Raw genomic sequence first — 113,809 nt, 5'->3', positions numbered from 1 at the left:
ACGCCGCCATGAATGAATCGCAGTAAAAACTTAATTGGCATAATTAACATATGGTGCACGTTTATACACAAAGATACTATGTCCAACCAATGCAATTAATCCATCGACGGTGATTAACCCTCAACCAAGTTTATTTCCGTAGCAGCCAAGTATGCATGCTCTCGTATTTCTTTCTTTCTTTCTTTCCATTCATGCAGGGATTATATTGAACAACTACTACGGCTACATGCCTGGCTGCATGCAGGGATGGCAGCTTTGACCAGATCGAGAACCCTCTAGCCTCTTCCGGCCGCGAGAGAAGATAGCTTGGCGGCCAAGTCCCAACGGCCAAACAGTGTATAATTCGTTTTGCCTTTTCTAATACGACACTTTTGATATGGATCTAGATGTATGTCCAGATGCATAGAAACTATGTATGTAGAAAGATAAAACGAATAGTAATTTGGGACGGGTGGAGTACTTCAAAATTCAAATCTAGCTAGGGTACCTATAGCTAGGAAGGGTAGGATGGGAGAAATTTTCGTTGCAGCTAGCGATCAGTTCACAACATGGTGCAGTGGCGGCCAAGAAAAACTGACCGGAACGGCAGTCAACTTTACCCCGTACAAGTTTGTGGGTTCCCAAGAAAAGGAGGAACTGCCATTCCAGGGACGAACGAGGCGGATGTTGTCAGATAGGGTTGAAATCTGTAAACTTTGGGTCGGGATTTCATGCAGATCGTGTTCCAAGATATAATAGTTGACAATATGTATATGTATCGGCATGAACTTTGATCCCCCAAATTATCTCTGATTCAAACATAGTACATAGGGAGAATAAAAGTTCAAAATAACAAATCACATCTCTGGAAAATTTTGAAGAGTTCGATCAAAACAAAAAAGAAACACTTCAATTTAAACAGACAAATGCTGCGCCCCTCTATACACACACTACTTCTTTCGCAAGATGACAGCAGCTCCCGGCCAGTGCTAGGGATCTTCAACGATCAGTTAATTGTGTGTCATCAGTATCATCAACGACCATCACCTTCTTCCACTCTTTCTTCTCTTTCGTTTCAAAGAAAGAGTATTGAGCTTCGTGTTGGAACCGGAACTAGTTCGAACAGATCAGCCATGGGTTTGGCTGAATTCGAGCTTATTCGACCTCCAAATGGTGAAGCAGCACGTCGACGTGCTGGACACTTGGACGCTAGGGCAAAACTTTGGCCCCCTTTGGTACAGCTTAAGGGGGCTTCGGCTTCGGCACTGTAGCACATTGTAGCGCACCGTGGTACGTTCTGCAGCTGAAGTTGGGTAAGCCACTTTTTTCGACTTCACCGACTTCACCTCTGTCCAGTTCATTTTTTCCCTCAATCTGCGTACCGGCTTCACGCTACAATTCCTAATAGTACTAAACAGTACCAAAACATTGTACCACGTGAAGCTGAAGCCGGGGGAGGCCCGGCCCTTTGTCGCGGTAGTGTACCCGATCGACCCTGTGTATTTCTTTCTAGACGAAGGCTTTTATTACATCTGAACTCCGAAGCAGATTGTGCCCGTAGTCAGGCAGCTTATTCACAACTTCTGTGAAAATGAGAATAAGCATCACAATGTAAAGGTATAGTTTCAGTGCTTCAGTCACCCGCACGATGCAAAGAGAGACCCATTTTTGCGTCATGAGAATAAGCATCACAATGTAAAGTTACAACCGTACAGTTTCAGTGCTTCAGTCACACGCACGATGCAAAGAGACACTCATTTTTGCGTCAAGAGAATAAGCATCACAATGTAAAGATACAGTTTCAGTGCTTCAGTCACACGCACGATGCAAAGAGAGACTCATTTTTGCGTCATGACTCATGGCACGACTGGAATCACCGTCAGAGAACCGAGACTTTTGGTTGACAGGAAAAAAGAAACTGGTGTGCGCTATAAACCTATTACAGCCTGATGATGAAGTCTCGTGTTCAAAATCCATCATACCAGAGCCCTCATGATTTTCAGTTGATGGCAGTCTATATATGAGCAACTTACATTGCATCGTAGCAGAAACTACGTCGACAATAAGCATAAACACATCCATTCGACAGATAAGGAGATTCTTCATACACATCTGAAGATAACTGGTACTTCACAAAAGTATTTGAATCCATCTGCTTCAGAACAAGCACTACTGGAAAAATCGCCTCTAGTACTGGTTGTGCAACCGTTACTGGCCATCCGGTAATAGAGGGGGGTCCTTTAGTAGTGGTTCAAACAACCGGTACTAAAGGGTACCCTGGTTGGAGATACCAACCGATACTAATGAGGGCACCCCCGTGCGGTGTGGGAAGCCCTTTAGTACAGGTTGGTATCCCCGGTACTAATTTTTTTTCCTTTCTTTCTTATTTTTTGTTTCTTTATTCTATATTTAAATTTTATATTTATTTCCTTTACGTATACTAGTTCTAATACGCTAATATATGTAAAGTTCTATTTATCTTTAATATAACATTTGAGATAATATTTTTTTATATATATATACATATTGTGCATGCACATATATGAATAATATTACACATATTTATATATAGACATATTGTGTATACACACATCGTATTTACTATTCTGAACCTGAGTCCGGTTTGTGCACTAGCTGAGATCCGTCATTATGAAACTCCCCCGCAGGATTTGCGACCTCCTTCAGAAGAAATCCACATAATTGTTTTTGTATTGCCCTGAAAACTTCGGTATCGATGAGTTTTTCCTTCTTGGTCATTATCTCTGTTATTGGCAAATGAATTAGAAATACTTAATCTAAATTTTTTGAACAATTGAAACTTTTTTGAAGTACAAGCAAATGATTTGAAATACTTAATCTAATTTCTCTAAGTATATACACATGGAATAGTTTTCAAAGTATAATCATTTGAATTGAAATACTTAATCTAATTTTTCTAAGTATATACACATGGATGGGTTTTTTGAAGTATAAGCATATGAATTGAAATACTTAATCTAATTTTTTAAAGTATATACACAAGGATTGGTTTTTTGAAATATAAGCATATGAATTGAAATACTTAATCTAATTTTTCTAAGTATATACACGTGGATCGGTTTTTTAAGTATAAGCAAATAAATTGAAATACTTAATCTAATTTTTCTAAGTATATACACATCCATGTTTTTGAAGTATAATCATATGAATTGAAATACTTAATCTATTTTTTCTAAGTATATATACGTGGATGGGTTTTTTGAAGTATAAACATATGAATTGAAATACTTAATCTAATTTTTCTAAGTATATACACATTGATCGGTTTTTGAAGTATATGCAAATCAATTGAAATACTTAATCTAATTTTTCTAAGTATATACACTTGGATTGGTTTTTGAAGTATAAGAAAATCAATGGAAATACTTAATCTAATTTTTCTAAGTATATACACATGGATTGGTTTTTGAAGTATAAGCATACAAATTGAAATACTTAATCTATTTTTTTCTAAGTATATACATATGGATTGGTTTTTGAAGCATAAGCAAATGAATTGAAATACTTAATCTAAATTTTAATCTAATTTTTCTGAGTACATGGATTTTTGAAGTATAAGTAAATGAATTGAAATACTTAATTTAATTTTTCTAAGTATATACACATGGATTAGTTTTTGAAGTATGAGCATATGAATTGAGATACTTAATCTAATTTTTCTAAGTATATACACATGAACTGGTTTTTGAAGTAAAAGAAAATAAATTGAAATAATTAATCTAACTTGAATGAGTGAAATCTCCAAGAAATAGTCACAAATCCGGCAGCACCTCCCTTGTGGCGCTATGGATAAGGTGAAGTTCCAGGTGTGGTTAATTATCTAGAGAATATAGAAAAATTCTTGAATTAGCGAGAAATGAACATTATTTCTTACAATTTGATAACGTAAATTGGTTTTTGAAGTATAAGCAAATGAATTGAAATACTTAATCTAATTTTTCTAAGTACATACACATGGATTGGTTTTTGAAGTATAAGCAAATGAATTGAAATACTTAATCTAATTTTTCTAAGTATATGCACTTGGATCGGTTTTTGATGTATAAGCATATGAATTGAAATACTTAATCTAACTTTTCTAAGTATATACACATGAACTGGTTTTTGACGTATAAGAAAATGAATTGAAATACTTAATCTAATTTACTTACCTCATATTTGAAAAGTACTAAACTATGAAATTATTCTCTAACCTCATATCAATTTCTTTGACTAGTACAAATCATGGCATCCAAAAATTTGTAGATTATTCTACAAATCACAAATATGAGCTCTAAATAACACATTCATATAAATGAAAATTTTTACCATTATACCTTATTCTAAATATCACAAAATACTCTAGCTCTAAAGCATAAAACTTAGTATACGAACCATTTATCAAGGGAGGATGAAGTTTCTAACCTTTAGAACACTTGAATGAGTGAAATCCCCTAAATAACACATTCATATAAATAAAAAATTTCCCCATTATACCTTATTCTAAAAATCAAAAAATACTCTAGTTCTAAAGTATAAAACTTAGTATACTAACCATAGATCAAGGGAGGATGAAGTTTCTAACCTTTAGAACACTTGAATGAGTGAAATCCCCAAGAAATGGTCACAAATTTGGCAAAACCTCCCCCTATTTCGCCATGGACACGGTGAAGCTCGAGCTAGAGGATGGGGCTCGGGCTGGAGGAAGAAGTAGTGGTATTTGTAGGAGGAAAATTAGTATCGGTTGGAGATAACAAATGGTACTAAAGGGGTGCCCTCTAGTACCGGTTGAGGGTGCCCTCTAGTACCGGTTGTTGTCCCCAACCGATACTAGAGGGGGGGGTGCCACACTAGTACCGGGTTGGTGCAGCAACCGATACTAGAGGGTACCCCCTTTAGTACCGGTTGTTGTCACCAACCGGTACTAGAGGGTGTGTGGAGCATTAGTACCGATTGGTGGCACCAACCGGTACTAATGTGCACCCTTTAGTACCGGTTGTTGCCCCCAACCGTTACTAAAGGGGTTCTCGGGGCGCGCTCCAGGCAGTATACGTAGGAACCGATACTAATGCTAGAATTAGTACCGTTCCAAATGTGACCGGTACAAACCCTAGGGACGAGAGGTCATATTTATAGTAGTGAAACTTAACTTACAGAGGTGACTGACATTGGACTACTACATGGTTCATGGAGACCTACATAGTATGTTACATAGATTGTAGATACATTCATGTGGTAAGTTTGGTTTTCACTTCCGCACTACATGCCTACATTCAGATTGAAGGCATAGCATGCCGTTGCAATTGCTGTGGCAAAACATTGCCAGGGATTAGTTGAAGGCAAAAGAGAGCACCATTGCAATGATGTACCTGGAAACAAACCAAGTAATACATAAGTGAGAATCATTTTTCTCAAAAGGTACTATTGTTAACACCGGTTTTTGACCAGAGTCAATGGTTGAGGATAAGGTTCCAAGAGCTGATGAAAGAAGAGGCAAGCAGGGCAAGTTAGGCGCATCCGTCAGGGTCAATGACGGAAGGATCAGAGTCCCGGAGCCGATAGAAGCCAAAAGAGCACGATGTGGACACGGTGTCTCCACCAAATAAGAGAAAGCGTGAAGAAAGTTATCTTAGGTAGTTTTTAGGTAATAATTATAATAGCTTGTGTCGTAATCAACTAGGACTTTATCTTGCTCTAGGGTATAAATATAAACCCGTGAGCCCTGTAATAGATATCTCTCGATCAATCAATACAATTTTTTGACATCACGCCACCAAACCCTTACGAGTAGGAGTAATGTACCTTTTCGACAAGTTCCTTCTAGCTTGCAGGGCTGCATCAGCTTCGATCTCTTACGAGCTTATAAGTACCATCACCCGATTATTACGACCTCTATCAGAACTTTCTAACTTAAATCTTATATTCTGATATTGTAGAGGGAGGAGGTGGGTGGCTACTAGGGGTTTTCGGGACCAAGATTTGTCAGTGGCCGTCGGAGGTGAGCAGCTCCGCTGCCGGCGATTTGCCGTCGCCATTTTCGGCCTCGACTTTTTTTCTTGGAAAGGGAACCTTTGGACCCCTTCGACCGAGTTGGTGAAAAGACACCTGCTTTATGGGCCTCGAACATGCTGGGCTGAGCATGGAGCTTTTGTCTCTCTTGCGCCCCTCTCCCCACGAACTCAAAATTACCTTCAAAAAAGAAAAATTATATCTACTTTCCTGGAAAAAAGAAGTTTCCAATGTTTGAAATTCGTGCGGAAGTTGAAAGCCATCAAATCTACCCTTCTGCTTCTGTCTTCCTATTAACCCTAGTGATAGATCATGCATACACGCTGGTGGCTTCTCCATCAAGCTCGCCATGCGTCGCCAAGGAACCAAGGAGTTAGGGTTTCTAGGGTTGGGGATTAGCGTTTTGGGGCTAGGGGTTGTGTGCCTCCGGCATTGAGAGAAGCTTGAGAGGCCTGTTTGCTCAATGATGGTGATGGGAGAGATGGTGGCAAGGGCAAGATGTCGGGAGCTACCGACAGGACAGCGGGAGATAACCAGATGGGTGGGCTTTGAATCAGGAGAAAAAAAATCAATTGGCATCAAGAGATCTTATTCGAAACTATGCTACCTACTTCTCTTTGCTTTGTCCTTCTCTCTACATTCCTCTCCCAGCATATTATCTTCCGCACATTTGTTTTTGGGTTTGTGTGTGTGTGTGTTGGGGGGAGGGCCTTACTTTGTATGTATATTCACACTAGGGCGGTCACCACCCCTAATTTGATAAACAATCTAGTGGATGTGCAGGATTCTATGTTTTGAATCAGCACAACCACATTGCTCAACCAATTGACAAATGTTGCGCCCTTTCATCTACTGTGTACAAAACATCCAAGTGAAGACTTCTTTCGCAAAATGCCAGCACCCTCGGTCCGTGATGGGGATCTTCATCAGCTGCTCATCAATCGTGTCGGTATCATCATCATCATCATCATCACCTCCGTCTTCTTCTGCCGTGTTCCATTTCAAATGAATAGTTTTGGGTTTGATTTGGGTGACACCACCCAGAGTCATGCGCCTGATTGAATTTTTGGAGCTCTCAAACAAGGTGGTCACCAGTTGCATCTCCTCATGCGCCCCTGTGAAGCCAGTTATTTCCACCTCTTCTAGGGCTTCTAGCCCAATCTACCCATGAATCTTGCGCTTATCTGTAAGTGATTCACAAAAACACTCATGCTTCCGAGGGACCTAAAGTTTATAGAGCAAAGCAAACAGTCAGCAACAATGTGCATGTAGGCCTCGAATTTACAAGATTCAGGGAGTATTTTTACTATGGAACAATAGTACATGTACAGTACTTACCCGCGTGGTATCATGAAATGTTGAGACGCAAAGATCTCAAGCGAGGGAACCTCATCAGCAAGGACGACACACTTGGCACAAGGTCACGCGCCGGTAAACACCATGCACTCAGCTCCATGCTCCTAACATTGGCAAACGGCGGCGCGCCTTCCGCCGTCAGATCGACGAACTCGTCGTCGGCGATGGCAGCGTCGGGCTTCTCCTCGTAGTGGTGAAGCCACGCGTCGACGTGCTCGACGCCAGGGCACCTTCTCCAAGAGCCACGAGCCGACGTCAACGTCGCGGTGGCAGTACTTGCCGTGCATCTCTAGCCAAAGTTTATCGAGGCGGCGAACGCTGGCCAGGTCATGTATGTCCAACTCCGGCGGCGGCACGTTCCTGAAGCAGTGCATGCTGATCTCCTCCAGCCTCGGCGCCGCGATCCTCGCCACCTTGCCCGCGGCGGCGTCCTCGATGCCGCGCATTGGGTTGTGGAAGCAGAGGGTGAGCCTGACGGCGCGCAGGCTGGGGGCCGTCACGTCCAGCGTCCGCAGGCCGAGTGCGAGCGTCACCTCAAGCTCTCCGAGCGCCTCGGAACGGAGCACCAGCTGGCGCAGCCGTCTGGGCTCCGAGATGACAAGCCTGCGGAGACGAGGGCATCAGGACGTGACCAAGTCGCCGAGGGTACCCGCGCCGGCGAACACCGGCGAGGAGAGCGAGAGCTCCGTCAGCGCCTCGTACCGTGCCGCCGTGGCTGGGCAGCTCGACGGCGTGGCGCCGATCGGTCGGCGCCCCGAGCTGGAGCTCGAGGAAGCCGGCGACGCGCCGCCCGGCGTAGCGGAGCCACTCGTTGACCTGCTCCAGCGATGTGCAGCCTGAGCCCGAGCCAGTTCGAGAGACACAGATCTTGAGGGACTTGATGCCGGAGTCGTCGCGCTGGGCGAGGGCCCAGTCCACGAACCCGGCGAAGTGGCCGGCCGGGCACGGCGTACTTCTCCAGGCGGTCTGTGAAGGCGAGGTTCTTGGCATGGACCCACACGCGCCGCCATCGGCGCGAGAGCACGGCCGTGCTTGTGACGGCGTGCGCGTCGGCCAGGAAGCCGAGGATGACGTGCAGCAGGTCGTCGGGGAGGGCGCTGATCCGATCGAGATCCCCGGTTCTTGAGCAATCCCTGGTCTTCCTGATTGTAGCTAACATTAGCTACGTACGAGAGGTTATGTTTTTGCTTGTAATTAAGCCGTAAGATGGGAGAAATTAAATTATTTCCCTTGAAGAATACATGCATGTAGCACATCGAATCGAAGTCTAGCGTGTTGCCGTATGATTCCGCAAAAAAAGGAAATGCACGACGGCCCCAGCCACCCACCGTTGGTCAAGGATATTGGGCTCACGTAAAGGGTTCTAAAAAAACATGACCTCGTTTTCTGGGTTATTTTGTCATGTCCAAATTTTTGTTCCTGCTTAAATGTACTTTTGTTTAGCCGCTCAAACCATGCACAACCATAAAAGCGACAAAACATGAACTCCCAAAATCATCAGGAGGATCTGAGCATATATTTTTAAGATTTGTTGCCAAATTACATCCTCATTAATAAAACTGAAAAATCATTTACTTAAGAGACATTTGTTTCGGATTCTTAAATCCCACATTCCTAGACTTCCTTGATCTTTCGGTCTACACAAGAGACTTCACTTTGTTAATTTATAGGATCTTAGTATTTATTTTTAAGATTTTTTTGCCAAGTTAGATCCTCATCAACGAGCTTGAAAAACCATTTACTGAAAAGACATTTGTTTTGGATTCTTAAATCCTAGATTCCCTAACCTCTTTAATCTTTCAGTCTACACAAATTATTCCGCTTTGTTAATCTATATTTTCTTGTATGTCCATCTCCTTACCAAAAAGAATCTGGATCCAAAGTAGCCCAACTTCTTAAGGACTCACTACAAGATTTGATGAAAGTTAGTCAGCAAGTGGCTGACGGGGACACACACAAACGCAAAGACAGATGGCAGTTGCATAAACATCTACTCCATCCGTCCCAAATTACTATTCATTTTGGTTTTTCTAGACACATGCATATCTAGGTGCAATAAAAAACTATGTATCTAGAAAAGTCAAAATGAATAGTAATTTGGAATGAAGGGAGTACCTGACATGATGAAGAACAAGCAAAGGCACATAGCACAGGAATCTGCTCTGCCTGCTCGACAATATTCGTTCAGTTACACTGGGTGATTACAACCGAGATGACGAATAGTTCCCAGACACAACTGGTAAGGTAGATATCAGTTGCATGAACATCTACCTCACACGCGGCCAAGAACAAGCAAAGGCACATAACACAGAAATTCTGCCATGTCTGCTTCACAAGGTTCATTCACTTACACTGGGTGCTTAAAACTTCTCTGCAGCTCCAAATTCGTGTCAGTGCATCAACACATACTCGGAAAGACCCAAACAGATTGACAAAACTCCATTGGTGCTTTACCAACTGGGTAGTTAATAATGCGTTCAGTAACAGATTCATCAACCAAAGAATGCACTCGCAAAAGCCCTGGGATTGTGTAGTATATGCAGTCGCCTCGAATACCCCGATGATCAGGACCCAGGCACCCTGCAAAACGATAATTTGCAAGGAACAGGGTGCATCCACCAAGGCTAGAAATTCTCTCCCACTCCCTCTCCCCAGATTGCCACCGGAAAACATGGAACGTCCGTCGGCGGTGGTGTTTCGGTCTGGTAACAAGTATCAGCTCACCGCAACACTCAGCAAGACAGAACACTGAACTCCGACGAACAATCTCCGCATCCAATTCACCTCCAAGAAACTCCAATTCCACTGAATCGCTCTTGTCTGATAGCTTGACAGCAGCAAGATGGTAACCAGCGGTGACCAGCGCGTAGAGAGTGCCATTCACAAAGATCATATCATGGAAGCAACAGGGATTGCGGATTGACGCCACGCGCCACTTGGGGATCTCCAGGAAGCAGTACTGGAGGTTCAGGTGGCTCCAGGCGACGAGTAGGTCACCGGAGAGGAGAAGAACGGAGAAGGGGCTCGGGGGGCTGGGGAGGCGGGTCCGCTCGCCGGTGAGCACGTGGACAATGCGGAGCTGGCAGCGGTCCCGCAGGTCCACGGCGATGCGGCAGCCGAGGGAGTGGATGTCGGCCGCCTCGCCGGTGAGGTGCGTGCGTGTGAGGCGGAAGCGGAGGAAGCCGCGGCGGATGTGGAGGAGGGCGTGGGACGCGGTGGCCGCGTCGGGGACGAGGAGGAGCGGCGCCTGGGAGGCGAGGTTGGGCGCGGCCAGCGGGAGCGCCACGCGGCAGACGGAGCGGAGGGCGAAGAAGTCCTGGAGGCTCGTCAGGCGGCTCGCGATCTCGCGGAGCAGGTCCGGCGGGAAGTTCAGCGACGACGACATGGCGGTTCCGGGGTTCCGGGAAGGGCACGCGGTAGCCGGAGGCGAACGGCCACGCCGGCGATTCGCCATCGCCATCTGTGCTCTGCTCTCGACCTAGTCGGCGAGTTGGGTTCGACTCCGATCGAGCCCGCGACAACGTGAGACTCTCCGCGCATTAGCCTGTTTGGTGGGCTCCGCAGGCTATGGAAAGGGGCCGGGCTGGGAAGTCACGACGGGCTGTAGATGGGCTTGAGTGACGCCGGTTGTGTTGTGTGGGTGGAGCGGCCTGAGAGCGCATTATGGGCCACCATTAGGCTGGACGGGCTTGCTGCATGCGCCGCGTTCTTGGCATCTTAAAAAATGTTTATTCTCTTGCGTTTGTATATCGGAATGCTAAAGAATACTCTCTCAAATTGTTCCATTTTAACTTTTTTTTACGTGCATATATTTTTCTATGTATCAAATATAGGGCCTGTTTGGGAGCACTCCACTCCAGAAAAACCAGCTCCACTCCACCAGCTCCACATTTTTCTAGCTCCACTCCACCAACTCCAAAAAAACATGGAGCTGCTGCACATGTTTGGCTGATGGCAGTGCTCCAGCTCCAAAAACATGAGCACTTGTTGTGAATGGTCTATTTTACCCTTTGTGAACGGACCCACATGTCATACTCTTCTATTTTCTCCTCTCTTCTTCCTCTCTCTCCTCTCCTCTCCTCTTCTCAGTTTTAAACAATGCTACATATATTACAAGAAATTATCATGCGAAATGTAGAACAATCTTGATCATCAATCAGAAATGACGACGAGAACCAATCACAACTCAAACACCATCTCATCTACACGAGCAAGCAATTCATCTTTCTTCCTGTTTGCACATCGCAAGAGCAGCAGCACGGAGTCATCTACACGGCGGCCGGGCGGGCGGCGCGGGCGCGCGGCGGGCGGCCGCCGCGGCCGGGGACGGGCGCGCGACGGCGGCCGGGGCGGCGCGGGCGTGGCCGGGGCGGGCGGCGGCGGCGGGGCGGGCGGGGCCGGGGCGGGCGGCGCTGCGGGGCGGGCGGCAGCGGCGGCCGGCCGGGCGGCGCGCCGGGCGGGCGGCAACGGCCGGGCGGGCGGCACGGCAACGGCGCGGTGGAATGAGTGTGACGGGAGCATCTTTTGTTTCCCGAACCGGTACCATGTGTAAAGAGTGGCAATGGTGGGTAAATACCCACCAACTCCACGAGGAGGTCTGTAGATGGAGTTTTTGGAGCACCTCTTGAGGTACTCCACAAAAAACGTGGATCTACCCCCTGCTTCACCTTTTTCTTGGAGCCGGAGTTGCTGGAGCTAGACGCGTTTGGCTGCGAGTTTTTTGGAGTTGGTGGAGTGGAGCAATTTTTTGTGGAGTGGAGTGCTCCCAAACACCCCCGTAGAATCCGTTTGGATGCTTTCCCCCGTTTGCCGTGCCAAAACAACGGCCGGCTAAACTTTGGTCGTCGATTTGGCCGCCCAGGAATTGGCCGAGACAAGGCGCACAAATGGATTGAGCATGGGCACAGGGCATCATCGCGTTCCAGCTTCTCCTTACTTACGTGATTGGTCACTTCAAAGTGTTCACAAGGATTCCTGCAGCAACTAGCAAATGAAACACATTGCAGCGTCGCGGTTGTCTGGTAGAACACCTGATCTTCAATTTGTCAATGGAGATGGCTTTGTTTAGTGTACCCTGATCCATATACGGTATGATCAAACAGACCAAATGTCCATTACTGGAGATATAGCAGGTGTCCAGTAGAACACATGAGCTCGCAGTCTTGCACAGTCTCACAGTCTCAGATTGCAAGGTAAGACCATCGCAGTTCCGAAAACACGCATCAGCGATGAGGAATATGCGAGGCACATGAATAACACAGGAATTCTATTTTGACTTCACGCCAGCATTACACGCATCACAACAGTCCTTCAGATGCACTTCTAGTTAACTGCTTAACAAAAAGCATTCGAATCCATCATCTGCGCCAGAAGGATTTTCACATACACACAGGTCGTTAAAGTACTTCCACAATGAAGTTCAAGGTCATCTTTTGCCTTTGGCTACATGCTTGTAATAACACCAAGAGATGCAGACGATCACTATTAAGATCATGAACCTGTAATAACACCAAATGAAGTCACTACAGCAAGACTGCATGCTTGCGTCCGGACTGAAGCTCCTAACATGTCACCGCCACAGCTGTGCTGGGACACCACCAGTGACTAGTTGAAACGCAAAAGAGAGAACCATTATGATCATGAACCTGTCATAACACCAAACAAGACAAGTCAGAGTCATTTTTTTACTAAAAAAAATACAATTCCGTGAGGGCATGAGTAATTATCGATTTCCATGGAAATTGCTGTGCACCTGGTTAGAATTTATTGTGCAAAAGTTCATAAAACATATGCACTACTGTCAACATACTAAAAATACAAGATAACATATTCAAAGGCTAACATATGAATTGTGTGCCCGTGCGTTGCTATGGATCGTAAGTTAATGACTGTAAATTCCAAAATCAAATCATCCAAGGGTCCTAATGTGCCAATGGCGTTGTGTGGAAATTTACCATTCTCTATTTATACAGATATTTGTGTTGCATACAAATATTCCATAGTATATTTCAATGCCGCCTCTAAAAGAAAGTGAACAAAACCATCAGTCATTTCCTTCAGTAAAGGAGAATCACAAACCGACACATAGGTTACATTTCTAGAGGAATGCTTTTCTTCATGTTTCTGACTAACTGATAAACAAAAATGCTAGGTGCATAAATTAAAAAGCAACTAAAAATCACTTGACATTCACTTCAGGAAATGTCGTTGAAGAAAAATAGAGGCCATAACTACTGTGTTTTAGTCAGAAATTGATGAAGGTTCGCATGAAGGAGGATCTAGATAGGTTATCTTGTATATAATCAGACACCAGCTGGAGCTGTATTTTTTTTCCATCTGCCAGAAACATGTTTATATGACACATCCCATGTGGGAGAATCAAGATCGTTCAAGCCTATCAAATTGGGTATAAAGAGGATGCATTAGCAGCTGCACTGTGGATTCCCATACTGGGTAATCATGTCATATTTATGTGCATGTAAGTACTACTAGTAGCTGAAACGCATATGCAGCTTCACAGAGGAAGAAGTGAAACATGATTAAGAGTTTAGACAGAACTTGATAGCCTACAAATTATCGATGTCAATACTTCGAAAACTTAGGAGGCTACCTATTCATATGCAAGCTGAAACAACATGCTCAAACAGACAAAAGACTAATCAATAATGCCAATTAAATAAAGGGGAAAGTGTACCTAAAGTCATACGAGTGCATCAACACATGCTCGGAAGGACCCAAGTCAGAGTACACATATCCAATGGAAGGACCCAAGTCAGAGTACACATATCCAATGGTACTGCTCCTCCTGGGTATTCGGCGACAAATCTGTTGAAAGACCCATCATCCAAAGAATACTCGTACCAATCCCCGGCGGTATCTTCTGTTATGTATATGGAGTCCCCTCGAATGCCCTTATGATCAGGACCGAGGCATCCTACAAAACGATCATCTGCGAGAAACAGCGTGCACCCACCAAGGCTAGTAATCCTCTCCCACTTCGCCTCCCCAAACTTCCACTTGAAGACATGGTAGACCCGTGGATCGAATTCCATGGTGCTAATCAGTATCAGCTCACCACAGCACTCAGCAAGGTGCAACTGGCGCCGCGGCGGTGGGGGGGGGGGGGGGGGGGGGGGGGGGGGGGCGGGCGTGTGGAGATGATTCCTCATGCTTTCGCACAATGGATGCATCCAAATTGCCTCCGAGAAGCACCAATTCCACCGGATTCTTGTATTCTGACAGCTCGACAATAGCAAGAATGTAACCTGGGGTAACCAGTGCGTAGAGGACGCCATTCACACAGACCAAACTATGAAGCTTGTAGGGCTCGATGATTGACGCCACACGCTAGTCAGCGGCTTCGAGGCGACAGTAATGGATGGCGCGGTCGAAGTACTCCCAGGTGAGGACGAGGTCGCCGTAGAGGAGGACGCGGGAGATGCGCTCCGGGGGACTGGAGAGGCAGGTTCGCTCGCCTGTGAGGAGGTTAACGATGCTGAGGTTGAAGCGGGTGGGCTGGCCCACAAGTCCCCTGATTGGAACCCCCCTGATTTCATAGATGGCGACACGGAAGCCGAGTGAGTGGAAGTCAATAAAGGCGTACTCGTCGCCGGCGAGAGGGGGTGCGGTGGAAGCGGAAGCGGTGGATCCGGCGGAGGGTTGGGTGGAAGGGGGCATGGGATTCGGTGTCCTCGAACGGGACGAGGAGGAGCGGCGCTTGGGAGGCGAGGTTGTATGGGGTCAGCGGGAAGTACGGTAGGTGCGGCAGGCGGCGCGGAGGGCGAAGAAGTCATGGAGGCTAGTGAGGCGCCTCGCGACCTCTGGGATCAGATCCGGCGGGAAGGACGGCGAGGATGCGGTGGCCGGAGGGGAGCGGCTCCGCCTATGGTTAGCCGGAGGGGAGCCGCGCGGCCTACGGTTGGCCGGCGGGGAGAGGCTCCGCCGGCGACTGGTAGCCGCCATTTTTTGCTCACGACCTAAACCCTAACCGGCCGCCGGTGTGGTGAGTTCGCCTCCGACTCCGACCAGCGACCACTCCTATTGGGCTTCAAAGATTGTGGTCCGAGATGAGATGTCAATATGGGCTAACGTTGGGCCGATTGAGACTCCCGTTCGAAATGCATAACCAGAAGCCTGTTGTGAGTGAGAGACACGAGCCTTTTCAACACAAATGAAGGTTGAAACAGGAGGAGGTCGACTTGTTTTACTTCTATTTATAAGTATATTTTCTTTGCTTGGAGTGATCCTATCTTGGTAGAAAATAAAATTCCATGGCTCATAGGTGCTCCTATGCTTCCTCTGCTCATACTGACAGGAGAAAATCTAGGAGTGATCTACCACAGCTATCCTGTCAAATTCTGGTTACTTTGCTTCAGTGCGATATCAACTCACTAACACCTTATCATAGCCCGCCACTTTTCTTCCTTTGGTCAGCACTATCGACGATTTTGCCTTTGCCTTTCTTCCCCTTTTCGTCCTTTTCAAAAAAAGAAAAAGAAAAAGGCCATCTGCTTCCTTTTCCTTTCGGATAAATGCTCCATTCTGATCAGAAAGAATTTTGGAGTATCGCACTGCCAATAGAATCTCAAACTTTCCCCTCTTTATAAAAAAAAACCTTTTTCCCTCTGGATGAGATCTGTCACTACCTTGCTTATCATTCAACTCTTGTAATTGCTACATCAGGGGAGAGCAGCAAAGTGACAGCTCAATGCCTCAATCATAATCTGCAGGGTTCTAACCTGCATCACTGTGCGGCCTTTAAAAAAAAGAAAAAAAACTCAACCAATGTGTACCTCTGCAAATCAAATGGTACAATATCTATTTGTGATACTTTTTATGCGCCTTGCTGAAATAAAGACAGAGAGAAAAAGGGCCTGATGACAACAGAGTATCAGATCTCATATTCTTCTCATTCCAAAGTGCAGCCGGATCATTCGCAGCCGGATCAACATGCTGCATCTCGATCATGCCCCAAAGAAAAAACAGTTGATGCACAAAGAAGGATATAATGCAAGGAGCAATGTTTCTGAAAGGCAATGAACCAATGCAATGCATTTACGGAACTGCAATTGCCAACTTGTAATTCATGATTCCTTCTCTAGCACCTATCCACAAACAAAAAGCCTACACAATATTCTCTTCCCATTGCTGATCACTACTGCTCTAATCCTCTTTCGTGGATCACTCCTATCGATCAAGAACTGCAACCTTGCCGAATCATAGCAAGCTGAACAGAGGTTGCTCCAGTGCAACAAGTGCGATCACCGCAGCGATTGCCAGGGCAGACTGGAGTATAATGGACGCCAACCATGACTCTACTTTCAGAGCACCAGCGTCGCTTTTTCTCAAGGAAGCAAGCCACACCGAATCTTCGAGCTGCTCATGGCTTGGCCTCCGCGACGAGTGTTTGGATTTATCGCTGCAAAAGTTTCAAGGAAAACAAAAAGATTGCTCATATAAGATTGGGTTTGCATAGTACATTACTCCTATGTTCCTAATCAAAAAGCTAATACCATGAACTTTGTTAGGCCAATTTAAGCAACAGATGTTAGACTCTCTGTCAGTGTGATGTGTTTATCGCAGTTGCAAGTTCCCACAAGGCAATTGCAACTTCCTAGTCAGACCCAACTCACAACGTGGCAAGGTTCTGTGTGGGGGCAGAAGAAAGGCAAAGATGGCAAGAGAGGAAGAGTACAAATCAAAGCTTCTTTGCTTTGCTCCAAGCCTAACTCTTTCCCCCATTCGACATTCTGAATCACGATCTCACATTTGCTCCAAGCCTAATGTTCAAATCTGCAGCTGAAACTGAACGAGCTAGAAAATTTGGGCAAGAAAGACAAGAGGTAAAAAGGCACCTGGACGGGGTGGATTTGGGGCAGAAGGTGATGGTGTAGTCGGTGTGGTTGCAGGTGAAGGTGGAGGTGGCGTCGTCGTAGGCGTAGCTGTAGGACTTGGGGCACGCCGACTTGAAGAGCTGCGAGTACTGGGAGGGGTGGCAGGTGTTGGGGTTGCCGTAGGCGCCGTTGCAGCAGTACTCGGGGCTCCCGAACGCCTCGCAGGCGCTGCGGCACGCGCGGCCGTCGTCGGCGCGGAGCTCGTCGGGGCACCGCTCGTTGAGATCGACGAGGCAGCCCGTGTCGGGGCACTCCGGCGCGGCGGCCTGGACGAGCATGGGCAGGTTGTATCCGTCGACAAGGCTGACGTCGTAGAAGTCCTTGCCGCTGGCGCCGTCGAGTGTGAACTCGGCGAGCGTGGCGGGCGGTGACGCCCCCGCGCCGCGGCACTCGACCTCGCCGGAGCCGCAGTCGCCCGTGGCGCAGGAGCCCTTGCCGGAGGCGTCGAAGTTGCAGCCGGAGCGGCCCCAGAAGCGGCCCGACCACCCCTGCGGCGCGTACAGGGAGCGCGACTGCCCCGGCTCCAGCGCGAAGCCCGTCGTCTCCAGCGGCGGCGTCCCCGAGCCCGACAGCAGGCCCGGCCACACCGTGTCGGGGCACCGGTTGGTGAAGGTGAACGTGATGCCGCGCACCGACCCTGCGCCAGGGCGCACCTCGATTCAAATCCAAATCCCGAAAGCTCGCGCCTTCGCCCCCCAAATCCGAAGCAATCCAGGCCGAATAATCGCTACTAGAACATTACGGGCGCGCCGCCGGCAAATCAGTCAGCACGTACCTTGGAGGAAGGAGAGGATGAGGACGGCGATCGAGGCCGGCGAGCCGTGCAGGCGCGACCGAGAAGCCGCCATTGGAGCCGCGGTCTTTGGAGGGAGAGGGACGCCCGAGACTCGACTGGAGAGGGAGGCGTGCTGTGGCTGTTGGGGAGCTCGATGGTCAGGCTGGACGATTGGTGGTAGCCAGCTAGAGGTAAGTCAGGAGGAGTCGGGGCGGGGGCGGCCGGGTAATAAGGCGGCGGCGGCGGCGGCGGCGGTTGAGGAGTGGAGGGGGAGGGGAAGGGGGAAGTGGGCGCGACCGGCACGGCCCATAACCCCACCTCACCTCGCTTCTGGAGCGGGGGAACGGCTACAGGGAGGCGTGCCGTGCGTGGGCGCGGCCGTGTAGGTGTAGGGAAGCCCTTTCCCACTGGCGCCGTGCCGGTTTTGTAACCGCCGGGGCGGTCGGCCGGACGGCGAGATCAAGACCGGCCGGCAACCAGACCAGTCAAACTCACCAGTGGATTCTTCGCACGTAAGCAAACCAGGCCATGGCTGCGGCGTCGTCCAAGATGAGGAGAGCTTTTTAGCCGTGCCTCGTCAGTCAGGTGCGGACACCAGGCTGCCGTGCTAACGAAAGCCACACCACCACACGGCTGACGGCTCATTCATCTGGCGATTCCCTTTTTTTGTGAAGGGAAAAGAGAAGCCGCGTGGAAAAGGAAACAAAAGCATCGGCCCGGCCCGGCCCGCAGCACGTCGTTCCCCACCATCGCCGCATTCGCCGGCAGGCCCTGACGCTGCTTTTGCGCTTTCCTTGATCCTTGTTGGGTCAAGTGAGCAGTGACCGGCGGCGGCCCTGGTGTCTGCACTGCACTACGAGACCTGAATAGGATCTACTCCAAACCAGGCCTTGTTTAGTTGCTAAAATTTGGAGTGCCAAAATTACTATGCCAGCACTGTAGCACACTGTAGTGTTTCGTTTGTATTTGTGAATTATTATCCAAACAAACATTGACTAATTAGGCTCAAAAGATTCGTCTCGCAAAGTACAACAAAACTGTGCAATTAGTTTTTAATTTCGTCTACATTTAGTACTTCATGCATGTACCGTAAGTTTGATGTGATGGGGAATCTTCTTTTTGCATAGTGTTAAAGTCGGGAGTTGGGGGTGAACTAAACAAGGGCCAGACCCCCTATCTTGGCGAGATCGCGAGGGCATGAACCACGACAGATGCACCTACGATACGAATTCGTCGGAGCAATTTGGGGTGCGATTGGTTCCCTGCATCAGGCCGGATGTGAGCTCTCCGCGTGCGACCTCTGTACGATTGGTTGCCTGCGCTGCTTACTGGGCCTGGCTCGCGGGATGCAAAAGGACGTCTAGAGCCTGGCTCCTGCGATGCGACCAAATCCTTCGTATCTCTAGAGCCAGGCTCCCGGGATGCAGCGCGCAGGTAAAAAACGCAGCGGAGCAGACAACCAATCAACTTCCCACACGAGCTAGGCTGCATGCACACATCAACCAATCAAAAGGAAATTGCATATGGCGAGACTGGCCGACAGGAGCCTGCAGGGTGGTGCGAGCCAGGCTCGGCAGAGAAGGAAACCAATCGCCACCGTCTACAGCTGGAAACGGACTGAACCCGACGGCGTGCATGACGATAACAGGCCGATTTGCACGTCTCAATCGTCAATCGGATCCCAATAGGACATACACTAGCAATCAGCAATGTCATTGGGGCCATCAGCAATGTCGGCCGTCCCTCCCTGACGCTGTTTCGCCTTGTTCCTCCTCGTTGGGTGAAGAGCGATGGGTCGTCGTCGCTGATCAGGTGTTCAGGCTGCGCCGTCGTGGTTGCACATCACTTTGCAGCTCAGCTTGATGGTGACCTATCAAGATCGAGATACTACCTCTCACTCTCTGAAGCAATCAAGAATCTTTCAGATTTTTCTCCCCCCTGCAAAACAAGAATCAGTCGCCTTGGACGATGTCAGACAGAGCTTCTTCTCTTTTTTTTTTCCTGTAAAAAGCATGCTACGACGGATCGAATGCCCAGTAGCATCTTAATCTTGCCGGGCATACCTACCTCACCTCGGATATTCGCCCTCCGATATTCGGGTCATATCAGATATTTGATACATGATCTAATTTTCATATCAGATGTTTGATACCAATAAAACTAATTGTATAAGTCGTGGCTAATTCGCGAGACGAATCTATTAAACCTAATTAATCCATGATCATCACATATTTACTGTAACACCACATGATCAAATCATGAACTAATTAGGCTTAATATTCGTCTCGCGAATTAATCTTCGTTTATGCAATTGATTTTATAATTAACCTATATTTAATACTTTTAATTAGTATCTAAATATTTGATATAACATAACTCAATTTTAGTACGCGGAACCGGGAGTAAAATTTACTCGGGATCTGACCACTCGTAGAAATGGATGGCGACGTCAGCGTACTTCAATTCTACACGACAGATGCACCTGTCAATTCGCCGGAGCAAATTGTCTACCGCTAAGAATGGACACAACCGACGGTGTGCATGACGATAAGATGTTGATTGCATCAGGTCTGAATCGGATCCAAATAGGACGTACACTAGCAGCAAAAAAAAAAAAAACGATCCCGTCGAAGCATGAGAGCGACATTTTGAGGAAGGGTTGGCAACAGACTAAGAATCGCTACTGCAACCAAGAAGGAAACCTGATACCTTCTGCCTTTCTGAACTGAGAAATGGGTAGTTTCTTCCAGAAGTAGCCAAAAAAAAACATCCAAATAGAAGGCATGAAGCCTAATTTCTCCAGTGTTTTATTCAGAAAGAACCTACCTGCAAACTGAACTTCGTGGAAACAGGAGCTAAATTATTCTGAATTTCATAATTCACATGTGGATGCATAATACCAAACAGGGAAGCTGCTGCCTTTAATTGTTCAAATTAACAAATGAAGCTCCAATTTCATTTCTGCTCACAGAGTTCGCTGGGGGGAAAACATCACGATTAATGGTAGAAATTCCTGAGCTAGCACAGTATATGAATGGGTTTCTTACAGTCAGAAAAGAAACCACATTATTCGAGTCAAATAAATTCTTCTCAGTAAATGAAGACCCTAATATACACTGATTATCAGGGTCATGTCAGAGTACGATATTTCTATCTCCTCCCAGAAAGGGGATGTATTTCTGTTCATCACCAAAAGAGATACAACCAACTGAATCAAGCCATGTAATAAGAAAGTCACTACTGCAACCAAGAAGGAAACCTGATACCTTCTGCCTTTCTGAACTGAGAAATGAGTAGTTTCTTCCAGAAGTAGTAAAAGGATTAACATCCAAATAAAAGGCCTCAGAAGCCTAATTTCTCCAATGCAATGTTTTCTTCAGAACATAGTGGGTTATTACCTGCAAGGTGAACTTCGTGGACAGGAGCTAAATTGTTCTGAATTCCATAACTCACATGTGGATGGATAATATACATACAAACTGGGACACTGCTGCCATTGATTGTTCAAATTAACAAATGAAGATCCAATGTGATTTGTGCTCACAGAGTTCGTTGGAAAAAAAACAGCACGATTAATGGTAGAAATTCCTGAATTAGCACAGCATATGGATGTATTTCTTACAATCAGAAAAGAAACCACATGATTCGAGTCAAATAAATTCTTCTCAGTAAGTGAAGACCTAATATACATCCATAATCAGGGTCAAGTGAGAGTACATAGTACAATATGCTGATCTCCTCCCAGAAAGGGGGCTGCACTTCTGTTCATTACTGAAACAGATACAGTAAGAGTAAGCATCAAATTAATCCTACAAAACCTTCTGATGTCCTCTAACAAAAAATTACTGATTCACTCCAGTATCAAGGGCTACTGATCTCCCCTAGAAAGAGCTAGCTCTGCACTGTTCACCACCCAATGAGGTACAGGTTGAGAATGAGCATAAAGAACCTACAAAACAAAACCTTCTGGTATTCCTCAAACAAAAAATGTACCGATCGCCTCTGGTATCAGGAACCTAGGTCCCAGACAAACATGAAAACGCACGGATTACTTCACAAGAATTATTTCACCTATATAAGTTTGTTTCAGAAGAAAAGGTTAATCAAACTATGAATGGAGTTACCTGATCTATATACAGTAGTCAGCTGATGTGAATGTCTTCTCAACATTGCGTTGCTGCAACAAAACTGCTTGATCAGTAGTAGCCTTTTGCTACTCTGGACTGGTAGAGCTCCATCCTGATCTTGGCCTCGGGCAGCAAGCTCTCGATCAAAGGATCTTGCGACATGTAGCCTTGCTTGCAGGCCCAGTCGAGCACCGTCAGGATCTCGACCTGCGCGAGCTCCTCGCTGTCGGGGACGTTGTGCGCGAGGAAGCAGACGAGGATGAGCGCCGCCGTCTGGACCGCCTGCTCGCCGAAGTAGACGTGCTGGACCAGGTGCTTGGCGCCACCGTGGGCGACGATCGCCTTGCAGTGGTCCACGTGCAGGTAGTTCTCCGTGGACGCGAACTTGGTCAGCGCCGCCGCCGCCTCCAGGCTCACCTCCGCCTCCCGCTCGTCGAGGAGCCTGACGAGCGGCCCGATGACCCTCGTCTCCGTCGCCCGGAACGTCCTCGACAGGCACCCCAGGCAGGTGATGCAGGGCACGAGGAGCTCGTCGTAGTCGGCCTTCTCCACGACGCGGAGGAGCTGGTCCACGACGGCGCGGGCCGAGGGGGACGTCGGCTTGAACGCCGACCGCCGGAGCTCCGGGTTCTGCTCGGCGACGCGGCAGATCTCCATGAGCGCCATCGCCGAGTTGTACCGCACGTCGCCCGTGGCCTTCTCGAGCAGGATCGAGAAGCAGAGCAGCGCCCTCGACTCCGTGATGTTCTTGCAGATGGCCGGGTTGCCCGTGGCGAGCGTGCCCAGCGCCCTGGCGGCGTGGGATTTCAGGTAGGCCTTGATCTCCGGGTCCTCGGACTCCCTCCCCCGCGTGCTCGCCGCCGACATGGACGCGTTGTGCACCCTCGTCCCAGCGAGGCTGGTGGGCCTGGCGCTGCTGGGACCGGGAGCCGCCGCGCTCGAGCTGGAGGTGCCTGCTGTCCCGCTGCAGCCCACGACGGGTTTCGCCGCCGTGGCGTCCGGCGGGTCCTGCGAAGAGGTGTCGTTGGTCTTCTTGTCCATGACGACGGAGTGGATGGACATCTTGGATGCGACGGCGTACTTGGAGTGCTCCTGCACCGTCTCGAAGGCGATGTGGGAGACGAGGAGGCGGATGACGTTGTGCTGGAGGAAGGCGTCCTGGCATTTGGGATGGTTAGCGGCGAGCTCGGAGACGGCCCACGCCACCATGCCCTGGACCTTCATGGGCGCTTCCTTGAGGATCTTGACGAAGGAGGTGCAGACCCCCGCGAGGATCATGAGGTCGACGCACTCGGGGTCGCGGGCGAGGAGCCCGATGGCGAGCGCGGCGCTCTCCTGCGCGTCGGCGCGTCCCTCCTTGATGAGGCGCAGCAGCGGCGGGACGCCGTCCTCCTCGATGATGAGCTTGCCGTAGCGGTCGTTGTCGCGCGCGAGGGAGACGACGCTGGCGGCGGCGTCGGCGCGGGCCTCGAGCCCGCCGTACTGCAGCACGGCGATCTGCTCCCAAATGAGGAAGAGGATGGGCTCGTTCTGCGCGATGGGGGGCAGGCCGATGTGGTCGTCTTCGTCGTCCTGGTCGTCGCCGTCGTCGTCGGCGGCGGCGTAGCTGGAGACGCGGAGGATCCAGGTGAGGTCCCCGAGGGAGTTGTCGAGCAGGGACGCGGCCTTCTTGAAGGAGCCCGCGGGGATGATGGTGAGGACGCGGCGGAGGAGGCCGCCGCCGCAGCAGCGCTCCAGGAGCGCGGCGGCCTTGTCGAGCGCCCTGACCGTGTCCTCGAGGATGCGGCGCGCGGGGCGCTCGTAGAGCTCGGCGCGCGCCGCCTGGCGGAGCAGCGTGGTAACGCGCTCGATCCGGGACTTGAGGTTCTGGCACTCGCTCCGGCACGCCTGCGCCTCGTCCGCCCACTTGATCAGCTGCTCCGCCAGCTGGATCGGCCGCGCCAGGCTCGCCCTCAGGTCGTCCATCCCCCCAGGGGGGGCCAAGAGGCAACTCCGGTGGACCGGACGACGGGATCGGCCAATGCCGAGGAACTCGCGGCCGGCCGCCGGCCGGCTGCCGTCCGGCGGCGGAGGAAGGGCCGGGAAACCGGTTGGCGCGGTGATGCCGGAGTTGAGGAGCTAAATTTGGAAGGGGGGAGGAAGGGTGGAGGCGAGGCGGGTGGCCTGCCCTAGATGGCGAGATCGTGCCATTGCGATCGTGGGATGGAGGGAAAGAGGCGGACGGGGGAAGGGGATGAGGCGCAAGCACTTCTCCTTTGCTCGGTTCGTGTCCTCGGTGCTCGATCAGGGGCCGCTGGATCAAGGTTCGACAGTCCCGATGGAGCGCCATGAGACCCTTGGCTTCTTCGTCTGGAACCTCACTCACCCGTGTCGAAATAGTGGCAGTGCAACCAAACGTCGTCGTAACAACATGCAAGCGTGCGGCTAGTTAGGACTCCTCCAATGGTACGAGTACCTAACTCTAATCACTACAGGAGGCAACCCCTCCAACGATCAACTCTTAGCACATAGCTCATAATATGAATGACCCCACATGTCATCCTCACGTATTCTTAAAGTGCGTGTATGAGATTATCTCATGATTAAGAGAGAGCTCTTCTTTTGCTTCTATTAAAATATGAGAAAATATTATATGAGCTAGCTCATATGTGATCATTGGAGGAGGTCTTAGTTCATTTTTCGCGAAGGGGAAAGTGCCCAACATTCTTTCTATCTTTCGGCCGTCCGCTGGGCCGGCTTGGCGGCTTGAAGCCCAACTTCTTCTAAAACCACTTGCTATGAAGTCCTAACATGCAATGTGCCCGTCACTATTCTATCAGTGGTAGGCAATATGCCTGTCGACAACGTCAATTTCGAGGATTTGGCGACTCAGTCTTTTGAAGGTGCTCATAGGGGTAGGGTTGTGTGCGTGTGTTCGTAGGGGTGAGTGTGCGTGCGTGTACATGAGCGTCTACATCTGTACTGTGTTATTCGAAAAAAAAAATCTAGGAAACACTCGAGTGTTTCAACCCAACTGAACACTTGAAATTCCAGGCCATCGGATCATGAACGAACGACTTGATTTGCTTCTTCTTCCTCGGTCTTCTTCAACCTCTGAACACAGCGCCTTCATCTTCTACGCTGGAGCTTCCTCGCTCCAACCTGTTAGAGATAAAGAGTTTGGTTGTAATTGGAATAGGATATCTGGAAGATTATCTTTGGCCGGTTAGATATTCTTGTAACAGATATGCATTTGTAAATAGTTTGGCCAAAGATATCTCCTAGAGAAGTCCTATATATTGTAATTTCCTGTGTGCTATTGGCACAACATCATAACATGCAACCGTTGCATCCTTAAGGTTGGGGCAATGTTCCACGCAGCGCAAGCGCCTCTGTTATCTTTCATAGTAATCAGAGCATAGAATTAGATCCATGGCTTCAAGCTCAAGTGTCTCCAATCCCCTACTTGGCTTTCAGATCACAGAGAAGTTGAGTAAGAGCAGCTATGCGCTCTGGAAGGCGCAGGTGCTCACCGCCATACGTGGTGTCCAGATGGAAGGCTTCATCACCGGCAAGACCGGCAAGACCGGCACTCCCCCACCTAAGATCGATGACAAGTTGTCCGACGGCAAGATCGTCAATGCCAAATCCGGCATATGAAGAGTGGTATGCCTGGGATCAGCAAGTCCTTGGGCTCATCTTCTCAAGCATGGGGAAGGATGCCCTCATGCAGATTGCTGCTGCAAAGACGGCGGCACATACATGGCAAGAGATCAAGAACATGTTCACCGCCCAGACTAGGGCTCGGTCGGTGAATGTGCGCCTAGCATTGACAACTAAAAAGAAAGGTACATTGTCAATTACTGAATATTATGCCAAGATGAAAGGGTTTGCAGATGAGATGGTGGCATCTGGAAAGCCGCTAGATGATGAAGAACTTGTCGCGTACATCGTCAATGGATTGGATTCTGAATTCAATCCCGTGGTGTCGGCGCTCGTCATGAGGGTCAAACCGATCTCGGTTACTGAGCTCTACTCCCAGCTGCTCAGCTTCAAGAATTGGCTTGAACTCCAAGATGGCTCGGGATCCTCCATCAATAATATCATCAAGGGCGGCTGTGGCTCTCCTGGAGGGCGCGGTGGCAGGAGCTGTGGCCGTGGCTCTGGGCATGGTGGCCGTGGTGGTTTTGGCCATGGACACGGCAACCAGAACCAGCCGCAGCTCAATCAAGGAAGTCAGCGCTGCCCATCTAGGAGCTCCAATGACAGCCGCCCTCTCTGCTAAGTCTGCTTCAAGAAGGGGCACCTCGCCTCTTATTGCTAGCATTGCTACGATGACACTTACATTCCCAACGAGCGCCTCATTGCTGCTGCCTTCAACAACTCCTACAGTGTGGATACTAATTGGTATACCGACACTGGGGCTACGGATCATGTCACAAGCGAGCTAGAGAAGCTCTCCTTTCGTGACAAATACAAGGGAGGCGAACACATTCATACAGCAAGCGGTGCAGGTACGGAGACCAAACATGTTGGTCATACTATCGTTCCAACCCGTTCAAGAGATTTACACCTTAAAAACGTCTTACATGTTCCTCAACTAGAAAAAATCTTGTCTCCGTTCATCGCCTTGCTAAAGATAATTCCACTTTTCTTGAATTTCACCCTAATTATTTTCTTATCAAGGATCAGTCCATGAAGAAAACAATCCTTAGAGGGAGATGTCACAAGGGTCTCTACCCTCTTCCTTCAGTGCGTCATCCAGTCAAGCAGGTGTTTGGAGTCGTCAAGCCATCCCTTGCACGGTGGCATAGTCGTCTGGGTCATCCCGCTTATCCCATTGTTAGCAAGATTCTTAGCAACAACAATCAACCTTGTTCAGTTGAGAATAATAAAGAGTCAGTCTGTAATGCTTGTCAAAAGGCAAAAAGTCATCAATTGCCTTATCCTAGATCAACGAGTGTCTCTAGTTTTCCCTTAGAACTTATTTATTTAGATGTCTGGGGTCCTGCACCCACTTCTGCTGGAGGAAAGAAATATTATGTTAGTTTCATTGATGATTATAGCAAATTCACATGGATTTATTTGCTTAAATTTAAATCCGAGGTTTTCCAAAAGTTTCATGAGTTTCAAAATCCAGTTGAAAGGATGTTCGACAGAAAAATCATCGCTATGCAGACTAACTGGGGAGACGAGTATCAAAAACTCCACACCTTCTTCGATAAAGTCGGCATCTCCCGTCACATTTCCTGTCCCTATGCACACCAACAGAATGGTGCAGCAGAACGTAAGCATCTTCATATTGTAGAAGTTGGTTTATCCCTCCTTGCTCATGCATCTATGCCTTTGAAATTTTGGGACGAAGCCTTCCTATCAGCTACATATCTCATAAATCGCGTTCCTAGCAAAGTTATTCACCATGAAACACCTTTAGAGCGTCTCTTTGATCAAAAACCAGATTACTCTTTCTTTAGAACCTTTAGGTGTGCATGCTGGCCCAATCTTAGACCATACAATAAGCACAAACTCGAATTCAGATCCAAGCAGTGTGCCTTCCTTGGGTACAGTCAACATCACAAAGGGTTCAAGTGTCTTGACATAGCTTCAGGTCGAGTTTATATTTCCAGAGACGTCGTCTTTGATGAGACGGAATTTCCCTTCTTTAAGCTACATGAAAAGAGGAGCTCGTCTACGCTCTGAAATCTCCCTCCTTCCCTCCCATCTTCTCAATCCTTCTGTTGGGGTGGAACATATAGGTGGCCACTTGTCTGATTCTCCTAATATTACTAATGGTTCAGGTGAAATTTGTGAAGAACATGCTGCAGGAAATAGCACCGACGGAGCTTGTCCAGGCACGGTACACGAAGCTGATTTGGTGCAGCTTCCAACCGACCAGGTTTCAGGATTACCAGGCATATCCGTGTGCGATTCTGCGCGTGAATCCGCTCCCGCCACATCAGGGCACGTACAACAGTTTAGACAGTGGCTGTCTATTTAATTTGCCATGTCAGACACAGACAGCTAAAAAGATAGCTTGTATAGTGAGCCGTCTATTTAGCTGTCTGCAAGCTATTTAATTCATTCATAAAAATAGTGATCAAGTGTACATTTCATCTTTGTAGCTATTTTGTGGTGTAACTTTTTGTTTCATTTAAGTCCCCTCTAGATTAAGAGACAGCAACTTTGTATCGCATAGTGACATGCTCGGGCACGCATACGTCCACTGCAAGTTAACTTTCGTGAGCATAGCTATCACAAAGTGTAGAAAATTGCAACCCGTCCATACTCTGTAAATTGCAACAGACACCATCCCAGTCACAGTTGCCGTACAACTCATTGGGCCTCCCAGGACAGCATGGCTTACTCCTATGTTTGATATGTTGCAGGCTTCAACTGTACTAAAAAATGCAAAAGGATGGTAACAAAGAAAGAATGCTAGTAAACATGATACTAGTTCATATGTCCTGCTATTCCTGATTATTCATTTCATTCAACTGTTAGGTAGCACTCTTTAAGTTCCGGGCAGCATATATGTACCTTTGCCACAAATAAACAAACAAACGTTGCAAGGAGAGCTAAAAGTAACTGGAGATCACATCAGGATGGTATGGCTTCAAATGAAAGGTGTAATTTCAGAAGTAATTTACCATGTCGCTGGATCAGAAGATTGAGGAAAGCTCCACCGTTGAGGCATGGAGCTTTTTCCGGCGCCAGTGAAGAAGCTGCCAGAGCTATTGAAGAAGCAGCTCCCATCGGCGAAGGAGGTCGGTGAAGCTCCAGGTACACCCGCGCCGTTCTGCTCCGGCTGAGGTGCGGCGAGGCCCATACTCCCTAGCTCTGGAGCCGCCGCAGGTCCCCCAACGGGCTTCCGCATCTGCACCGCTGCAGCTCCAACGGTGGGCTTCCCAATCGACGACTCAGCCGTTCCTTTGCGCATTGACGAGGACACGGGTCCCTTCTCCGCTGCCGAGATGACTCCGCCTTGAGGAGCTCTCGCGCCGCAGCCGCCGCCTGCTTCTCTTCCTGCCGTATTGCCGCCTGCTTCTCTACGGACGGCTTAGGCTAATCTAATCCCTCGAGTCTTGCCTGAAAATCAAAAGGATTAACAACAGTTCTGCATTCACGTGGATCTGAAGTCAATTTGGCAAAATCTATTTCACATTGAAATCGAAATACAGGCGCATGGTGTGGGGCTTTACCTTGGAGGCGCGGTTGGCGGGGCGCGCGGACGGTGGCGCACGCGGTGGGGCAGCCAGATGGTGAGCTGGGACCTGGGAGGGCGCCGCTGGGGAACCAGGGCGTGGAGGCGAAGGGGTGGCTGGGATTCGGGACGCGGAGCGGAGATTTAACTGGAGGAATGCACGAATCCGCTTGGCGGGATGACTTGCGCGCGGCAGCGGGAAGGAAAAAGTGTGCGCGCGCGCATCCGATCCGCCGTCGCCGTCGACGATCGGAAGCTGGTCCTCCAGCGCACTTCGGAGCCGTCTCCTCGCGTTGGAGCACGCGCTGGCGCCGTAGACGAATGAAGCGACGGCAAGCCCCTCTTTCTTCATTTAATGTTGTCCACGTAGACCTCCTCAGCTGATGTGGCAATAAAAAGACGAGGGCCGTCTGTGGGTTGTACGTGCCCTCACCCCGATCGCGCCTGCCTCATCCCCGCCTACGCTCACTCCCGCCTTCTCTCCTACGCGCCAGTCCGCACCCACCACGTCGTCTTCGCCCGCGCTTGAGCCCGACAACGCTCACCCACGCTTGCATCCGTCCGCGTTCGACAGTGCCACGCGCTCTCCTCTGGTTGGGCGCGCGGGGGGCCATGATGGCGCCAATGATGGCGCAAATGATGGCGCTGGTGGCTCTGGATCTTCTGCACCGACGGAAGCTACTAGCTCTCCTACTGAGTCCTCTGATCATTCAGTTCTGTCTGCACCTATGCGTCCTACTACCCGTCTACAACATCATATCCGTAAGAAGAAGGTATATACTGATGGCACTATTAAATATGGATTCTTTACATCATCTGGTGAGCCGCATAATGTTAGTGAAGATATGGCAAGTGCACCTTGGAAAGCTGCTATGGATGATGAATATATGGCACTAATGAAAAATAAAACATGGCATCTAGTCCTGCCTAAGAAGGGTGTTAAGATTATTGATTGCAAGTGGATATATAAAATCAAAAGAAAAGTTGACGGAAGTTTGGATAGATATAAAGCCAGGCTAGTTGCTAAGGGTTTCAAGCAAAGATATGGCATTGACTATGAAGATACTTTTAGTCCTGTTGTTAAACCAGCCACTATCAGGATTGGTTTGTCTATTGTTGTATCTAGAGGATGGACCCTTCGTCAACTTGATGTACAAAATGCTTTTCTTCATGGTGTTTTGGAGGAAGAGGCTTACATAAGACAACCTCCTGGCTATGAGGACAAACTCTGCCTGGTTATATATGCAAGTTAGATAAAGCACTGTATGGTTTAAAGCAAGCATTTAGAGCATGATACTCCAGGTTAAGTACAAAGCCACATGAGCTAGGGTTCGAGTCATCAAAAGCAGACACATCCTTATTCTTCTATAATAAAGGGTGAGTTTTTGTCTTCATACTTGTTTATGTAGATGATATCATTGTTGCTAGTTCAAGACAGGAGGCTGTGTCGGTTTTATTAAAGGATCTCAATAAGGATTTTGCACTAAAAGATCTTGGAAAACTGCATTACTTCCTCGGCATTGAAGTGAATCAGATTCATAGTGGAATTTTATTGAGACAAGAGAAGTATACAAATGATTTTTTACAACGGGTTGGTATGAAAGATGGTAAACCAGTTGCCACTCTGTTATCTACCTTAGAGAAGTTGTCTCTTCATGAAGGTAATTTGCTTGGACCTAATGATGCCACAAATTATAGGAGTCTTGTAGTAGCTTTACAATATCTGACTTTGACTAGACCTAATATATCATATTCGGTTAATAAAGTTTATCAGTTCTTACATGCACCTGCTACCATTCATTGGATGACGGTCAAGAGAATTCTTAGATATCTCAAGCACACAGTCAAGCTTGGTTTAAAGATTTGCAAGTCTTCTTCTTTGTTGGTGAGTGCTTTTTTAAATGCTGATTGGGCAGGGTGCCTAGATTACAGGCGGTCTACTGGAGGATTTGCAGTATTCTTGGGGACGAATCTAATCTCTTGGAGTGCTCGAAAATAGGCAATTGTGTCCAGGTCTAGCACTGAAGCGGAATATAAAGCAGTAGCCAATGCGACTGTAGAAACGATGTGGATACAGACTTTATTATATGAGTTGGGTATAGATGTGCCGAGAACAGCCAAGCTTTGGTGTGACAATATTGGAGCCAAGTATCTTTCTGTGAATCCGGTCTTTCATGCTAGAACTAAACATATAGAAGTTGGTTATCACTTTGTAAGAGAAAGGGTGGCTAAGAAGCTACTTGATATTGAATATATATCTAGGAAGGATCAGGTGGCTGATGGATTCACAAAGCCATTGACAGTGCGGCAGTAGGAGTTGTTCAAGAACAATCTAAATTTAGAACGGTCAGATTGAGGAGGAGTGTTAGAGATAAAGAGTTTGGTTATAATTGGAATAGGATATCTGGAAGATTATCTTTGGCCGGTTAGATATTCTAGTTGTAACAGATATGTATTTGTAAAATAGTTTGGTCAAAGATATCTCCTAGAGAAGTCCTATATATTGTAATTTCCTGTGTGTTATTTGGCACAACATAATAACACGCAACCATTGCATCCTTAAGGTTGGGGCAACATTCCACGCAGCACAAGCGCCTCTATTATCTTTCACAACCACCGCCCTGCGTACCCCACCCTGCCGTGGCGGTGTAGGCTCTCATCGCCGGCCGCCAGCGTGGCCCTCTGGTGAGATCCTACACCGCCTGCGGCAGCCTCCTCACAGCTCCTCCCCTCACCGCATCCTACCACCGCCATGGCTGTCGTCATCGCCCCCGCCCCAACACTGTCTACCGGATATCCCCCACCGCCCCGCCGGTGGCGTCACCACCGCCTTGCCTCGCCACCCCATGCCCACAACCACTCCCTGACCAGCCTGCCGCTGCTGGCCCTCCCTTCTAAGGCCGCCGGCAAAATGAAACCTCCAGCCCAATCCGGCAACCCCTAACCTCAAATCTAATCAAGCTCGCCGGAGCTTCGTCGGACATTCGCTGGTCCGGATGATAGAGCCAGGCAGCCCGCTCGGTGCGTGAAGGAAAAAATCTCCAAAACACTCGAGTGTTGCATACATTTACCCGGAAAAAAAAGTCCCAACATGCATGGAAGCTCATCAACGACTAAAAATCGTTGGTTCTTGCACATTGACTGAACAAATACACAATTTGAGTCGAGTTTTTGTTTTTTGGGATACTGTCGTCTGAATTTGAAGATGTGTGAAACGACAAGTCAGGGCAGCTGTAGTCCTAAATCGATTTATGGACTAGCAAAACCGAACCGTGAACATAGTGGACATCGACGTTTGGTAAAATCGACCTCCAAAACTCTGTTGGACTCTTGTGAGAAAAAAAAACTCCTCCGGAGTGCCCGCACAATGCCTTCCCCGCCTTCCATTGGTTCGCTTGACTGCTTAGGAAATTGGGAATCAGCCAACCAATACCGAGTTAGTTTCGCCACCCTGTGACGGTTCAGCACTTTCGTGGGCCGTGACGTCCTCCGCCTCCCGGAAGGGCGGCGAGGAGGACATGGAGTTCCAGGACGGCGGCGTGGACGAGCGGTTCCTGTGGCGGTTCTACGAGAACTACGCGTCGCGGGAGATGGCCATGTACGTGGAGAAGATGGTGAAGAGCCCTGCCGACGTGGTGGAGACGCTGGAAGGGATGGCCGGGATGTTCGCGCTGGTGGTGGTGGGGCGGGGCGGGCGGCAGCCGGTGGAGCTCATCGCCGGGCTGGAGCGGTGGGCGGAGGCCGGCACCGAGATCGGGCCCGTGGCTGAGATCCTGGCGTCCAACGAGTCGCTGGAGATGGGCTCCGTGCTCGTCATGCAGCAGCACACGGTGGCGCTCAAGCCGCCGTGCCAATGACCACGCTACTACGAGTGTAAGATCACACAGGACAGCGCAGAAACAGCTTGTGTATAGTTTCAGAGTAGCAGATCCAGCAGAACTATGTGACCTTTGTATCGTCAACTTTTGTAAGAACTGAATCAGTATTTTTCTTTATAGCAAATTGTTACTCAAATCCGAATGCCTGACCTGAGAAAGGGATCGTGCAGACATCCAAAGCCGGAAATTAGCAGCATGATACATCTGAAACCCCTCAACATTGAACCAGATCTAGTTTTCAGCTGGGAAAAAAAAACCAGTTTGAGTAAGGCTTCCACAAACAAAGCCCCTAGCTAATTCCTTCCATTCCAGCAAGATGGTTAGGGTGCGCCATTCCGGTTTTGAGGTTTTCTTTGGCGGTGTGAATGTTCTCTGATTACTCATCCACTTTTCCTTTGGAAAACTCGTTCCTTTCTCTTCTCCTCTCTCTCTTTTGGAAAGCTTCGAGGGGAAGTACTCTTTGGCATCAAGTTCTTTACTTTTTCTGACTGCCTTATTATAGTATGAAATTCTTCCCCTGCTCCTCATAAGATGCGCCTTCTTCTTCTTCTTCTTTTTTGTGTTAGAATAATTGGGCTGTTGGCCCATTATTTAATTGATCAAATAAATCCCAAGACCTATTAGTAGTGGCAGTTACGAATAGAATAAAACCAACTTGGAAGTTGAGAGGGTCTCTAACCAACTTATAAGGTGGAACCATGCTACACTTGTTGAGAAGTTGAGGGAGGGATAGTAGGATGCCACGTGCGCGCGCTCACTCGCTCGTCTTGCCGAGCCGCAACGCGACACGATGTGTGGGCTGGGCTTGGTCAGTAATTGATGAATGAATAGTTGATAACAAATGGCCGGTAACTGATGACTGCTAATGGTTGGCAGTTACCAGGAACTGACCGTTTGATGAGGGTATCACCTCGTCGAAGCTTATGCTCCGGGCCGGTCTGGCACAGGGACGCCACGAAAATCTAGGTTGCTCTGAGATCTGCAGGCCACTCAAAACGTCCTCAACCGCGTCGGCATTGCTGCCACTTTTGGGTGTTTTCTATTATTTCCATCACATGCTTTATGTTCGTTGCTACAAATACAAATGATTATGCTATTGTTTATGTCATGTTTTATTCTCTAATTCGGATTAAAATAAACCATAAAATATCTCTGATTCCAACATTCTGTTCTACCTGTTCTTTCAGTCTGACACTTCGCATCTTGCATGAGCACGATCTTTTACTTTCCTTCTCTAAAAAAAAAGACTGTATGTTCCTTCCTTGTCGTATCATTGCCTCAGCGAAGGAAATGTTGGTTCTTTGGGAAAGCAAACCCTGGATTCGACAGGGAATACATTCTTTACTTGCTCATGGGCATCCAGCTGCCTTTGGCAAAGAAAAAGAACTCAAAGCTATGTCCTGGACTCTTGGGGGGCATATGTACTCTCCATGACCGTGGTTGGTTGGTAGTTTTCAATTTGCTGCATCGGTTCATCCGCCCACGCTTGTTCAGTTTTTAATCTCTCAAGACAAGATTATCTCATCACATATATCAACAGCCTCGTCAAATGCAAGTACGGAATGCTGATTCATCGGAACCCAGGTACTGTTTCCATGCATAAAACTTTTTTTTTTCAATTTATCATGAGGCCAGGACATAGTATTCTGGCTAGATCGTCGTTTTGTTGGTGTTTTTATTCAACTGGAAACAATAGTGATCTTGTGCACTTAATCGTGGAGCAATTATGTGTTTTCTTTTGGTTGGGGGTCGTCCAAGTTTCTGTGTGTATCTGGAAGCCGAGTTCATTGACAAGGTGACCTCGGACAAATAACAAACCTGTTGGCTCCTAACTAAGCCGGATGTAGTAGATCACCAAGAAAACAAGCTAGAAAGGAGGTTTATATTTTTTTAAGGATACTCCCTTTATTCATAAATAAGTAACGTTTTAGATATTGGGATTGGGAAGGTCTCTGAAACATAATTTTGTCTACGAATTTTTGTTGCAAATTTTTTGTGAAATTATATTGTGGAGCACATACAATCTATCGTTTTCAAATCTCCGAACTCTACGCAATATTTTTAAATGGTTGACTTGACAATCGCTAGTTTTTTTAGTAGAGGGAGTAATTATGATTGTACTTGTGCCCACTCATAGAAAAGTATAAAAATATATTTTTATACCATTCATATTCAAATAGTAAAATAGTGGCATTCGCAAATGAACATTGTGGGCACTTACCAAGTAATAAGAGTTAACTTGTAACAACATGTGTCGTGCATACAACTATGAGCCCATTAGAAGGTTTGGACAGTCTCAAATACAGGATTGGACACCGAGCGCATATGACATGGAGACCATGACGTAGGGTGGCGTAGTCTACATGGAAAGATAGGAACTGGTCAATGATTATGAAAGTATTCATTGTAATAGAGTAGGGTCTTCTTAGTTGTATCCGACTAGTATTCTTATAACCAACCGACCTGTAACCTTGCCCCTGGATATATAAGGCGAGACAGGAACCCCCTCCAAAGCAATTAAATCCAACCAACACACAAGACATAGGGTATTACGCTATTTAGCGGTCCGAACATGTCTAAATTGTGTGTCTACGTTTACCTTCGAGTTCCTGATCTCGACGAGCCCCACCAACCAAAACACTATCTTAGGCACCCCCTCGGTAGGTTGCCGAGTTTAAACAACGACAGTTGGCGCACCAGGTAGGGGGTTCTCGTCGAGAATCCGCTAGCAAACTCGATGGCAGAAGTCATCATCAAGCCCGTTTTCGCTTTTAAGGAAGGCGTGACATTCATCTTTGGCTCCTGGGTTTGCGTCGCAGACGACGTCGGAAGCTTTCGCCGCCACATTGCGCGGGCTCCGGAGAAGAAACCCTCAATAATGAAGCTCTAGCGCAAGGCGTTGGAAGTTCTCGTCAAAAATTTTGGCAAATTTTCAATCTCTGACCTAATCAGAGGCTGGGGGGATGTAGGTCATCATGTCAAGATCAGGAAGCTACTCTCCAGAGTGGGAAGTCTTCGTTGTCCTCGCTGGAGGTGAAGAAGACGAAGATCAATAGGATAGAAACCCACGACATGAGCACTACCCAGAAGACGTGTCCGAGGATGAGCTGACTGCTGATGTAGTCGGGGAAGAAACTGACGCCCAAAGAACAAGACGTAGAGCAAGGAACGCTGCAAGGGTGGAGCGTCATCATCGCCTAAGAGAACCCCTGCCAGTCTGCAATCTGGATGATGCCTTCAAGGTAGTCCAAGGGTGCCAACATCACACTTCCCTAGCCATTATGGCATCCATCGATCTCATCACACGAGCAATGCCTCAGAACAAGTACACTCGCGTGATTGCTAAACTAGCCGAGCGACCGTATGACCAACTTGATCATCAAGATACCATATAGTCAGTGGACCGCCCAGAGCAGAGCCATCATGGCAGTAGCCGGAGGCCAAGTCAAATTGGCAACGACCCCCAAGGAGGCTAAGCCAGATCACCAACGATCCACCACAGAGGCCAAGTCAGCTCGCTAGCGACCCTCTGCTTGGAGCGCCCGGAGGCGCTAGACCAAATCAAGCTAGAGGCGAGGGAAGTTGGGCACCATTCGAGAGGCCGCGGCCACTGAGGCGGTCGCCCAGAACCTGAACGCCACGTAAGTGACCTCCACGACAAGATCAACTCCAACCGCGACGCCTGCACGATCATCAACAGCCGGCGTCGTGAGCGCGACGAAGAAGTCGATCACTCAGGAGACGATATTGATGGGTTCCCCCCCTTCTCCAAACACGTGAGGAGGACCATCCTACCCGACAAATTCAAGCTCCCAGGGATTACCAAATATGATGGCAAGCAAGACCCGGTGCAATGTCTCCGGTGTTACTCGCTGGCAGTACAAACTACCGACAGCAACAATGACACCAAAAATAGTCTACTTCCCCATCTGCATGGAGGTAGCGCTCCTGACATGGCTCAAGATGCTTGCAAGAAACTCCATTGACTCGTGGGAAGATCTCAAGAAGGTGTTCACCAGCAACTACGTCGGAGCAATGCAGCGCCCCGGCAACAGAATCGACTTGTCCCAGATCAAGCAGCAACAAGGCGAGACTCTGCGAAGCTACTTACATTAAAAAAACGACAATCGTGGATGTGACAGAGAACGACATCATCGGCTGCTTCCAGAATAGCCTTTCCAACCGCTGGATGTTTCAAGACTTCGGAAGGAGGCACCCAAGCAGCATCAAATCCTTGAAGGTCATGGCTTAGGCCTGAGCAGACAAAGAAGATAAGGAGATCGAGAAGTTCGAGTCTAACCGCAACAAGGGCCAGAACAACAACAACAATAGAAATTACAATGGCCAATGCAACGACAAGAACTGCAATGATCGCTCCAACAACGACAACAGGAGTAACTACTTGGGAGGCAAGAACCGCAAGCGTAAGCCAGATAATACAGTCGCAGCGATGCAGCGCTTGTCTAAGAATGGCGGAAATAAGAACTTGGATAGGCCCTCGTTCAATGAACTCCTAAAAAAACAGTACCCGTGGCATCCATACCACAAGCATTCCGCATTGGATTTCTTCAGCCTGCGCAAGGTTTTGAAGGACCCGCCGGAGCCATCGGGCGCCAAAGACAAGGGCAAGGCTAAAAAAGACAATCGAGAAATTCTCCATCATCTCCATAGTCACTGACTTCCCCTAGGAGAAATTCTCCACAATCGAGACACCACAGGCAAGATCTCAAAGTGGGCAGTTGAACTGCGATCAAGTCTTAAACCCTAGTCGATTTCATGGCAGAGTGGCGGGAGAATCACTACTAACACCAGTGGAGCGTCCGGAGCACTAGGTTATTTCTTAATCATTGTTAAACAATGTCAATATTGCAATATAAATTCTAAAAGGACAACAAATAGACCTGTAAGTTGAAAAGGAAAAAGGCAAAAAAAGTTAAGGGCCCATGAAATTTTTTGCACAAAATAAATAGTGCAAAAGGGCAAGACCGTTGAATTGAACCCTAACCACTGTATCAACGAGTTAAACCCTAATCAGCAGATTTTTGTGGCCAAGGGGGTGAGATTTGCATCGGCGCACTTTATCTATGGGAGTTTGGGGGTGTTGGGCAAATGGCGTCGATGAGCAGCGTATAAATAGGGATAAGTGGAAAACATCGTAGAACTACTAGAATAGAGAACTAACGTGTGAATTTGCTAGGTTGCTATTAAGTTGGCTGAACCTGGGTCTATAGGGATATTTGTTGAGTTAGAGACGACACTGAGCTAAAATTGTTGAACGTATATATTGACATGGATCATATTTTGATTTCCTACCTAGTACCTAGGCTGGGCTCTAGGCCGTAGCACTATTCCTAGAGCCGGCCATGAAAGTATTATTAATTTATCTTTTTGTTATTTTGCTGTCCTTGCAATTGCAAATAACATTCATGTTTTGCTAGTCACTCCAGCTTTCTCGTTTTCTTCCAGGTGGGATTAAGCATCAACACCTAACCAAATAGAATTGTCCAGAAATGGAGGTGTCAAGAGTTTTCCAATGTATCGATGACCTACTACATACCTCATGGTAATACTCAATACTTCTATGCATAAATACAATACGCTATGATGATCCAGTTCTTCAAAACTTGTTGGTTGTCCAAATCTGTTAAAATCACTAATCCTACCAATCTACCATCACTGGTATGCACATGACGTTGGAATTTTCACACATGATAGGTGCTATGTAATTTAGTGAACATGAAAAAGAAATTCCAAAATTCTCACGTGACGAGTGCTGTTTCATTTATTCACATGTGGAAACTTCAAGAGCAGTTCGATGTGATCTCCTAAAAGTATAGAAGCATCTAATTTGAGAGAAGGGAGGGGGGGGGGGATTCAATATAAGCAATATTGTTATTTCAGTTGTTCACTAGACAACACATTATAAGCTGGTTCATATTACAATTTATAAAGTCATGGCTCTACTGATCACCCCAACGGGGGCTCTAATTTTTCCAGCACCCCAACGGACGATCGTAGTGGGTTCTATGGTCCAGGGTGGTTCGACATTGAGTTTGAAGAAAAAATGACGGAGTGGATCAAGGAGCACCCGGTGGTATGGAATGGAGGAATCGGACCGGCAGCTTCATTCGTGCCGACCCTGACCAGGCTTCTATTCAAGCACACCAAGGATTTATATGGGTTCTACGACCACGTGATAACTGCAAGGCTGTCACCTATGGCTGCGATAGAAGGCAGGATCGCCTGCTATCGGCGGGTGGCATTGGATGTCCTCATGGCAACGGCAAGAAGTCTCAACCTTGACGACTACGACCTTAAGGAGGTCAATCAACTTGCTGCGGAAGAGAGCTACTACGGCTACGGCATGGTCTCTGATATACTGGTGCTAAAGGCTTTCATGATGGGTAACAATTGGGATGGCTATTTTTATTGTGTACAGCGGTCGTTATTTGGAGGACACCTTCTCTATAGCAACATTCGGTCCCGGATACCTGGAATGATCAAGCAAATGTTGCGGGGGAAGAGGCGTCTTCTACTTGTTGAAAACCTGCAGGTCCCTGTTCCAATGGAAGTGTTGTTTCTCAGTGTACAATTTATGCCAACAGCAGTTCTGCGGCCAAATGGGTGGGTCATCTCAACTAATTCCAAGGATGTCTGCAACCAAAGCAGAGAACATGAGCTTTCATCGGATCTGGGATATTACCATACCCTTGATTTCGATGATCTCCGAGGGCAAGATTGGATCACATTGATTAAAGAGGCCTTACATGATGCAGCCGGATCAATCCATAGCAGGCTGATCCATGAGCAACAGGAAGACAAGTTTTGGCTCCACGTAGCTCAGAAGTGCCTGTATTACGGCATCCTCTACTGTCCAATGCAAGGAGCTGCTGCTAGACATGACATTACCTCCGATGAGCTGGTTCGCTGTTGGGTGGCCGAGGACCTGCTTACTCCGCAGAGGACCACCGACAGAAACTACAGGTCTGCGTTAGAAGCAGGAAAAGTTGTAATTCAAGCCTTGCAAGAATATTCGTTGCTGCCAAACACTTGTTCAAGGGAGGAAGCTAGCTCCGGATGGAGTGATGCGGTCACTGGAGTTTCAGTGCTAGCAATGGGTGTTCCCCGACTCAAGGAGGAGGAACTTTTCTATCATGAGAAGATTGACCGACTGAGATGGGTCTCATTTATGAATGATGATGGTAGGCATTTAAGTTGGGATTGGAGGAAGCATTGGCACCCTCATTGGAGGGAGCAAACTGGGATCATAGCTAACTGGGGTCGGAGCTTTCCAGGGAAAAGGCTTAGCACCCTTATCCTAAGAGGCTGCTCAAACATATCAGGCTTTCCTTTTGATAGAGTGTTAGACCACCACCTGCATGTTCTTGATTTGTCCTATACACCCATAAATTCACTTCCACCATCTCTCTCACGGCTATTCAATCTTTGCTTGCTCTCACTCAGAGGCTGCTCCAAGCTCGAGACCTTGTCTTCACCACAACATACTTGTGAGGAAGAAACTCGACCTCTTTCCTGTCTGGGAAGCCTCAAAACCCTTGATATGAACGGGGTTCCCTTGCTCGAGCTAACCCAACAAGATTGCAACAACAAGAGCAATCTGCACTTCCTTGATCTGTCAGGTTCGAGAATCACCATTCTGCCTTCCGAATTCTTCTCTGAAATGTCAAGCCTTGAGGAGCTAATGCTTGGTAATCTCAAAGAACTGCCTCCCTCCCTGACCCAACTGTCCAATCTGTTGATCCTTCATCTGGAGGGGACTCAGATTATTTCTTTTCCAGAGGATACATTTGAAGCAATGCGAAGGCTTCGTACACTCAAGCTCATCGACAACATGGCCCTCATGTCACTCCCAACGTCACTATCTAAAGCCAATGGCCTCAGAGAGCTACATATTAATAATTGCAAAAGATTAAGGCTTCAATTTATCTGGGAACTAGTACCAGGTCTTGAAGATCTTTACATACAAACATGGGAGGCCTTGGAAGATATCAAAATCCATGGGCACCCTAATCTGAGAACCTTCTCAGTCTCCGGACCGTGGATTAGGTGTCTGTCCTTGCGTGGGTGCAGCAAGCTCAAGATTGTCAACATCAGTGACGATCTTACGGCCTTGCAGGATGTTGATCTTTCTGGAACAGCTATTGACGAGGTCCCTCAGAGCCTTCCAAATCTACCCCAACTCAGGAGGCTACTCCTTCTGAATGTCCCTTGTGTTAAGAGATTCCCTTGGCATCGGTTGGTCCGTTTTCCGAAGGTTTTCTGTTTGGATAACTGTTCAGATGATGGTGATCACCTTTCGCAGATGTTTTGCCAGAAGGAAACTGATAATATTGCTCAAATAAACATAAATGATTCCAGGATCTTTCATAGCTTCAATGAGGATGCTGCCAACAAGTTAGTCAAGGAAGGACAGTTTTTTCAGTCTTTCAATATCCAGATAAAACCTTGCAGCGTGAGAGGTAAGGAGCCACGGGACAAACCACGTACCGTGATTCAAAGACAATTACCTTATCTTGATGTCAGTTGTTCTGAGGCTGCCATCATTGTGCCCATGATGAAACTTGAGCCAACAAGACGCCATGTTGAGATATCTGCAATGAATCAGTACCCAAATGGCTTAAGGATTCTCCCTGTCACAAACTCATTATTCATTACAGATGATGCTTCTATCAGATGCGTCAGTGACCTCAATCGTAATCTCATGTCACTAGAAGTATGCCAGCTCCAACACTGCTACAAAATGACTGTTGTATTTAGAATGGAGTCTGATCGCACGGGGCCAATGGTATATGATATGGCTAAAGAAAGGTCATTCGCATTCGCAGTGCATTCAATATTTCCAGCCCTGAAGATATTGCAGGCCTCCAATCTTAATAACCTAGTATGCTTTTTGGAGACCAGGTTATCCACAGGGTATGGTAGTTGGTGGACTTTGGAGCTGCTAAAACGCATTCACCTTGAGCACTGCCCTCGTATGGAGAAAATTTTCCCATCCAATTTGTCATTACCTGCACTGGAAACTCTGGTCATTCTCTTCTGCCCCAGCCTCAAGACAGTTTTCTACAAAACAGATGAACATGAGCTGGTAGCACCTTGTCCACTTCCGAATATCGAAAGCATCTACCTTCAGGAGCTACCACAACTGCAGCACATCCATGAGGATGCCATGTTCCGTTTCGCAACACCAAAGTGGGAGACTCTCTTTGTCCGTGGCTGCCGATCACTTCGTCGCCTCCCATTCCTGAAGGAACATCCGAAGTTGAAGGTGAAGGTCAGCGGAGAGCGTGATTGGTGGGACAGCTTGCAGCTGAGCCTGCCAAAGCAAGGCAAATACTACCTGCAGGTTCCTCCACCGGAGTTCGCATCCCGCAAGAAAAATGTCATCATCAAAAGCTACCTTCGGTGAGTTTCATCAGTGCCATGCACACCCAAGGTCGTCTGATCCACACTCTCTATTTGTTTATGCTAGTTTTACGACATGGCTTGGTTGCAGCATGAGTGTGTTGTGTGTTTCTTGTAATAATAATATTGCTTTCCAAAGGGACATCAGACATGTAATCTTTGTGGGGGTTTGTTGTTTGTTTGGATTTTGTTTTGTCCATTCAACTGCAATCGTTGTGCTTTTATGCATGCATGAAGCATGACAATGCAAGTTGGGTTGTCGTCATGTAACAAGGCTTGTATGTTTGCATTGTGTGAGGTGAGGGTGAACTGAAAGCTGTTTGTGATTTGCAACGGTTAATGTACTTTGCCAGTGTATCGTTGTACTTGTCTTGTGAGCTCACTCTCGTTACTGCAGGGGATTCCGGGGATTCCTTCGTACTACCTTCCTTGTCCTTGGGATGGTTCGATTCCCACATTGCCCGTGGCTCAGTGTCCCCCCATTGTGTCAGCAAGGTTGGAGATCCTGTAGTTGATTTGCGGATTCTGATTAGCAAGCTACGCCAAATTAGCTATCCTCCGACGGCTGTTTGATCCTGGTGCACGACTTTCCGATCATCTAGTGGAAAAAAATTGCATGGGAACGGCCCCCATAACCATCGCTGTGCGGCCCCATCTCGATTTGCGCCGCGTGTGCTGTCCAGCGATCCTGGAACGGAAGCGCGCGTGGGAACGGCCTGGCTCCGCCTCGACTCTCAGCTCGGCTGCCAGCTGCACGCTCGCTCGTTCCGCAAGCGGCTCGCTCCGCAGATGGAAGCTCGGATCTTGCTCGGCTCGCTCCGCCATGCCTTATCCATTCGTCCGCCGGCGGAAACCATCCTCGGAAAAAAAAATCACCACTGCATCCGCGCCCACATCCTCGCCCCTTGCTCCCTCGTACTCGACGTTGACGGGCAGGTGTCCGACGTTCTCGCGCGCAGCATCTGCAGCGCCGCCACGTAGTCGACCGCCTCCTCCAGCAGGTCCGGCGCGGGGAGCTTCTGGCAGCCCGGGACGAGGCGGCCCAGCACGCGGAGCCGCTCCTGCACCTTGCCCCTGCCCTCCTCCTCCTGGGAAAAAGAGGCCGCTTTGCTGCTCTTGTTCGGTCGGCGGTGGCGCCGCCGGATCTTGCCGCCCGCCTTGACCAGCACGTGGCGCCGGCTGCAGGCGGCGCCGGCAAGCAGGATGGCGCAGCTCCACCGCGTCTGCCCGCGCGTCGTGAGCGCCAGCGCCGAGTCGGTCGCGGCCTTGACGGCGCGCGGCTGCCCGCCACCCGTGGCGCGGAGCGCGTCCAGCAGGCGCCGCCCGTAGATCTTGTGCTGCGTGCCGCTGCGCCCCTTGCTCCCTCGTACTCGACATTGACGGGCAGGTGTCCGACGTTCTCGCGCGCAGCATCAGCTTGCAGGCGCTCGATGGCCTCCTCTCCAGCGAGGTCGCTGAGGATGCCCCCTGCCGCTGCGGCATCGTCGACCTCCATGCCCTATAGGTTGCCGACGACGCCGTCCGCCGAGGCCTGCTCGCCGTGGAGATTCCCGCGGACGCCCTCTGCCGGCCTCTACTTGCAGGTCAAGACCGGGAGCGGCAGGAGCTCATGGGGCTTGCCGCCTGGGCACGGCGTGGCGCCCGTCGCAGTGGTCCTTGCCAGCCCATGAGCATCGCATGACGAAGGCACGCAGCGGTGCTCCGGTGAGCCTCGGCGTGCAGCGGAGACGGCATTCTTGTGACAACCGGGGTCCGACGGGGAAAAAAATTGCATGGGAACGTCGTCCAACTCTCTGCACCGAGGTGGAAAAGAATGTGTGGCCTGCGGTCGTCGCTCCCACTGGCAAGGTAAAGCCTATGATTTACAAGACGTTCCCTTCATCTGAAGCAGCTGATGTGCACAGGTTGATGGAAACTAGCACCCACATTGGCAAGATACTGTGAGATTAACTGGCTTATTTGTGTCCTCTATTTTGACAGAAATCATATCTTACAGATGTCGGTTCGAGCAGTACTGGTTCCCGCAGGGTTATGATGCTATTATCTGTTATTGTGATTTCTGAATGTGCATGTTAACTTCCTCCAAGCTTTTGATGCTATATGGGGCTAATTGTGATTTCTGAATGCAGGGGGTAAATTCCTTTTGGTTGTACTCCATACGCTGATCAATTATCTCATTGTCTATTTTGCTACTGAATAGAGCACACTAATGCTATTAGTAGTTGTGATAATATTATCACCATATTATGTCACTGCAACTGCGAAGCTGATATGCAATTGGTATTTGTTTCATTGCCTGACATGTAATGAGCAGTCTCGTATTATCAGAGGAGGGAATCACATCACCTGGCCTTCTCTCCCAGGAAAAAATTGAGAAGGTTTAACTTCTTTGTTGGTGTTCACTATTCTGGTCTTTAAACTGGTCTTTAAACGTTGTTCACAGCCTACTGTAATCATTCAGGTTTTAATTTTCTCATGCAGATGGAAGCTGAAGTTGTCAAGAAAAGGATGACAGAATTAGAAGAGATCTGCCAAAATGCACACATAGAACCTGATGTCAGCACGGCTCTGAACAAACTGATGCTCTGATCGAGAGCTCCTGGACTAAGTCTGCAGTGATATTGTCCTCGATGAGATCGAGCTCACCACCTAGTTGGAAGTCAAGTTCTTGGAGCAGTCCTTAGTGTGAATGTTTGATGTTGTAGTTTGTACTTTATGTACAGAGATGATCAATGTATCATCTTTTCTTGACATGATCAATGTATCATGTTTTCTTTTGATATGAAATTATATATGGATGTTTCAAATTCTGGAATGTGATGGTATAAAAAAAGAAGAAAAATGACAACAGAACAGAGTGTAATATGGTAAAAAAAAGAAGCAAATTATGTGATCTCATAAATGGCTGGTTCTTCTAAAACAGCTTAGATGAACAATAAGCATCAGTAATTTATTTATGCTGTAACACAACAAGGTTACATCGTTGACATTGAAGACTTTGAAGGCATGCTTGCACAATATACCTATCAGATATGAATGCCATGTTTCATCAATTTGTATTAGATGCTGTATTATTGCAATTTCAAATTTGAATATATAAACGTACCTATGGATTCGTACTTCCTGCAAGCACATGTAATGGTACTGTCTGCTTTGTTGAATATGACAGTTGCTCCATAATCAGAATGCATATGTGTAACCGTATATGTCAGAATTGACCCTTCGGCTTGCAACAACTTACAAGAGAATGAAAATTGTTTGTTAAATTCTTCCTCAAACTCTTTATACATCCTCCTTGTATATGACTCAGCTGCGGTCTTCAACAGAGGAATATGAGTAACTGGGCTCTTTCGACGTGAATTAAAATCTTCATCCAACTCATTATTACGAAGACTACTGGAAACCTTCTCACATTCTTCAAGAAGTTCCGAAAGACCCAGTTTTCTACGAAATCTTTTCTTAAATACATTATTCATACCTTCACTCCTTTGGGTCGAGTTCATATCAGCTGTAAATGAGTCACGATACACAGCAGCCCATTTTACCCTCAAATCATATAGGTTTGCCATCCATTTGTTGTCCTCAAGGTTATAGTCACGCAACAATTCATCCCACTTCTTTTTGAAGTAAAACTCCGATCTGTCTTCATAGACACATCTCTTAAAATCAGGTAGAAACTTGTCAGGATGCTTTTGAATTACATGGCCGAGATGTTTAGCAGCATTAAGGTAAATATGCCACAAACAAAGGCGATGACTTGTGTTTGGAAATACATAAGCAATTGCTCCTGCCATGGCCGCATCTTGATCAGTGAAGAATTGTGCTAGGATGTTTGCCTGACATTGCTGTTAGAAAGGTTTCAAATAGCCAAACAAATGATGGTATAGTCTCATCAAACAACAATGCAGCCCCAAAAATGATAGTCTGCTTGTGATGGTTGGTTCCGAGGAATGGAGCAAAAGGCATTTCAAACTTATTGGTCTGAAACGTTGTGTCAAATGACATAGCATCACCAAAGCATGCGTAATCCATGATAGATTGGCCATCTGCCCAAAAGAAATTAGCTATCCGACCATCTTTCTTGTCTATTTGCATGGCATAAAAAAAAGTTGGATCCTCTATCTGCTTACGCTTCAAGTATTCCAGTAGTGTTTCTGCGTCATTGGATTCTAAGTACTTCTTGCGCTCACGGCCAATCTCATTGTTGCAATCCATCCGTGAGAATGGCACTTTGTCGGCTCCTCCATAAAACTCCTTCATAAACTCAAAAACCTGGGCTGGCTTCATCCCGGATTGCCTCATCTGCCCAATTAGCTTCCTATCCGCTTCTTGAACACTTCGTTGGGACCTCAGCTTGTCCCTTTTATTTGGACTAGCAAGGTAATGGTTGTGATCAAGTATAACCTTTTGCACCGTCCAAATCCCCTCTTTACTGACACTAAACTGAACACGAGCATCGCAATCCGTCCTTGTAGTGTGCCTTGATGACTCAGTTTCTCGATGACCTTCGTTACTGCAAACCAAATACTTTTGACGTAGAGTCCCATCACCTCGTCGCTTTGTATGGCTCTTTCTAATACTAAACCCAATCTTACCAGCATAGGTGTTGTACATCTCATAAGCTTTATCCTCTGATTCGAAAGCCATTCCAACTTTAGGAACGATCATAGGTTGCACAACTTTATCAGCCATCTGTTGTACATTAAGTCAGAATTAATGTGACTTACCTTTACGATACGAAATAAATTACGCTCTCAGTTAAATAAATTATTTGTAATTTAGTTACCTTATCTTGTGCTTCATCTGCTATTTCTTCAGGTATCATGCAACAAACTCTGATGTTATTGTCAGAGTAATTCTGTGCAATCTAGCATATATATGGTCACAAATCAGTGGAGCTAGAGGTCATGTAACACGGTCAAACACACGTGAAAACTCATGATGACCAAAGAATGTAAAAAAAATATGTACCTGCGTTGGCTGCATTCCGTTGTGTGCTAGGGCAGGCACAGACGACACCATAAGCGACGAGTCGAGAACGTTGTCCTTCTCCTGGCTTCCTACCGCCATTGCAGTTGCGATATGTGAGGAGGTTTCTCCTGTCGTGGAATGCAGACTGCTATCCTCCTGGCCTCCTTCTCCCATGACGACTGCTACGGCTGGGATGCTCGTCGAAGATTTTTATGGCGGCTGTCCTCATGTGCCACGATCAGGATCGCACAAGGACTTCTTCTCCTGATCGAGGCTACGGCGTCGGAAAACGGTGGCAGCGTCGGCGGCACACAAGGGGTGCGGTGGCAGACAACGAACGGATCCTCACGTGGAGGTTTTGACGAGAGGCGGCGCGGTTCTCATCTAGCGGAGGTTTTAACGCGAGCGGACGAACGGTTTCTGCTAGATGCCCTGGTTTCTGTTTTGACGATGAGCCGAGCGAGCGAGCTAGCGACGGATCGATCGAGCGAGCCGAGCGAGCCAGCGGCCAGGCGTTCCCACGTGACAGAGCCGAGCGCGCGCTTCCGTTCGTGCGCTGAACACCCACGCGGCGGCAGAAATCAGGAGGGGGCCGCACGGGAGTGCTTTGGGGACCGTCCGCACCTAATTTTTTTCCCATCTAGTAGTATGAATCGATGTCCACGCTAGAGCCATCGAACGGAAGTTTTGTTCGACTACTGCAACCTGCTCGAATCGGAGGAGCTGCCCTTCATTTGTTAGCAACTTGATGGTAGAAGAACCGCCGGTGCCGGTTGCCAATTGGCAAGTGGCAAGAGGAAAAGCCGGCAGCCAGGCGCCGCTCCTTGTTCCAACTTGCAAGTCGTGGCATGGAATATTCTTGTGCTCTGTGGAAGCGAAGCTAGAGGTCAATGTTCCTTGGGTCTCGCTTGCACCGTCCGGGACAACGAAAGCACGACGTTTCCTTGCTTCTTCTTCCGATCCAAGAAAGACGATGGCTCGCCGGGAATGTGAAACCGCACGGCGTATTGGAATTGTATATCAACAAGAGAAGAAGAGCTTCGATTGAACAGAACAGCAGAGGCAGGGCTAGTTCCTTCAAACCTCGAAATCAACTATTTACACAGGTCAATCTGTTTGCTCGCAATCCTTTCTCATCAAGATTACACAAAGTGCAAGGAGCATGGATGGCCACCGATACTAAAAATCAAAGGTGAGCCGCCATGGCGGCAAAGAGGTATAAGCTAAGCTAATATCCACAAGCACGGTTGCCGTGGTCTCCCCCTACACTACCAGCACTGGTCCGTCTCCCAGGTGCGGCGCGGCCGGCGGCCGGAGCCCGTGGCGGCCGCCCATCGCGTGTAAGCGCAAGGGCGCTGCGCGACGGCGACGGCGACGGCGACGGCGACGCGGTCGTAGCGCGCGCGGCTGTCCGGGTCGGAGAGCGTGGCGTAGGCGTCGTGGAGGCGGACGAACTCGGCGGCGGCCCCCGGCGCGGCGCCGGCCACGTCGGGATGCCTCTCCCGCGCGAGGCGGCGGTAGGCCGCCTTGATCTCCCGCACCGTGGCGCCGGCGCGCAGCCCCAGGACGTCGTAGAGCGTGGGCGCCGGCGGGGCCGCCGCTGCCGCTGCCGCGGCGCACCGGATCGTGCTGGGCTTGGGCTTGTGCCTGTGCCTGGGCGCGGATGAGGAGAGCGAGGCCGAGCAGAAAGGCACGGCGGCGGCGTTGGGCGCCGGCACACGCAGAGGCGCAGAGATCATGGGACGAAGGGGGGTCGAGCAGCCGCAGATCTGAGCGCGCGCGCGAGAGAGAGAGAGAGAGAGGAGGAAGCGAAGGGGTGGGTGAGCAACGACGGGCCGACGGCGGGGCGTTGTTTATAGCGGGATTTGGGGTGGGGGCGGCGCTGCCAATTTTCTACGCGCGGATGACAAGAGACAAGAGAGGAGGTGGGTACGCGTCAGCGTCGGGCGGGGCTTGGGGGACACGCCCACGGGCCACGGCGCCCCCTGGACCGGGGGCGGTGGGCTGTCCGGCGCCCGCGGGATTCCCGGTGGTGCGGCCCCCGGATTGATGGGAGGCGCCGACGTGCCTGATTCAGATTCCGCCCTGCTGCCGCCGGGTTTGGCTGGGCTGGCCGACCTCTGCTTGTGTTTGGCTGTTGGCGCGCCCGTGGTTGGACTCGGACGGTTGAGACCTGGGACTCGCTCGCTCTCTGAGCCAAGCCAAGTCCCCAAACGGGCAACACCCAACCGCGCCGTTCTCGTGACGCTGGGACCGCCGCCCGGTTCGGCGCCGACGGCAGCATGCCAGCCCAAAAGTTCACTTTTGTGTCTACACACAGGACTACAGCGCGTTGCCGAAAAGGGCTCTACGCCGACACGGACAACACGCTGCCCCCATGAGGAGGCGATTTCGATGCTTCATTTGGCCCTTTTATCTTTTCAGACGGTACATCTACGCAGTTCTTCGGAGAGCACTCCATATTCCTAGTTTACTTACGACGACGAAGAATAAAACTATCACTGTATTTTTTCCTTTTCCTAGTTCTTCTTCCAAGCGCAGGATAACCCTAAGGGGTTGTGGGTTTTTTTCTACCAATGGGAGCTTTCCCTTCACCGTTCCCGTGGGGGTGGTCCACAGGGTTCATAACTACCCCTCTTACTACGGGGCATTTACCTAACTAACACTTAGATCCAGCTCTACCCAAACTTTTTTGGTTCACCCCAATATTACCCACTTGTCTGGAGACATACGCACTACTCTCATGTTGCCATGCCACACGACATGCGTGCGCGTACATGCATGGTACATACTCCACCGTACTCTCAAACGTAAATCAAGCTCTTCCTAGGCGCGGATTCGGCCCTGTGCGCTTCCTTCATTCCGCCAGGGCCACCAGCAAAGTGCACCGGGGCCTCTTTTTTTTTTTAGTTTGTTCACCGGAGGAGGGCCACTAAATTGTTACCAGGCCCACTAGGAAAATTCGATCCACGCCAGGCCTTGGCCTGGCCTATCAAAATATAAGCCCATACACTGTATACACAGATAGATTGTCCATCAGAAAATCGCTAGCTAGTTGAAACTCAAGCAGTCAAGATTAAGAAGAGAAATCGACACGCACCAGCATGGCCGATAATCTTCGGCACGCACCAGTACATATAGCAATTTTCGGGTCACCGGCGATCTCACCTACCAGTTACCATACTTAAATGGATTACTCATCTCAACAAAAGCAGCATCTTGATTCTTGAGGGATAAAAAATGCCATCATTCAAACATGACGATATGAGACTAAGATTAGAAAGAATGGCTATGGACTATAGATATGACTGTTATTTTACATGTACAAGCAATGAATCATGCACGAATCATCAGCGGTCTAACGGAATGCTTAAATAACAAGCGGCATGGTGATGAAAGTCAGCAACAAGGTACAGGGCCACAGGGGGCGACTAGGCCTGTTGAATTGAACTGAAGAAAACAAGGGGACAGACCCGGCGATGTCCCTTTGCTTCCCTGATCAATTCAACAGTTGACGCTGCCTTCCTTTCACCAGTGGCAGATAAAAATATCAGGCTGCCCGGTGCCGCTATTCCTTACTAGTAAAGAAGTTATAGCTTCTTGTTCACAGAGGTGGAAACTTCAGCGCTGCACATCGGGCATACCTGCAAACAATGAAGGGTATATGTCATCTTTGTACAACTCAGATGTTTGTTTGGTTTTGGTATTTATATTTTGTGATTACCACGAGCTGTTCTTGATTGTTTTAGCAATTTAGCATGCCACACGGTGTATCTTGGAATGAACTGTAGCATCACGCAGTCTGATGGTTGTGAGAAAAATCTCCCTTAAAATACACTTTGCAACAAATAACTACCCCCGTTGTTTTACTTGTCATTAGGGCATCGATTTATAATCTCTAACACACATGTCTTGACACTACCTTTTATAACTATTTCTTAATAGAGATTGTTGAAAATATTACCATGTGAAAGATTTTTTTTTCATGGCAAATCCACACATGAATTTAATGTGTCAAATCCTAACCATTTTGTGTGTATTAATGGTCAAAGTTCAAAGTAGGATTGCGCGCATTCTAAAATGACATCTTTTTGAGAACATGCTCATAGAAACATCCTTTAGGGAAATTCAGAAGGTATGTGGTGGCGCTGGTGGTTGTACCTTGTTTAATTGCAGCCACTGGTTTATGCACTCAGAATGGTATGGATGTTTGCAAGGAAGTGCAACCAATGATTCGCCTTCATCAAACTCCACACGACAAATAACACATCTGCAAATTAATTTGATAGATCAGGATATCACTCTGCACACAGATAACTTTTGTTTTGGGGTGATAAGGCATAACAGAAAGGAGTTCATACTGTTCCATGTTGCCTTCTTGCTTGTCTTGTGCCTGGTAAGTTACCGAAGGTAACGAACCAATAGTATCAGCAGATAGGCCTTTGCTTTCTGTACCGACAACTTCACCCAATGCAATTAGCTCCTGAGATCACCACGACCATGAATGTTTAATAATTCCCCTTCCAGCTTCGCACACAGTAGTGTACATTAAAATGTAGAGAACACCCTACTCTTTTCAGAAAAAAAGATAACTTACCTCATAAGAGTATTCGTCTGGGTCAACGTCTTCCCATGCATCCTTAAGTTTGAACAAATGTCAGATACTAGCTTTGTTCCCAGGAAATTTTTCAATGAACAAACCAAGAAAATAAATGATGTTTCCATATAGAAGAATTTGCATTAAATATGAAATTTCGGATGGAAGCAGCTATACGATTATTGTTTGACAGTCAACTCACCAAGCGGAACATGGAAATTCAACCTCCAAATCTACTTTTTCTAGCCAATTCCACTAACACTCCATTTCTTACTAATAAGCACCACTGTTTGGATTATAAGCTCAAGAATCTGAAATAGGAGTACCTACTATTACCGTATCTATCCTAGAGCAATGAGAAATGTGTGGTAAAACATTTCATTACTCATGACAAGTACTGGTGAAACAAATCGGTGCCTGTGTTAACTTTTGCATCATTACCAACAACAAGCTTAGGATTTCTTTATGAGACTATCTAACATAATCCAATTCGGCCAGTTCATGATTGCCTGAGCATGCCCATTTCGATCGAGCCACGAAGAGAATGGAAAGAAATGTCACCTGTGGATCTTCCCCATCTTCTTCTTCCTCAACCTCCTCGTCATCATCCTGCTCCATTGCTCGCCCTGGTACACAACGGCAGGCTAAGCAACATACATACTAACAGGGGAAATGGTGACTGAATTTTTGACACCGGTTCTGTACACTCACAATCACCGATCCCGGCGAGCGCCATGAGCCTGCCGGCGACGTCGCGCTCCTCGGCGTCCTGGAGGGCGCGCGCAAACGCCTCGTCGTCCTCGTACCGCGCGGGGTCCAGGTCCGCCGCGTCCCCCTCCGCGTCGGCGACCTCCTCGTCGACGTCGAGCGCGTCCCCCTCCCCATCCTCGACCTCGTAGTCGCTCCCCTCGTCCTCGTCGTAGTCGTAGCTCCCGGCGTCCGAGCTCGCGTACTCGCTGCTGTCGTGGTGCGCGGTCAGCATCATGTACGCCCGTTCCTGCGCCGCCAACACAGGAAAAACGCATCACGAATCAGCGGCGGAAGTCTCGTGGCGACCCAAAATCCGAGGGGCCCGGACGGCGGACGCAACCCATGAACCAACCCGCGAGACGCCGAGATCTCGAGCACTTACCTGCTCTTGGAGGACGCGGGCGAGGGCGAGGTCCGCCTCTTCCTGGCTGAGGCTGGTGAACGGCCGCCTCCCCTCCGCCGCCGCCGCCGCCGTCGCCGCGGCCGAGGCGCCGTCGTCTACGGCGGCGGCGGCTGCCGGAACGTTGGGGCTAGCGTTCTGGTCCTGGTCGGGGGTTGGCTTGTCGGCGGCGGCGCCGCCGCCGATCCCCTTGGAGGAGCCGTCCATCGCGTCGCGTCGCGCACGGAGGGATTCGAGAGGGACGGAGACGGGTGCGGAGTCGGTGGCGTGCGTGCGCGAACGATGGGAAAGCGAGCAAACGAGCGAGCGCGGTGGGCTTAAAAGGGGGGCGGCGAGCGGCTAGCGGCGAAGAAAGAAGGGGAGGCGGCGGCGTGGCGTGGCTGCCGTCGCGTTCCGATTCGGAAAAAGTGTACGTAAACCCCCGAGCTATTCAAAACCGTTTAATTTAAGTAGTTTTGCCTCGTTGGCACATCTATGGCCCACATGTCAGAACTGTAGGTACTCGCGAAAGGCTAAAATTATGGGGTTAGATCCGTAAAATGATCAGGATTGGATTGGATTGTAAACATATAATAGTTCAGGGGGTTACTCATAAAAATGTCAAGATACATGAAAACCTTATTAATTACACTGTTTTTGTGGGTGTTTGTGTAAAATGGCTAATGGCCGGCGGCGCTCGGTCTTTCGTGGGCTCATCGGCGCTGCCCTGTGTGGCGCACATCGCACGAGTTGCGCGACGTGGGGGTAGCCCGCGGTGCCGCAGGTGGCTACGCACGGCTTCCGCGCATAACGCGTGAGGCGACAGCCGGTATCTCGCGATGCTGCCGGCGGTGGCGCACAACGGCGGGCGGCGCGCGGTGGCGCAGACGGCTACAGCACGAGGCGACAACAACAAGCAATGGAGGGCATCTCGAGGTGCTGCCGGCAGGGGCGCATGATGGTGGGCAGTTCGTGGTGCTGCAGGCGGCAGCGCATGAGGCGACGGCGGCAAGCAGCGGCGGTCAACTCGCTGTGCGGCCGACGGTGGCGCATGCCATCAGTAGCGCGTGGGCACGCAGTTGTGCACGGCGGCAGCAGCGGGCGGGCACGCCGTAGTTCGTGCTCTCGTCGAGGATGGCGCACGGCTGTTGGTCGGACGAAGGTGCGTGAAGAATGGGATGGCGGAGGTTGAAGGAGTTGTGTTGACGGCTGGAGATTGAAGAAGCTTCTGACATGTGGGGCCACAGCGAGGCAAAACCACCCCTGAAATAATTCAGGGGGTCATGTAGACTTTTTTGGGATCCGCTGAGCTAGGCCAACGGCACACCAGCTCTGAATCGAGTTGACACGTCACACGTGCAGGGAATTTGGTGTTGCAGAATGGCAGGTCGGTTTCATGTAACGGTGGGCGGTGGCCGGTGGGCCCATCATGTCGGCCACAGAGGCTTCGCCTCCTTTGCAACGCACAGATTTCGCGGGGACTTTTGTAGAAAAAGCGTGTCATCAAGAGAGGCCGCCGAGAGGGCGTTTGTCGTGATAAAAGATGAACTCGCGAGGGAAGGCGAGGCGGCGAGGTTGGGGAAGTAGCTGACGGGACGGAACGGAACGGAGAAGTTTCAAACTTGTGGCCGACTTCTACCTTGCCGGCGAAGCTTAGCGAGCAGCAGGCCGCCGGTTCACGGCAAGTAGATCGTGCCAGCACGGGCATGATCGCATGCGGGTGCCAACTCGTTTCTTGCACGGGTGCGCCATGGATATTCTTCTACAGGTGTTTGCTGACCGATCCACACATGCTGTGCCCGTGCACGACAAGTTTGCTTTGAACAGAAACAGACCCATCCGGAACCACGAGGAGGAAGCAACACGTCAAGCTTCTTGTGAGAAGACTTGGCTAATCGGCTAGACCCCAAATGGTAAGCAGCCTGGCTGGATTAGCCAAATATGGGCCATCTCAACAGCCAACGAACTGAAGGGGCTCATTAAGTCATTAACCCCGTCAGTCCACAGCTGGGCACCGACGATTCCAAATCCCATCACTATTCTAAACACAGCTATCACACGACAACAGATTCAACGAAAGAGGAACACATTCACTGAAATCGGGAAAATCCCGTCTCTGTCTCTATTGTGGAACTGCAACAACTCTAGCCTGGACGTTAAAAAGTCAGATGGACAACCTACGTTTCACGGTGTTTGGTACAGGTTTCATGTAAACAGTTTACAAACGAAAAAAAAAAGAAATAGCGCGAACGAGGCTCTGCTATCCACTCGACAATGCTAAAGTTTGGGGGCACCAGGAGCACGAGCATAATGACTGTTGCATTGTATGATGGGCAGAGAGAGAAGAAACCAACAGTGTGCTCTGTATCCTGCTGCAGTTTTACACCACCCCGGAGGGGAGTCGCAGCACAAGCTGCCCACCAAAAACACTGCGGACGCCACCAGAAACAGCTCATTAGTATGGTCAGGGCCTGGCCTTTGTGATGAGATTCTAAGAAATGATAATCGCACGTACCTCTTCACATAGTAGTAGCAGAAATCCGCGAGGATGAATGTCTGAACGATTTCGGAGAGAAGCACCATTGATGGCCACAGACCATAGCCCAGCGCTGTCAACAAACGGCCACGGGTATCCAGAACCTACAGAACAGAGTAATCGAAGCTTATGTCAAATGGACTAACTCAGAAAAAACTTGTATTCTGCAAAATGCATTCAAACTTTCATTCTTCCAAATGAACATGTGTCTACCGCAACCTCAGATTGGGAATACTTAAATATATAATCACAACCTCAGATTCCTCCATTCTAAAATGTAGGTAAATTTCTCTAACTTTCACCAAGTTTATAGAAAAATATACCAACATCTACAACATCAAAATGGTTTTATCAAATTGAAATATGCCTTGATATTGCATTTATTTAGTATTGTAGATGTTAATTTTCCTCTATATTCGTTCCTAGTTAGACAAGTTTGACTTAGGACAAAACTAAAACAACCTGCATTTTGTAACAGAGGAAGTATGACATATTGAATTGTTCTGCTAAACTCTGTTTCCACAGTGTTCTTTTTAGCATGGAGTATATGATTGTTTCATACAGCAACTGACAGTGAAGGCATTTTGTCCCTACTAACATTTGGGGCCTCAGAAGTAGATGGCCAGCTCACTCTTAGGTGAAAGGAGGAAACTAAACTAGAAAGGTAGTTCTTTTAAAAGAAAACAAAAAGGGAAGGGTGACAGAAAGACACGAACCTGAAGGACCCAGTGTGCACAGCTAAGAAACCTTGCGACACCCAGTGCAAACACATAATGAGCTGTGAATGGCTCAACAATCTGCAAAAACGCATAGAGCGAAAAAAAGTCAGATAAATAGAGTAATTGCATACTGATTCAAGGGCCCATGTATGTTTGAAGATTCACCTTGGTATTTTGCATCAAGCGCAGCTGGGGTAGCACTGAAACAGCTTCCAAATAAACACAAAAGGCCCAGCAAAGTCTGTTCACTATGTTGTGCGATGTTGTAGGATGAGCAAAAGTTGTTAGTACAGCACAAGGCACTACCTGGAAAGAAAGTCTAGTAAGATACTACAGTGTCGGAATAAGAAGCGAGCTAACAAAACAAATGAGAAATGGGCAGAAATAGCTAGCAACATAGCTGCGATTCATTAGCTGAGGTAAAATCCATTCTACAAGTGAGGTCATCAAAGTGTGATAGTGATTATGGGGGACTAAAGTATACAACCGGAAATACTCTTGTTGGTGGTCAGGTGGGAATTCAGTAGTCCCAAGTGCTTGACCTTTTGAAAAGTCTGGGTCAAGCAGCACAATGTGAAACAATAAAAATACAGAATACTAACACGCTTATGTCGAATAGCCTAGATGCTAGTTTTGCAGTCAAGAATTTATATTGTTCTTACCACATAGTACAATTTGAAGTTATCTTTGTCCAGCATATATGTTGACCTCAGTCTGAACCGAATCATATAAATAACAAAAAGAGTAGCTGCCAGTGTAGCTGTATCCAGAATCGTATGGATGTCATACTCCATAACAAAGCTGCAGTACAACCTAACAGCCAGAAATAAAGCTGTCAAATCCTGAGACTTGAGTGACAGTCCTGCAAGAAATCAAGAAAGAGAAAACAAATTGAATTTTAGATCAATGAGTATAAATTTATACATCCTGAACCATGAAAATAGAAACAAATAAAAATGCCAAACTTATCTTAGGATCAATTTTTAACATAAAATCGACATACCAGTCTAGCAGCTCTCAATCTAATCACCCTTGTCTAAACTTACATATCATAGATCATGGACAAGACAGATTCATAGACCATGCGCATACTGTTATGGCAGGGTGACCATGATATACAATAATTAAAAAATGGTGATGCTGTGTATGAACCATACCATTAATATTGTCCATTGCCTATTCTGTTAATGCCAAAATATCTAGACTTGCACCCCTCAATAAATCCTTGATTTGCATTAACAAAGCATTTAGGCACACGATTCTTTTGAAACATGAACAAGGAAAGATGCTGAAAGCAAAAGGCAATAATTTCATAGATGAGAAAGGTGTTGTAGTAGGGACAAAACGAAACTAAGACCACCACCATCTCTGTGCCAGAGTGAGTGATGGCATTCCCGGCAAACACATCTTCCCAATTCTGTATGAGCCAGGGCAGCTCTCATAATTACCTATCCTTATGTCAGACGAATCCAAGAACAGTTCTGCATTTCTATAACTGGAAGAGAGTGCAAATTGCCCGGAATCTGCTATTCAAACTCTAAATAGACGAAACGCAAGGTTGACTTCAAGGTTCAAGCAAAGGAAGCCATGGAATCGGACAGGCGCAAACTTGTATCCTTCTCTTGGGTTCACACAGTGATATCAGCACAGAGAATTTTGACTGAAGGCTCACCCAGACCCAGTGATACCACCATGGAAGAATTCGAGAATCCTCCCTCAACTAGCGAGCACACTCACTTCCATTGCAGTATCCAGAACACTGCGCAAGTTCCATGCAGTATTCAGTATAACACTGAACTCACTCGCTAAATCCAACCCGTCGATTCAAACAACCTAACCGAATCAGCAAATAAAATTGCCTACTTCCTTGATAGAATCAGGCACGCAAAATCCATCGAAGCAGGCAGCACGATTGAACACGAGATCAAGCGGGATCCCAGATTGATCTTATATATAAACGGAGTACCACCCGATGCTTCCAGCGAGGAAAATCACCGTAAACGCGGGGGAAAAGGAAAAACAAACGCATGGCTCCCCGCAATCTGGATCGAGAATCAGCGAGCCCGACGGATCGAGCGGATGGGAAGCAGTAGCGGTGAGAAGAAGGGGGGACGGACGAACCGGCGCAGGTCTTCTCCTTGGTGAGCTTGTAGATGAGCACGCCGATCCCGATGGCGTGCGCGGCCTCGGAGGCGACGAAGAGGTTGTCGTGGTCGTGGACGATGAAGCGGATGAAGACGAGCGCGGCCATCCCCGCGACGACGGCGAGGAAAGCCTTGACCTTGGGCGGCTGGCGCCGCACCCAGGCCATGACCGCGGCCAGCGGCCTCCGCGACGAACCCCTCATCTCCCCCACTCCCTCCCTCCCGTCGCGCTCGTCGATCGGTGAAGGTGAAGGCGAAGGCGAAGGCAAGGCGAGCTCCGGCGGGCTGCGGCTTCCGGATGGGCGCGCCCCTGGGTTACGGGTTCCGGCACGTGTGCGGCGTGAGGACTGGGGCGGGCGACGGACGGGGCGAGGCCGAGTTTAAGGACGGGACGGGTCGGGTCGGGGAAGGGTTGGTTGTTGCAGCTGTTTCGATTCGTGGCATTCATGGACTGCGCCTGTGGGCCCGGGCTCCTTTGAGCAAGCAAAGCAAATCTTTTTGGAATCTTTTGAAACGAACGTTTTTGTTTGGTCAATTGGCTGTGCGTACGTAAGACTATCGTGGATCAGTTTTCTTGAAAATGCCACGAAAATATGCAGTCCGCGCTTCAGCTTATCAGCCGGTTTTTAGCCACCAAACAGTGTTTTTCTCTCACAACAAATCAGCCGTTTCATATTTTCAACCGGCTTATAAGTTCAGCCGAACAGGTCGATGGTGTACTTCTACTTGAAAAAATAGCTTCAAATGTTTCGCAATCCTTTTGCTTTTGTCCCCCTTTTTTTAAAGATTGTCCTTCTTTTTTGAAAGATTGTCCTTCTTTAAACACAATATTTCTTTGATTGTGTATTTTGTTTTGTCCCTTTGCTTTGATTGAGTGAGACTATTTCTGGATCAGTTTCTTTGCCCCCCAAAAATGCCACTTGAAGATACTACGCGTGTCAGATCATGGATTCATGGTCCAAGGTTAAGAACAGGGAGGTGGCCAATTATCACCAACACCACCTAAATCACCTCACGGTCATGGGCGTACTTGTAGCTCAACTGCAGCTCGATCCTCGCGACACGTCCGTGGAAAAGTGTGGGACGGACAGAGCAAAAAGGCGACGGATCGGAGGCTCGGAGCGATGCGGGTTTGGTTCGAGGAGCGGGGCAGATGGCGCCCTGTGTTTGACCCGGCACGAGGTGTTAATGCGCCTCGTGGAGCGGGGGTGCAGTGGGAGCTGGGCGCCACCACGAGCACGACGACTTGCACTTCCGCGTGATGTCATCTCATCACTAGCAGCTGTCACTTGTCAAGTACGTCTAGCTCGGAGCCGGAGGGGGTGAAGCAGAGCACGTTCCACGCGGAAGATGGCGACCGTCCTGGGCTGGGCCCGGCGCGACTCCTGTGGAAACGCTCAGCAGCGAGATGCCGTGGGCGCCCGCAAGAGCTTGTGGTCCACCCGGCCGGGCCACCAGTCTCTCCCTGGGCTAGATGCGATCCATAGGACTGATGGGCTGCAAATCATCATCGATCGGCCTACCCAACCCCCGGGCAGGCGCCTGGTCTGGATCGATGGGCCGGTAAATGAGGCCCAGTTCTGAAATTTGGCAAGGCCCATGTTGCCGCTGGGTCGGTCAGTTACAAGACTGGGGCCGTGTCGATTCGCGCGGAGACGTCCCTCCCTCTCTTCTTCTCTCGGTCAGTCTGACCCATCTCCCACCATACCATACGACGCGCGCCGCTGCCATGGGACCCACGCGATCCTCCCGCGCCGCTCGGTCGCTCTCCGCCTCTCCGCACGTCGCCGTCGGAGGAAGCAGGAGCCAGGGAGAGGGGTCCGTAGGGTACGTGCGGTCGGCCGGGCGCCACTCCCGGCGCAGGGTGCGAGGTCCCCGTCACCGCGCGCCGCGTCGTCAGCGTGACAGCGCGAGTCCCTCCAAAAGGTTCTGCATCTCCTCGCCCGATTTTATTTGCGGCCACATGTTGCGATCTCCGATCCTATGGCTTTTTCGAGTCCTTGCGATCTTTGGTGAGGGCGAGCCAGACCTCATGTTCTTCTTCCTAGGAGCATGATGGCTCAAATCTGCTTTTCAAGAAGCTGCGGAGAGGTTTCCGTTCCGTTCCCCGTTTCGGATGCGGCCGACAAGATAATCGCTGCGAATTGTTGTCATGTGAACCTTCCTGTGATTTGAGGATCTGGCATGTACGATGGCTCGTTAATTTCCATTAGAAAATCGCCGCAATGCGTAACTAGATGCCGACGCCTAATTATACTCAGAGGTGTCACCATTTTTATTTGTTGCTATGGTAAACATGGTCAGGTACTCGGTTCTACCAAAAAGGGTTGTAGTTCGTTTCCGAATGGGAGTTTGTTTGGAACAGCTTGCTCAAAGTCGTGGCATTTGGTCACAGAGAGTGATCAAGTAGGTACTAGCACAGTCATGTCCCTTTTGGTATTGTCGTCGCTTCCTTGGAAAGCTTGTACCTCTCTTCTCAAAAGATTCAGCATGTGCTGCATTCAGAGGGGAGATTCAACCAAGGCATGTACTTAATGCCCCGTTGCTGCTTCGTGGCTCATATCCCAGTCCACGAAGCGCAAATGAAAGGATGAGAGGAACATTCCAACTCAAATATCGTGACCAGATGGTGTCGGTATTAATTCGTCATGCAGATGTCAGTACAACCAGCTCCAGTGAATTCTTCAAATAGAATGCCTTGCCTGCTAATTATCTGCCAAATAGAGTAACCAGTATTCAGGATTTAGTCTCTCAGAGGCTACGTTTTGTAGGAGTTTTAAATCGGCATCTCTTTGAAGAGATAGCTACAATATCTTGTGGAAGCCTAGTCATTTTTTTCAACCTTTTCAGAAAGTCCTTGTGCTAAAGATAGTGGGATGTGGTACTGAGGACCTCTTCATTCAAAATCAAAGTGGCTAGGAGATCAAAACTTTCAAGGCCTAAATATGTAGAGCCCTTCCTGCTAACTATTCTTGTTTCTTGTCAATCTACATCAGTTGCACAGTTTCTTAGCTGGAAGGTTGGTAACCCAGGCTGTTATTCAGTGAATTTAGGCTGATGGGATGTGGAGATACTCGACCCATTCTCTTTTTTTTTCTAGAATACGCAGGAGAGCTGCGCATCATTCAAATTAGAAGAAACAGATAGTTCTTGTACAACGCGGGTCTAAACCGGGCGCACGCACACGGTAGCACGGATCTTAGGGGCTAATTACACGAGATAAGAACTCCTGGACAGTAAACGACCACCATAGTCGGTCGGGATAGCATTACAAACTGTCAAATTGCCATCCTAAACTAGACAAGCAGTGCGCCCCGGCCGCAAACCATAGCGCCGCTTCCTCCGCAATTGCTGCTGCTAGCTGTTGCGGCGTCTGTTCTGGATCCCTGTTAAAGACGCGACTGTTTCGCTCTTTCCAAACTCGCCAGGAGACCAAAATAGTTGTGGTGTCGAGCCCTTTCTTTCTGGCGCCATGGAAACTTCGCCTCCAGAGCAGCCACCAATCCATCATTGAAGAGCCGGGGACAGGCATGAGGGAGGCGTTGCCTGTCATCTGATCGACTGAGTACCAAACCTGCTTCGCGTAGTATCTCTTTTGACAGTAGTATCTCATAAAGGTACTCTTCTATTAACATGAGCAGTAATCATATCCACAAAAGATTCTGGAAGACCAAATATTGCCTTGTAAGATGCTACACTATACTGTGGTTTTTTATGTCAGTAACTGCGCAGGCATGAGACGTTCAATTTATAGTTGCTCCTGTGTGACTTCTCTATATCATTGGCCAGAGCTCTCCAGCTCGATAATTGGTGAATCACAATCCCAACTTGAAAGTGATAGGCTAAGACTTCCAGGTTGGCACTTTGATAGTTTGATTTATCATCTTGTAAGGTTAGTTGAAAATTGAAATTTAAATGGTTAGGTAAGAAGCAAATATGGTATAAAAGTTAATCACATAAATACATTTATGAGATAATATCACTTGTTTATATACTTTTTTTATTTGCTGACTAGGCACATGTAGAGCTGTAGGGCATCAGTCAGAAACATATACAAACTGCCCACCAAATGGTATTAAGCAAGCAAATGTCCGAAAAAAGAAAGAAAGAACTAGAAGAAAAGATTAAAAACAGAAGTCAGGATTCACACAGTTTCCCCCCTTTAGGTTTTCTTCTATGTCCATGAATTTCAGGGTCAGAGTGATAATTTATGATGCTAGATCCTTGAGTACTACCTCTAAAATTGTTTTGGAAGTTTTCATATTATGTTTTGATAACAAAGCAGTAGTGTTTATCATGATAGCGGTATACACCTATTGCGTGATCTGCATTGGATGTCTCTTAGAAATGTACATCACAACTTATAGCTTCTTGCATAAGTATTGGAAGGCGGGATGGAATGGACCTATGACCTAGGAAGCTATGATTTTTATTATGCCAATAATTATCTCGAAAAGCAAACTTCTGTTTACTGCTTGTACTTTTGAGCACAGAAACAGTACAGTGAGAGTAACAATTTAACAGATGCGTTTGTTGTGCTCTGGCCATTTTCTTATCATAGATTTTTCCCTTGATTTCATCCGAAATGTCTATATTTCTAGATTAAATGAGATAATTGTTTCTTCAACCGAAAATCTGTCTCTTATTGTTGCAGTATGCCTGAGATAGCACACAGCGTTTGGCTGATTGGATCACATTGATCTAAAAATGGTCTGCTCAAGTTTCAGTTATTTTGTGCTATACCTATCTATAAATAATAAGATGCTCAAGTTTGGGCGCACATCCTTTAGCAGATTGAAGTTTCTATGCAGATTCAGTGAAGGCTGGATCAATGGCATGTTCTGTTCTTAACTTCTTATGGATGGGTTAGCATTGTATTCCGGAATATTGCTGCTATTCTATCAACAGTTGCTAGAATTTTGCTTGCAGACACAGCATAAATTAGCTCCTGTAGGCTGTAGTTGTGCAAAATATACTTCCATTGCTGGCTAGCACAGTACCAGAATAGCATTCATGGACAAGTTTGGTGATTGATTGATAGATGGTGCCCTTTCTTATATTAGCATGCATCCCGGAATTGACATTACTTTTCTAGTTACAGAGCGCAGTCATTTCTTCCTCATGTCGGCAGATGTCTTGTACCCACAGATTCTTAAGCTGTCCCTTGCTGTCATTTCTGAATAAAAGTAACTGGTAAGATGGGTCTTTTTTCCCCTTTTTTACTGAATAGGTTCTTAAGAGTTTGGTGGATTCAGAAACTCTACTTCTTATCCTTTCTTTGCATCGAGTTATGACTTAGCTGCATGCTGTTGTTTTTCAGCAAACATGAATGTGAACTGCGCATCTTTGTATTAAGGAGAAAAGAATCGAGGTGACGTACCACTTTTGCATATGTAATCAATTAGTTACCCTTCTTCTTATCTGGTGTACTAACTTGATATGCAAATAGAACTCTTCAGAGGCTAAACTTACCCGGTCAGTCGTAATGATGATGCCAACCAGTCTTGGAGAGCTACGACTACAAGCCTAGGATGCTGACTGCCTGAATGTTGCAACTTTCTCAACACATTTTGATGCAACATTAACATCATGGTTCTCAATATCATCATATTGGTTCATACTCCATACCTCTATAAACATATGTTAGATATATGTGGCTTGCAGAGGACACATGAAGGTTACTTTGTTCCTCATGCTCTGATCTGTTAGTGTATCAGATGATGAAATGTTGTTGAAATATAGTTCCTTAAGATGGTAACAAGGGCGACACACATATATACCCCTGTGGGGAATGGAAACAACAAAAGCTGCAATTACACCAGGTGCGCTGCAGCTTCTATACTCAGGCGATATCATACTTTTGGTTCATGTGGCATCATTTTCAATTAAATTGTCATTTTAGAAAAGGATAGGTAACTAGGAATTGAACTAATCTATCTGCAAGGTGAGAATTGTTCATTTCATTATGCTAATTAATTAAGATCATACACCCCTTGTACTATATTGGAACATTTTTGTTTGAGTGAACATGGTCATCAACTCTGGTGGTAGTACCCCGTAACACTGCAGTACCTTCATTAACTGTTTTTTCACAAAAAATTTAAACACAGCACAGTTTATCATGGGTCAGACCGGACTCTTGCTTCCAGATCACACTAAGTTAACCAAATCACCATCACTATCTCCATCAACGAATAGAAAAGCATGAAAATGGAAAAGGACAGGACAATTTTTTAGTGAAATTGCACAGATCTATACATATATGCAGGCAGACATCCATTGCAGTTGCAAGAGAGCTTTCACAACCCTTTTGTCTGATGCTTGTCTGCAGAGTTTGGTGGCTCGCAACATATATAAAATGCAATAGAAGCTTAATGACTGCCTTGTTAACTCAGTATACTTAATCTGGTGCTAGCTGATAGTAAATTGATCGATGGGGAGGCAGCCCTGCTGTGACAAGCTGGGGGTGAAGCGGGGGCCGTGGACAGCAGATGAGGACAAGAAGCTCATCAGCTTCATCCTGACACACGGCCGATGCTGCTGGCGAGCAGTGCCTAAATTGGCAGGGCTTCTGCGCTGCGGCAAGAGCTGCCGGCTGCGGTGGACTAACTACCTCCGTCCTGACCTCAAGCGTGGCCTCCTCAGCACTGCCGAGGAGCAGCTCGTCATTGACCTCCATGCCAAGCTCGGAAATAGGTATACTAGTCTTCATGGTAGAGTGCATGGATGCATATACAACATTTGCATGTTGATCTATCTTCTTCATTGTGCAGTGGTATAATAAGCTATTTGCATCTGTTCCTCAGAATGGGTGAATTCCCTTGTTTAAGTTTAGAAGTGCCTAGGAAATAACAGAACATATTTATTGTGGAATACTTGCTTCACACTCAGTTAAGACTTAGGGGACTTAAGAGCAGCTAGCTTGTACGTCGTGTCTACGTGAAACATAGCAGCGCTAATTACTGTAAAATAATCGCACAATTTTAAAACCAGCTGAATTCATGAGCATCAATTAGTAGCAAGTCACATGCTCGTGGTATTGTTTTCAAAACCTCCTGCTGCTCCATGGCTTTCGATTTAGACAAAGTTCTCCAGTGAAAAAGAAATAAGTCCTCCAATACCGGGATCAGTTAACCATGTTTACCTAGTTAATCAACATCTGCTGTAGTTTGAAAAGCTGTTTTCATGGTTATTGAACTTATTGCATCTTGCACAATATAACCCAATAGTTGGGAAACTGTTATTTTACTTATTTCTGTTCTTGTTGCTAGTTTAGTAGTAACCTCTTGGTTGTTTCACAGCATTCAGTGCTCTAGATGATGCCAAGTTAAATATAAAAAACACCAAATGTAGGCCCTGTTTGGAAGAACTCCAGCTTCAAGAAAGCTCCAAGAAATCTTGGATCTGGAGATGGAGGAACATTGAGAGCATTTAGGTGAATCATTATGTTTATAGTTTAGGCTAAATATAAACAATTAAACCACATCAATTTAGTCTACAAACTGCAGAACCAACTGGAGCTGTGACAAAGAGGCCCGTAAATGCTCTCCTTTCTTAGTTGTTGCACTTTGAATCAATAGTTAATGATGCGCTGATGTAGACTTCATACCTGCATGTGAGTTGAAGGGCACTCCAAAATTGGAGGGTAATATTAATAGCACTGGCCAGGTCATTCTCAAGCTCTTCACGTGTAGCACAGACTCCACTTCTGAAGCATGAAGCACACATCTATGAAAACGATGGAAAATTGCAAATTAATACGATTGCTTCAAATTCAGGAGGCCGCAAAATGAATGAAAAGGGCTGATCAGCATGTCTTCTTTCACGAAATTTTTGTAGCCTTTTCTTCACTCCTAATTGGCTTAAATCTGTGCAGATGGTCCAAGATTGCTGCCAAGTTACCTGGGAGAACGGACAACGAGATCAAGAACCACTGGAACACACACATCAAGAAGAAGCTCATCAAGATGGGCATCGACCCGGCCACGCACCAGCCTCTGGCCAACTCCAAGATGTCTACTTCACAATCCACCGATACAACCAAATCGGCGAAATCCAGCGACACCAGAGACGAGCTGAGCGTGAAGGAAGGTAGCCGTAGGGACATGGCACTGCCCACTGACTCGTTGGAGCAGTCCAGCTGGCTGGAGTCAGGAAACAATGCCGGTCGTCAAGACCAGGAGCATCTGGTGAATTGGCTTTCGGAGACGGATCTGCCCATGGATGAGCCGTGGCTGAATTTTACGAGCAGCGATAACGATGTGCTTGGCATCGTGGAGGGGCCATTGCCATGGGATGGAGCAACAGATTGGCTGCTTGACTACCAAGATTTTGGCATGTGCAGCTCGAACTTGGTCGACAATAATTCAACGCTTCACAGCACAGATGGATCAAACTTTTGAAGATCAGAGAGAGACAGACTGCAGGTGTGCGTGCACTGCACTCTGCTGTGTTCCTAGTATAGACAATCTACATACTACATACGTGAATAAGACTGAAAACAGACAGGCATGAGGCTTATCTAGACCGTAGAATAGTGGTATCTTGCCCTTAGAAGGGTTTTGTTAAAGCTTGTCAGTATGAGAAGTTGTAGAAGTACATGCAGTACATTGCTCTAAACGTGCAATACATCCTGAATAGCATGGCCTATGGGTCTCTGCAAGTTGAGGCTGTGCTTTGAGGCGACATCGAGGCTTATCTGATATCTCCCTGTAGCAGTCCATGGCAATTTCAGAGTTCAGAACAAGTCAGAACACTGGCCATCCTCCCAACACAAACAGCTATACACATACTTGTGAATTGTGATATGCATATGCATGTACACTTGGTGACTGATTCTTTGCCAAGTTAGCTGCCAATGTAAAACTTCTTCATTGGATATAAGCACTAACTAAGCAGTAGAACACCGGGAAAATGAGAAGAGTTGCCGTGCGATGCCGTACACGGAATTAGCAAAGGGTGAGTTTGGTATGGTATGGATTCTGCAACGGTGACAGTCACGTCATGCTGGCGCCATCCTGCCGACCCCATACGAGAGAACCGGTTTGGTTTGCTGCCCTCCGAAGCAAGGCCTCTGAAACCTTGCGCGTATTTATTAAAAAAGAAAAGAAAAGAAGAGAAGAAATGTTGGCCATCCTAATCGCTCCCTTTTTGCTTATTTCCACCACAGCACTGATCACCGAGCGAGGTGATGGGAGCTCAGCTCCTCCCTGAAGAATTCAGAAAACTGATGATGGTAAATCCATGGACAGGGGCGTTGGCTGCACTAGGTCTGTGACCTTTTCTTTTGAAATAAAACTAGGTCTGTGACTCTGATGGTGAAGGGTTTGGTTCATTCCCTGCAGCGTGCACAGTACCCCCCTGACTGTGAGTTGTAGAGAGAGACTGGACGAGCGCACGGCACAGGGTCCCTGGGGGTCCCGGGCCGGTAGATGCTCGCGAGCTGTTGCTATCTGCGGGATAGTAGTAGTGTGTGTATGACCCGGCTGTGAAGTCAAGTGGGGGTCGTGTCGAACATACATGCCGAACACGAAACTCCTCCCAGAAAGGGAAAGGCGTGTCTGCAGTCTGCAGATGACGAAATCATCCAAGCTTCCAAGGTAAGGTTCATGGATGACAACACAACACAGCCATGAACCTTACCAAGACTTATCTGCAGGAGGGTAGCTTCAGAAAGGGAAAGGCGTGTCTGCACTGGAGGAGGAGGGTAGCTGCAGGTGGACGGGGGTGCGTTCGGCGGCCGGCGGCGGTCTGGATGGGATGGGCGCAGACGTGCAGGGCTCTAACTATCCGGTGGAAGATAGACAGGAGTCGAAATTTACAACCCACCAAGACTTATCTTAACCTTATCTTCTTCTGCCTTACCTTCTTCCCTAATCCTCTTATTTGATGATAACTCACTAGAAAAATGTTTGATAAAAATATTGTCTAAATTTTTTTCAAAAAAGTTGGACCAACATTTTTTCAAAAAGTTGAGCCAACATTTCTTTGAAAAAATTGAATCCAACATTTTTGGAAAAAAAAAATTACACCAACATTTTTTTCAAGAAAAGTTGATCCAATATTTTTTAATTATTTCAACATTTTCTTAAAAAATTCTTAATTTTTTTTCGCCGCCGACCGCGCTTTCTTCTCTTGCTTCGGCGGCCGGCGAGCCCACGCAAGGGTCAGGGCGGCACGGCGGCAGGCGTGGGGGCCGGCGAGTGCGGTATTGGGGCCAGCCACGATGGCGGCGTGGGCCCCGCGCCGGGGGGGGGAGCGGGGGTGGCGCAGGTAGGGAAAGGAGGGGGTGGAAGTTAGAGTTTAGGTTTGATGCATCTAACGAATCCTATTCCTTGCACGAATCTCAATTGGGAGGTTCAATGTCTTCCTACCTTCTGGAAGATAGATAGGTTTTTCGCTGAGAGCATGGATGGAAAGGCCAGCCCCATCGTCGTCAGAGGTGAGCGAATTCAGATTTTCAGCCCATGCTGATGGGTAGGAAAATTGTGGGTGTCGTTGGGCTTATAAATCAATAATGTAACTACCTTTGTGTGGGCTAATTTGCAGCCAAGCCCACAGCTCCAGAAGACCGGAACATTGGAGTTGGAGGAGTCCTCCAGCACAAGAAGGGAAGAAGAAGCGATACATGGCAGCGCGGCACTGCTACTGCATCTGAATGGAACGCGCATTGGGAAGAATAGCAGTGTATCGGTTGATTCGACGAGCATCCGCCGCCTGGAAGTCCAGCTCCCTCAGGCCTCAAGGCCGCCGAATCTATGCCTCCTTCCTCCTCCGTTTCGTGCTACAAACGGAGCTCAGCTCGCATCAGATCAGAGAGCAGGACGACAAAGAAGACGAGCGCCGGTGCCCCCAGGTGTTGTTGACAGGCGGCAGCCAGATCTCACAGAAAGGAAACCAAAAGGTGTTGGTGGGCATCCCGCATCGGCGCACGTCAGACCATTCCTTCCCCCATGAACTCCTGTCCCCAAGATCACAACCATATTTCAAGAGAGCGCGTGTACCATCACCAAGCATAGTTTATGCAGAAGCACCAGCAGTGCCGGTTGCTACGCTAACATAATTAAAGGAAAAAATAGAAAAAAAAAAGACACGCGCGGGGTGCTTGCATCGCGCGTCGGGAAGAGCGCTGACGCGCTCGTGTCAAGTCAGCTTCGCGGCAGGACAGGGCGCGTCGGTCTCGCCCAGGCCGCCGGCGTGGCGCAAGGCAAAACAAAGCAAAACAAAACACAAGCATCTCCTCGGGTTATTAGGTGGTGTTTGGATCACTAGTTCATGGGTTAAATTTAGCTTCTAAACTTTAGCTTCTAAATTTTAGTTCTGCCTACCTATTTGGATCCATGAGCTAAACTTTAGTCCTTCAACAAACAAAGGGCCTGTTCGCTTCAGCTTATAAGCCGGCTGAAAAGCTGCAACGGCTGATTTATTGTGAGAGAAAAATACTGTTTGGTGGCTGATAAGCCGGCTGAACAGGCTAAAGCGAACAGGCCCAAAGACTGATTTGCCCTCACCCCATTTCTCTCTCTAGAGCCCGAGCACCTCATCCAGCTTCTTCGTCGTTCTCGCTCGCTCACCCCCATTTTCTCCCTCGCATCCCCACTTCTCTCCTGCCTCCACCGGATTGCGCGTCCAATTGGCGATGCGGCCCAGCTTGTCGGAGCGGGAGAAGGGCGCGAAGGGGATGGAGGTGCCGCCGCCCAGGGACCGCGGCGCCGCCGCCGGAGGATACCTCGGGCGAGAGGGGCGGCGCACCTGGAGCGCCTTCTCGCTGTCGATGGTGACCCACATGGCGGAGTCCTCGACGGCGAGGGAGGAGCCCCCGGGCGAGGGCGGCCGCGCGGCGTCACCAACAGCCAACGCGAGCTCGCCGTCAACCGAGACGTGGAGGGAGTACAACGCTACCACGGCGGCCTCCCTACTCATCCGCCCTCCTGCCGGCGGCATCGAGGCCGGCGGCAGCGGGGTCGAGGCGGCGGCAGGAGAGGGCAAGGCGAAGGCGGAGGAGGAGGTGGTGGCGCCGTGGGGCTGAGCGGAGGCGGCGGGGCTGGTGAGGCGAGGCGGAGGTGGCGGGGCCGGCGAGGCGGCGACATCGGGCAAAGGAGGCGGGGCCGGGCGGAGTATGCAGGGAGGGAGAGAGAGTGCAGAAAGAGAGAGTGCGGGGAGGAGAGAGAAGGGGGTAAGGAGAGGAAAGTGGCATCCAGGAGCACTTTTAGCCCCTTTGAGGGTCTCTTTGGGGATTAAAATTTTTAGTCCAAAGTTTAGTTCTTTGTCCCTTTTTGCCCACCTATTTGGATTTCAAAAGCTAAATTTTGAACTTAAAAGTGTAGAATTAAAATTTAGAGCTAAAATTTAGTTTTCCCCGGGCGTCAAGCTATCGCTTTGTCTGTGCTGTGTTGTTTCCCAAACGACAAACGCCGCATCTCCCTCCTCGGTGCTCCCGTCCACACTTCCCAGATGCCTTGCCATCCCCACCCCCACCATCCCGATCGCATCGGTTCCCAAATGACCAGCGCCATGACAAGCGACCAACGAAAAAAATATTACGCGTGCGCCTGCCCTTCGTCACCTGGTCCTGCCGTCCTGGCCTGCCGCTATATCTGCCAGCTGCTGCTGCCCCACAAACCAATCACCTTGGATCCCTTCGCCCACGCCACCCAGTGATTGAGTTGGCCATGGACGCCACCGCCACGCTCCCCTACGCCGGGCTCCTCCTGGCCTCGCTCCTCTACCTCGCCGCCGTGCTTCGGCGCCGCAACGGCAACCTACCGCCGGGGCCTACGGGCCTGCCGCTCGTGGGCAGCCTGCCGTCGCTGGACCCGCAGCTGCACGCCTACTTCGCGCGCCTCGCGGGTCGCTACGGCCCCATCTTCTCCATCCGCCTGGGCTCCAAGCTGGGCGTCGTCGTCACCTCCCCGTCCCTCGCCCGCGAGGTGCTCCGCGACCAGGACCTCCTCTTCTCCAGCCGCGACGTCCCCGACGCGGCCCGCTCCATCTCCTACGGCGGCGGGCAGAACATCGTGTGGAACCCGGTCGGCCCCACGTGGCGCCTCCTCCGCCGGGTCTGCGTCCGGGAGATGCTCGGCCCCGCGGGGCTCGACAACGTGCGCGCGCTCCGGGACCGGGAGTTCCGCGCCACGCTCCGCCACCTCCACGCCCAGGCGGCCGCCGGCGCCCCCGTCGACGTCGGCGCGCAGATGTTCCTCACCACCATGAACGTCATCACCGGCACGCTGTGGGGAGGGAACATCGGCGACGAGGCCCAGCGCGCCGCGGTGGGGAAGGAGTTCCGCCACCTCGTCGCCGAGATCACCGAGATGCTCGGCGCGCCCAACGTCTCCGACTTCTTCCCCGCGCTCGCGCGCTTCGACCTGCAGGGCATCCGGAGGAAATCCGACGTGCTCAAGGAGCGCTTCAACCAGATGTTCGCCAAGATCATCGAGCAGAGGATGAAGGCCGAGCAGGCCGGCGGCGAGCCCCCCGCGCAGGACTTCCTCGAGTACATGCTCAGGCTCGAGAAGGAAGGCGGCGACGGGAAGGCCGCCTTCACCATGACCAACGTCAAGGCGCTGCTCATGGACATGGTGGTCGGCGGCACGGAGACGACATCCAACACTGTGGAGTGGGCCATGGCGGAGCTGATGCGGAGGCCGCCGCTGCTGGCCAAGGTGCGGGAGGAGCTGGACGCCGTGGTGGGAAGGGACGCCGTCGTAGAGGAGTCCCACCTCCCGCGGCTGCACTACCTGAACGCCGTCGTCAAGGAGACGCTCCGGCTCCACCCGGCGCTGCCGCTGATGGTGCCGCACTGCCCCGACGCCGACGCCACCGTCGCCGGCTACCGCGTCCCCGCCGGGAGCCGCGTGTTCGTCAACGTCTGGGCCATCATGAGGGACCCCGAGGTGTGGAAGGACCCGGAGGAGTTCGTCCCGGAGCGCTTCCTGCCCGGCGGCGCCGACGGCGGCGAAGGGCGGAAGCTGGACTTCACCGGCAGCGACATGGGCTACCTGCCGTTCGGGTCCGGGCGCAGGATCTGCGCGGGGATCGCCATGGCCGACCGGATGACGGCCTACTCGCTGGCGATGCTGCTGCAGGCCTTCGACTGGGAGCTGCCAGCCGGCGCGCGGCTGGACCTGGAGGAGAAGTTCGCGATCGTGATGAAGAAGGCGACGCCGCTGGTGGCCGTGCCGACGCCGAGGCTGTCCAGGCCTGAGCTCTACTCCGCCTAGTCCGCCATGTCCATCCATCCACAAACTGAATAGTGAATGCGCTGTCGACCCGACACAAGGCCACTGCCGCCAATCCGCCACTGCACCGCTTCTTGAGCATGCGACGAACTTCCTTATCGTGGGCCGCGATGTGTTTGTTCCTAAAGCGGAATAATTCCGTTTCCCTAGCAATACGATGATATGTCACATCAGAAATCTTGCCCGATGATTTTACATCACATTAGAAATCTTGCTGAACGAGTTTCATCCATATGACACTCAATGAGACAGTTATCTAGTTCATATTCTAAATTTCATGTCACATCAGCAATTTTGCTAACTTGGCAAGGTATTTATGAGGAGAAAGAAGGGGAAGTTTCATCATACGTGAGAGGAGTTCCATCCTTATGAAACTCAACCGGCACAGGTACCTAGTTCCTAATCTTGATAATAGTATAATAAAACTATACACTGAGACTGACTTACCCAAAACGCAAGAAGAATATCTCCTCGTGGATGGCGATGTGTTTGCTCGGGAACAAGAATACTCAAACTTTAATTGAAAGCTCCATTTCCCTATTAGATATCAGATGATTCTTTCTCTAACAACAAGGTGTGGACTTTTGTGCAATTTGCACTAAGAGATTTGCTAGTTGTTTTACATGTTTTTTTAGTTCCAGGGAAACATTGTCACGTGGGGGGATACTTCCTGCTCCGTAGGAAGATACTCAGAAAACATGTGATTTAATTTGTTCAATTCAAAGGAAATAAGATTCAAGCAAAAGCAAAAATCTAGGCCACATTCGTCGCAAGGAGCGGGGTATGAAAAGACAGATTTGGGGGTTTATATTAGATATAAACCGAATAACTCAGAAATTTGAGTTAGACGTAAACAAGATATTCTAATCTAGAAGTTTTTAGGTCTTTTTGTAATCGAGTTTCTTATACCCGAATGAATCCCTGACCTTTACCATTCGGCTAGGCCGGCAAAATGGACCTACCGGGCCTACTGTCGGTTCAGTCTTTCGACCCGGCCCGGCCTACGCGTCCTGGGCCTCCAGGGAGAGACCCAAGCATCCAACCAGCCCGAAATCTCGCGCCGCCACCAAAATCTCCGTGGGGGCGAAGCGGCGGCTGCGTCAAGTGCGTGGCGAGTGGCGACGAGGAAGAAGGCGGCGAGAGGAGAGAGATGCTCAAGTTCGTTTCCAAGGTGGTGGTGGAGTACTGCCCGCTGGACCCGCGGAAGGCCGCGGCGGTGGAGCTCCTGGCGCAGTGCAACGGCCGCAAGGCCAAGGACTCCAACCCGGCCTGCTCCGTCGAGCTCCGCCGCCTCCCCGTCCCGCCCCAGTCCACGGGCACCGGGCCGCAGCCGCCGCGGGTCCTCGTGACCTACCTCAACGGCGCCGAGGAGGCCATCGTCGCCGCGGAGGGCGCCACCGCGCAGGGCATCCGGGACCAGATCCTCGCCCGGGGCCGCCTCATCGACACCGAGCAGATGTTCCGCGACGGCGGGGAGAAGTGGCCTGTCGTTATCCCCGAGGAGGAGCTCGGGATGTCGTTCCCTGGCATCAAGGTGCGGCCGTCCTTTCCTCTTGTGCTTTCATTTTCATTTTCATTTTGTCGAACACCCTGCGTGGCTGCGTGCGTTGCGTGGGTGTTTGTTGCCGCACTGAGTTGAACACTAGATCAATTCTTGGGATCGTTGGGTGCCTGCTTAGCAAGTTAACCATTTGTGCAACTTTGTACGTGTTAGGATTGTGTTTGTTGGGACCTGGGATGATTAGTACTTTGTTAAACTGCTATAAGCTGTCGAAGATGCTGAGTTTGCTTCTTTACAAGATTTTTTGGTAATTGAGAGTTAAATGCACCGGCGGTCCTTGAACTTGTGACGCTGTGTCATGTAGGTACATGAACTCTGAAAATACATTTTTGAGCCCCCAAACTGGCTAACCATGCCAAGTAGGTCTAAATCTACTCTAAAACGCATCTCTCTACTCTAATCCCTCTCGTCATCCCTATTAACGCTGATGTGGACCTCCCTCCCTCTCATTCTCTCTCTCTCCTCCCCACCGGCCTTTGCTCCCTCCCCGCCTCGGCCGCTGGTGCTCCCTCTCCCGCACCACCGGCCACTGCGCTCCTTCCACCCTTCCCACGCCGCTGGCCGCTCCTCCCTCACCCCGCGCCGCCAGCCGCATCCTCCCTCCTCCCGCGCCGCCGGCCGCCCCCCTTCCTTCCTTCCCATGCCGCCGGCCGATGCACCTTCCTACCCCCGCGGCCGTCGGCCGCCCCCTCTCTCCCTCCCCTTTCTTCCCTAATCCCTGCGTCACCGCCTCCTGGGCCACCTGCGTGCCCGTCGCTGCTGCCGAGCGCCCCCCCTCCCACGGCAGCCCTGCGTGGGCGCACGACGCTCCTCCTGCCGCCGCCGCTCCTCAGCCACTGCTCCGCCGCCCTTGTCCACGTCGCCGGCGACGCGCTTGTTCCACCTGCGTCACAACTCCATCTGCGCCGCAGCCACCAGAATGCCCAACACCACCACCCCCGCCACCATCGCACCGGCCACCACCGTCGCGTTCTTGCCGCGCCGGCTCCTGGTCCATGGCGGAGGCAGGGGCGCGAACGCCGCCGTGGCCATGGTGAATGGCGCAAGTTGCAACTCCTGCTCATGCCCGTCGCCATCTTCACCGTCCTCGCTGTCGCCTCCAGAAGCTGCAGGACCTCGCTGCCACGAGACCGCCACATAGAGCCTCACTGTGAGAACGCCGCCGCCGTTGAGTTCGCTCTGTGTCCAGCCTTCGTGCCGTGGTGTGCTTGCAAGGAGTTGGCCGCCGGCCGCTGTCACGGTCACTGCCCGCGCATGCCGGAGCAGACCGCCTCGGCGGTGTCGCGTCTGAACTGGCAGTCCCGCATCGGTGGCTGGCGATGCGGGAAGGGAGGGAGGGGGGCGGCCGGCGGCGCGGGGTGAGGGAGGAGCGGCTGGCGGCGCGGGAAGGAAGGGAGGAGCGGTGGCCGGTGGCGCGGGAGAGGGAGCACCGGTGGCCGCACGCGGGGAGGGAGCAGAGGCCATTGGGGAGGAGAGAGAGAATGAGAGGGAGGGAGGTTCACGTCAGCGTTAATAGGGATGACGAGAGGGATTAGAGAAGAGGGATGCGTTTTAGAGTAGATTTGGACCTATTTGGCACGGTTAGCAAGTTTGGGGGTCCAAGAATGCATTTTCAGAGTTCATGCACCTACATGACTCAGCGCCACAAGTTCAAGGGCCGCCGGTGCATTTAACTTAGATTTTTTGGTAATTGTGTCGAATCATATCATCTCAGTAGGTTTCATGCTTGAATATGAGAACACCGAGTATGATGAAATTTTAACAAAAATAATTTGGCAAACCTATTTGAGGATATTCAAGTCGACTGTAGTTCCTCTAAAAAAAGGTCCGCTAGTTAATTTGATGCAAAATGTAACTCACAGTATGCAGCTATGCACAAGAACGTTCTTAAAATGACCTTTGCCACATGTAAGAGTAGCATCCTAACGATGAAAAGATTAGTTGTGGGCGTCGAATAAAAGGGTACTGCCGTGCGATTAGTCTTTGTTTCATCCAATCCATCAATATTCAATGAATGATTACACATCATTGTGATGTGTTCATTACTTCATTTATATTTAAAATTGATTAAAACAGATTTTAATTTGTAGCATTACAAAGTTATCATTTTATAAAGGAATAAAGTTAAGGTTAAGGATCACTGCCAATCAGTTGACATCTGATCAGATCGGTATCTATTCGTAATTTTGCTTGCTATGGGCTGTTCCTATAAAAGGGAATGGATACTGTTTTGACCAATCACACTGTATCTAACCCCAATACAATTCATGCTGCTCCTATAACCAATCTACTCCATCGAACAGTGTTCTTTTCTCATAACAAATCAGCCGTTTTAGCTTTTCAGCCGGCTTATAAGTTCAGCCGAACAGGCCGGAAACTTCAGTTACATTGAAGTATGTGTTATACTGTTATGTGCTATGGGTCACGTTCCTGCTGGGAATGGCTTGCTTTATGTTCAGAATTTTTGGGCACAAGTTTCGTTATGTTTTGAACATGTCCGGGTAGTTTACTTTCTGTTTTTATTGACAGCCAAAGAAAGCGGAGGATAAACCCCAGGCGTAGTCGCGAAGTCAGAGTTTTTCTTTGGCTAGGTCTGGTTCAAATTTGTTTTGTTCCCCAACTTGGAGGTATGCTTCCAGTTGGTGCCTTGTAGTATATTACCATTGTAGCTCTTGTTGCCATAGCTGTGAACAAGTTTCCTTAGAATAAGCAAACCTCATGTTATCGTTGTCTTGAAGTATAATTCATTGCTGTTGTGCTTTCAGTAAGACGTACTGATGATTGTGTGTAGCGGGAGCCGATTTGCAACAGCCAGATAGGAGAACCTGTCTGCGTGATTGTCAGTGTGCCCCCAAAAGGCTTGCCGGACCTGAAAGCTCGCATCAGGTGTACTCACAGGTTATATATGTTACTGTAGAATGTATTCGAACTGATCAAGGAACTGCTTATGCCTTGGTGAACCCATTATACTTGTCGCAATGGGCGGCAACATGGGCCTGTCATGAGTATGAGGACCGTGGGCCGGCGCAAACTTGATCGAATCGACGACTATTATTATCTTTCCTCACAGGCCTTCCGTAACACGGCCCAGTATTGAGTAGGCAGGCCTAGCGTGGACTTGGAAGAGATACCGGCTGAACCGCTGAATAAATGGTTGGTACGTACAAATTTGACTAAGGTTTTGTTCCCTTCATTTTGCCTGGCTTGTACTTGTACGGTAGACGACGTTGGACTCACGCTGTCATGCACGATTTCTAGATGCTGAAACATTTCCTTGCAACGGATCTGACATCCTTGCGACATGTGGGATGTCAAATGCTTGGTGGGATCAATCAACGGTGTTCTTGCAGTCCTTGTCCTCTCTTGCAACAATGCAGAGCATTCAGCCTTGTCAACTGAAGATCAGCAAGATGTCTCAAAGTCTACAGTCAACAAGCTCCCTATTACTCCAAGGAAGAAGAAGCCCAAGGCAAGTGTCCTGATTGTTGAAGATGACACAGTGAGAAGAAGCCTAAGAGTCAAGGCCCAGAGCAGAGGCTTCAAAAATAATAGCTGCCCAGGAAGAAATTGCATATCCTCACACACGGTGGTAAGCTCATCCTAGTTAACTCAGTTCTGACATCTCTCTCAACCTTCTTGATGAGCACCATGAAACTTCATGCCACGGTCATAAAGCAAATTGACAAATACAGGAAACATCTTCTATGGAGAGGCTCTGATATAAATGCAAAAAAATCCCCAAAAGCAGCATGGCAAATGGTTTGTCTGCTAAAGGAAGAAGGAGGTCTTGGTGTCCTTGACCTGAAAACCCACAATGAGGCACTTCTTCTGAAAAACCTTCATAAGTTCTACAATCATGTAAACCTGCCATGGGTTCAAATTGTTTGGGACAATTATTATCCTAATGATGTACTCCCAAACTCAGCCAAGAAAGGCCCTTTTTGGTGGAGAGACATCCTCAAAATCCTAAACACGTATAAAGGTATGGCCATCCCAAATCCACACAATGGAAGATCAGTGTACCTATGGACTGGTATGATTTATGGGAAGGTTTGGTTCCTAGTATCAGATTTCCAGAATTGTTCTCCTTTGCTAAGGACAAAAACATTACCTTGATGAAGGCAACTATTACTGAAGAATTTCACTCACTCTTTCACCTGCCACTCTCTTTGGAAGCTTATGAGCAATTTTCAGCTACTGCAAAATAATCTGGAAGCATTCCAACAGCATGAGGATCATGACTCCTGGACGTATATTTGGGGAACAGGCATCTTCAGCTCAAGCAAAGCTTACAAATTCATGAATGGACACTAATATTCATCAGGTCTACAGATGGCTATGGGATAGCTGCTGTCAAACAAAACATAAAGTATTCTTTTGGCTTCTGTTGAAGGATCGACTCAACACAATAGGTATCCTCTGCAAAGTTATAGCTGGGTCCTATGCCAGGATAACATCTTGGAGAAAGTTCTACATCTCTTTCTATGGTGCCCCTTTGCCAAATCATGCTGGGATCAAATTGGCCTATATATCTTGGACAGTCTTTCGGGGTATGATAACCTGCAGTCTCTTAAAGACCAGATTGGGCAGCCTTTCTTCATGGAACTAATAGTCCCCATGACATGGAGCATCTGGACATCAAGGAATACCCCATCTTCGATAATCAAACACCCTCAGTGCAAGGATGTCAAAGCATCTTCAAGAAAGAATTTGCACTTGTCATACATAGGGCAAAGAAGAAATACCATCCTAGGGCAAAGAAGAAATACCATCCTAGCATAGACATCTGGCTTTCTCATTTGTAATTTTCCTTTTTTCTGCTTCGTTTATTTTAATATATAACCAGTAGGTGTCCGCCCCTCCTGTTACATAAAAAAATACTGTTATTATTCATCTATAAGCAGTCCCTATGCCTTGAGATTACAAGCAACAGCGCAATCAACGCCATCGATCATGTCAACTCTGCACAGCACAGCTCGATCTGAAACAAAGCCGAGTGTCTCCATCATTGTCCACGCCACTCGTCATCTTTTGGTTTGCAAGAAACAATCCTGCTGCTTCTGCTTGGGGGGTTCGTTTCGTTGCAGTGATTGTGGCGTGATCGCATGCATCATCGTTGCCGAGCGCAACCGGGGGTCCCTTTCGATCATCCGTTGTCGATCAGAAAATGAAATCCGGTGCCCGTCCTGTCTGCTCTGTTGGCTACTCAGAGTCCACATGCCGTAATACAACAATACGGTCCTTTTCTCTCCTTTTCCTGTTCGTGTTAATTTGATCGATAGTGCCGAACGCTCTGTCGGCAGATACAAGAGGCCATAGAGAAACATAGAGGTTCGAGAACACGATGAAGCCTAGTTCATCTCTACTTTTTTTTCACAACTTATTTTTTTACAAAAAAAAATCAACTTTTTTCGCGTGGCCGATTAGACAAAGGCCAACGGAGCCTCAAGGGTCAAGAAGTAAAGAAAAGGAAGGCTTGTGAGTTGTGACGCTAACCTCTTTTCCACTTTTCTACTGCTGTGGCACACTGGCGCGTCTGGATGACTTTTCCACTGCTGTAGCACACTGGCGCGTCTGGATGACTTTTTTTAAGAGTAAAATGCATGGATGGCCATTATACTTGGCGTGTTTCAATTTAGCCATTGTATTTAGAAAAGTGTAAATCATGGCTATTAAGGTTGGTTGACTCTATCGATACGATCATTGGTTCTCTAGGAATACGTATTCGGATGACGTGGTCGTAGGTTTGAGTAATGACTTATGCTCCAGCTTGGACAAATCATATATACCTTTCCATTTGTAATTTTTCCTTTTACCCCCCTTCTCTCTTAATTCTCTTAATTCCATCTATAAACGTCTGTCCGTTGGCTCACAGATGCATTACGTTGCTCATGTTTCCTTATTATGCGGATAAGATCGTGGCTATCGTTGGTGGCGATGGCGAGCAGCGACGGCATGAAACAGCGACACTCACCCACGCGAGGAGCGAGGACTTCTATCCCCTGCTGATGATGGCTCCTGTCCGCCGGCCAGAGAACGCGCAGCCACCTACTTACAGTACGTGCGCATGAACTTGTCGCCCCCTTTGCAAATTCAGTGTGTTCTAAATTGGATATGTTACTTGATGTCCTAGGTGATCATAGTGACTAATTCAGTGTGCAACTATTTCATGGTGGAGTTTTCATTAGCAGTGGTAGCAATTGGGAATATGTGGATGCAAAGACTGTGTGGTATGATTTCAGTGAGATGGACAAATGGTCTCCTCTAGTGGTTGAAGATATTATTGAGGATCTTGGATACGAGATGGCTGGCAGAGTAATAGTTTTTTTGAAACGAGCCAGCAGAGAGCTGCTGCTGTATTAAAAAGACTGGCAGAGTACTAGTTATGTGATGAAACAGTGCTCAATTGCTCCTACCACTGCAGTAAGACAAGGTAGTCAAGCAAAGAAGCTAGAGGAGATGAAACATGCTACAGTGACGTTCTGAATCTGGCCGCGCGGCCCCCAAGTTTGTTGAGCAGTTTCATTTTGGTGGCTTTCGAAAGGAGGCGGGTAGCGGGTCAATTGCTAAGATGAATAGTAGAGGGGACAAGGGATCCCCTGCCTCAGGATGAGGCCACATCCGTGGCTTATGGGGTCAAGCGGTATGCCATTTAGAAGGATCCTGGATGTGGAAGTGGTCAGGATGGACGTGATCCAATCTCACCATCTTGGTGGGAAGCCTCTTTCTGCATAAGAGTCAGGAGATAATCCCATCTGACTGAGTCGAACACTTTGGAGATGTCTAACTTCATTAATAAAGCTGGTGTTCTGTTCTTGTGGAACCGACGGGCGATGTTGCGGACGTACATGAAGTTGTCATGTATACTACGACCTTTTATGAAAGCATTTTGGAGAGACAAGCGTTGGAAAATGGGAAGCAAGTCTTATTGCTAGCATTTTGGTGATTATTTTCACTACCGCGTGGATGAGGTTTATTGGGCGGAAGTCCTGCACTTGGTCTGCCCCCTCTTTCTTTGGTACTAGGACCATATTTGCCTTGTTGAGAAGATTAAGGTCTGCGCAACAGATGTTGTGGAAGGCGTTGACGGCCAAGATAACGTCGTGCTTTATTATGGGCCAGCATTTTTTTAGAACAGCCCCGGCGTCTGATCCGGGTGCCTTATCGTGAGGGAGTTGTGATATTGCTTTGAAAATTTCCTCTTCTGTGAACTGGTCGTCTAGGCTGGTTAGGTCTGTTGTTGGGAAGGCGAGAGCATCCCAATTTAGATCCCTTGTTCTATCGCGAGGGGGTTCCAACATTTGGTTAAAATGGTCCTGTACAACGCTCTCTTTTTCGTGGTGAGAAATGGCCCATCCTTGCCCTTTTTGCAATCTTTGTATGTAGTTTTTCTGATGTCTCCCATTTGCCTTCAGTTGAAAGAATCTCGTGTTAGCATCACCCTCATTTAGGTTGGTGATTCTCGAGCTTTGTCGCCTTCTTGCTTTTTCGATGACCGTCCATCCTAGAACTCGCTTTTTTAATTTTGCTCTTATGGAGAATTCAGCTTCTGTTAGCTCTCTACTTTCCTGGGAGACGTCAAGGCGTAGAATGACCTCTTGGGCCATAAGCAGCTTTAACCGTGCATCGGAGATGATAGAGTTGCTCCATGCTCTTAATGCCTTTGCCGTCTCATATAGCTTGTGGCCTAGTCGATGAAATGGCTCTGTGTTACTTGTTGGCTTGTTCCATGCTGCTTATACAGTTTCCTGGAAATGTGGGAGCCTAACCCAAAAGTTTTCAAATTTGAAGGGGGTCGGCCGTCGCAGCCCTGACTGGTGCGCTAGAATCAGAGGGCATTGGTCGCTGTGAGACGAAGACAGAACGTGCAGGGCGTGGTCTGCAAAGGCCAAATCCCAATTCGCATTGCAGAAGAACCTGTCAAGCCGGACAAGGGTTGTTCGTTGCCTTTCATTGTTCCAGGTAAATTTGCGATTCTGGAGATGGATTTTTTTAGCTCACAGGAATTGAGTGTTGTTCGGAATCGTCTCATGAGTTGAATATTTAGATTTCTGTTGTTTTTGTCCCTTGCCTTGTATATTAGATTGAAGTGTCCTAAAATCAGCCATTTTGTATCATCGTCCGGTTTCAACGAGCGCAAAGTGTTGCAGGAATGCAGTTTTTTCTTGTCTTCTGGATGGACCGTAGACAGTGGTGAGCATGAAAGTAGCAGCGGAGTGGCGTACTGTAACGGCGGTTGTGAGCGAGAAGCGGCCGATACTGACGTCGCCTACATCTATCACACTATCATTCCACAGAACCAGGATTCCGCCCTTTGTGCCTTGTGCTAGTTGTACGTGAAGTTGTTTAGACGATACCCTCCCAGGAAGTTTGCTAATGCAGCGTCTAAGTTTTGAAGTTTCGTTTCTTGGAGGCAAGCGATGTGGCACGTAGTAGACTTGAGAGTTTTATGCACCGCTAAGCAGCGCGCTGCTGAATTGAGGCCGCGTACATTCCAGCACAGAATGTCGAAGTTGCCATGCATCATTTAATCACTGTTGCGCTCGCGTAGTTGCCCGCGTGGCGTGGCTGCTTAAACACATATCGACGTATGGAGTCTGGTGGCGGTTGTCTACGATGCCAAGTTGCCCGAAGGTTTGTGCCAGCAGGGCTTAGTCGAAGTAGTGCGCAGTATGCCCGAAGGTCAGAGCACAGCAGAGCAAGGTTGGAGGGTTTTCCCGACCGGATTCTTGGTTCCCGTATTTGATCGGGAAAATCCCGTTTTATCCCGTAATGTTTCCCGACTAACCTGCGTACCTCGTTGCTCCGCCACCTACGAACCTGCATCTTGCACCTTGCATCAGCTCGCAGCTTGGGGGTCATCGCCGGCCGCGCCTACAACCTCCTCGAGTTCGCCCGCACTCCGCAGCTCGCCCGCAGGCTGCTCGTGTTTGCCTGCAGCTCGCCCCAGGCAGCCGCCGCCATAGCTAGCTCCTTCGAGGCCGTTTTCCCGATCTAGGGTGATGGCGCTAAGAAATTTCTGAAGTGAAGCCTGATCTCGTTTGGCTTGTGCTTCGTTTGGGTGGAGAGAGAGATTTGGGCGGCATCGATTTGGGTGAGAGCGGCGCATCCGGTTAAGCTAGAGAAAGATTCAGACTAGACTCGGAGAGGAGGGGGCGGTCGAGCGGAGAAGACGAGAGCTATGCTGCCGTTGCCCTATGCTGTGCGCCTGTGCATTCGGGCCTGGAGCATGCGGCCAATGATGGCCCAGTCACGGGAAAAAGGTGGTTTGGCCCTTTTTATTTCTTTTATTTTCAATTTTTTAAGTTCCCAAATATTATTTCATTATAATAATTAAAGAAATATTCATGGTATCCGCCTACTACTCCCTCCATCCCAAATCACAAGTCATTCCAAGAATCTTGGAGAGTCAAACCATATCAAGTTTGATCAAATTTATATGATAATATAATAACATTTATGATGTCAACTAAGTATCATTAGATTCTTCATCAATTATATTTTCATAGTATACCTATTTGATGTCATAAATCTTTATAATTTTCTCTATAATTTTGATCAAACTTGAGATGCTTTAACTCTCCAAGATTCTTAGAATGACTAATAATTTGGAATGGAGGGAGTATTTACTTGGTTTTCAATTGTTCTCCAAGTATTTTAGGATAATTTTGTTTCAAATGATATTTGTAATCATGTATGCATTCAATGGTAATATGATATTTACTATATGTACTTGGTCATTGGCAGTATCATGGTTATACTCTTTGCGTTGAATCGAACGTTTGAAGTGGTTGGTTATTCCCGCTTTTAATTATCAATTCCCGATCGTTATAGACGTGTTTTCGATCGAATTATTTCGTTTCTGATATCCCGAATTTTCGATTTCGCTTTCCCGACCGAGCTCGTTTCCGATATCCTGAATTTCCGATTTCGCTTTCCCGACCGAGCTTTTCCGATCTCGTTCTCGTTCCTGTTCCCACGTAAAAATACGAAAATGAAAGTGGTTAGGGTATTTTCCCGATTGTTCCGAACCGCTTTCATCACTGCACCTGACAACATGCCAAAACGCCCTCGTTTTCATGGGAAACTGACCCTTTTTGCGCTGATCTCGACGGCAGCCACCAACGCGGCGCACGGCACGGCACCCACCTTGTAAAAGCAGCAGGCCCCGTTCACCTCCAGCCACACCACCACCGCGAGCCGCACCGCAGCCCCCACCAGGCCACCACCACAAGGCAGGAGAAACACACGCACACAGAACAAGCCGAGAGGACCGGAGGAATCGCCATGGGCGACATCACGGACGCCGCCACACCCGCCGCCGACGCCCCGGCCCCGCCGCCGGCGCTGACCAAGGAGAACAACCTCTTCATGCGGATCGCCGTCAACCCGGACGGCACGGTGACGCGGCCCGAGGTCCCGCTCGTCCCGGCCTCCGAGTCCGCAGCAGCCGCCGTCTCCCGGGACGTGCCGCTCGACGCCTCGCTCGGCACGTACCTCCGCCTGTACCTGCCCAACCCCGTCCCGCCGCCGCCCTCCCCCGCCACCAGCAACAAATACAAGCTCCCCGTCGTGCTCTTCTTCCACGGCGGCGGCTTCGTCCTCTTCTCCCCGGCCACCGTCTTCTACCATGCCCACTGCGAGGCCATGGCCGCCGCGGTGCCCTGCGTCGTCGCGTCCCTCGAGTACCGCCTGGCCCCGGAGCGCCGCCTCCCCGCCGCCTACGAAGACGCCGACGCCGCCCTCGCCTGGCTCCGCGGCGCCGTCGCGGGCACGGACCCCTGGCTCGCCGCGCACGGCGACCTCTCCCGCTGCTACGTCATGGGCAGCAGCTCGGGGGGCAACATGGCGTTCTTCGCGGGGCTCCGGGCCGCCAAGGGCGGCGCCGACCAGTCGTCGTACCCCGCCGCCACCGGCGCCGTGCGGGGGCTCCTGCTGCACCAGCCGTACCTCGGCGGCGTCGAGCGGACACCCTCCGAGGCCGGCTCCGAGGACGACGCCATGCTGCCGCTGGAGGCCAACGACAAGCTCTGGAGCCTCGCACTGCCCGTGGGCGCGGACCGGGACCACGAGTTCTGCAACCCGGCCAAGGCCATGCCGCCGGAGGGCCTCGCCGGCCTGCCGCGCTGCCTGGTCACTGGCAACCGCGACGACCCGCTGATCGATAGGCAGCAGGAATTCGCGCGGTGGCTGCAGGACAGCGGCGGCGTGGAGGTCGTCGTCAGGGCGGACCACCCGGGGTCCCACGCCTCCGAGCTCTTCGTGCCGGAGAGGGCCGAGGAGCTGTTCGCCGCCATGCGCGAGTTCCTGTCCGCCGACGGCGGCGCGCGTTGACCTGGTGGCGCTCCTGTTCCGTTGAAGTGGATCCGTGTGTAGTGTGTACGCATGTGTGACCGTGGGCGATAAAGGCAATAATTACTGTTTTCTATGCGTCGTGCTGGAGAAATCATGTCATTAATACTGTCATTATCTGTAAACAGAGACCAACATGCTTTTGGATGCGGACCTTCTGGTTCAGGCTGTGCAAGCTCTCAAACCTAGATCCAAAATAGTACAACTTCGGCTATATTTTTTCTTGCAAAAATAGTTATAAAACATAGCAAAAATTAGTTTGTAGCCATAGTTCGAAATGATAACCCCTAAACTTTACTCCCTCCGTTCCTGTTCATAAGATGTGGTATAACATAGCAATATCTCTCAAATTAGATTTTAATCATTCATTTATCTTATCTTACATTGTTTATGATTGTAAAAGGGCATGTCTACACCATACTCGAGTATTCTTGGCCCACCCAGTACTCAAATTTTGAACCACACATCCATCCAATCAAAGGCCCGTGTTCAGCCTCCCATCAAACCTAGAAGCCAAACGTTCTTCTTTCCTCAAAGAGGAGCGCGCTACCGCCGAACTCGGTCTGCTTTGTGCGTCTCCGTCCACCCTCCGTCCGCTTGGAAGCTCCATCTTCGACGCCGGCGAGCAGTCCCGGCAACCTCGTGCTGTAGCCCGCGCCTCAACTACTCCGTTTTTGCAACTCCGGTGAGTGCCTCCATCATGGCCTCGCCCCCACCTCGTCCTTCTTCCCGAGAGTCCCCAGATCCGCCGCCGCACTAACCTAGCGACCTGTGACGTCCCCGCCCCAGCGCCGCCTCGCCTTGCCACCCCCACGCCGGCCACCACCGCCAGGACAACCTGCCGCCGGCGAGCTTCCTTCTAAGGCCGCCACCTTACATGAGAAAATCCCCTACCCCAAAATTCAGAATACTAACTATAGCTCGTCGGAGAGTTGCCGGATTTGACAAAGACACCTGCAGCACAATAAAATTCGAGTCCTAGAGCCCTTTTAAAGTTTTTTACAGTGTATGAGGACAAACAAACTATGGCGTGTTTGGATACACCTACTAAACTTTAGCACATGTCACATCGGATGTTTGATACTAATTAAGAGTATTAAACATAATCTAATTATAAAACTTATTGCACAGATGGAGTCTAATTCGCGAGACGAATCTATTAAGCCTAATTAGTTCATGATTTGACAATATGGTGCTACAGTAACCATTTGCTAATGATGGATTAATTAGGCTTAATGGATTCGTCTCGCGAATTAGCCTAGGGTTCTGCAATTAGTTTTGTAATTAGCTCATATTTAGTCCTCCTAATTAGCATCCGAAGTGACCCTGCTAAAGTTTAGCACCTCGTATTCAAACACCCCCTACGAGTATTAACAAAAACAATGAAGAAATCTTCCGCATAAGAAGTTACCTAACTATGTTTTGTAGACATGTCTTTTAATTTCTTTAATTATTATTTTTCAGCTACACAAGGAGCAGGCCACGTCTTATCCGCGATCTCCAAGCTCGTTATCCCCAGGGCTCCACCGATCTTCATCTTTGGCTCCATGCGTAGTAGCCACCAGACAAGAGTGGCGATGGCTTGTTTAATCTCTTGATGCCATGCGCGCATGCATCATCACGTCGTTGATGGTATTTCTTTATGACAAGTGCAAATTGTTTCTTGAAGATGCTTTGACATCCTTGCACTGAGGGTGTTTGATTATCGAAGATGAGGTTATTCCTTGATGTCCAGATGCTCCATGTCATGGGGACTATTAGTTCCATGAAGAAAGGCTGCCCAATCTGGTCTTTAAGAGACTGCAGGTTATCATACCCCGAGAGACTGTCCAAGATATATAGGCCAATTTGATCCCAGCATGATTTGGCAAAGGGGCACCATAGAAAGAGATGTAGAACTTTCTCCAAGATGTTATCCTGGCATAGGACACAGCTATAACTTTGCAGAGGATACCTATTGTGTTGAGTCGATCCTTCAACAGAAGCCAAAAGAATACTTTATGTTTTGTTTGACAGCAGCTATTCCATAGCCATCTGTAGACCTGATGAATATTAGAGTGTCCCTTCATGAATTTGTAAGCTTTGCTTGAGCTGAAGATGCCTGTTCCCCAAATATACGTCCAGGAGTCATGATCCTCATGCTGTTGGAATGCTTCCAGATTATTTTGCAGTAGCTGAAATTGCTCATAAGCTTCCAAGGTAATGTTTTTGTCCTTAGCAAAGGAGAACAATTATGGAAATCTGATACTAGGAACCAAACCTTCCCATAAATCATACCATAGGTACACTGATCTGCCATTGCATGGATTTGGGATGGCTATACCTTTGTACATGTTTAGGATTTTGAGGATGTCTGTCCACCAAAAAGAGCCTTTCTTGGCTGAGTTTGGGAGTTTATCATTAGGATAACAATTGTCCCAAACAATTTGAACCCATGGCAGGTTTACATGATTGTAGAACTTATGAAGGTTTTTCAGAAGAAGTGCCTCATTGTGGGTATTCAGGTCAAGGACACCAAGACCTCCTTCTTCCTTTGGCAGGCAAACCATTTGCCATGCTGCTTTTGGGGGCTTTTTTGCATTTAAATCAGAGCCTCTCCATAGAAGATGTTTCCTGTATTTGTCAATTTGCTTTATGACAGTGGCATGAAGTTTCACGGTGCTCATCAAGAAGGTTGGGAGAGATGTCAGAACTGAGTTAACTAGGATGAGCTTACCACCCTGGGTGAGGATATGCTATTTCTTCCTGGGCAGCTATTCTTTTTGAAGCCTCTGCTGTGGGCCTTGATTCTTAGGCTTCTTCTCACTGTGTCATCTTCAACAATCAGGACACTTAATGTTTCAAAAAACAATCGGGACACCTGCCTTGGGCTTCTTCTTCCTTGGAGTAATAGGGAGCTTGTTGACTGTAGACTCTGAGACATCCTGCTGATCTTCAGTTGACAAGGCTGAATGCTCTGCATTGTTGCAAGAGAGGACAAGGACTGCAAGAACACCGTTGATTGATCCCACCAAGCATTTGACATCCCACACGTCGCAAGGATGTCAGATCCGCGCGGCGGCCCATGCGTGCGAGCAGCTGTGTAGCCTGTAGCACTCTAGCTGAAACCTGCCGCGGCACCGTGTGCACGCCGTGCTCGGGTCAATGTTCGTGCGGCGGTGTTCCCCCAGAGTTCAGTGTCCTTTAGCACCCAGTAGTTATCAGAGAGTACTTGGAATCTCAAGCTACTACAAATTCACTGACAACTGCCACATGCAAATTTTGTGGAAAGTTATGTGGAATTCGGGTGCCAAATTTGAAGGTGCACGCTAAGTTTCCAAAATCTTCTTGAGTTTTGCTCCCGTGGTCTTTTTTCTTTAAAATAAAAACTTCATGGATATTAAGTTAAGCCTTATGAACCCATCCAATGATTAAATCCTCGTAGAAAAATCTTATGTCCTAAGATTTCAAATTCAGCTGTATCTGTGTTAAGGTACTGTTAGAAAAAACATGACAGTTAGCCTTAGGAACCCCTTAATAAGAACATTACAAGCCTAAAAATGATAACCTCAAGTAATTTCTTACATTTATTGTCAGTAGTGTGTTTTTATTGTCGCAAAGCAGCCATACATAACCAACAACATTCGAGGGAAAGGGAATGCCATGATGTTACTCTATTTTATCACTGCCTCCAAAAGCGCGCGGTGGTTTTGCAAAGAAAAGTACGCCTAGTATATTTTCTTACATTTATAGGAAAACCTCAAGTAATTAACAGTCGAATTTATTTTAATCTTTCCAGAGGATGTAGCACTCGCTTCTACGGCCAAGCTTCCATTAACCATTAAAGAAACAGAACAGGGATATCCTTGTTACATGTAGGAATTGGCATGTTAACTATAAAAGCCAATAATCCTATATATAGCACCATCTTTGATGTATGAGGTTCACACAAAGTATGATGTCAATAAAGAATCTATGGTTTTGATTTGCCAGCAATAAAGCATCTATGGTTTTAATTTGCTACCAGCTAGAAACGAAAGAGTTACCTTTCTTCAGAGATGGTGTACCCAAGGATGATTTAAACACTGTCACAAGTTTTTGAGATGTGGTGGTATCATCGGTAGTAGAAATAAAGGCATTCCTTATGTTCCATCTTACTATTATTAATTGAAGGTTCCTTTTGAGGTCTACACATACTCGTGCTCAAGAGAGCTGAACATGGCGAATTCCTTCTCTTGTGTTGCGTTCAGTAGGGAACACAGAGATGGAGGGTGCGTGACTTTGGATAATCGATCAATAGGACTCATGGGCTGGCCGCAGCGTACGCATCCGATAAATGGGCTGAGGGTTTGGTGTGAAGTAATGTTAGAAAAAACTTCTTGTGTCTATTCGCCCCCCCCCCCCCGGGTCATTGTGTCTATCGGTTCTTCGCCGCCGCGGGCGCCCAAACCCTCCCTCGTTGTGCCTATCGGTTCGTTTGCCGCCCGTAGCCTGCAGCCCGCCGCAAGCTTCTCAAGCCTCACACGCACGCTCGCACAGGCAACAGCTCAGTCTTGCAAACAAAGCCATGACGAAGGAGGATTTGGTCGTGGATGCTGGCGAGAAGCAGGAGCCGGCGCCGCGCCTGGCCTCGATGTTTGCGGAGGTGAGCATCTGCAAGGAGCTGGTGGAGGCGTGCGACCTCATAGGGTGGAAGGAGCCCACCAGGATCCAGGTCGAGGCCATCCCCACGCCATCCAGGGTACCATCGATCACCATCCATCCAGGCACACCACCTAATGAGACCAATGAATAGATCATATGCTCATATCTATTCATATGCTCATATCTTTTAGCATGCTCTTATGAAGTCTTGCAATTTTCCTTCTTATGAATATTTCATACTTTTCTTGATTACCTCTTTTCTCTTGGTAAGACAAGCTATCAAGTTGCTTGGAGAGGTATAGATCAAACTATGAAACTCATCCCCCAGCTTTATTCAACTCTTGCTTGTTGTTGTTCTTTTATTTGTCTTCAAGGGATCACATACTAGCTTGCTACCTTCATTGTGACCCATATGATACCCATTCGCTTGATGAGTTAATATTACAACATGAGTATAATAATATAAACCTGCTCACAATCTTAGGCAACAAGTTAGTCCTTTAATCATTTTATCATTCAATTCAACAAAAACCACTTAGGGACCTATATGCACTTTCAATTACTTACTTATACTGTTATAAAAAAAATTAAAATAACTTCCTCAATTTGCATCAAAATTGCCCACCACTAACATTATAAAAAGCAATAGCCCAATTACCCATATGAGGTAGGAGTTTAAAAACAATCACAGCCATTGATTCAATTAAAATAAATCAGAAATATATAAAATCACATAATCATATAGTTGCCACTCACGCATGGAGATAAACTAATGCCGGCCATCTACGATCGTGGCAATCCTGCAGTTCCTCGCGCACGGAGAAAAAACATCGGGCATCTCGGATATCAAGTAATTAATGATAGGTTCAGCATATGCAGTTTCATCTAGAGAATACAATTGTGAGTTCCATCTGGAGAATACCATTGTGATGGTAAGTTATTGGTACCTGAAATGCTGCCTCATATTGTATTAGAAAACAGACCCATTAGAAAAAAGAAAAGATGCCACATAGATGTCACGTTGCATCGGGGAAACCATGCAACTTACCTCATGAGGAAAAACAGATAACTAGATCTAATTGATTATATTTTGACTAAATTTCTATTTATACTTTCTAAACTATATAAGTATCAGGTTAAAATATTTAACAAATGAGAGAAAATTCAAGGTAACAGTTTTGATTATTAGCTATGTGTTTCAATTGGATACTCCGCCTTAATTTTCACAAGATGAGCTAGGAAATTCTCACTAAAAAACATGTAGTATCAATCATGTAGACTCTAATAACCACGGCCATTGATCTATTATATTTTCTAAAAAAACATTACCCACCACTAGTCGATATCTAAACTACCCACCTCCTCATTGTAAAATTTTAAAGTATCCCATAATCTTCAGCTAAATTATCCATACATATCATCAGAAAAAATAATTTAAGATATCTTTCTAAATTTGTATTTTAAATATTCATATAGGTCGTTAGTAAAAATAACATAAAGTAAGCATATAAATCGTAATCCGATTGTCTGCATGTTCATTGTACATAAATGTTCAAAAGTAAACAAATATATGATTCTAAATTACCTATGTATGTTGTTATTGATATAGAATTACTAAGTAAAGGTATATATGCCTGATGTGTATCATCATGTAGACCGTTTATTCATGTATGGGAGGAAGTGACGAAAATTATTAATTCTAATGTGTATGGAGGTGCGTTGTAAAGTGAAAAAGTATGAATTTGGATGAAAAAGTTTATAGAGTATTATTAATTAAAGTCAATCAAAACTGGAGTATTATGTTAGAATATTAAAAAAAATGAGAGGGTCATAGATAAACAATTTTGATTATTAGCTAGGGAATGTAATTTTTAAATAACTTTATAATACAATAATTTTTAAAATTTTTAGCCCGTGCAGGAGCACGTGTTGATGAACTATAGTTATTTAAAACACCATGTTTGAAAATGTGCCAGAGGGAAAGAAAAGAAATATTGAAGCATCAAGGTCACTGTTGGTTAAACGAACACGTAAGGTTTCCTTAACTGTATCCTAGCTAGGGTGATAATAGCTTCCTGATTCTATGAAAGTCTGATTGCACGATGCATTGTTATGATAGTCAGTCACCCCGATTAGTCAATACTCGATGGAGGGTGCTGGGACTTTGGATAATCGGTCAATACGATCCATGGACTGGCCGCAGCGTACGCATCCGCCAAATGGGCTGGGCTAGAAATCTACATCTCTTTCCACCACCGAAATAGCCCACGAGCCAGGCTACGCTAGGGTTTGGTATGTCTCCACCCTCACCTAGGCTAGGGAATTTTTTTTATTTTTTTATTTTTTATATTTAGCATTTTGCAAAAATATATGGTTAAACAAAAAAATTACAAATCTAGACCTATACCGCCGTTTGAAATGACTATAGCCAAATGAAACACAAAAAATGATAACTAATTCATATGAACTCGGATGGAGAATTTTAAATCTGAAATTTGTGTTGATTAGTTGAGCACTAAGATAGCGCCAAATAAAAACAGTTTGAACTGCAAAGTTGTAGATCTCGTCGAGATCTACAATTTTCATATAAAGTTTATCTCCATCCGAGTTCACATGAATTAGTTATGATTTTTTGAAAGTATAGTACCGAGGGGTGGGAGATTCCGCCGGTTAAAATGGCGATAAGGTCGCTAAAGTACACCTTCCGCCGTTTTATTTGGCTATAGTCATTTCAAATAGGTCTAGATTTGTAATTTTTTGTCTGACCATATATTTTTTAAAATGTTAAAATATAAAATATAAAACTAAAAAGAGTTGCGAGCTAGACAAGCAATATTAGAAAAAAGTTCTTGTGATGATCCACCTGCAATTCTCTTGCTGTGCTAGTTTGGATTGATGATCCCCTGCATCTAATCTATTCGGTCGCCGCTTGTGTCTATCGTCCCCTATGGATGAAATGAATGAAAACGGGGTAGGAAATTTCCGTACCGACCGACACCGTATACCGTATTAACCGATCGTATACCATATTAACCGATCGCATACTATTTTTTAAGAAAAAAATAGGAAATGGAAACCGACACCGTATTTGGTATCGGGATTTTCCCGACCGTATTCACGGTTTCTGTATTTAGGCAGGAAAATTCCCGACGATATTCCCGTTTTCCCTCGCCGGCCCACTGAATGTCTGAAGCCCAGTAGCCCACTCCCGTGGCGGCCTGGCGCTACTCCGGTAGTCCGGTACTCCCCGGCCCCCGGTCCGTTCCAAAACAGCGGCGCCAAAACCCTATTCCGCCGACCGCCCCTCGTCCCGTGCGGCGCCGCCTGCCCGCCTCCGCCATCCGCCCATCCGCCTCTCTGCGCGACTCTGCGCCGTCGGCCGTCCCCCAGCCGGTCCCAGCCGCCGTCGCCCGTCGCCCCCCGAACTCCCGCAGGGCTGCACCGGCACCGGTGTCTATCGCGCCCCCCGCCCGCCCCCCCGCCCGCGGCGCGCCGCTTGCCCAGCGCCCCTTGTGTCTTATTGCCGCTCGGTTCATTCGCCGCCGCCCGCGGCCCGCCGCAAGCTTGTCAAGCCTCACGCGCACGCTCGCACAGGCAGCAGCTCAGTCTCGCGAACAAAGCCATGGCGAAGGAGGATTTGGTCGTGGATGCCGGCGAGAAGCAGGAGCCGGCGCCGCGCCTGGCCTTGACGTTTGCCGAGCTGGGCATCTGCAAGGAGCTGGTGGAGGCGTGCGACCTCATGGGGTGGAAGGAGCCCACCAGGGTCCAGGCCGAGGCCATTCCCCACGCCATCCAGGGTACCATCGAATCACCATCCATCCAGTGCACACCACTGCACCTTTTTTTTTTAGGGTCAACCGGGGGGGGGGGGGGGGAGCGCCCCACCTGAATTCATTATGGGGTCTTTTGTATACCAAACAGCATGTTACAGATTGTTTCAGCAAGAAACCAAGAGGGTTGGGGGGGGGGGGGGTTATGAAGGTTACAAAAGAGATTACATTGAACTGAAAACTAAACACCAAGCACCTGCTGTTGCTCTGTCTTCTAGTTTAAAACGCTCACTCCACAGTCGTGTCTCCTCGCGACACCGCACCCCTTTTTGCTGTGCCAACTGCGATTGCAGTCTGAATTCGGTATGGTTTTCTCAGGGAAGGACCTGATCGCGCTGGCGCAGACAGGGTCGGGGAAGACGGGCGCCTTCGCATTGCCCATCCTGCAGGAGCTGCTTGAGAACCGCGACGTCCAGCATTCTTTCTTTGCTTGCGTCCTGTCACCAACGAGGTCGGTTTGTTTTCTCAAATCCTTTGTTTGGGGGCAATGCGGTACTATCCAATTTGGAGTGTGCGTAGTTGCTGACCATGCGACTGTGCTGTGGCCCAGGGAGCTGGCGATTCAGATTGCAGAGCAGTTCGAGGCGCTCGGATCAGCTATTGGTTTGCGTTGCTCAGTGGTGAGTGTTTCCGCTGCAAGCGAATGTGTTCCTGTTTTTGGGGCTTTCGAGTGTCCAGCATCTGAATGTTGCAAACTGGGTATGCTACACATTGATACAATGAGATGCTACATCTATATTACAACCTTCTTATATAATGAAGTATGCTTCTGACTTGTGTGATCCAACACATGTTCTATCCGTTGCAGTGAAACACAGTGAAACATTCCTTTCAGCAGACTTTCTAAATATCAAGTTCAACGCAATTTCTATTTGTTGCTATTTGGGCCAGTTTTGATACCAATTTATTATTCTTTGCCGACTGCTTTTTTTCTCTGTCTATAATCATAACTGCTTTCTTCTCAAGATTCTTGGAACATGTGACATGCTTGTGTTATTAGATTAGATGGATTCAGAATTTAGATGTCCCTTGGCGATTTGTTTCAAGTGAAGTGACATTTTATTCTTTCACCAGCTTGTTGGTGGAGTGGATCGGATGCAGCAAGTGTTATCCCTTGGGAAACGTCCTCATATTGTGGTGAGTGTTGTAGATTCCATGATTTTCTTTACCTTATTCCAAGCTAAAGTTGTTTGTCCCATTTACGTAGCAATTTTTTTACCCAAAGTATGTTTCCAATGTGTATGGCATTGAAATTTATTCATTATAAAATTACTTCTGTAAAGCCACCACAGTGGCATTGGCATCGTTATGAAATCCAATTTCTGCTACCACTGGTGGCTTGTTTGGTTGGAGGTAATTGGTGGGAGGGAAATGGAGTTTAGATGGAAGAAATTAAAATTCTATTGTTTTTTTGGTGGGCATGGGAGTTTTAATGGGATGAGGAATGAGAGTTTAGAGGGGCAACTCCCACCAATCACTTCCCAGGGGGAGGGGTGGGAATTTATTTTAAGTGAAAGATGAATGCATCTACACCGTTTATCATGACTTAAGATATAATTTCCCACCTCTAAACCCTCACACTAAACAAGGGATATCTAGTCTCACTTAAACTCCGACTCTTAATTCCCTCCAAAAGACAAACAAGGGAGTGGCACTAAAAATCATATTCCCAAGTGAATTCCCTCCGCCAACTCCCACCACTAATTCCCTGGGTTGATTTCTTGGAGCTTCTAGTATGTCGTATAGACCAGTAGCAACAAACATGCTAGCTTTGATTCTCTTTGATTCCTCCACACTTCCATGATATTGAAAATTCTATTAGTGAATATTCTGTCACGTCAATTTGATTTCACATAATGTTTGTCTTCATATGGACTAACCTTCTTTGTAATATTTCCTTCAAAACTTAGGTTGGAACTCCTGGCCGTCTTTTGGACCATTTGACAGATACAAAAGGTTTTAGCCTTAAGAAAATCAAGTATTTGGTATGTATTCTGTTTTCTTATTATTAGGCACATTGCATTCATTGTGTTAATGATTTACAGTAACGTTTACCGTAAGAAAACTGGCATGAACAAAAATCTCTTTTATCTACCTGAGTCCCGAGAAACTGTATCACCCACCTGCTTTTCTAACCGTTAACTGAATGATACCTATTTACTTTTTTCACCACCTGAAATTGCTGTAGATATTTTAACTAAGCAGACAGTCCCAGGGTGCATGTGAATTTCTTGCTGGATACATTGAAAAATGTCAGAACATGTCGTGATTGTATATATGCATATTAATTTCATTTTAAGTTATTGGATCAAATTTTATTTTAGCATATACTCCATCCTTGATGATCTTAATTCATAGCCGGTTGCTGAATGCGGTTCTGTTACTTCTGAACCTTGCCTGTCAACTCAAATTGAATAGGTTTGAATTAAGATTTGTTTTAGAACGTGACGGTCCTTATATTTTGGAGCATATCTCTTAATTTAGGATAACTGTTTGAATAGGTTTAAACTCAAATTTTTTTTGACCTTTGGTCTATCTTTTGTATTGCTAGGTATTGGATGAAGCTGATAAATTACTTAATGTGGAGTTCGAGAAAGCCCTCGATGACATTCTACAAGAGATCCCTAAAGACAGGAGAACTTTCCTTTTTTCAGCAACAATGACCAAAAAGGTTTGTGGATGGTGTTGTACTTGTTTATTTATGTGGTGAAACTACTTTAATTTATGGAGACTTTTTAATCAAACAACTGAAAGCAATTCTTGATACGGACATGTTCATTGCTTCTGTTGGTATTTTGGAAATCACAATCGTATGACACCACTTTAAAATGCCTGAGATGATAAAAGCGCGATGGTCTCATATTTATCCTGCCAAATGTCATTAAGCTTTCATTTTCTTTTATCTCGTGTAAATCTTTCTTTCCTAGCGAGATCTATTTGGTACAACTAGTTTGCATGATAATGAATTGATTTTATAAACAGTCCTGTATGTGTTTTGTCAACTAAATGAAGTTTCCTTTCCGATAACTTAGGTAAATAAACTGCAGCGGGCTTGTCTCAGGAATCCTGTTAAGGTGACATTCTACCTTTGCCTTTTGAAGCGTTTAATAAGCAAGAAGTTGATGACAACTTAGTCTACTCACTCTTTACTTATGATCACAACTTTTTTTCTTTGAAACAGGTTGAAGCGGCCTCAAAATATTCTACAGTGGATTCGCTTAAACAAGAGTTCTACTTTGTTCCTGCAGATTACAAGGTCAGTTTATTTGGCCCGCCTCACTATGTTGCTGCTGCTGCTGTCATTGCTGTATAAATTGACTTTCTTGAGTTCATGTGATCTAAATCTGTTGCCTCAACATTTTTGTGTTGTCATGGACAGTAAATAATATGTTTAATTATGTTGCATTTGTACATCTTTGTGATATTGGAAAGTAGTGTCTTATTTTGTTTCTTTCTTGAAAATGGCTGTATTATTTCTGGCATAACCTTCCTGTGTCGAATTTATTTTTGGAATCTGCGTGGCTAAACCTGTACTCTACTATTTGGATAAAGACAAACCTGTATCTCAACTTGCATTGTAGTGATTTGCAATTTGATCTGAATTCTTTGTCTAAAACCATTAGCTTTTGAATAGTTGCTTGGTTATTCGTTCTATACCTAGTTATAGCAATTGCCCTTGTATGCCTAAATAAAACATATTATGCAAGAAGCTCTACAATTTGGGAATTAGTGCACGCACAACCAATTTTTCAACTCCATTACAGCCATGTGATTTTAAGCAGTGAGTGTGAGTAACCATCCAAGTGATTTGAACCAATTTGGCATTTGGATTCTTATTTGTTTAGTTGCATGTTTGTGATAGTTCTTTGGACTTGCCCAGTCCAGTTTATTTAATAAGCAGTTATGAAAAAATTATGGCCATGATTTAGTTAGCGCATTGCATGTTATTAACCTAATTCGACATGTGTTATGTGGAATTGTGCATTCAAATTAAACTCTATATTGTTCACCTGCTCTGCAGAGTATCTCTTTCCATCATTTGTCGCTGATCTGACTATTGTTATGTGAATTTTAGGATTGTTATCTTCTTCATGTTCTGAATGAGAGGCGAGAGAGCATGATCATGATCTTTGTGCGCACCTGTGAATCTACTAGGCTCCTTGCTCTTGTGCTAAGGAATCTTGGTTTAAAAGCTATGTCTATCAGTGGCCAAATGAGTCAGGTTTGCTTTCTTTTACTTAAATGTCACATAGACAATTATGATTATTTCATTCAGTTGGCTAGTCCTCTGTGAGTTTAAGTGTGTTGTTTATTTCTTCCCTTACCCTCGAATAATTGTTTTTTTTTTCTTTATCAGGACAAGAGGTTGGGTGCTTTGAACAGGTTCAAAGCAAAAGATTGCAATATCCTTATTTGCACTGATGTGGCAAGTCGTGGTCTTGACATTCAAGGAGTCGATATGGTCATCAATTATGATATTCCAATGAATTCTAAGGTCTCATCTGTTTGTTTCAGTACTCGCCTTGGCCATATTTCAACAGCTTATAATCTTTACATTTGGATCTGTTATGATCGTAAAAATATTTTGCTGCATCACATATAGGATTATGTTCATCGGGTGGGTAGGACTGCCCGTGCAGGGAGATCAGGATATGCTGTATCTTTGGTAAATCAATATGAAGCCCAGTGGTTTGTGCAGATTGAGCAGCTACTTGGTAATAGCAGTTTTCCTTCTTGCCCCCTCTTCACTTTTTGTTAAGCGATTTGCATGCATAACTGGAATCTGGAGATGATATCTTTCCAAAGACTGGCTCTCATCGACTAAGTTTTGCAGGCAAGAAAATTGACCAGTGTAAGGTGGACCCAGATGAAATCATGATACTTAAAGAGCCCATTTCCGATGCAAAGAGAATTGCTCTAACGGTATATCCTCCAACACCAATATCGATTCTCAGTGTGATTCTTGCTCCATTCTTGCTGGTAGCAAATGTGTGCAAAAGGATGGCTACCTGCCTCCTACAGTTTGTGTTACAGTCACATCCCTTCACATAGGACAACTTGTTCACGGAACCGTAATTGTGCATCCTTGTAGAAAATGAAGGATTCAGGCGGCCACAAGAAGCGGAGAAAGCTGGGAGATGATGACGACGAGGAGGAAGACCGTGCTCATTCTAAAAGATCGAAATCCTTCAAGAGATCTAACAGACGATGAAAGCCCTGGAGTTTGGCCTGCTGAGTTAGAATCCGTGTGTACAGCTCCTCAAATATTAAGTCCATTTTGTGTACGTCTGGTTCAGTGCCAACCCTGTGGATTCGCAGTGATGCACCTGCTATTTAGGTAGTGTTCGGGAAGTTCGGTCAGTTTTCCTTATGTCGACGCAATGACCTAAGTCGCCCATTTTTGTTGTCATAGACCATGTTATTAAAGGAAACCACTAGTGTTCAAATCTGAGCCATTTCATCGCTTTACTTTGGTTACCAGCCATATGGCTCTCTGCTATATGATTTTGAACTAATAAAAATAGATAAAGCTGAGTTGGATTGTGAAGGAGACACGAGAGTCATGATCTATTATCACCCCAGCCTGAAGGCGTTGGCTGCTCTGCTGTCGATCATCAGCAGATACGTAAACTTTCTGGACTGGCTTAAAAGATGGTGGTGCACAAAGGCTTGGGATACCCCTTTCAGATGTTGTGTATAGAAGGATTTTGCAAAATAAGATAAAAAAAGTTGAACATCTAGAGCTGATGGAGTTTCTACGGATGATGTCTTGCTGATTTGGCAAGATTGACACTGCTTAAGGACATGGGTTGGGACTGGCCTAAGCACTTTATTTTTGGACGGCCTCTGTTTCACTACGTATACCCTTAAAATTTGGAAACCGAGGGAAAATGGTAAGCGTTGGTATGCAGTATGCACAAAGGCTTGGACTGGTTCAAAAAATGTTGGTGCACAAAGGCTTGGAATACCCCTTTCAGATGTTGTATATAGAAGGATTTTGCAAAAAAATGTTGAACATCTACATCAAATGACTGGATTGGTTAACAAGGTTACTCACACCAGAGGAAAACTTCAAGTTGGCACAGCGAATTGAGGAACAAAAAAGGAGGGCATAATCTACAGAAGGCCATTGGTAATATGATCTGCGGGTGCCAGCAAGACTACAAGATGACCTTTTCCTTCTTCTGAAGGATTGGAGGATCAACATCAATGCCCATGTTAGCAGCGGTGCCAGCGATGATCCTCATAGCAGACTCGATGCTCTTGCAGTTCAAGTCCGGCAACTTCTCTTGAGCTATCGTACGGACTTGATCTGCTGTTACTTTTCCAACCTTTTCTCGCTGTGGCTCTTTTGATCCTTTTTCGACGCCTAAGAATCAAGATTGAGAAAATGAGGTAAGGAACCATTTGCTTGCTTAAATGAAGACACAGCATATGCATCAACATAAATGCTGGGAAAGATAGCTGGTTGTCAGTCAAAAGGTTCTTATGTTAGAAAGGGTATGCATTTTAGAGGCATATAATTTGTTCATTGTTGCAGTTTGTAGTTCATTGGTATACTTTAACATGCCAAAAGGAAAAGGAAAAACATTTTTTATATGTCCATGCAACTTATACATCTATGGTGGATATCCAAATTTACAAACTTGAAAATAAGTTCATGAGATAATTCACGAGATAAGGGAAATAGAGGTCTCGACTTGAAACAGTCACATTAAAAATATATGATCGTGTATACTGGAAAACGCTGCTCATCTGATTATATCTTGGTTTGTGGAGAATGGGAGGCTTATTGTTACCATCACCTACTACTGACTCATCGTGCAACAGCTGACTAACTCTGAACTTGATTCAGTTGCAAGTGCATTCAGTATTTTATCACCATGTCTGTGTGAAAAAGAACATGTAGACGGTATAAACTTAGTTCGAAAAAGTTGCATGCTGAATTATTAATCCAATATGCTGACCTTGAACAAACCATAAATACCATTTCATCAAACCCGTACCCAAAGACGCACAGAAAAAAATACCAATCAAGCACAATCCTCTTCCTAAATGTCCAATTTCTTTAATAATTTGCGCAATTTGATGAATGTATAACTATGAACAGATTGATGCTAATGTACAGGGTGCGCACCTGCAGCCTTGAGGAGCAGGACTGAGGCCGGCGGTGTCTTCAAGATGAATGTAAAGCTCTTATCCTGCAAATGCAAAGCAAAGGCAAAGCATTAAGGAAACTATCCAACATTAACAATCGATGTTCAGACTTCAGACAACCACATAGTAGGATGGAAGGTATTCAGCTCACATCGAAGACGGTGATCTCGACGGGGATGATGTAACCAGCCTTCTCGGCCGTCTTGGCATTGTACTCCTTGCAGAACGCCATGATGTTCACACCCTTAGCACCAAGCGCCGGTCCAACGGGCGGCGCCGGCGTCGCCTTGCCGGCCTCCAGGGCCAGCTTTATCATGCCCACCACTGCATTCAGGAGAATCGAAGCACAACGGTTTAGGCGCAACAAAACATGGGTCCTCTCTGATGTTTCAGGAATGGCGCAGAAAACGAAGGGCACAGACCTTTCTTGGGCTTGCCTCCCGGCTTCGGCGGCGCCATGGCCCTGACGGCGAGGGTCCGCCGCGAGGGGGCGGCGCTGGACGCCGGCGCCAGTGGCCGGAGGAAGGAGGCCGGGGCGCCGAGGAACGGGGAGGACAGCTTCTTGGCCGGGGCCTGCGAAGGACGGCCTTGGAGAGATGGGTTCATGGCGACGCCGCAGTGTTCTTCGCTCTGCTCTCTGCCTCCTACCTAATCCGCTCTTAGCGGAGCTGGTTCTGCGTCCAGTCATTACGCCTAAAATTCTCGTTTGTATCATGTTTTTTTGAAAGTGTCCTGTCTAGATTTAATCTAAAATTTGAATTTTAGATTAAAACTTATGTCGATTATTTGAGCACCAATATAACATCAAATGAAAAAGTTTGAATTGCAAAGTTGTACATCTCGTTGAGATCTACAATTTTCATATAAAGTTTATCTCCTTCCGAGTTCATGTGAATTAGTTATGATTTTTTGAAAGTATAATGTCGAGGGATGGGAGATTCCGTCGATTGAAACGGCGGTAAGGTCGCTACGGTGCCCCTTCCGCTATTTTATTTGGCTATAGCCGTTTCAAACGGCGGTATAGGTCTAGATTTGCAATTTTTTTTGGCCATATATTTTTGCAAAATGCTAAATATAAAAAATAAAAAAATTCCTTAGCATAGGTGGGGGTGGAGACGAACCAAACCCTAACGTAGCCTAGCTCGTGGGCTATTTTAGTGGTGGAAAGAGAGGTAGATTTTTAGCCCAACCCATTTGACGGATGCGTACGCTGCGGCCAGCCCATGGGTCCTATCGATCGATTATCCAAAGTCCCAGCACCCTCCATCGAGTATGAACTGATTGGGATGACTGACTGTCATGACAATGCATCGTGCAATCAGACTTTCATAGAACCAGGAAGCTATTATCACCCTAGCTAGGATACAGTCAAGGAAACCTTACTTGTCCGTTTAACCAGCGGTGACCTTGATGCTAAAATATTTCTTTTCTTTCCCTCGGGCACATTTTCAAGCATGGTGTTTTAAATAACTATAGTTCATCAACCCGTGCTTCCGCACGAGGTAAATTTTTAAAAATTATTTGTATTATAAAGTTATTTAAAAATACATTCCCTAGCTAATAATCAAAATTGTTTATCTATGACTCTCTATTTTTTTTAATATTCTAACAAAATACTCCAATTTTGATTGACTTTAATTAATAATACTCTATAAACTTTTTCATTCAAATTCATGCTTTTTTCACTTTACAACACACCTCCATACACATTAGAATCAATAATTTTCAACACTTCCTCCAATACATAAATAAACGGTCTACATGGTGATACACATCAGGCATATATACCTTTACTTAGCAATTCTATATCAATAACGACATACATAGGTAATTTAAAATCATATATTTGTTTCCTTTTGCACATTTATGTACAATGGACATGCAGACAATTGGATTAAGATTTATATGCTTACTTTATGTTATTTTTAATAACGACCTACGTGAATATTTAAAATACAAATTTAGAAAGATATTTTAAATTATTTTTTCTGATGATATGTATGGATAATTTAGATGAAGATTATGGGTTAGTTCAAAATTTTATAACGAGGAGGTGGGTAGTTTAGATATCGGCTTAGGGTTTAATTTAGAATATTTTCATAATGATAGCTAGTGGTGGGTAATATTTTTTTATAAAATATAATAGATCAATGGTTGTGGTTATTAGAGTCTACATGATTGATACTACATGTTTTTTAGTGAGAATTTCTTAGCTCGTCTTGTGAAAATTAACGCGGAGTATCCAATTGAAACACATAGCTAATAATCAAAATTGTTACCTTGAATTTTCTCTTATTTGGACTATGAGGCACTTCTTCTGAAAAACCTTCATAAGCTCTACAATCATGTAAACCTGCCATGGGTTCAAATTGTTTGGGACAATTGTTATCCTAATGATAAACTCCCAAACTCAGCCAAGAAAGGCTCTTTTTGATGGAGAGACATCCTCAAAATCCTAAACATGTACAAAGGTATGGCCATCTCAAATCCATGCAATGGCAGATCAGTGTACCTATGGTATGATTTATGGGAAGGTTTGGTTCCTAGTATCAGATTTCCATAATTGTTCTCCTTTGCTAAGGTCAAAAACATTACCTTGGAAGCTTATGAGCAATTTCAGCTACTGCAAAATAATCTGGAAGCATTCCAACAGCATGAGGATCATGACTCCTGGACGTATATTTGGGGAACAGGCATCTTCAGCTCAAGCAAAGCTTACAAATTCATGAAGGGACACTCTAATATTCATCAGGTCTACAGATGGCTATGGAATAGCTGCTGTCAAACAAAACATAAAGTATTCTTTTGGCTTCTGTTGAAGGATCGACTCAACACAATAGGTATCCTCTGCAAAGTTATAGCTGTGTCCTATGCCAGGATAACATCTTGGAGAAAGTTCTACATCTCTTTCTATGGTGCCCCTTTGCCAAATCATGCTGGGATCAAATTGGCCTATATATCTTGGACAGTCTCTCGGGGTATGATAACCTGCAGTCTCTTAAAGACCAGATTGGGCAGCCTTTCTTCATGGAACTAATAGTCCCCATGACATGGAGCATCTGGACATCAAGGAATAACCTCATCTTCGATAATCAAACACCCTCAGTGCAAGGATGTCAAAGCATCTTCAAGAAACAATTTGCACTTGTCATGCATAGGGCAAAGAAGAAATACCATCCTAGGGCAAAGAAGAAATACCATCCTAGCATAGACATCTGGCTTTCTCATTTGTAATTTTCCTTTTTTTTTCTTCTCCCTTTTTCTGCTCTGTACATACTCTTTTATTTTAATATATAACAAGTCCCTCCTGTTACATAAAAAATATACTGTTACATAAAAAAATATACTGTTATTATTCATCTATAAGCAGTCCCTATGCCTTGAGATTACAAGCAACAGCGCAATCAACGCCATCGATCATGTCAACTCTGCACAGCACAGCTCGATCTGAAACAAAGCCGAGTGTCTCCATCATTGTCCACGCCACTCGTCATCTTTTGGTTTGCAAGAAACAATCCTGCTGCTTCTGCTTGGGGGGTTCGTTTCGTTGCAGTGATCGTGGCCTGATCGCATGCATCATTGTTGCCGAGCGCAACCGGGGGTCCCTTTCGATCATCCGTTGTCGATCAGAAAATGAAATCCGGTGCCCGTCCTGTCTGCTCTGTTGGCTACTCAGAATCCACATGCCGTAATACAGCAATACGGTGCCCGTCCTGTCTGCTCTGTTGGCTACGCTCTGTCGGCAGAAACAAGAGGCCATACAGAAACATAGAGGTTCGAAAACACGATGAAGCCTAGTTCATCTCTACTCTTTTTTTCACAACTTTTTTTACCAAAAATAAATCAACTTTTTTCGAGTGGCCGATTAGACAGGCCAACGGAGCCTCAAGGGTCAAGAAGTAAAGGAAAGGAAGGCTTGCGCTAACCTCTTTTCCACTGCTGTGGCACACTGGCGTGTCTGGATGCCTTTTTTTTTAAGAGTAAAATGCATGGATGGCCATTATACTTGTTGGCGTGTTTCAATTTGGCTATCGTACTTAGAAAAGTGTAAATCATAACCATTAAGGTTGGTCGATGCGGTTATTGGCTCTCTAGGAATACGTATTTGAATGACGCGAAAAGTGTAAATCATGGCTATTAAGGTTGGTCGACTCTGTCGATACGGTCATTGGCTCTCTAGGAATACGTATTCGGATGACGTGGACTTATGCTCCAGCTTGGACAAATCATATATACCTTTTCATTTGTAATTTTTCCTTTTACCTCCTCCTCTCTTAATAATTCTATTAATTCCATCTATGAACGTCTGTCCGTTAGCTCACATATGCATTACGTTGCCCATGTTTCCTTATTATGCGGATAAGATCGTGACTATCGTTGGCGGCGGCGGCGGTGAGCGGCGTTGCAGGGGGTCTTAGTTCCTACCCAAGTCTTTTCTGGGAAAGCCCATTCCTGCCATAGCCACCTTACTCTCAATGCTCACGCGAATCGGTCAAGGTCTAGTAATCCTAAGCCCCCGTTTTCCTTTGGCGGGCAAGAACACGTCCAGTTGACCTTGCATTTCCCGTTAACGCCTTGTCACCGGCCCATAGGAATCTCTTCCTTATGTTGTTAATTTCCTCTATTACCTCTTTTTGCAGCTTTAATGCTGTCAGCAGGTATACCGGCTAGGAGGTTAGCACTGATTTTGTGAGTGAGACTCGTCCTGCTTGTGTGAGGTTGCGACCATGCCAAGTAGAGAGCTTGCCTGCTGCCTTATCCACAATTGGTTGGAAATCAACTTTTTGTAGTCGTCTGGTTGAGAGTGTTAGACCCAGGTAACGCATTGGGAAACCCACTCGTTTGATCGATCTATGCCACTACAGCTAATTGGTGCCACACTTGTTTTTTCTAAGTTGGTTTGAAGTTCGGTGTCTTGTCCAAACATGTGTAGTAGTTGTGCCGTGTTCAGTATGTCCGTTTTGCTCGGCTTGATGAAGATGGCTACATCGTCTGCATACAGTGGCGTTCTGAATCTAGCCGCATGGCCCCCAAGTTTGCTGAGCAATTTCATTTCGATGGCTTTCGAAAGGAGGCGGGGTAGCGAATCGATTGCTAAGATGAATAGTAGAGGGGACAAGGGATCCCCTGCCTCAGGCCGCGTCTGTGGCTTATGGGGTCGAGCGTTATGTCATTTAGGAGGACCCTAGATATGGAAGTGATCAGGATGGACGCGATCCAATCTCACCATCTTGGGGGGAAGCCTCTTTTCTGCATAAGAGTCCGGAGATAATCCCATTTGACCGAGTCGAACGCTTTGGAGATATCTAACTTCATTAGTAAAGGTGGTGTTTTGTCGGGTGATGTTGTGGACGTACATGACAAAGTTGTCATGTATAGTACGACCTTTTTATGAAAGTACTTTGACATGGGGAGACAAGCATTGGCATATGGGGAGCAAGTCTTATCGCCAGGAGCTAAAAGACTAGAAGAGCTAGCAAATGGAGTCCTCCTACACCAAAGACAGCCTCCCCGATGGAAAACGGCCCGGCAGCGGATTGGTGCGGCAGTCAGCTCGTCTCGTCGCACCGCGCGGCGCTTTGACAAATCAGACGATCCGTCCACAGAGAAATCCCGGCGCGCATTGAAGCGCCTCCGATTTTCGCCATGGCGACAGGATCGCAGGAGTAGAGGTCTCCTCTAGGAAAGCAGCCGGGAGAGACAGAGAGCCTCCAAAGTCCAGAGGCTGGCATCATCATCCACCCAATTCGGTGGCCGCTTCCGTACCCTGTCGGTTTCGGAGCACTTCCTCCCCCTGCCCTCTGCCCGTGCGGCTCCGAACAGATTCGGCGGCAGCCTTGTGCTCTACTCCTGGGATCACCTCGCCGGAATACTCTCGTGCCGGCACCTGGGATCCGGTGCCCCGGCCATGCAGAGGACACGACACGACACAACACGGGGGTCTGGGCATCGCGCGTCATCGACCTCACCACTGTGTACCGCAGGCCCAAACGCCTGCAACGGTCGGGCACGGCGCCGTGTGGCCGAGCCTTCACCTCGTTTTCATGGGAAACTGACCTTTTTTGCGCTGATTTCGACGGCACCCACTAACGCGGCGCACGGCACGGCACCCACCTTGTATAAATGCAGCAGGCCTCGTTCACCTCCGGCCACACCACCACCGCGAGCCGCACCGCAGTCCCCACCAGGCCACCACCACAAGGCAGAAGAAACACACGCACACAGAGCAAGCCGAGAGGATCAGAGGAATCGCCATGGGCGACATCACGGACGCCGCCACACCCGCCGCCGACGCCCCGGCCCCGCCGCCGGCGCTGACCAAGGAGAACAACCTCTTCATGCGGATCGCCGTCAACCCGGACGGCACGGTGACGCGGCCCGAGGTCCCGCTCGTCCCGGCCTCCGAGTCCGCAGCAGCCGCCGTCTCCCGGGACGTGCCGCTCGACGCCTCGCTCGGCACGTACCTCCGCCTGTACCTGCCCAACCCCGTCCCGCCGCCGACCTCCCCCGCCACCAGCAACAACAACAAGCTCCCCGTCGTGCTCTTCTTCCACGGCGGCGGCTTCGTCCTCTTCTCCCCGGCCACCGTCTTCTACCACGCCCACTGCGAGGCCATGGCCGCCGCGGTGCCCTGCGTCGTCGCGTCCCTCGAGTACCGCCTGGCCCCGGAGCGCCGCCTTCCCGCCGCCTACGAAGACGCCGACGCCGCCCTCGCCTGGCTCCGCGGCGCCGTCGCGGGCACGGACCCCTGGCTCGCCGCGCACGGCGACCTCTCCCGCTGCTACGTCATGGGCAGCAGCTCGGGGGGCAACATGGCGTTCTTCGCGGGGCTCCGGGCCGCCAAGGGCGGCGCCGACCCGTCGTCGTCCCCCGCCGCCACCGGCGCCGTGCGGGGGCTCCTGCTGCACCAGCCGTACCTCGGCGGCGTCGAGCGGACACCCTCCGAGGCCGGCTCCGAGGACGACGCCATGCTGCCGCTGGAGGCCAACGACAAGCTCTGGAGCCTCGCGCTACCCGTGGGCGCGGACCGGGACCACGAGTTCTGCAACCCGGCCAAGGCCATGCCGCCGGAGGCCCTCGCCGGCCTGCCGCGCTGTCTGGTCACCGGCAACCGCGACGACCCGCTGATCGACAGGCAGCGGGAATTCGCGCGGTGGCTGCAGGACAGCGGCGGCGTGGAGGTCGTCGTCAGGGCGGACCACCCGGGGTCCCACGCCTCCGAGCTCTTCGTGCCGGAGAGGGCCGAGGAGCTGTTCGCCGCCATGCGCGAGTTCCTGTCCGCCGACGGCGGCGCGCGTTGACCTGGTGGCGCTCCTGTTCCGTTGAAGTGGATCCGTGTGTAGTGTGTACGCATGTGTGAACGTGGGCGATAAAGGCAATAATTACTGTTTTTTATGCGTGCTGGAGAAATTATGTCATTAATATTGTCATTATCTGTAAACAGAGACCAACATGCTTTTGGATGTGGACCTTCTGGTTCAGGCTGTGCAAGCTCTCAAACCTCGATCCAAAATGGTACAACTTCGGCTATATTTTTTTTCTTGCAAAAATAGTTATAAAACATAGCAAAAATAGTTTGTAGGAAATGAATACCGTACTCCCTCCGTTTCTATTCATAAGATGTGGTATAATATGGCAATATCTCTACTTTGACCATTCATTAGGACCTGTCTACGCCAGTATCCTTGGCCCACCCAGCACTCAATTTTGAGCCACACATCCATCAGATCAACGGCCTGTACTCCTAGAAGTCAAATGTTCTTCTTGCTTTGAAGAGGAGCGCGCTGCCGCCGAATGGTCTGCTCGGTGTGTCTCGGTCCACCCTCCGTCCGAGCTTCGTCTCCGATGCTGGCGAGCAGTCCCGGCAACCTCATGGTGCAGCCCGCGCTTCAACTGCTCTATTTTTGCAACTCTGGTGAGTGCCTCCACCATACCCTCGCCCCCACCTCGTCCTCCTTCCCCATCTCCGGCGGCTCCCCGCCGTCGGATCCGCTGCTGCCGACCACCGCACACTAACCTAGCGACCCGTGATGCCATCGCCCCAGCACCGCCCAATCGGTTGTCCTCCACCGTCCGAGCCGACGGCGCCATCGCCGCCTCGCCTCGCCGCGCCCGCACCCGCCATCACCGCCAGGCCAGCCTGTTGCCAGTGAGCTTCCTTCTAAGGCTGTCACCTTATAGGAGAAATCTCCCACCCCAAAACCCAGAATACTAACTATAACTTGTCGAAGAGTTGCCGGATTTTAGAAAGACACCTGCAGCACAATGAAATTCGAGTGCTTGCTTGAGTGTGGTTTAGTTTTTCCCTTGTAAAATCTATTATCTTAATACAAGTTGCCACGTTGGTCGAGAGGATTTAGAAATGTCCACGTTAATCAAAAAAGAGAAGAATTTACACCGTTGAATTTTATGAAGATCTAACGATCTAAACAAATCAAAAGATTCCATGTCAAATACGCATATCGCGTTCGAGAGGGAATCTAGGATTGCTAGGTACAAGTGTTCTAAATAAGGAAAAAGATGAGAAACAATCTACACTAATCTGTATGGGGAGAGACTTATACAAGGCAGCGTACTTTTCATTGGATTAAATAAATGCAAAATAAAGAAACATATTTCTCATACAACGTGCAACACAAAATAAAGAAACAGATTACTCATACACCATGCAACCTTGGACACATAGGTGACGGAGAAGGACTTCTATTTCGCTTTTATCAATCTCAATATACTGGACCTATGGAAAAAAGGGATAAAAATATGTTTTCTGTGGCTGTTCTTCCCGAAAAACCAAGTTATCTCATTAGACAAGGGAAGCTAACAATAGAAAACGAAGCTCCGCATGTCAAAACCGAATCGAACCACAGCGACGAAACTTCAAAAATTCCTGCTATAGCGACTCCACCATCCTCCGGTGGTAAGATCAACTTCATTTCTTACTACCGTCCATGCTAAAGTCGAAGTTCCTTCACAATCCAACTGAGCCGTATCTATTTTTAGTTTAAAATTATATAATATTACTATCCGATCTCAGCTCAATTCTTAAATTTGCTAGGCTAAAATTAGAGGCCCTTTTACCACCCTATGTTCCTTGGTGTGAAGTTTTTTTTTTTTTTGAGAATGTTGGCGCCAAGGCTCTTGATCAGGCTGGTAATGATGAGCTAGGCAACCACAAAGAAAGCCAACCAGAGCTCGCGCTCTGCCTCCAGCGGCTGCAGCAGTCAAACACCCTTGCTAATGTTGGACAACAGCTGCACGCTTGCTCTGCTTTAGATGAGAAGGAAGAGAGGGATCGATTAGAAGAAGCACATGGGGAGATGATGCATTCGACACAATGGTGAGCAAGGCAAGTGAGCACGGATTGGCGTGCATCAAAGCGGTGGGCCAAAGATGCAGCAGGTAGCGAGCAGGGCAAGAGAGCGAGGCCAAATCAACCTTTTAGAAATTTTCTTTTTAAAAATCACTTGTCTTTTGTTGGCTCAAGCAGCGAACCAAAGTGATTTTTTTTAATTCCAACCCCTTTTAAAGTTTTTTACAGTGTATGAGGACAAACAACTATATATGAGTATTAACAAAAACAATGAAGAAATCTTCCACATGAGAAGTTACCTAACTATGTTTTGTAGACATGTCTTTTAATTTCTTTAATTATTATTACGAGAGTGTTAATACAAGCCACCATGTTCATTGGAAGGCTTAGAAATCAGCACGTTAATAAAAACAAAATAATCTACACCTTTATAAATAGGATTAATAGCACGAACTATCAGTTAGCCCACGAGATCACTTCGGGTAAGAACAAAGCCAAAACAAAAGGAAAGGGAAATAGGCGAAGCACCCTCGACGAAGTGAAAGAGTAGAGAAAATTATTCAACAAGATCGGCCTCTCAACACCACATCACCTATGCAAAAAGTAAAGATGCAACGCCATAGTAGTCAAAAGGCATCTTAGCCAACTCGCCAACGAATGCATCTACAATCTTCAGTAAAAGATTGAAGAGACAAGTCAAATAGCTAGCCCAGTTGGAACAATTTAACTAAGTATGCCTATGAACTTATCAACAACAGACTATTTAAACTTCTAAATCACCCATATCTTCTTCTTAATTAAAACCTAAGAATATATAATATCTCACCATAACTACGAGTTTGCTTGGTTGCTATACTAAGATTAACAATGTTTGTCACAATTTCCTGCCAAACTTAACTAAAGTTAATTAGTTCATCAATTATTTGTCACACTTTTGACTTGCATAGGAGAATCTTGCAACACTTTCTTAGTCACTGATATGTACAACCGAGCTGGTAGAAGAGGAATAATGTTGCCATAATTTGTAACTACAACCAAACAGCTGCTAACTAGATCAATATCGACTAAGCTTAGGTATGGCAAAGTGTGGCAAGGTTTGTTTCAAACAAACAGGCCCTCCAACAGACATCACAAGACAACAAACATATTACTTTGAATAAATATAAAAAATATGTTTTTAAACAAGGTATCCATTTTATTATAAATTCATGCCTCACGCCATAGAAATGGTTTTTTAAAAAGATTATGTCTTGGTACTTGCAATTTGGATGAGATAATGGCAATGGAACCACAATGGCAATATTTTGGTCGTTGGTACAGCCCGGATGACGGCGACCTGGAGAGCGACGCGGCTACAGACAGGCAGCGAGACAGGGAGGACAAAAATACACGAGGAGCAGGCCACGTCGTATCCGCGATCTCCAGCTCGTTATCCCCAGGGCTCCTCCGATCTTCATCTTTGGCTCCATGCGTAGCCACCAGACAAGAGTGGCGATGGCTTGTTTAATCTCTTGATGCCATGCGCGCATCATCACATCGTTGTCCTGGTCCAGCACAATTTGGCTGTCTGTCACCCTGGCTGCTGGAGTGATCAGATCAGCTGGAAACAAGAAGCTGAAAGATCCTCCAAGAATTCCAGCAATCATCAAGTGCTTGTTTTGTTTAGTGATTGTTAATCCTAATCCCTTTGCGTCGTGAGAATCGTAGATTCCTGAATCTCAGCCTCGATAGCATTATAGCAATGCTATTTGTTCAGTTGTAGAATAATAATACGCTGCTGGCTCCTGCCCTGACTGAACCCTGACCTGAATTCCGTTCCAACAATGCCAAGAAAGAAGAAACAAAAATAAAATAAAATAAAAAGGAAACCGTAACGGGCTTTGGACGGGAAATGGGAATTCTCGACGGGCCGTCGTGGGAAATGCAACGCCGATGATAATGGGGCCAGATGAATATGATGAAGTCCAGCCTGCCTGCTGTCTTCTGTATGTCGTAGACGGGCCGTAGTGGGCCGGCAGCACAGGGCGCAGCAGTACCGTTTGCCACGGATTGCAAGATGTGGTGTTGTTTCGGGGCATTGCCGGATTGGGATTTGGATGGTCAAGCGAAGGCAGCGTAAGAGACTAAAATTATCTGATACAGTGTTACTGCAGGCCTGAAAGCCTGAAACTGAACGAAAGAACAGAACAGGACTGGAATACAAGATACAGATAGAGAGATAGAGATCGATAGGCACAGCACAGTGTGACGGGGACACTGTCAGGTAGCCTGCAGGCAGATGGGGATGGTAATCTCCATTCTCCACACGCCGCGCGCGTTCCGTGGACGGCCCGCCTGTGCCTGGTATGGTACGCACGCCGCCGTCTCTTCGTCCCGTTTCCCTCCTCGGCGGCGGCGGCAGCGACTGTTCCCTGCCGAAGCCGGGGCCAATCCCCCGCCTCGTATTTAGAGTCCGAGCCGGCCGCTGCCACAGCCTGCCATGGCATCGGCACGCGGCTGCTCGCTGACGCCGCGGCCGGCCGCCGCTGGACCGGGAGGATGCCATTGGGCGGCGCAGGCAGAGCTCACGCAGGTGGGGGATGGGAGCGATGGTGCCCTGTGCCCTGGGCCTGCACCAGCACAGGAGCACCAGGCATTGGTCTCGGCCTCGCCCAATGGGTCGACTCGGCCTTCCCTTTCGGGCTGGAGGGAGGGATCGGACGATCAGGTCAGGTCATGTCAGGTCAGGGTCAGGTCAACCAGGTCGTACACCGCGCAGGGCTCGAGGCGGCCGCCCATAGGACGCGCCATTATTGGGGCCCGGACTTTTCTGCGCCCCGCCTTAATTCGCTTTAACGCCTTCCCATATGCTCGATCGCTCGCTCGTGGTCGTGCCCACGCACTCGCGCGCGTCTCCACCGCCCATCGCATTCGCATCGCATGCACGCTCACTCCCCGTGCCCGTGTCCACGTATAGCCGGCTGCCCGAATCTACCGCTCTACCTCTGTTTCAAATTGTACG

At 47.8% G+C, this 113,809-nt stretch overlaps 14 protein-coding genes, 2 long non-coding RNA genes, 1 other non-coding gene and 1 pseudogene across 22 annotated transcripts; 9 read left to right on the top strand and 9 right to left on the bottom strand.

Annotated features, from left to right (window-relative positions):
- Positions 1 to 12,611: 12,611 nt before the first annotated feature.
- Positions 12,612 to 14,504, bottom strand: LOC117861062 (uncharacterized). Its single transcript, XR_004641642.2, has 2 exons — positions 14,057 to 14,504; positions 12,612 to 13,007 (listed from the first exon to the last, which is right to left on the bottom strand). It is a non-coding gene; the product is annotated as an uncharacterized lncRNA (long non-coding RNA).
- A 1,732-nt stretch (positions 14,505 to 16,236) lies between these two features.
- LOC117861061 (thaumatin-like protein 1) lies at positions 16,237 to 18,675 on the bottom strand. Its single transcript, XM_034744530.2, has 3 exons — positions 18,031 to 18,675; positions 17,217 to 17,892; positions 16,237 to 16,780 (listed from the first exon to the last, which is right to left on the bottom strand). Exons 1-3 carry the CDS (start codon positions 18,101 to 18,103, stop codon positions 16,579 to 16,581), a joined length of 951 nt encoding a protein of 316 aa, XP_034600421.1. The 5' UTR covers positions 18,104 to 18,675; the 3' UTR covers positions 16,237 to 16,578.
- A 2,986-nt stretch (positions 18,676 to 21,661) lies between these two features.
- Positions 21,662 to 24,653, bottom strand: LOC117859950 (uncharacterized). Its single transcript, XM_034743154.2, has 2 exons — positions 22,155 to 24,653; positions 21,662 to 22,046 (listed from the first exon to the last, which is right to left on the bottom strand). The coding sequence occupies exon 1, from the start codon at positions 24,120 to 24,122 to the stop codon at positions 22,227 to 22,229; it is 1,896 nt and encodes a 631-aa protein (XP_034599045.1). The 5' UTR covers positions 24,123 to 24,653; the 3' UTR covers positions 21,662 to 22,046; positions 22,155 to 22,226.
- Positions 24,654 to 26,055: 1,402 nt separating this feature from the next.
- On the top strand, positions 26,056 to 26,194 carry LOC117862306 (small nucleolar RNA Z247). Its single transcript, XR_004641958.1, has one exon. It is a non-coding gene; the product is annotated as a small nucleolar RNA Z247 (small nucleolar RNA).
- Positions 26,195 to 34,577: 8,383 nt separating this feature from the next.
- Positions 34,578 to 42,986, top strand: LOC117859730 (uncharacterized). The gene is made up of 3 exons (XM_034742910.2): positions 34,578 to 34,799; positions 38,682 to 38,778; positions 39,213 to 42,986. Exons 2-3 carry the CDS (start codon positions 38,726 to 38,728, stop codon positions 42,640 to 42,642), a joined length of 3,483 nt encoding a protein of 1,160 aa, XP_034598801.1. The 5' UTR covers positions 34,578 to 34,799; positions 38,682 to 38,725; the 3' UTR covers positions 42,643 to 42,986.
- Positions 42,987 to 43,085: 99 nt separating this feature from the next.
- LOC117861983 (transcription factor bHLH150) lies at positions 43,086 to 44,133 on the bottom strand. The gene is made up of 2 exons (XM_072294790.1): positions 44,103 to 44,133; positions 43,086 to 44,037 (listed from the first exon to the last, which is right to left on the bottom strand). Exons 1-2 carry the CDS (start codon positions 44,131 to 44,133, stop codon positions 43,511 to 43,513), a joined length of 558 nt encoding a protein of 185 aa, XP_072150891.1. The 3' UTR covers positions 43,086 to 43,510.
- A 1,576-nt stretch (positions 44,134 to 45,709) lies between these two features.
- Positions 45,710 to 48,506, bottom strand: LOC117860196 (protein FAR1-RELATED SEQUENCE 5-like; annotated as a pseudogene).
- Positions 48,507 to 48,653: 147 nt separating this feature from the next.
- On the bottom strand, positions 48,654 to 49,460 carry LOC117860197 (uncharacterized). The gene has a single exon (XM_034743451.2). The coding sequence runs from the start codon at positions 49,346 to 49,348 to the stop codon at positions 48,878 to 48,880; it is 471 nt and encodes a 156-aa protein (XP_034599342.1). The 5' UTR covers positions 49,349 to 49,460; the 3' UTR covers positions 48,654 to 48,877.
- A 1,425-nt stretch (positions 49,461 to 50,885) lies between these two features.
- LOC117859865 (E3 ubiquitin ligase BIG BROTHER-related) lies at positions 50,886 to 53,765 on the bottom strand. Its single transcript, XM_034743044.2, has 7 exons — positions 53,339 to 53,765; positions 52,918 to 53,203; positions 52,768 to 52,832; positions 52,207 to 52,248; positions 51,971 to 52,092; positions 51,771 to 51,879; positions 50,886 to 51,253 (listed from the first exon to the last, which is right to left on the bottom strand). The coding sequence occupies exons 1-7, from the start codon at positions 53,561 to 53,563 to the stop codon at positions 51,200 to 51,202; spliced, it is 903 nt and encodes a 300-aa protein (XP_034598935.1). The 5' UTR covers positions 53,564 to 53,765; the 3' UTR covers positions 50,886 to 51,199.
- Positions 53,766 to 55,404: 1,639 nt separating this feature from the next.
- LOC117862212 (uncharacterized) lies at positions 55,405 to 59,096 on the bottom strand. The gene is made up of 6 exons (XM_034745743.2): positions 58,712 to 59,096; positions 57,253 to 57,452; positions 56,756 to 56,896; positions 56,588 to 56,668; positions 55,851 to 55,975; positions 55,405 to 55,764 (listed from the first exon to the last, which is right to left on the bottom strand). The coding sequence occupies exons 1-6, from the start codon at positions 58,935 to 58,937 to the stop codon at positions 55,716 to 55,718; spliced, it is 822 nt and encodes a 273-aa protein (XP_034601634.1). The 5' UTR covers positions 58,938 to 59,096; the 3' UTR covers positions 55,405 to 55,715.
- A 1,318-nt stretch (positions 59,097 to 60,414) lies between these two features.
- On the top strand, positions 60,415 to 67,419 carry LOC117862004 (transcription repressor MYB6). 3 transcript variants are annotated; one of them, XM_034745514.2, is made up of 5 exons: positions 60,415 to 63,927; positions 64,055 to 64,105; positions 64,194 to 64,556; positions 65,150 to 65,430; positions 66,611 to 67,419. In XM_034745514.2, the coding sequence occupies exons 4-5, from the start codon at positions 65,168 to 65,170 to the stop codon at positions 67,134 to 67,136; spliced, it is 789 nt and encodes a 262-aa protein (XP_034601405.1). In that variant the 5' UTR covers positions 60,415 to 63,927; positions 64,055 to 64,105; positions 64,194 to 64,556; positions 65,150 to 65,167; the 3' UTR covers positions 67,137 to 67,419. The 3 variants fall into 3 exon arrangements, with proteins under 3 accessions (XP_034601405.1, XP_034601403.1, XP_034601404.1); XM_034745512.2 differs by having other exon boundaries at positions 64,184 to 64,556; XM_034745513.2 differs by having other exon boundaries at positions 64,184 to 64,556; positions 65,066 to 65,430.
- A 3,834-nt stretch (positions 67,420 to 71,253) lies between these two features.
- On the top strand, positions 71,254 to 73,238 carry LOC117860221 (flavonoid 3'-monooxygenase CYP75B137). Its single transcript, XM_034743478.2, has one exon. It carries the CDS (start codon positions 71,406 to 71,408, stop codon positions 72,954 to 72,956), a length of 1,551 nt encoding a protein of 516 aa, XP_034599369.1. The 5' UTR covers positions 71,254 to 71,405; the 3' UTR covers positions 72,957 to 73,238.
- A 606-nt stretch (positions 73,239 to 73,844) lies between these two features.
- On the top strand, positions 73,845 to 79,428 carry LOC117860227 (uncharacterized). Of its 4 annotated transcripts, XR_004641412.2 has the most exons (5): positions 73,893 to 74,508; positions 77,065 to 77,162; positions 77,301 to 77,692; positions 77,794 to 78,124; positions 78,228 to 79,428. XR_004641412.2 is itself a non-coding variant. In XM_034743484.2 (2 exons), the coding sequence occupies exons 1-2, from the start codon at positions 73,927 to 73,929 to the stop codon at positions 77,095 to 77,097; spliced, it is 615 nt and encodes a 204-aa protein (XP_034599375.2). In that variant the 5' UTR covers positions 73,898 to 73,926; the 3' UTR covers positions 77,098 to 77,299. The 4 variants fall into 4 exon arrangements, 1 of the variants encoding a protein (XP_034599375.2); XR_004641410.2 differs by having other exon boundaries at positions 77,794 to 79,428; XR_004641413.2 differs by lacking the exon at positions 77,065 to 77,162 and having other exon boundaries at positions 73,845 to 74,508; positions 77,794 to 79,428.
- Positions 79,429 to 80,390: 962 nt separating this feature from the next.
- Positions 80,391 to 84,130, top strand: LOC117860228 (uncharacterized). Its single transcript, XR_004641414.2, has 3 exons — positions 80,391 to 80,592; positions 80,669 to 81,875; positions 82,327 to 84,130. It is a non-coding gene; the product is annotated as an uncharacterized lncRNA (long non-coding RNA).
- Positions 84,131 to 84,613: 483 nt separating this feature from the next.
- On the top strand, positions 84,614 to 86,040 carry LOC117860225 (probable carboxylesterase 8). Its single transcript, XM_034743481.2, has one exon. The coding sequence runs from the start codon at positions 84,823 to 84,825 to the stop codon at positions 85,867 to 85,869; it is 1,047 nt and encodes a 348-aa protein (XP_034599372.1). The 5' UTR covers positions 84,614 to 84,822; the 3' UTR covers positions 85,870 to 86,040.
- Positions 86,041 to 93,813: 7,773 nt separating this feature from the next.
- On the top strand, positions 93,814 to 99,809 carry LOC117860222 (DEAD-box ATP-dependent RNA helicase 10). Its single transcript, XM_034743479.2, has 13 exons — positions 93,814 to 94,307; positions 94,659 to 94,791; positions 94,891 to 94,960; positions 95,415 to 95,477; positions 96,251 to 96,325; positions 96,892 to 97,011; positions 97,373 to 97,414; positions 97,522 to 97,596; positions 98,416 to 98,562; positions 98,698 to 98,835; positions 98,944 to 99,055; positions 99,175 to 99,263; positions 99,433 to 99,809. The coding sequence occupies exons 1-13, from the start codon at positions 94,133 to 94,135 to the stop codon at positions 99,550 to 99,552; spliced, it is 1,359 nt and encodes a 452-aa protein (XP_034599370.1). The 5' UTR covers positions 93,814 to 94,132; the 3' UTR covers positions 99,553 to 99,809.
- Positions 99,810 to 100,285: 476 nt separating this feature from the next.
- Positions 100,286 to 102,174, bottom strand: LOC117860226 (uncharacterized). Its single transcript, XM_034743482.2, has 4 exons — positions 101,921 to 102,174; positions 101,650 to 101,822; positions 101,479 to 101,542; positions 100,286 to 100,710 (listed from the first exon to the last, which is right to left on the bottom strand). Exons 1-4 carry the CDS (start codon positions 102,102 to 102,104, stop codon positions 100,502 to 100,504), a joined length of 630 nt encoding a protein of 209 aa, XP_034599373.1. The 5' UTR covers positions 102,105 to 102,174; the 3' UTR covers positions 100,286 to 100,501.
- Positions 102,175 to 107,598: 5,424 nt separating this feature from the next.
- On the top strand, positions 107,599 to 108,961 carry LOC117860224 (probable carboxylesterase 8). Its single transcript, XM_034743480.2, has one exon. The coding sequence runs from the start codon at positions 107,753 to 107,755 to the stop codon at positions 108,797 to 108,799; it is 1,047 nt and encodes a 348-aa protein (XP_034599371.1). The 5' UTR covers positions 107,599 to 107,752; the 3' UTR covers positions 108,800 to 108,961.
- Positions 108,962 to 113,809: the final 4,848 nt, after the last annotated feature.

Source organism: Setaria viridis, chromosome 6 (genome assembly GCF_005286985.2).
Source record: "Setaria viridis chromosome 6, Setaria_viridis_v4.0, whole genome shotgun sequence".
In the NCBI taxonomy this organism is placed as follows: domain Eukaryota; kingdom Viridiplantae; phylum Streptophyta; class Magnoliopsida; order Poales; family Poaceae; genus Setaria; species Setaria viridis.
This window is presented reverse-complemented; position numbering and strand designations above follow the sequence as displayed.

Bases quoted from the DNA above. Each gene is read 5' to 3' on its own strand.
- LOC117861061 (XM_034744530.2), bottom strand. From the start codon at position 18,103: ATGGCGGCTTCTCGGTCGCGCCTGCACGGCTCGCCGGCCTCGATCGCC. The intron at 17,893-18,030 runs GTACGTGCTGAC...GCCCTGGCGCAG, and splicing joins CATCCTCTCCTTCCTCCAAG to GGTCGGTGCGCGGCATCACG. The intron at 16,781-17,216 runs GTGCCTTTTTAC...AAACTTTTGCAG, and splicing joins CCCAAATCCACCCCGTCCAG to CGATAAATCCAAACACTCGT.
- LOC117859950 (XM_034743154.2), bottom strand. From the start codon at position 24,122: ATGGACGACCTGAGGGCGAGCCTGGCGCGGCCGATCCAGCTGGCGGAG.
- LOC117859730 (XM_034742910.2), top strand. From the start codon at position 38,726: ATGGAGGTGTCAAGAGTTTTCCAATGTATCGATGACCTACTACATACC. The intron at 38,779-39,212 runs GTAATACTCAAT...TAATTTTTCCAG, and splicing joins GACCTACTACATACCTCATG to CACCCCAACGGACGATCGTA.
- LOC117861983 (XM_072294790.1), bottom strand. From the start codon at position 44,133: ATGGAGGTCGACGATGCCGCAGCGGCAGGGG. The intron at 44,038-44,102 runs GCATCCTCAGCG...GCTGCGCGCGAG, and splicing joins CGATGCCGCAGCGGCAGGGG to AACGTCGGACACCTGCCCGT.
- LOC117860197 (XM_034743451.2), bottom strand. From the start codon at position 49,348: ATGATCTCTGCGCCTCTGCGTGTGCCGGCGCCCAACGCCGCCGCCGTG.
- LOC117859865 (XM_034743044.2), bottom strand. From the start codon at position 53,563: ATGGACGGCTCCTCCAAGGGGATCGGCGGCGGCGCCGCCGCCGACAAG. The intron at 53,204-53,338 runs GTAAGTGCTCGA...TTGGCGGCGCAG, and splicing joins CCCGCGTCCTCCAAGAGCAG to GAACGGGCGTACATGATGCT. The intron at 51,254-51,770 runs GTACAACCACCA...CATTGTTTGCAG, and splicing joins AGTGGCTGCAATTAAACAAG to GTATGCCCGATGTGCAGCGC.
- LOC117862212 (XM_034745743.2), bottom strand. From the start codon at position 58,937: ATGAGGGGTTCGTCGCGGAGGCCGCTGGCCGCGGTCATGGCCTGGGTG. The intron at 55,976-56,587 runs GTTCGTGTCTTT...TCTGTTCTGTAG, and splicing joins GTGCACACTGGGTCCTTCAG to GTTCTGGATACCCGTGGCCG. The intron at 55,765-55,850 runs GTACGTGCGATT...TGGCGTCCGCAG, and splicing joins TGCTACTACTATGTGAAGAG to TGTTTTTGGTGGGCAGCTTG.
- LOC117862004 (XM_034745514.2), top strand. From the start codon at position 65,168: ATGGGGAGGCAGCCCTGCTGTGACAAGCTGGGGGTGAAGCGGGGGCCG. The intron at 65,431-66,610 runs GTATACTAGTCT...AAATCTGTGCAG, and splicing joins CATGCCAAGCTCGGAAATAG to ATGGTCCAAGATTGCTGCCA.
- LOC117860221 (XM_034743478.2), top strand. From the start codon at position 71,406: ATGGACGCCACCGCCACGCTCCCCTACGCCGGGCTCCTCCTGGCCTCG.
- LOC117860227 (XM_034743484.2), top strand. From the start codon at position 73,927: ATGGACCTACCGGGCCTACTGTCGGTTCAGTCTTTCGACCCGGCCCGG. The intron at 74,509-77,064 runs GTGCGGCCGTCC...TTTTATTGACAG, and splicing joins TGTCGTTCCCTGGCATCAAG to CCAAAGAAAGCGGAGGATAA.
- LOC117860225 (XM_034743481.2), top strand. From the start codon at position 84,823: ATGGGCGACATCACGGACGCCGCCACACCCGCCGCCGACGCCCCGGCC.
- LOC117860222 (XM_034743479.2), top strand. From the start codon at position 94,133: ATGGCGAAGGAGGATTTGGTCGTGGATGCCGGCGAGAAGCAGGAGCCG. The intron at 95,478-96,250 runs GTGAGTGTTGTA...TTCAAAACTTAG, and splicing joins GGAAACGTCCTCATATTGTG to GTTGGAACTCCTGGCCGTCT. The intron at 97,597-98,415 runs GTCAGTTTATTT...TGTGAATTTTAG, and splicing joins TTGTTCCTGCAGATTACAAG to GATTGTTATCTTCTTCATGT.
- LOC117860226 (XM_034743482.2), bottom strand. From the start codon at position 102,104: ATGAACCCATCTCTCCAAGGCCGTCCTTCGCAGGCCCCGGCCAAGAAG. The intron at 101,823-101,920 runs GTCTGTGCCCTT...TCCTGAATGCAG, and splicing joins GGGAGGCAAGCCCAAGAAAG to TGGTGGGCATGATAAAGCTG. The intron at 101,543-101,649 runs GTGAGCTGAATA...TTGCATTTGCAG, and splicing joins TCGAGATCACCGTCTTCGAT to GATAAGAGCTTTACATTCAT.
- LOC117860224 (XM_034743480.2), top strand. From the start codon at position 107,753: ATGGGCGACATCACGGACGCCGCCACACCCGCCGCCGACGCCCCGGCC.